The following is a 144,179-nucleotide window of genomic DNA, read 5'->3' as shown; positions in this document are numbered from 1 at the left end:
TTGTAACCATTTTTCATATTCCTACACAAGTGACAAAAATTATTTTCCTTGTCTGGCTTTCAATGCTTTGTTTTTTAACATTTTCTTCCTTCCCCACCTCTATTTTCTACACTTAAAAAACGGAGAAAGATAAGGGAAAGGATGAAGAAATGTACAAATGTAAAATCTTTGGTGGGTCATTCTTGGCAAAAGTATGTAATAAATTATTTATTTGTTGTATAAGAATTCATTAAAAAATGTTGGGAGAAGTTATGAGAACTCAAACTAGCTAAAGCTTTGAGACCACTAACAAAAGAACTTTAAAAAGGGAGAAAATCCAAACTGCAGTAGATGAAACAAACTCCTTGTTGTGACCAAGCATCCTCCTCCTGGGTTCTGCAGGCCAGGTGCTTTCCTCCAGCCCTGCTCACTGTCCTCCAGCCTTCTGTGGCTCCTTAGCCACAGCAAACCCCACATTGCCACCTCCAAGGATCCTTGGGGAAACATCTCCCCCACAAGGTGCCCCCTGTCACCTGCTCCTCTCCTGGTGGCTCCTCTTCCCAAGGGTTTCTCTGTCCTCCAGGGGATCTCCCTTCCCTCTCCAAAGACTCAGGCCACATGGATCAAATTGTTTCTCATTACGGCAAGAAAAAGCAATGCTTTGGGAAGGCAGAACACAGGACAAGGTCTGGGATGTGTCAGATAAGGGAAAGGATCAAAAGAACATGGTAGGATTGAGCAGAAACATGCATATGAGAGGATCAGTCCATCTTTTTATTTGGGTTATTTCCTTTGCCACCTTTTTTTTTTTAATGTGGTACTTCAGTGAAAAAGCTTTTTAAAGTGACGTAGATGCCTTGAATTCTGTTTTGACACATCACAATTTATAACTGCTTTCTATTCCTTGTAGATATATTGCTCCTATATATTTTTCTTTTATCAATAGTTATTCAGAATAAAGGAAATTGAATCGTGTTGAGACATATTTTAAGCATAATGAAGAATTTCTTTTCAATGAAAAGCCACTTCTGTCTTTTAAAGAGCAAAAATCTGTCAGTCTCATGACTTGGAAATTCTGTGACAAGTTCAGGAAGGTTTTTCATGATTTCCAAATAATTTATGGTCCAGCATAAACCCATCAGAGCTGATGGGAGCCTTTGCACTGACATTAATATGCCCTGAGTCAGGACCTCAGGCCTGAGATTACATCTCAGTAGTACCAACACCGTGCAGTGCTTCATCAAATGGAGACACTCAAATATGCAGTGAGCACAGCAATGGGGGTCTTGATACCAGAAAGGAACAATGATTTCAGCTCCAGCCTTCTCAAACGAGCTCTTTTAGAGTTACTCCAAATCTGGGAAGTATTTTGTTCCTCAAAGTGCTAAGTGCTGTGCCAGTCTAGTGTTCAGACACACTGTAACTATGTAACTCCTGAGGTTTCTTGTTTTTATCCAGCGTTTGTTTTTATATTAAAAAGGGTTTAGAGAAGTAGAAGAAATGCTTCTTTCAGTCTTTGTAATCTGATATATGTTATATCAATTTACCTTTGGTGTGTAAAGTCATGAAGTTTAATAGTCATATTACATAATATACAGTCTCACCACAATGACTGACACTCATAATTTCAGCAACTAAATTTAAATACGCCCTGTATGCTTCTGCAAGACCTTGCCTTAACTAAGACTTCATGCATTCACCAAAATGGTGTTCTAGAAGCTCAGGGTCAGTAAAGAGGTCCTGGACCTCTCAATAAGTAGGAACATGTCAATTCCAGTTGCTCTTTCTGAACAGGCCTCTATCCATCAGAGAGCAAATAGATTAATCTGGAGAATCCTAAACTGACAGAGAAACTTCCAGGGTGGTTTTTAAAAAAGCTTTTATGCTGTTCATCATCACTTCAGAATATTCAACCCTACATATTCAAAATACTATAATATATCCTCTTCCTGCTGGCTTCCTTTCCTTACCTTATTTTTTTAATTCTAACAAATCCCTTGTTTCTACTGGAAAATGTTCCCGGTAGTATAAATCATGGTCACTACTTACATATGCTTGCTTTCCTATTTGCATATTCATAGCTAAGGCTAAGAATTAAGGAGCCATTAAAGCTGAAGATAAATGAAGATATTTCAAAGTTATAGGCAAAATATTTTTCAGATCTCTAACAGTATGCAGTCCTTCTTAGCAAGCAATGTTCGTAAATTAGAAATCTGCATTAACAGCCTTACTAATAACTTAATTTACCACCCTCTACCCAGGAGCTCTGAATCCATAGAGGGAGTTAATTACCTCTTGACTGCAAACAGTAGTTTTGAAAAGGAGCTTTAGTCTAGTCAACATTTTCCTGGGTTTTTTTACCAGTAATTGTCAGGGGCAGAGCTAAAGAAACAAGCACACATTACTGCTAAGATTCCCACAGAAAAACAAAAGCATCTGGATTTTAAGTTCAGCCTGTCAAGGAGACACGTAAGCTGGAAGGCACAAAATGTTGTACAATAAAACAAACAGCAATGTGGTAGATAGGGACAGGCGAACGGAAAATCTCAGGATGTGACGGAAAGCAAGACCCTTCCCCCCTCTTCCTGCTATAGGTAATCAATCACCCCTGAAGCATGCAGCCCCTCCTAACTCCAGTAGTTTTCCACTCCTTACTAACCCTAGCCAGACCCACCGTCCCCTTTTGACGTAGTAAGACCCCCTTGACTATTTAACCTCACAAGATGAGATAATAAATGCCATTTGACCATCCACCACATTGGTGTCTGTGCATGTCTGTGGCCCGAGTGACCCGGGCGAGGCCGGGTCGCCGTGCTGTGTCTTGAAACCAGGTGCCTGCCTTCTCCGCAGAAGGCAACAAAGTGGTGCCAAAGCCCGGGAATGAAAAATTCTCTCGGGTAGCGGGTATTGCCTGGACGAGAAACAGTTGCCGGAGTGGCGGGACCGACTCTCGGCGGGGGAGATATCCCCGGACCAGCGGTTGCCATGGAAGCCATCACGAAGGTCGTGAGTTCAGTTTATAAGCAGTGGGGAATTAAGTGCAGGCTCAAGGATTTTTATCTCGCTATTGCGAGGCTCTTAGAGCTTGGGGCGATTGAACATCCCGTGGAAATATGACACCCGGAGTTGTGGGAGAAATGCACGGCCGTGCTGGCCGAGGATACTAAATCCTCAGGCAGCGGCAAAAGCCTCAAGGCGTGGGGAAAAGTCGAACAAGCCCTACGCAGGGCGCTAGAGGAACAGGAAACATGGAGCGCCACACGCACATGTTTATTAGCTACACCTAAGCTGGGGGTAGGAGCAGCAATGCAAACCGCCCCTGAAAGCGGTTTGCCCGGGAGCGGGGATCCGGGGGGGCCAGGCGCATTCCCCCCCTCCCCGAGCCAGAGCCCAAAACCCCCCATGGAACCTTCCCAAAAATCCATGGGTTTCCCATCCATCCCTTCACCGCCGACCAGCGGTTCGGTGCTGGGAGTGCAGCAGCGCGCACAGTCCTTTTGGGAGGAACTGGCGAGGGAAGCCAGGGACGCGGAGAATGCAGCTCGGGAGGAGGCGCGGGCGGCACCGCCACCATACCCAGCCGAACATGGTGCCGGCGACCGAGGGGATGGGCGGGGCGCGGAGGCTCTCCGTGGGAAGAGCCCGGAGTCGCGGGTTCTTTCTAATGTGCATCCGCGGGAAAGAGAGGAGGAGGAGAGCGGCAGAGAGCGCACGCCCAATTGGGAGCTGCGCTCAACGCTGCTACCATTTAAGGGAGAGACCTCCCCCTGCGGGCGACAGGGCAAGCCCAGGGGACGGGAGTGGCACCACCCCCGAAGGGAGGGACGAGGCCGGAGCCGGAGCCGCACAAAAAGGCACCAAAGCCCAGAAGTGCGCTGGCATTCAACTTCCAGCTCTGAGTCCGGCGACAGCAGCTCCACCAGCTCGGGAGAGCTGACGGAAGCTGACTGGGACTCAGAAACGGAAAGAGCTGAGCTAACGCGGTTTAAAACAAAAACGAATAAAGCCTTAAGCCACATCAAAAGGCAATCACAATGTGAACCAGCCCAGTTTACCGACTGGGGAAAAATAAAAATAGCCTGTGCTGAATGGGCCCACTCGGCTGCAGTTCAAGCCTTCCCGGTGAGAACCACCGGGCCAGAGGGGAACCAACAAAAGATATATAATCTGGTAAACCCCAAAGACATACAGGCAATTGTCAAAGCGATCTCAGAGAAAGGGATCAACTCAGCCATGGTCTCCACCCTCGTGGACGGCCTTTTTGGCAATGACGACTTGCTCCCCTTTGATATCAAACAAATAGGTCGCATGATACTCGGCGGTGCGGGAATGATCGTGTTTAAGCAGGAATGGGAAGATAATTGTACAAAAGCGCTAGCCCAGGCTTCTGGGGCGGGGCAGCCACTGCATGGGTCGAGCCTATCCAGGCTGCTGGGAAAACATGACGAGATGGTTACACCTCAGCAACAAGCCGCACAGATGCGGGCCGAGGAAATTAGGGTCACCACTCGAGCCGCTAGGGAGGCTATTCGGGCTGCCTCTCTGGTTGTGGCCAAGCCATCACCGTGGTCCACCATAAGACAGGCAGAGAGTGAAAGCTTTACGCAGTTCATAGACCGCCTGCAAGCAGCAGTAGACTCCTCTACCCTGCCTGTGGAGGCAAAGGGCGCCAGCAATGCAACTCCGTCACCAAGGACATCCTGCGCTCCCTGCCAGCCGGAGCCAGCCTAGCTGACATGATCAGACACGTCGTAAGAGAGGAGCACCTGATACCCATTCAAGCAGCCATTCGCACCCTAACCAGTGCAATGGCATGCTTCAAATATGGTCAGGCAGGCCACATCACAGTGAGCTGTCCCCAGCCGGCACGGCAGTCCGCAGCGGTGCCCCCACCCCAAGCACGCCCAAGAGGGCCCTGCTGGAGCTGTGGGAAGAAGGGGCACTTCGCTAAGGACTGCAGGTCCCGGCCTCAGGGAAACGGGAAAGGGAGGGGGCGCACAGGCCGCACTCAGCCTCCTCCCACTATGAATGCGAAGCGGCCCATTTATGTCAACCCCTAGTGGGGCGGGGGGCCCTCATACCCCATGGCCCCACAGGAGGCAGCCAGCTTCGCACCCCCACCAGCGACACAATCGCAGAGTTTTGCAGCACCGCCAGTGGCACCTTCGTATCCACCACCGCCACAAGCCGCGCCTGTGCCATAGGGCCAGCAAGGGACGTCCCAGAGCGGGACCCCTGGGTGGCCCTGGCCATGAAAATAGGGAAGGAGCCCCTGATGGTGTGGGGGACATGCCGCCTTTATGGCAGTCAGGATCCCCACGTCATAGGGCTTCAGTTCTAGGCGGACACGGGGTCAGACTGCTCGGTTTTTCCCCAAGCGCTTTGGCCTCAGCATTGGCAATGTAAAAAGGTCCCCCCAGTGAACGGAGGGGGAGGGCCATCCCGGGCGTGGAAAAGCACCCAGTTGGTGGCTATAACACTCCACACAAAAAAGGGACCGGAACAGACGGTGGCAATCCACCCCTACATTCTGCAAAGCTCTCCACCCTTGATAGGAGGGGATATCCTTGCTTTGTTAGGAGTCAGGATCACAAATTTATCCTGAGGGCCACTGCCGTACACCCACCGCTGCCAATCAGACTGACTTGGAAATCATCAGACCCCATATGGGTCGAGCAGTGGCCCCTGTCAAAGCCTCGAATGGCAGCCTTGCTGGAACTGGTCAGCCGCGAGCTGCAGAAGGGTAACATAGAACCCTCCACCAGCCCGTGGAACACCCCTGTATTTGTAATCCCCAAAAGGTCCGGAGAGGGTTATCACCTCATCTACGACCTGAGGGAAGTGAACAGGACAATCCAACCCAGTTCAGACACTGCTGCCCACGAACTCAGCCATCCCCAAAGGGCAGCCATGCGCAGTGCTGGACATCAAGGACTGCTTCTTTTCAATATCCCTGCACGCTGAGGACAAGGAACGGTTCGCCTTTTCCGTCGTGTTCCCAAAGGGCAAGCGACCTAACCTCCGCTTCCAATATAAGGTGTTGCCGCAAGGTCTTGTGGACAGCCCGACCATATGCCAGATCACCGTGGACAGAGCACTGATGCCAGTCCGACAATCCTACCCCGCTGCGACCATCATTCAATACATGGACGACATCCTCATCGCCGCACCATCAGCGAGCCGAGTGGATCATTTGGTGACCACGATCACGGAAACTCTCCAGGCCAATGGCTTTGAGATTGCGAACACGAAGATCAAGAGAGGACCCTGTGTGACCTTCCTGGGAGTGGGGATCACAAACTCCTACGTGACACCCCCCAAGGTGAAGGTCCGCCGAGACATCAAGACGCTCCATGACATGCAGCGCCTTGTGGGATATCTGCAGTGGCTCCGCAACATCATCCTGATTCCCCCCGAGGTCATGGACCCCTTATATGACCTCCTGAAAGGAAAGCACCCCTGGGACCTGTCGCCTTCTGATGAGAAGGTGGGCGACCTGGTTTCAAGATACAGCACGGCGACCCGGCCTCCCCCAGGTCACTCGGTCCACTGACATGCACAGACACCAATGTGGTGGATGGTCAAATGGCGTTTATTATCTCATCTCGTGGGGTTAAATAGTCAAGGGGCTCTTACTACATCAAAAGGGGATGGTGGGTCTGGCTAGGGTTAGTAAGGAGTGGAAAACTACTGGAGTTAGGAGGGGCTGCATGCTTCAGGGGTGATTGATCACTCATAGCAGGAAGAGGGGGGAAGGGTCTTGCTTTCCGTCACATCCCAAGATTTTTCGTTCGCCTGTCCCTATCTACCACATCTCCCCCCCCTTTTTTACTAATGAATGAGGTAGTTATAAACATAGGCACTAAGGTGAGGTACAAAGTTATAATTTGATAAGGGAAAAGGGGTTTTTGGTAAACCTGAGTAATCTTCACAGGGGAAGTTTAGAGAACCTTTGTGACTGGCAGTGTCCTCGGTTTTTGGTTCTCAGCATTTGTTGCCGGCCTATAAACAGGATGTTGGCCCATTCTAGGCGAGCTTGAACAAATGAGACCAGCTTGTTTAGCAGGCATGGTCTGAATGTGAAGGTTAAAAGCAGTATCGCTAGCGGGCCTATTAGGGTGGAAATTAGAGTGGTGAGCCATGGCAATTGCTTGAACCAGGATTCGAACCAGCTCTGTTGGGTTTCCCTCTCTTTCTTTCTTTGAGCCAGTCTATCTCGGAGTTCTGCCATGGAGTCTTTAACGACTCCTGTGTGGTCTGCGTAGAAGCAGCATTCCTCCTTCACAGCGGCACACAGTCCTCCTTGTTGCATGAACAAGAGGTCCAGTCCTCGCCTGTTCTGTAAGACCACTTCCGAAAGTGAGGAGACTGATTTCTCTAGAAAGGAGATGGATTTCTCGATCCTCTGCAGGTCCTCATCGATGGTCATTTGCAGCTGAGCAAGCCCTTGGTGTCGGGTCACGAAGGCTGAGACACCTGTGGCTGTGCCAGCTGCTCCCAGGCCGAGCAGCATTGCGATAGTCACTCCCGTTATTATTTCTCTTTTGTGAAGTCGGCCGGGCTCCTCAAAGAGGTGGTATACCTCTTCGTCTGAGTGGTACAGGACCCTAGGAACAATCAGAACTTGGACACAGAAGTCGATAGCGTCATTGAACTTGGCAAGGAACACGCAAGGACTCACCCCAGATCGCTGGCAAACCCACATCCCAGATGCGGATGGGACCGCCCACTTGTTGATCTTTCTGTTGGGCTTGACGACTTCGGTGCAGAAGTTGCCTTTCTGCTTTGCCAAGGCTGCATTGCCAAAGCATTTGCCCCGGCCTGTGACTTGACTCAGGGTGATTTCCCTACGGGGAGTGTCCCATCTGCACTGGTGAGGGGCTTCGGCTGTGGAGTAACTGAAGGGGGTGTTTAGAGCAACTCCTTCATAGAAAGGAGGTTTGACATCGTTTGAAGATGCTGCATGACCCACCTGAATGGCTGATGGGGGTAATAGTCTGGGTTAGCTCGCCCCCCAGCGATGAGCCCTAATAGCAAGATTGCACAAAGCCACTGTTGCTGTCTGGGTCTCACCGGTGTAGGACTCTTGGGTGCTGTCCGGCGTTTTGGTGGTTCGTCGTTTTCCTCTGGAACCGGGATGTATGCGTTACGGGGACGCCCCACGAGCATGTCCTGTAAACAGAAACTCGCAATTCTCATTAGTCCACTGGGTTGTGGCTGTATTGAAAAGAAGCAGTCCTTGATGTCCAGCACTGCGCATGGCTGCCCTTTGGGGTTTACCGGGTTATATATCCTTTGCTGATTCCCCTCGGGCCTGGTGATCCTAACCGGGAAAACTTGGACCGCAGCTGAAAGAGTCCACTCTGCACAGGCTATCTTTATCCTTCCCCAGTTGGTAAACTGGTCTGGTTCGCATTGTGATTGCCTTTCGATGTGGCTTAAGGCTTTATTCATTTTTGTTTTAAACCGCGTTAGCTTCGCTTTTTCTGTTTCTGAGTCCCAGTCGGCTTCCGTCAGCTCCCCCGAGCTGGTAGAGCTGGTGGAGCTGGACTCAGAGCCGGAAGTCGAATGCCAGCGTATTTCCGGGCTCCGGTGCCTTTTCGTGCGGCTCCGGCCCCGTCCCTCCTCCTCCCTTTGAGGGTGGTGCCGTTTCCGCCCCCTGGGCTTGCCCTGCTGCCCGCAGGGGGAGGTCTCTCCCTTAAATGGTAGCAGTGCTGAGCACAGCTCCCGATTGGGCATGCGCTCTCTGCCGCCCCCCTCCTCCTCTTTTCCTCGCGGATGCGCACTAGCAAGAATTCGGGGCTCTGGGCTCTTCCCACCGAGAGCTTCCGCGCCCCGCCCATCCCCTTGGTCGCCGGCGCCATGTTCGGCTGGGTAGGGCGGCGGCGCCGCCCGCGCCTCCGCATCTCTGGCTTCCCTCGCCAGTTCCTCCCAAAAGGACTGCGCGCGCTGCTGCGCCCCCGGTGCCGAATCGCTTATCTGCGGTGAAGGGACGGATGGGGGGTCCGCGAGTTTTTCGGGAGGTCCTGCGGGTTTTTCGGGAGGTCCCGCGGGGGGGGGTTGGGCTTGGGCTCGGGGAGGGGGGAAATGCGCCCGGTACCCCCGGGTCCCCGCTCCCGGGTAAATCGCTTTCGGGGGCGGTTTGCGTTGCCGCTCCTACCCCCAGCTTGGGTGTAGCTAATAAACATGTGCGTGCCGCGCTCCATGTTTCCTGCTCGTCTAGCGCCTTGCGCAGGACCAGCTCGACCTTTCCCCACGCCTTAAGGCTTTTTCCGCTGCCTGAGGACATTGTATCCTCAGCTAGCACGGCCGTGCATTTCTCCCCCACCTCTGGGTGTAATATTTCCATGGGACGTTCAATCGCCCCAAGCTCTAAGAGTCTCGCAATAGTGAGGTAAAAATCCTTGAGCTTGCATTTAATTCCCCACTGCTTATAAACTGAACTCACGACCTTCGCGATGGCTTCCATATCCGTCGCTGGTCCGGGGACGTCTCCCCAGCCAAGAATCGGAACCGCCGTTCTGGCCACTGTTTCTCGTCCAGGCGATATCCGCTATCCGAGGGTTTCTCTTTTCCCTTTCCTTTCCCGGGTTTCGGCACCACTTTGTTGCCTTCTGATGAGAAGGTGGGCAACCTGGTTTCAAGATACAGCACGGCGACCTGGCCTCCCCCAGGTCACTCGGTCCACTGACATGCACAGACACCAATGTGGTGGATGGTCAAATGGCGTTTATTATCTCATCTCGTGGGGTTAAATAGTCAAGGGGGCTTTACTACGTCAAAAGGGGATGGTGGGTCTGGCTAGGGTTAGTAAGGAGTGGAAAACTACTGGGGTTAGGAGGGGCTGTATGCTTCAGGGGTGATTGATCACTTATAGCAGGAAGAGGGGGGAAGGGTCTTGCTTTCTGTCACATCCCGAGATTTTCCGTTCGCCTGTCCCTATCTACCACAGGGACCCCAAGGAGCTGACGCCGCAAGCAGCGAGCTCCCTCGACTTCATCGAGCATCAGATGTCTACTGGCACGCTTGCCAGGTGGAACCCAGATGCGCCGCTCGACCTATACGTCCACTTCACACAGAAGGGAGGAGTGGGAGCACTGGCCCAAGGACCTTCCGAAAAGTCCCAGCCGATCCAATGGGTGGTCCTCGGAAGACCAACTCGTGCGTTTTCCCCGGGAGTTGAATGCATCGCCAACCTCATCATGAAGGGCAGGAGACTCGCCCTTAGACACCTGGGAACCGAGCCGACAAGAATCCACCTCCCCTTCCGCAAGCGGCCGACCACGGAGTCAACCACGATATCGGAGCACCTGGCCCTTGCTCTCACTGACTTCGGAGGAGAAATCTCCTATGCCACCAGACCACCTTGGACTCAGCTGCTGACCATTGTCGATATAGACATGCCGCCAAAGGTCATGGACCAACCACAGCCGGGACCGACGGTCTTCACAGACGCTTCCTCCGTGACCTCTACTGCGGCGGCGGTGTGGCAGGCAGGAGAGCAATGGCATTGCATCAAAACATGTGACCCCACGCTGTCAGTGCAACAACTGGAAGCAGCAGCAGTGGTCTTGGTGTGCGGACTCTTCCAAGATGAACACCCCAACATTGTAACGGACTCTATATTCATGGCAAGACTTTGCCTGACCATGTCAGGACCAGGCGTGTCAACGTCAGCAGTGGCCTCAATGCTGGAAGAGGCGCTCTCCTCGCGACGGGGCACCGTGTCTGTCATTCACGTCAACAGCCACAACCCAGTCAAAGGCTTCTTCCAGACCGGCAATGACAAAGCGGACGCCACAGCAAAGGGAGTGTGGACACTGCAGGAAGCTCGGCAGCTGCACGAGTCGCTCCACATCGGAGCCAAAGCACTGGTGAAGAGATGCGGGATCTCGACAGTGGACACAAAACATGTAGTGGCCACTTGCCCTCACTGCCAGAAGTCACCCCTATGGACCAGTGGGGTCAACCCAAGAGGTCTCAAGGCCTCGGAAATCTGTCAGTCGGACTTCACCTTATGTCAACTGCTAAAGCCCCGAGCATGGCTTGCAGTGACGGTGGACACTTACAGCGGAGCGATCGTAGCCACACAGCACCCCAAAGCTAACTCTAAGGCCACAATTCAGCACTGGCTGACAGCTATGGCATGGATTGGTATCCCCAAGCAAATTAAAACTGACAACGGTTCCAATTTCATTTCCAAACCAGTGCAAGAATTCGCCTCGAAATGGGGCATCACCTTAGTACAAGGTATCCCGTATAACAGCACCGGGCAGGCCATTGTTGAGCGAGCAAACCAGACCCTGAAAGCTAAGCTAGAAGTATTGGCAAAGGCAGAGGGCTTTGCCAATTCCGTTCCCCCAGGAGACCAAGCGCAACAGCTTTGCTAGCACTGAATCAATTCCCTAGGGGAGATGAGGCAGACAGTCCTGTTCGAAAGCACTGGGTCACCCGAGCACTAGAGGAGGGCCTGCAGGTCGTAATCAAAAACGAGCTGGGTGAATGGGAACGGGGCTGGAGACTGGTGCTCACGGGTCGGGGGTATGCGGCGGTTAAAAAAGAGGGCAAGATCAGGTGGTGCCCACTTAAGTCAATCAAGCCAGACCTTCAGAATGAGACTAACGAGAATTGCGAGTTTCTGTTTACAGGACATGCTCGTGGGGCGTCCCCGTAACACGTACATCCCGGTTCCAGAGGAAAACGACGAACCACCAAAACGCCAGACAGCATCCAAGAGTCCTACACCGGTGAGACCCAGACAGCAATGGTGGCTTTGTGCGATCTTTATATTAGGGCTCATCGCCGGGGGGCGAGCTAACCCAGACTATTACCCCCATCAGCCATTCAGGTGGGTCAGGCAACATCTTTCAAGTGACAAGGTATTCAAAGAAATCACCATGGCAGGCACCCCATCCTTTGTGTTCCATATCGCCGACCTGTTTCCAGGACGACCAAAAATACGACCCCAGCACCCACACATCATGTACATGTATCTATCCTACTGGTGTCCAGCCTCCAACCCGGGGAAGAAGTACTGTAACTACTCGGGGTGGGGATATTGCGGACACTGGGGCTGTGAAACCATTGTCACAGATGCCAGACCATCAGGAGAGGGGTGGGAACCGCAGGAGCCCGATAGATTTTTACAGTTCACCTGGTCACCTGCCGGCTGTAAAAAGCCCACCATCGCGGAAGGGGTCTATAGCAACCATTATACACAGCCCAAATATCGGAAGTGCACAGACTGTAACATGACGGTTCTGCAGCCAGAACACCCTAGTTGGGCCACAGGCAGAACGTGGACTGTAGTCCTCAAAGGGCCAAAAGAGTGGGTGAATGTGCGAATTATCAGGCTCCAACCACCGACACCCCGACCGGTAGGACCCAATAAGGTTATTAAGGACGTGCTGAAAGGGAGAAACATAACCCATCCCAAAACCTTACCCACAAAGGCCACTGATATCCTGACCGGCCATGCAGATGCCTTCCAAATAGGCCGCTTAGCCGAGTCAGACTCAGACCCAATCTTCCGCATGCTAGAGGCTACCTTTCTATCCTTGAACGAATCCAAACCAAACCTAACCAATTCCTGCTGGCTTTGCTATGATGTTAAACCTCCTTTCTATGAAGGAGTTGCTCTAAACACCCCCTTCAGTTACTCCACAGCTGATGCCCCCCACCAGTGCAGATGGGACACTCCCCATAGGGGAATCACCCTGAGTCAAGTCACAGGCCAGGGCAAATGCTTTAGCAAGGCAGCCTTGGCAAAGCAGAAAGGCAACTTCTGCACCGAAGTCGTCAAGCCCAACAGAAAGATCAACAAGTGGGCGGTCCCATCCGCATCTGGGATGTGGGTTTGCCAGCGATCTGGGGTGAGTCCTTGCGTGTTCCTTGCCAAGTTCAATGACGCTATCGACTTCTGTGTCCAAGTTCTGATTGTTCCTAGGGTCCTGTACCACTCAGACGAAGAGGTATACCACCTCTTTGAGGAACCCGGCCGACTCCACAGAAGAGAAATAATAACGGGAGTGACTATCGCAATGCTGCTCGGCCTGGGAGCAGCTGGCACAGCCACAGGTGTCTCAGCCCTCGCGACCCGACACCAAGGGCTTGCTCAGCTGCAAATGACCATCGATGAGGACCTGCAGAGGATCGAGAAATCCATCTCCTTTCTAGAGAAATCAGTCTCCTCACTTTCGGAAGTGGTCTTACAGAACAGGCGAGGACTGGACCTCTTGTTCATGCAACAAGGAGGACTGTGTGCCGCCGTGAAGGAGGAATGCTGCTTCTATGCGGACCACACAGGAGTCGTTAAAGACTCCATGGCAGAACTCCGAGATAGACTGGCTCAAAGAAAGAAAGAGAGGGAAACCCAACAGAGCTGGTTCGAATCCTGGTTCAATCAATTGCCATGGCTCACCACTCTAATTTCCACCCTAATAGGCCCGCTAGCGATACTGCTTTTAGCCCTTACATTCGGACCATGCCTGCTAAACAAGATGGTCTCATTTGTTCAAGCTCGCCTAGAATGGGCCAACATCCTGTTTATAGGCCAGTGACAAATGCTGAGAACCAAAAACTGAGGACACTGCCAGTCACAAAGGTTCTCTAAACTTGCCTTGCGAAGATTACTCAGGTTTACCAAAACCCATTTTTCCCTTATCAAATTATAACTTTGTACCTCACCTTAGTGCCTATGTTTATAACTACCTCATTCATTAGTAAAAAAAGGGGGGGGAGATGTGGTAGATAGGGACAGGCGAACGGAAAATCTCGGGATGTGACGGATAGCAAGACCCTTCCCCCCTCTTCCTGCTATGAGTGATCAATCACCCCTGAAGCATGCAGCCCCTCCTAACTCCAGTAGTTTTCCACTCCTTACTAACTCTAGCCGGACCCACCGTCCCCTTTTGACGTAGTAAGACCCCCTTGACTATTTAACCCCACGAGATGAGAGAATAAACGCCATTTGACCATCCACCACATTGGTGTCTGTGCATGTCTGTGGCCCGAGTGACCCGGGCGAGGCCGGGTCGCCGTGCTGTGTCTTGATACCAGGTCGCCCGCCTTCTCAGCAGAAGGCGACATACTTCCCAGAGATTCTCAAGTGTTTTAGTATCTTGAACTATCAGACAACTACTGTGGGAGGGGCCCCTGGGCTGCCCTGGGAGGTTACACAAGTATAAGTGAACTTACCCATCAGATTTTATGCCCTCCCTGATCTATGTCAGTCAACAGTTGGTCTACTCCCCTGTTCCAGAAAGTTCATTGTTCTCGTTGCCCCTATTGGTTCTTTCTGTAAAGCCGCTCCTTTCCCCTCTCTCCATTGGTTCTGTGTATGTTACTCCATCCTTGTTCCTCCCCTTGGCCTTTCCCCTATTGGTAGTTTGTATGTTACTCCATCCTTGTTCCTCCCCTTGGCCTTTCCCCTATTGGTTCGTTTGTACCCTGACCACTCCTACCCCTCCACTGTTGTGTGCCCCGGCCCCATCTTCCCTCGGGACTCTCGGAGCCTGTCTCCCTTCAGAGTGGTTGTCTTTCTGCCCCTCTCCTACTTCCTTCTCCCTCTGCCTCTCCTGCAATAAAACCCTTGTGGAATACGGCAGCCTGAGCGTCCTCCTGTTTCTGTAGTGGAGCTATCCATAACTATCTGGGCACCTGTGGATTAGCCAGCTGTGGGTCACCCTGCTGGACCGGATCAGCAGGCGTTTTACAAGCTACAAAAATGCTTTGTAAATAGTACACATCTCTCATTGGAACCATTTAGTGCATTCATAAGTTGGCATTGTTATTTTTAATAACAATAACATAACAGTTGAGGACTGTTTCATTGCAGTTTCTATCTAAAGTGTTGCAAAGGCTGTTTAAAGCCAGGAATGGAATGTTTCTAAGCATGATTTCTCAAAATTCAAATAAATGAGGAGACATTCAGTCAAGACAATAGAACCCTACTGTACATAAACTGGTTTATTTTTATGAGAAGGAAATTTAAATCTGTCGTATCTATGGTGTGATATATTCTACAGTAAGTATCTGCAGGATTCATGTTGTGTCCAAAGTCTGGGAAGAACCAGCATTAGACAAATAGCGCCTAAAGGGTTTGACTCATCACACAGGGCCTTTGGGCAGTTGTTCCTGAAGTCACAACCCTGAGGCAAAGTACTTCCAAACCAAATAGAGGTGATGCTACCTCTGCAGAGTCCCCTTCTCTGGTCACAGTGGTGTTGGCAAAGGTGTCCTTTTGTGCCATTACAACCCCCCAATGAAGGTTTCTTTGAGGGGACGATGTGGGGAGTTTTCCCTGGCCATATAGACCCAGAGAAGGAAGGTTCTTCAAAGAGAATTGCCAGAGTGCTTCAGGCTTTCTAGTTTCGAACTGGCCAGCCACAGCAGTCCAGAGCCATCCTGTTCTTCCATCCCTCATCCTTGTTTTGTTCCAGTTCCTCTTTCTCACATCCTTTTCCCTACATGTCTCTGACACACCTGTCCTTCATCCTTATACATTACCCTTTTTAGAAAAAAAAAGAAAAGCCACCTCATTGTTTAAAGAATTTTAGAGATGTGATTTCTCGAGAGCTCTCTTACCTTCTATCCAGACACATCTGCGGGACTGGGGTGCTGCCCACACTGTGCAGATATGGCCAGATATGACCCCTGGGATACAGGGGCAATGCAAGTGCTGGCCCTGTGGACTATAAATCAAGGGTAATGCACTTGATCCATGCACTCCAGAGAGGTATTCCAGCTTGTTTAACTTGCAGTCCCATCCCAGAATAAGTTTATGCCAGCAAGCAGTGAAGTGCTACCCAATAAATCACCTGTTGCACACCCAACACTCCCACATTGCTTCATCCTACTTTCCCCATGAAGGGAGGGATCACAGCTGAATTTCCAAATTTCCAAATGAAAGGAAGGCCACCTTGCAGGTGGTATCTTCTATAATAGCAGTAACTGTGAGTAGGCTGAAGCCTCTCATTTATCTATCAGCATAGCAGAGCATAGCTACGCAAATTATTGGACTTCCCATTTATATTCAGGTACTCCACCTTCTCCTTGTTTCTTCTGTAGACAAAGCTTACTACTGTCCTTCCCGTTTACATGTATAGTTACCTGTTTGGTAGCCCAGATAAGCGAAACAATCCAAATGCAAAAAGAAAAGTTGGTACAGCCATGAGTTTATTGAGTTTTTTCCAAGCTAAGCACCACACAATCCATTCTCTGTTCCTACACCCGTCCACACAGATCCGTTCTATCTGCTGGCAAATGTGCTGAGCACTCAGGTTGTGTAAGCTCCTTCACAAATTTTTCTGCTCAACTCTGCAGCATTCCCATCTTCTCCTATGATATCTGGAATGTCAGATTCTGACCATTCTGACTCAAAAGTTCATCTATGTATGGCAGTGGCAGCCACCAAGTCAAACTCTTCAGTGTTGGAGGAAGAAATGCTGCACAGTCAGCTGGCATCTTTTCAGAAGGTGGAGAATTTGATATTCTCAGTGTTGAATCTTTTTACCTGCTCTGCCTACTGGATTAGAAGCTTCCTACCCAAATTCATCCCAATGACAGAATTTGTCAGTTCAGGAATGGTCTGGATAAAGCTAAAAATTAGGCTGGGGGCTTAAAATACTGCTGGAATTGATAGGCGCAGGCTGTGGTAAAAGGGAGAGAATGTGATTTCCTGTCCAGCCAAGTGACAGGTCTGATCATTGTCCCTCCTGAGCTACACCTGCCTTCACTCTTGCCTGCTCAGAAACACACAGCCAGTAGTCACATAACTCTGTAATCCTCATTGTGCTGGAGCACTCTTCTCCCCTTCCTTTTCCTGTTCAGTTTTTTTCCCTTTTTTCTCTCTCTTCCTCTTTTTTTTTTTTTTTTTTTTTTTTTTTTTTGTCATTTTCATGCTGTGCTTGTGACTGCATGAATAGGCTGTGTGCAGGCTATTTTGTGCACACACTGCATCATTCCATAGAATGACAACAGTGTAATTATAATGTTCAACAGGAAACAATGTCTGAGCAGACAAGGCTTTAATAACAGCCTGAGAGCTGTGAGTTCAGCCACTCCCTATGCTCTACCACCATATCTGGGTCTATTCCCAAGAGAAAAAAATGTCTGGTCAGTCATGTTCACACTTTCCCAAAGGCAAACAGTCAGCATCTCCTATGATCTAAATCAGACATTTAACTCAAATCAGGAATCTACTGACACAAACAAAAATAATTTCAGCATTATTCAAGCAGTAACAAAACAAATTTGTTCATCAGCGTTACGCTTTCAAAAACCACACCTGAAATATATTGATCTTTCAATGCTTGTGCAGGTGTTGCACCATATACTTCTATATCACTCTTGCCTCACTTTTAATGGGGACCACATATATATAACTGTCCTTGAAGGGTTTAAAGGTCCCAGCCCCTCTGATGCTCTCAAGGAGTTAACAGATCTTGTTAATAGTTGCTGCAGTGCTCTATTAGCTTATCTAACAGAGGACTTTATGGCTACATTTAGTTAATTGAAGAATGTCCTGGAAATGGACTAATTACCCTTTTCATTATAAATATACCAGTTCACATTCACAAAAAAATTTGCAAAGAAAGAAGACGGGGAAAAAAGTTGACTGGAACCAAAAATTACTTCCGGCAATTAAAATCCTGTGGCATTTTGTTGTTATGTTGATATGTATCTTGTATCTTGCTGATATGATCCATCACTTGATTTTTTTCATTTAGTCATTTTGAAACTAATGGTCAAAACCATGCTCACTTCCACTGGATAAGTATTATTTCCTTCGGTAATCCCACCAAAATGACATTAATTCCCTGTGGAGGCAATGTGTTTACAGCATATTAAAAAAATCTGACTTCTAGACATAAAGGCTTTTCATTGCCCTGAACCTGTGAGAAGACGTGTTTTCTTCAGGGGGAAAAACAGCAGAAATCAGGCACACACTTTGTACTGGAGGAAGTAACTTTGCAATGTCATTACCAGATTTCAAAACAGGTTGTTTGACAGTATCATGGAGAAATTCAGGAGGTCTGTGGCCAGCCTCCTGCTCTGGGTCAGCAGATTTCAGGGCATATTTTGACAGGATAAAGGATCAGGCAAAGATTAGTCTAACCCAGGGATGGGAGCTGAATCAGCCCTGAAAAGGAATATTTTGTTAATGTGGCTCTAATGCTCCTGATTCAGAGCTGGGTGAGGCATCTCATCCTCTCTCTCCCTCATTTTCTTGGTTTGGAAAGACAGGTGTCTGCCAAGGAAGGCAGAAGCCTCCTCTGAAATGGAAAAAAAAAATGTAGACCACCCTCCCTCCGAACTATTATAAATTTGAAATTAAGGGGGGCTCTCAGGCAAACAATATGGGAGCAGGAATAGCAGTTCTTTATTAGGGAAGAAAATAAAAAGATAAAATAAACAATGCAGTGAACCAAAACAACACTGACAGAGTCAGAATACAACCTGACACCCTATTGGTCAGGGTATGGGCAGCAGTCCAATTGGGAATTGTGGCTGCAGTCCTCCTGGAGTGTGGTTCTGTTGGAGCAGTGATCCTGTAGAAAAGGGTGCAGTCTTCCTCTGAAGAGGCAGTGGAAGAGGCAGCTGTTCCTCTGGGAAAATCCAGTGCAGAAAAAGCTGTGCTGGTGTTCCAGAAACTCAAGATTATATCCATGTAGGAATGCTTGGCTCCTCCCTCTGGGCAGAGCATCTCCCAGTGGGATGCTGTAACTTTTATCAGTCATGCAGTGACATTCAATAGCCCATTATCAGCAGATGTCTCCCGGAGGGAGGATTGGTTGTGGAAGAGATAAGGAAAACTGCCCACTTAACAGAAGACAACTGCCATGCAGATGGCAAATAGAATACATCTTACCTTTCAATCTGGGACATTTTCTAATTCCAGCATTCGGGAAGAAGAACTCTAGGGAGGTGCTGGTGGAGACACTGCTTGGCAAACCTGACCCTGAAGTGTCTCCTCCCGGTAACTAACTCCACACATCTGGGTAAAATAAACTACTGGACCTTGGCTGGGAAAAGCTGTGACTGGATGGTCTTCACAGGATTGGACACTTTTTATAGCTCCTATAGATGGACATCTGCAAGTCTCCTAGGCCTTCTGGATACTCTGAAATTGTTGCTTTCATGTCTTCCATTGGTTCTCCCTGAGATAAGGGCCAGTTTTCCAGCATTTTGTACCCCTTGTGCACAACCCATTTTGCGTCCTTCCGTAATAGCCAGGTTTCAGCTTGCAAACCTCATCAGTGTTGGGAGAGCTGCGTTAGCTGTGTTAGCAGAGCTTGTACTGCAGGACCAGCTGCAGGACCAGCTGCAACCTCCTGTTGTCACCTCATTTATGCACCTCACAAGTACAGTTCCTGCCCCAGCAGGTGCTCTGCTATTCTGGTTTCATATACGGAGACAGCTTCTTTCTGCTCTTACGTAGCGGGGAAAGGATTGGAGCACAAGGCAAGCTGTTTAGACACTTGGTGATTTCAGAGCCTGCTGTTTTGAAGCTCTGTGCTGTGAAAATGTCATATGCTTTAATCCTTCGATCTCCAGCATCCACAACATCACAGCACAGGAAAGGAAGCACTGCTGCATGAAGCCTGGCACAGAAGGGCCATGAGTTGCCACTGGTGGTCTCTCTGCCTTCCTGTCCCTCCCTGGACAGCCTTACCCAGCTCAACATGTCCCTCCTTCTTAATGTCACTACTTAGGTACCAACTGCCTTTTATTTAATTGTCTAAACAATGAAATTAACATTACCAGCCCATCACACAGAAGTCTATTCACTCACATTTGTGCTCAGTTGTGTCCAGCTTTAAAGCCTGTGCCTTCTACCTCTGAATTCTGTGCTCAAAAGCTTGTCTAATTTTTGTACCCCTTGTTGGCACTGGTGTTTTCATAGGGTGGAATCCATCAAACATTGCCTGAAAACAAAATTCTAACACAAGCACAGAATCACTGAGGTTGGAAAAGACCTCGCAGGTCATTGAGTCCAGCCTGTGACCAATCCTCACCTTGTCACCCAGACCACAGCAGTGAGTGCCACATCCAGTCATTCCTTGAATGCCGGTAGGGATGGGGACTCCAACACCTCCCTGGGCAGCCCATTCCAATGCCTGAGCACCCTTTCCATGAGGAAATTCTTCCTGATGTCCAACCTGAACCTCCCCTGGTACAGCTTGAGGCCCTGTCCTCTCATCCTTTCACTGACTGCCTAGGAGAAATCCTCAGGTACGTTCCTGATCTCAGCTTTGTTGCTTCTCATCAAGCCCCTGGCCCACTTAGTCAGGTATCTCATCTCTGGCACTGCTGCTGTCTAATGCTTCCAAGGAAGACCAAGACATTCCCTGAAGGACATTCCCTTCCTCCCTGTCCTTGCAGCAATCACATCTATGCCCTGAGATAGAAGGCCCTCACATCCTGAGGAAAAAAACGAAATTGCTCTTAAAGTTGTGTTAGAGCTATTTATATATTTACCAAAAGTATACAAAAAATATAAGAATATACCAAATATATATATATATTTTTAAAATCTGTCATAATTTAACTGAAACAACTGTTCTGTCTTTCCTGAAAAAGGCTAGTGGAAGCCAAAGAGTCCTGTTTCCATCTTCAGTGTTTCATTGCTGGATCGTGTTTTCACCTCCCCACAGAGGGTGGAGGTCACCACAGACTCTCACAAGAAACCTACCTGCAGCAGGGACATGTGCAGCTTTCACAAATTCCTGACTGTAAATCTGAGCTTGTTCTCATCCCAGGACTCAAGGTCTTCTCTTTGGAACCTTGAAGAGCAAGTGTGAGAGATGTAACAATAGAATTGTGGTGTATGGTCATGAGTCTCTGCTTGTCAGCGTGTTCCCATATTTGCACAGAGTTTTAATGCACTTCAGAAGCTGGAGATAAGCCTACAACTCGTGTGAAAATAGTAATTTTTCTTTGTGAATCTGTGGTTGTCAGTAAAACATGCTGCTTTTGTGTCAAACTAAATTTCTCAGGATTTAGCTCACACAAAGCTCACAAGCTCACACTTCATCTTCTTTCCGAAGGCTTCCTGGACCCCAGGAGAAGAGAGGAGAGCTGGGATTGAGTGACATCCCTGTAGAAGCTATTTGGATCAGCTGCCTTTAAAAATCTTGATGTGATAATAACCCTGATAGTCAGAATGCTTATCCAGCTACATAAATATGAATGCAAGCCCTACATTCAGGCATAAATAACTCTCTATTCCTGGAGTTTCCTTTTGTATGTTGTCAGCTAGGAAATTAATTTTCTATATTCACTCTTCCTAAAGAATAATGAACTTTAGCTGAAAACTCACCAAGAATTGAATTACTCCAACAGAATACAGGAATTTGCTCTCTTTCTAGTGATCAAATCCTTGCTGTGCTTCATAGGTGTTGGCTGTGAAGTTGTTATCTCCCAGAAAGTACCAGGGGATAAGACTTCTGGCAACTAAAGCCCAGTTCCCTGTCTCACCATGTTTGGGCTGGCAAGGCAGGGAGTGTTGTGTGTGAGTGGGTGGCAGGAAATGTAAAGGATGAGCTGTCAAGGAGTTTGGTGTGAGTGGGCTGCCTTCATGTCCCTGAATTTTGTCTGTCCACATAGCAGCTTTATTTGATGCTGCAGCATTATGCCAACCTTTGGCAACTGGCAGTGAGCCCTCAAGGGAGCAGGAGGAAGGTGGGTATAATCAGAGCAGTTTATATTTTTTATTTCCAGCCTACCCCATGCAGTGGAAGATTGCACTGTCATGTATATGGTTCTTCTGGGGAATTATTTGCATTTTTTGGGGAATCTGTGTGGGTGCAGCCATTCTCTGCACCTCCTAAGGAATAGGGGAGGAAGACAGTCTGCTTTTAATTGTCCATGTGAAAACCTGTCCTCTGGAGGGGATGCTAGAACACACACTAATAATGAGTCTTAACACACAGCAAGCTTTCCATGTAGCTATCAGCAGCACAACTTCTCTGTGTACATTTCAAACAACTAATGCAAACTGTAGATTAAACAATGAGAAAGCAAAGGTGGATAATTTTAAAGTCATATGAATTGCTCTATGTCTGTTATCCTCACTGAGGCTTATATGTCACTGCAAAATGCCACACAGTGTAGCAGTGTTTGTTTCATTCTGGAAAGGTCAATTCTCAAGGCAAGACAAATGACAGGTGAGTAGATCCTGGTGGCCAAATATTTGCCAAAAGTAAAATCAATCTTTTTTTCTTCTCTCACTTTCCCCCCTCTCCTTCTTTTCTGCCACAGTTCACTTCAAAGCTAAGCAGGAGCTGGAAGTAATGTCCCTTAACTCCTGTGCCCCTGTTCAGGCAGTGTAATGCCTGCTGCAATAGGTCAGGCCCTCAGCTCTTCTAGGAACCCTTGTTGATTTATGTGGCCAATAACACAGTCTATAACAGCTCCCCAGATGCTGCTTTTGAGCCATTATCAAAAGGTGAGTCATGGCAACATCTTGTCCCTGATCTCCTCTCAGAGGGTGAATTTCTTCCTTGGAAGAATCAGGTTTTATCCCTTCAGCATCTCCATCTGCTCCCTCATGTAATGCAGGATCCTACTCCAGATGCCTCCAGGCCAAGAAGAACGCTGGATACTGCCTTTCACTGGCACTGTGGCAAAGGGGTAGATTATTCCAGAAGTCTTTTCCCTCCCTCATTTTAGTGCTGCCCTATTCCCTAATCACTTTACAGAAAGGAAAACAGAAATTTGGTTCAGACTGATTTGGTTCAGACAGAGCTCTGCTGCACGTGCACTGGCAGGCTGAGAGGTGGGAACACATCCAGGAGTCTCACCAGGTCACTGGGGTCTGAGCTGGAGTAGTAGCCAACAGCCAATACCTTCACAACCCAAACTCACTGAATTTGATAAGCCCAAAATGTGTGAAACTTTGCCCTTTTACCGAGCTCTGAGAATTAAAGCAGCTGCTGAAGTTACTGGAAAGTAGGGGAAAACCAAGAAAACAGAAAACCCCTGCAGCTTTGTCTAATTTAATACGTTTTCTGGAAAGCGTGCTTAGTTCCCTTCTTATAAAAGGCATCCAGTCCTACCTGACAGGTTTTCCTTGAAGACATTTTATATTTGTCATTGTACATTTCTTTTGAAAAGAAGGACAAGGGCAGAGATGTGTTTGCCAAATGCAAATTAAGTCAAGATAGTAGCAGAACATCCAACCCATTTATAGTGAAATGGCTTAATATTAATCCCATCAGTAGTAGTGTAATTCACTAAAACTTTATAATAGAGTAGACAGTTAAGTAGAGCAAACATCCAGGGTTTAGAAGTGAATCTTGTAAGCAGCAGTAGCCTTTCAAAGCTTTTGAAATTTAATTAGAAGGATGCTGGTAATCTCAGATCACCTGTAGAACCTGTATGAATTGAACATGGGTACCAAATCCACCTGAGGGGAGATCACTTCTCTTGTCACCTCTTTGGAAATATCTGATTTACCTAGGTTGGATTATTAATTAACCCTCAGCAAGATGCCTCTGCTACAAATAGGTGAAAGAAAAGGAAGAAAAGGAAGGAAGGAATGAAGAAAAGGAAGGAAGGAATGAAGAAAAGGAAGGAAGGAAGGAAGGAAGGAAGGAAGGAAGGAAGGAAGGAAGGAAGGAAGGAAGGAAGGAAGGAAGGAAGGAAGGAAGGAAGGAAGGAAGGAAGGAAGGAAGGAAGGAAGGAAGGAAGGAAGGAAGGAAGGAAGGAAGGAAGGAAGGAAGGAAGGAAGGAAGGAAGGAAGGAAGGAAGGAAGGAAGGAAGGAAGGAAGGAAGGAAGGAAGGAAGGAAGGAAGGAAGGAAGGAAGGAAGGAAGGAAGGAAGGAAGGAAGGAAGGAAGGAAGGAAGGAAGGAAGGAAGGAAGGAAGGAAGGAAGGAAGGAAGGAAGGAAGGAAGGAAGGAAGGAAGGAAGGAAGGAAGGAAGGAAGGAAGGAAGGAAGGAAGGAAGGAAGGAAGGAAGGAAGGAAGGAAGGAAGGAAGGAAGGAAGGAAGGAAGGAAGGAAGGAAGGAAGGAAGGAAGGAAGGAAGGAAGGAAGGAAGGAAGGAAGGAAGGAAGGAAGGAAGGAAGGAAGGAAGGAAGGAAGGAAGGAAGGAAGGAAGGAAGGAAGGAAGGAAGGAAGGAAGGAAGGAAGGAAGGAAGGAAGGAAGGAAGGAAGGAAGGAAGGAAGGAAGGAAGGAAGGAAGGAAGGAAGGAAGGAAGGGAGGGAGGGAGGGAGGGAGGGAGGGAGGGAGGGAGGGAGGGAGGGAGGGAGGGAGGGAGGGAGGGAGGGAGGGAGCATCCTTTCTGGCTCCTATATTCCTATATTTGGGAAGCTGTAAAGACTCCACTGCAATGAATGTTCTATATGCAGCTCCTGATGTTATCTCTTGTTATCTCACCCAAATATGCAATATTTTGGGGGGGGGGGGGAAATTGAAGTTTCACACAATATATACTGAAAAATATCCACAAATGTTTTCCATTATGTAGCTCATATGAGAGGACGTGTATCCCATAGAGTAAAGGAAATTCAGTTCAGTATCAGAAGCTTCTAACACTAATAAGCAAGTTAAGGCCTTTCTAGCACAAAATCGAGGTATATTTTTGTTGCATTCAGACTGTAAAATGCCTTTTTTCAGGATTTTGACACTGGCTGAGTTGGATTCTTGGTTTGCCACTTTGAAATATTTTTTATACTTCTCATGTCATGATTTACAGAGAAGCTTCCCTTTCTCCCAAACCTCTGCCACACACTTCTATTCTTCATTCCTGCTCAAGAAAAGCCATCTCTGAGCTGGAGCAGAGTTCAGTGTGTGTGGCAGGGTGTGAAGGGACTTGGGCAGCAGCAATCCCGAATAAACTTTTGCTGTGGTAGACAGAGTTCTGTGGGAGAAAGTTCTGTGGGAGAAAGGAGTATTTAGGCATGGCAGAAAAAGTAGTGTTTATAGATTTGCTAACTTGCAGATGCTGAAATCCTGCTGTATTTTGGGGTCTTATACAAGTTATTTAATTGCTTTAACAGTACTCTGTTCCATATTAAAATAATATTTCTCAAGATCCTGGGTAAATGCTCTTCTCTGTTTCAATTCAGCCATTGTTTATTAGTGCAGTAAAGCAGGAGGCTTGACTTTGTTTAACTTGGTGTATACCTCACTGCAAGGCCCTGTCCCTACCCCAGAAAAGCTGCAAAAGCAATCTTCTTTCTTTTCACCCCAGCCCTGACAGGATAAGAAAAGTGGGATATTGCTTTATGACTTGCAAGTGTTAAATTACCACAGCTTTGCAAACTTCTGTTTGCATCTGCGTTCATGAACTTTTTAATCCATCCAAGAAGGAAAATTAGCTTAAAAAAATTAGACTCTCAGCATAGCTAAAAAGGGGCTGTAAATTATCATGGTGCCCAGGTGATGTGCAGTAACACAAATTTCTTTGGATTTGTTTTGGATTATGTGACCAGAAGCTTAGAACTGTTTTAGCAGTTTTGTGCTGGTGGAACTATTACAGGTCTTCATGGCTGTAATAGCAACCTGTGCTTTGTGTGGTTTTTATGAGGTTTAATTGTCTTCACATTGATGAATCCCAGAGAACGCTCTTTCACCTAGAAGTTACCAGATAAGCCACGTCCCCACCTAACACACTGTGACTAGGAGTGACCACTGACCAGTTCTGAACAGCAAAGCCAACTTTATTCCCAGTTTTATTCTCCCACCAGCTTTGACAGTTGCCATCCCACCAGTAAATCCTGGGAGTGTCCAGAAACACTTTTGAAAGGGTTCCAAATACTTTCCTCCTTGTTTAGCATCACCATCTCAACTTCTTCATATATCGTCTGAAAACTGTTCACCCTTTTTAGAAGCCTCTCTGCAAGCTACTTTATTAATAATGCATAATTTAATTTTTCTATTACTGACTTAAATAAAATTTTAAACACTGCATTAATGTGTGATGTATGAGATCAAGGGTGCTTAGTGGAAATCCATAAAAACTTGCCATTAATTTTTTACTTTTCCCTGCTGCCTCCATTTTGTATCTGTGGTCAGAAGTAATTCTGACCAAACTTTCTTTTACTGGATTTTGTCATCCCTGGCAATGACAGGTACCACTGCCAGCAGTGGCAGCATCTGCACAAGATGAGCAGTGGAAACATTTTCATCCTGAGGTCTGTGTTTGAGCATAACATGGAGCTGAGACGCACCCCAGCCCTGATTCACAGCACACCTTGCTCTTTCTAGGACACCTCTTGCAGGGATGTGCAGCCTCACCAAGCTGCCTGAGCATTTCATGCTTTTCACTTTGTGCTGTTGAATGAATTGGGATTCAATTGCAGGTACCACAGTTGCAACATCACACAGGCACAGCACTTGGAAGTGGTTTGTATACCACAGTTTGAGAGCCCCTGACACATAGCAAGACGCAGTCAGAGGTGAAAGCTGCTTCAGAGACTATTGATTCCTGGGTTTATTTTGCAGGAATTGGGCCTGGTAGCTATTGAAAGCAATAAAAAAGATTCTCTACTGCAGGCAGTACAGCAGGGTTTTCTATGTGAAGAGCCTGCCAAACTGGTGGCTGTGCAAACCAAACTCTCTCTTTCATGGAGGAGTAACATTATGCACAAGTAGAGACAGTAGGAGCTCTTCCTTCTCTTGCTAATGCACTGAATTTCACACCCAAAGGGTGAATTTGCTGGGAGAGTAAATATTTTGCATGTATCCTAACTGCAGTCCTGAATATTTTTACTGTTTGAGTAGCCTAGAAAAAGAGTTTGCTTTTTCCCTTAGCGTGATCCTCTGTTAGGTCTCGTGGTGGTGCATCCCCCTCCTTCTTGGTCTGCACTGTGATCTCAGAGTGACTGAAACGTTCATTTCACAACAGATTTTAAATGGCATGTGCCTGAGTTTTTTAATGAATAAAGTTCCTGATACTCCCAGGCACAGCCTTCCTAGTTCCCATGGCAACACTGAAACAACTACTAACTCTAGCTGAGTACCTATATTGAAATGTTAATTAGCTAATTGCTCTGTTTGTTTTCTCTAAACTACCTGGAGATAATCGGCCTCCTACCCCCCCCCCCCTACGCTGACATTCCGGGACTAAAATGCAAATCAAAAAACCCTTGGGATCATGGGAGTATTTTTAGGGGATAAAGACAACCCTAAATAAAAAACTAAACACAGTAGAGGGGTCTAGACAAATGCCCTAGCTGAGGAAGAGGGAAACACATCCCCTGATTGACTTTTACCCGTCACCTTAACCTAGAAAAGACTAGATTAGATTAGGCTATGGGAAGAGGCAATGGAAAGACAGAGAACCCTGGTGCTACTGCCAGGGAAGGAGCGGGGACAGCAGTTGTTCTGGACTTCAGCAACAGACTCTGCACGCCATGCCTCCTCCCTCTGTGGCCACGGGTGTGCCACAAGGAAAGAAGAAGAGACAGCTGCTGCTCTGGACTTCAGCAACAGACTCTGCACGCCTTCTTCCTTTCAGCCACCTGGGAAAGCTACAACAGTGGGGGCGAGCTCCGTGTCGGGCCTCCTGCCCAGCTGATCTTTTTAATAAAGAGCTGAACATTAATAAAGGCATTAGCCCTGTTCATTTCAGGTTTCTTTCCTATAATTCCATGTGGTGTTGTAGAATCCCGGAAAAACATCCCTGTTCTCCCTTCCAGCAAATACATTTAAAGAAAACAGATTTTTCAGCTCCTTATTCTATCAATGCTTGAGAAGAGGTCTTCAATCTTCCATCTTAGCAAGAACTCTAACTAAATTACACACCTCCTACTCTGACCAGCAGAAGTGAAGAAAACTCTTTAAGATATCTGGAGTATTTTTATTGAAATCAACAGCCTGAGATAAAATCTCAGTTGGATCCCAAGTGTCCATTGGGCTATGAGGAACTGGGGAGTATCTCATGTGTGTATTGCTCTCCTACTGAATTCAATTATATTTAATGTAGAAGTTGAGGAAATTAATAAATTCAAAGCAAGACACAGAAGAATGTACAGCATTTCCAGTGAAACTGAGCTTGCCCTGATCTCATTCCCAAGCTGTAACGTGGCTTCATGCTCAAAAAATCCAGCCCAGTTCTGCTGAAAGTTTTATGAGCTTCATTCAGCCTGGGAATTAACTCAATTTTCAGCCAGACAACATACCTCGATAGACAGTGTGTGAGTGGGAGAATGGATAAGTGGCATTGACATAGGTTTTCATATCTGTTTCAAGCAATATTTCAGAAACAAGGACATTAATAACAGCTTGAAAAACTAACTTCAGAATCAACCTTGTTCAGCATAGCTTGGGTCTAATATCTGCAGCCCAAAACTGGTGGGAATTTATGTCTTTGATGCTACAGCCTGGAAACTGAAAGTGAATATTCCGAGTGCATCCACAGAGGGCACTCAACTCTTCCTCAATAGCTGAAAATTCTACAAGAGACATTGCACATTTTTTGCCATTTATTTCTAATAGAGGACAAAATCTCACTGTCAAAGATGATGAAGAAAACCCCAGTTATGTTTACCAAGGAAATAACAAGTACAGAAGTAAGGAAATGAAGGCTGTGGGAATTCTCTCAGCCTGGTGCTGGTAATGGAAAGCTCCAGACAGGCAGGATATTTACAGGTTATACCTCACCTCTCATAGCTGCTCTGACAGACTCTTTTTTACTGATACCAATAATCTGATCAACTGTAGTTTAGGGCTGTATATTTTCTCCTCTCTCCCTCTCTTTCTCTGCCTATACGTGATGATAAAGACAGCAGTGGTGCTGCTGTTCTTGCCAAACGTCAGGTGTGCTCCTGGGGTGCTGGGCAGTGCTGCTTTGTGCTGTTTTGCAGCAGTGTCCGTGGCCTGGGAGCCATGGAACCCCTGGATAGGTGGCATGGAAATGGAGTGTCTGGAGTGCCATGACAGCTGACATACGTGGGCACAGCTCAGCCTGTGAAACAGGCTGTGCTTATGCATATTCAGCTCCTGATTAAATGTAAACTCATTATGTAAATGCACAGGCTTTGCAGAGCATTTTCATTTGTTGGGTGTTTTCTTTGGTAGATCATAAATCGCTGCCATGCTAAAAATTAGTCAGTGTATAAACTATGTCAAATCCTTCATGCAATGAAATAATTTTCAAAATTATATTCATTGTCATTAGGGCATTTTTTCCACCAAGAAATCATTTTTCTAATGACATGACTCAACAGACAAAAGAAGCAGTTGCAATAATAAGGCATCATTCCTGTGCAAGAGCTGATTGGAAAGCCAGAAGACAAGAGCTCTGTAACATTTTAAATTACTGAATTTTGAATTGCTGAAAAACTATTTTTGACTGCTACAAAACAAGCTGGTTGGTTTTTTTTTTCAGGTGTATTATCAAATCCTTTCCACAGTTCATGTGTGAAGTGTATTAAAACTGTTGTGTCCTGATTGAAAGGGAGCTGTAGCTTCTTTTAATTATTGCAGGAAGAAAGGTTGTCCTTCAGAGATTTTTTTTCCTGAAGGATTTTTTTTTCAAACTACAAAAATGTAAATTTACTTCCAAGTTTCCCTTTGCTGCAATTTCCTGCAAAATGTTGGCTTTCAGCATTCTTAAGAGACCATATTGCAAAGCACAAGGGAAATGCTGTTTTTCTTGCTTATAGAAGTGACTGTTTTGGGGTCTTTTTTAACAGACTGGGACACAGGTGGTTTTCCCTGAGAAGGGAGAGGGGGAAGCCAGGAAGAGGACCGTGACTGTGGCTCAGCTCTAGAGCAACCCTGTACATCCTGAAGATGAGAACTCGTCATTTCCTTAATTCTTTCTCAGTGTCTTAGGACACCTTGATTCAGACTAAGGCACAGCTTAGTGCGGTTTCAAATGAAGAGCAAAAAGAATATGTGATGGGTGTTATATATGTAATTCGTGCAGTTGGGGTTGTATGTAATAGGTTGTACTTATAGATGTTATACAATGTAGCCACTAAATGTTTTCGAGTTACTGGAAAAACCAAGACAAAAGGAAATTCGCAGATTGAGTTGCTGGACACCTAATTAGCATTTAAAAAGCCCTAACCAGCAGAAAACAATGACCACAAAAAAGCTGGCTATTAGGTCACACTCAAGCGAATCACAGGCAAGTGGCATCGAGGCCGGGACCCAGACTCAACGCCAAGAGGAAAGACAAGGAGGGGAACATCTGGACTCATCACTAGCTCATGATCTGCTGCTCAGACGACATTAGCGGCCAAAATGCCTTCTCTGTGAGAGAAGACTGCATGAATATGCAGCTTGACACAATGACTTATAGCCAAAGGCAGAATAAAAAGTATAAAAACCCTCTGCAGAAATACAGTGGTGCGCAAACTCGAAGGAGGCACTAACTCTTTCGGTTTGCACCCAGAGCTGCCCTGTAAACTGTGGGCAAATCCCGACCAAGTTGCGGTCAGGGCGAATTCGAACTCTAAATTGTTACGTGATCGCAAATAAATTTAGTTATTAATTTTTAATTCGGATTGGCTTGTCTTTATTTACAACAGTGGACAAAATGAAATGGTTTTGTGGTTGGGCCAATGGCTCAGGTTAAATGAGGGCTATCCATACTTCAAAGTAACTTCAGATTCAAGTGTGAACACAAATGGAAAAGGTCATATTTTTTAAGCAATGCCCATGCAGGTGTTCTTGCTCTGTAACAAATGTGCACATTTTGGTATTGATTAATCCACTTGGAAATTATGCTATATTTTGTGTGGAAAGAATGAGGGCATCCAAAAAAGCTGCTGCTTAAGAATCAACTACAGCACAAGGGCTTCTTTGGCGGGAGTTCTGCTGCAGATGGGCATACACAGCTTTCCTGGTGTTATGTAACAGGTATAATTTGCGCCTTTTTTTTTCTTGATATATAATATTAAATAGTTGTTAGAACGTACCCTTTGGCATTAGAAGCCCCCCCCTTCTCAGGCAAAACCAGGTGTGTGTTAAAACCTGATTTACAAGCAAATGGATGTGGCTCGCCAGGAGATGGGCCTTATCTGAGGCGAAATGGAGACACCCAGGCACTGATCATCGCGTGAACGACCTGAGATGGACATCAGGAACATCGCCCCCAGGCCGATACATGTGAATACTGTGTTCCCGTAAATTTCATCAAGAGTTTCAACGACACTGGACTTCGAATTGTTCTGCCTTGTTGCCGATAAGTTGCCCATCAACTTATGGGACTTTGAATGAAACAAAGGACTGAATGCCGAAATCCTGGCTTCAGGCAAAATTTTCCCTATAAAAATCGCTTGTACCAGGATGGTGGTGTGGAGCATAGAGTGAAACCTCTGCTGAGGCTGATCTCTGTGTCTTGCACCCAGCGCCGATCCTGGGCTCGGCACTGTCCTTTTCCTTGTGGCTGGCTAAGTTAGATCTCTATTGCTAAAATAAATTCTTTTTATTTTTTAAATTTGGCTGGATCATTTTTCATTTATAACACTGGGGTCTCTTCTGGAGGGCTTATTGCTGTGTTTCTCCCTGTTCTCAGCACACACCCGACACACAAGAGAGTTAATTGTCAGAGCCATTCCTGGGAAGTTGCTAAGCAACATCACTGGGCCCCAGCATCAGCTCTGCCACCAGGCACTTCTGCTGCCGCAGGATGCCTCTGGTTCAGCAGATGACTCTGCAGTCCAGCAGGGAAATGCTCAGAAAATTTAGCTCACCTCCTCAGATCCCACAATCCAATCAAGCTCACCTAACAAAAATAATGTAGTCATTTTATTTTTATAATTTAACTCCAGCTGCTTAAAAATTATTCCTAGTCGAAAATTTCTATAGTAAAACCAGTTTATTCTGTTAACAGCCAATCATTTCAGATGTTTAAACTGATCACTCTTACTTGAGATGAGCTGATTGCCTTTATGATTTTAAGGTATTACTGTAGTAAGTGAACATATATCTTGACATTCCATGAGGCTGAAGCAGGGTGAACACCTATTCAGTCACTGCAGTTATGCTTCCCAGAACTGAGCCTGAGATTTTTCCAGTATTATCACAGATTTTTTCAGCCTGGCATCCCAATCAAAGCCAAGGCTAACGGGGAACTTGCAACCTTTGGGTAAATCAACAAGTCTTACAATCATTAAAAACACAAGGCTGTGTACTCTTGTCACCCCAGCCTGATTACAGATCAAGAATTTTGAGCTACGTCATCTGCTCTTAATGGAGCATGTACCCTGCAGAGTTTGCCCTCTGTGTGGAAGGTTCAAGTCCTGAATACCCTTGAGACAGCAGCAAAACTCCTAGTCAGTAATGGAATCCATTGTTATATCTATTCTCAGAACAAATAATTCTAGGGCTGCCAGAGGTAATAAAAACGACATTTTTATGGCTTAGTGTCCTGCAGTGGTTTTGAGGTCTGACTGAAGACAATGGCACTTAGTGGGTTTGCTTTCTGTGTCAATTCTCTGTCATCAAGCAAAGTAAAAGTCACACTGCAGCTTCTCTCCCTCGCCAAGAGGTTCATACTCTCTTGTTCTTTTTTCCTTGCTGTGCTTAAAAAACTTGTAGGAACTTAATTATTGGTCAAGTTTGACTGAACTTGGACCCCTCAGAAGCTACTGGTGAAAAGGTAAGATAAACAAGTACTCAAAAGTTATGATTAAAGAAGCTTCTTTTCCTTAAGGAAGCAGTCTTGGTAGCCAGCCGTAGTAACCCCAAAGAATCCATTCTTGTACATGTTTTCAGGCTATCAAAAGTACATGAATTTCACCCTGAGGAAGGTACCTTGAATGAATAGGTTTTCATCCAAATCCTAGACCCTTATTAAAATGCTTTGTTACTCTTTCTTTTGTTTTGTTATAAGCAGTATTTTGCATAATAATTATTTGCATAATAATTATTTGCATAATGATCATTCTCATTTTCTACGTCCAATTATGACACCTTGTTATCAAGTTTAACAATATCACTGTTTTAACACATTTGATTTTTCAATTTCTTTAAATTTTTGGCTTCTCAAAAACTCTCATTGCAGGCATTGGCAGAGTGAATTTCGTTGACTGGCAATAGAAATGCTTTGTTTCATTGCCTTTTCTAGGCTTTTAGAAATATTTTATAGTGCTATAGCAATTTGTAGGCCACAGATAGAAATGGCTACTCTAAAGTTACCCTTTTATTTTGTTTGGTTTTACTGTGTTTATAGTCAGCCACATCCTGAAACTATTCTCAGCTAAAGTCTGGAAAATATTCTATAATGTTAAGCCAGAAATTTTTGTGTATTTTGATTTTCCAGCATATCTTTTCTGCCTTAGTCTGAAAAAGATTAAATATGTGTGCTGCTCTGGGAAGTGGAACCACACCTCTGGAAACCAGTGAAAGTAAGAAGGGTAGCAGTAAAATAATCCCAGGCTCAATCACATTTTATTGGTGATTACAGCAGAATATAATAATTACCAGCACATTGCACAGTGACAAGTACACTATGAGAGAAATTCCAGTTTTGTTTAGGTTAGTGGGAGTCTTATCATCAACTTCAGTGGAATCAGGATTTACATTTTATTACTTTGGGGTTTAATATACTTATATCATTATACTCCATAGAAAATTGACAGAAATCTCACATATTCTGCTCTTGTTAGCTTTGCTTTCCCTCTCTTTTTTGTCAGTGTTTTTTTCACTGTCGCCTTCCCATCTAGCATTTAGTTTCTTATCTGTATTAGGCAGACTCCATGCAACACTTTACTGTTCACAGACGTTTTTCTGTTGAGCAGACAGCAAATATGTTGTTCTTTTTCTGTTTGGATGTTGAGTCTGAGCACCCCTGAGGTCATCCAAGATCCATGAAGGGGCAGCAATAGCACTGTGCCATGGCTGGCAGCTAAAACCTATTCTGCATCATCCTCTTTAGTGCACAAGTGGTTTACCTTGAGGGACTGGTAATGATATGAGGAGCCTTCTCCACAAAAGTGCTGGAAGGGGCCTCACTAGAGCATCTTGTTAAAATTTCTCTTTTATAAGTGGAAATTGCCTTGACTCAAAGGTCAGCCCTATTACAAGTATCATTTAATCATGACTGTGAAAGATGACTTATCTCTGAGGCTATAAAAATGTTTTGCCTCGTGATGTACATTACATTATAACATTTTGAGTTCTAAAAAACAAGAAAAATTAGAGATATGACACCTTAAAATTACCACCAAAAGGAATCCAATATTACCTAAGAACATGAACATTCCGGATTCCCAGATAAAGCCCCCTACCCTTCGTGTCTAAAGTGCCAAATGGAATTATGAAGAACACCATCAAAATGAGACCATTTTCACCCATAAAATGACTGCAGATTGGTGGCCTTTTCTTCACTGTTTGTGACAGGGAGGTGACAACAACTTTCTATTATTAAAGCTAATACATAGAGAAATCGTTGTCACCATGGTTCTGCTTTCACTAAACATGTCAAATTTGTCACTGATGGCACACTGAACATTAAACTAAGCACAGAGAAGGTTCAGGGTGAAATCTTGGTCCCTCTGGAACCACCACTGGACCTTGAAGCATGACTTGAACATCCCTATAAGGGAAGTTATTCAGTATCTTAACAAAATCTCTTTTTTTTTTTTTTTTTCTTTTCTGTGCACTGTAAGAAATCATCCTGATGATCAGAACTTGTGGGTTTTATATATCCTTCACAGGTTCAGATGATCAATACTGCTGGATTTCTTAATATATCTTTTCTAAATATGAGCAAACAGCCATTGTGGCAATGGGAGAATGTTGAAAGTACATGTAAAAATTAAGTTGATAAAAACAAAAAAAAAAAGGATTCATGAAAGATTAAATTTATCAAATACCTTTAAAAGTAGGGTCAGTTTTTTAGTACAATCATGAGTCAAAAAATAAAATTTTCAGGTCAGCACCTGAGTCACTCCTTGGTGGTGGTTTGTACAAATAGAAAGTCTGTTCCTTAAAATTGAACTCAAATTGATTTGAACCACCTGTTTTCTGAAAAGTGGCTGTCAACTTCTTCAGTGAGTATTTACTTACTAAAAGCTAACCTGCTATTTAAAGTGTTGCAAATGTGGCTTAACTGAAGCCTTATTTTCAGTCAGTTTAAATGAACAATTTCAGTCTTGCGCAGATGCACTTAAATCAATGTATAGCTGCCATATAAGACTCCACCCTTTGAATTAAGCTAGATCAACATAAGCCAGTTGTAAATCAATTTAACTTTGTCCATACATGGATTTGCTTGATGTTTAATGAAATTGATCTCAAAGAAAAAAATCCAGCTGAAACCACTGCCACTTTCCTTTGCAGGCAAAACCTATATTATGTTAATTTATTTGGAACTAGAACTCCTCTGGCAAATGTATTGAATAGCCAGCAGAACTGAAGTGCTGAACATCAACCTGAATTCTTGGCCTTGTTATGGATTTTGAAGAAGTTTTTTTTGCATGAAGCCATGCTTCTCCCTCAGTGATATTTAACCCATGCATTTATCTTTCCTAATGGGTTGGGATTTTTTGTTGTAGAGTAAGCTGATTAACTTAATCCAAACAGGATTTCACCCTCTGTTTTTGTGCTGTCAGTAGTTACAAGAGCTTTTCAAATCACCAGTTATGTTCTTAATGAAATAGCTTGGGCTTTCAATTTGATTTATGAATACAAGCAAGGAAAACTTTAAATTCAGTCAGAAAAATTGTCCATGTATTGTCTAGCCAGGATGTTCTGATAGGGTTTCCTTTGTATCTAGGAAATTGATGCTTCCATGAATTTATAGCTTCTAATGACAGTGATCTTCAGTTTGTTCCTCATTAAAAAACATTAGTTCTAATTAAAGCTCCTACTTTTTGTACTTCTGGAAACCATGTAAAGAATAATCATCCTTGTACATGTATCTACCCCTTAGTAAACTGATATTTGTGTTCCTATCCAGAATTCATGGTATCTCTTCTATAAGTGACTCATTTTGGTAAATGCCTTCAAAAAGCAGCAGGAAAGAAAGAGTTCATACTTGAACAACCCCAATTCCTTATGTCTTCTCTGAAAACCACAAATCTACAGCCATGACAAACATATACATAAAAAGCCAAATGGGTCTCTATGGCTTTGTCTAGACTTTTATTTCCCCCAAAATACAACTGTTATTCTGATAAAAGCTATTGCTGCTTCCTGCAAACTTCTCCTGGCCAATAGGCAAAGACAATTCCAGCTACAGTCACACTTCTGTTGGTCTTGTGCTCATCCCCATCACATGCCCTGCACAGCACTCAGAAATTCAGTAGGATCACGAGAAATTAGTAGTGGTGTGGTCTTTCACACCCATTTGACCTGGAATAATGTATATATCTAACAGCATTGATTTTGTATATGCTTATTATTTCCTACCTGCACTGCAGGGCAATACCAGATTTCCCAGTGCCAGAGCCTAATGAATATTTTCTGTGATATTGGAAGGAATTATTTGCCTGTAGTGGACTCTTCTTTGTTGTTCTGAGTTGTGTTTTTCAGCAGGCACTCTGAAGGGAACTTCAATAAAAGCACAGATATGGAAAGAAAACACACTGAAGATGTACCAAGGGCAAACCTCTCTGCCAGGCAGAGCCCTCTCAGGGCTGTTATTCCCAGCACTTTTTTCAGTATAACACTACTCCAAACATCCAAATGCTTGGAGATTGTTAAGAGGGAAAATTTAGAAAACACCTTGGATTTTCTGCAAGTACTTAAAACCTGTACTGGTACAGTTATCTTCAATAAAATATCCATATACTGAAGGAATGCAACCAGGAGAATAAATAACCAGGTTTGACATGTTTCATTACCAAACGTGGAAGTTCACAATGTCTTGTTTGTTGGCATCTATATCATCTGGAGACAGCCCTCCCTTATTTTGATGGTTTTTTGCCTCTTTTTTCCCCTATCAGTTCAGTTTCTCAAATCAAAATATCTTTTCATCTTCCTTTCCTATGTTTCTTGTTCTTAACTTTCCTCTAACAGTCCTGAACATGTAAAATTTTCGTAAGAATGAATGCTCTTCATCGTTTGAGACTCTCAAGCCTAATCAGCAGGAGTGGAGATTTAATGGTGACACACAGAGAGCGCCAGCAAGCTGCAAGTGATGCCCAGGTGTTAAAAAATACAAACTACTTGTGGGTAGAACTGCCTTGTTAAGGTTTAGGGCTGGACATGCTTCAAAGATCTCAGCCCAGGCAGAGGCTGACAAAGCTTGGGAAGAAGGTCCAGTGAAAATGGACACAAAGAAGACAGAATTTACAGACCACAGGGACATCTGGCAGAACTCCCAAGATGAGGAAGTTCCTGCCCAGCTCCTGCTGCCACCTTTTCCTTCAGTCTTGTGCCCTCTAAAAATGTCTCCAAAAGTGGTTTGATTCTCAAGCTATTGGTCCATGAGGCAATGGTAAATAGCCTAGGAAATAATTTAATTTTCAGATAAAGTATATTTTTATTCAGATGGTGACCCACAAGGAATTCAGATGGTTGAAAGGCTTTACTGAACAGCAGACTTAGGAACTCCTGCTCCAGAAACTGTTTCCATGGTTAATTTGACAATAAACTTTTCTTGCCACATGTGTGACTTTTGAGTATGTAGAAAGACTTTCTTTCAGCCTCAGATTTATAACCCATTGGGTTGGCAAAATCTTTTATGAATTCCTTAACTGTGCATTTTGGCCTGGCTTCATCTTTCATGCAAAGCATCAATTCTATTTCTGTTCCCCAAACCCATGTATTTTATGGGGGCTTTGTGTGTCTCTCTCTGCATGGTCCTGGCTGCCACACTCCCAGCCTTCATCCAGTCCCACATTTTCCAGAGCATTGTCCTCCCAAAAACTCCTGTCTCCTTTGACTCTATTTCCAAGCTAGCAGCTTCTCAGTTCCTACTATTGTCTTTAGTCTCTACCTGGCACTTATCCCACTGCTTCCAGGCACATACATCTTTTCCTTGTCTTTTCCTTTTGCTTTTCAGAGTATTCTTCCTCTTGTTCCTGCAAATCCAGCTCCCTCCTGGTACAGGTTCTCCTCCTGAATCTGAGCTGAGCTCCCCTCTCTGCTCCAGCCCCAACCCTTGCTTTTTTTATTCTGCTGTTCCCATCACTTCCAGCAGAAGCAAAGATTCCTGTGTGATGGCAGTGTAAAATCATACACTGGGGTTTTTTTACTGATAAACAACGTTTATCCCATTCTCTTTGAAGATCTTCTAGCATATTTGGGGAAGCCTTTTAAATTGTTTCAGAGACAAATAAGAAGTACCAATTCCCCCCCCACCACCACCACCTTTCCCAAATGCTGCACGATTCCCAGGATCTCAGCTAGAACTTTGCAATTAGGGAACTTTAAAGCTTGTCAAAGCTGCAGACAGTATGAGGCCAGACAATGCAGCATAGACATAACACAATTAGAGTGAGTGTTCCAGTTATAAAGTAAGACGAGATGTGCATAATAGGGAAAGGAGTGAACGAGGGCAGAGGGGGAAGTGAAGGGCTCAAATTTCTTCCTCAGCCTCAGCAGTTCTTAAATAATTGTATGGAACTGCACGCTCCAAGTGGGTTTGAATTTGTCTCATTGCTCTCTAGGCTGGAAAGCTGCTCTTTCTGTCCTGCTCTTTCCCCAGACAAAAACCCCATTTTTTCTATTCTGGGCTCAAGCTTATTTCGCTGTTTCCTGTAAAATCATCCTCTTCATGAGGTCATGATCCCTGCAGCTCTTAAAATCCAGAGTCATGATGACCTGATGTAATACAGTTCAGCAAATAAACAAAGCAAATGGGATTTGTTCACAGGTATTTTTCTCCTAAAGACCTTTTTAATTCTTGTGCCTCTCTCTGCTCCTTCAGCTGCCTGACTGCTGGACAGTCCCAGGCAAAACTTAACTACTGCACTATTTCCTTTATTATGGCACTCTCAGGCACTGGAGAAAAAGGACTCTGCCAGCTCAAACTCCAGAGTGTGTCTGATAAAATTGATATTTATATTTTTGTGCAAAGCCATTAGGGAGCCACAAAAACATCTCTTATTACAGCATGCTCTGCTAGCAGGACGCTTTCATGGGGTGACCTCCTTCCACAAAGAGCCTCAGGCTCTTTCTTCATTAGCAAAGTGGTGTAGGGCCTTCCGGGCCCTGTGACTGTCCAGGGGTATCTGATCTAATTTCATAATTTTAATTATTGCTACAAGAGTAAAGGCAGCAATTAAAAGCAGTGTTTAGCACTGGGGAAAGGAGAACACATTCCACTTCGCCTGTAATAATTTGGATTTCTTTGAGCAATAGACAGGGTGCTAACCAAAACTGCACAGGAGACCTCTACAAATGTTATTAATTTATTTTTAATATGGTAGGATGGTATATACGGAGAGGCAACAGAAAATACAGAGGTATTTATGCAGAATATTAATTTTTGTACTTAAAATTCTTTCTGCAGCAGCTCAGAGGCAGATGACACTCCCTGTTCACCTCACTGGGAGAACTCAGGGTTTAAATAAGGCTTCTCTAGTTAAAATTTCTTGGCAGTTTATTACCTTGGTCCTTAATTACATTTATTTCCCCGTGGATATTCCTTTGACAGAGATTCTCCATCACATGACTGCTGGAAGATTTCCAACAGTTCACATTTTTCCCCCATTAATTTCAGACACGAATATTGACTTGTTTTGGGACTGAAGCAACAGTAAAACTGAATTTCTGATTTGTAGACCTGGTTATACATGTCCTGGGCTATAGTCTATGTATTAATTCATGCCCCATTGGGTGACTGAAATGTCTGCTGTCTAGGGGAAGTCTCAAAGGTTGTGCTTCAGCAGCAAATTGAAGGGAATAACGTGATGATGGTTTAATGCCTCTGAAGATAATGGAAGTGTCAGAGACTCTTTAGCTCATGATGAGAGAAGCTGGTGAGACAGTACAAGACCTGAATGCTGGAATTAAGCACAGGCTGAAACACTGAAGTTTGTAGATGGTGGAGGATAAACCCCCTTTTCTCCATGGAAGCCACACTGATCACTGGATTGCATGCAATGGTACAAATAAGATCCAATGGTTGTGGAAGTTTTGAACAAATCCAATTGGACTTGGAGGCAAAATGAAGCTCAAAAGCATTTTCAGGTTCATGGTGTCTATATCAGTTTCTAACCAGCTGCCTGCTAGCACTGCTGAGAAGAGATCCCAGTCTGAAGTCACAGTACAGCATCCCTCCTCCACCCAGGGCTTTCCTCAGCCTTCTTAAAAATAATTCCAAGCACCTCTTAAAAATAAGTTTAAGGAATGCTATGTGGATTCCTGTGACAGGAAATGTCCTCCAGGCTTCCCCTGCTTTCAAATTCTTAACTGCCTTCTCATCTGGTGCCTGTGCTGTGCTACCACAGCTCCTGGCAATTTCTGAATAAGGACCCCCCTCCATGGCAGTATGCTCCTATCCAGCAGGTCCTTGTGTTTTGAGAACTGGAAAATAATTCTTCCATTTCCTCAGAAATGTTTGGATGATGTTAATAATTTACCATGTCTTATTACAGAGGGCTACTGTTCTACCCAAAAGGGCTTTTTAATCAGGCCTTTCAACCATAATCAGATGAGAAATACCTGCCTTTCCAGCTAATTCCCAGAAATAATGCCCGTCCATAAAGGAGGAATTGAGCCTGACATGAATGTACTTTTTGAAATCATATTGCTAATACCCAGAGCTTGCTACATATCTGGAAATAGAACCTGCAATGCCAGATAGAAGAGTTATTTGCTTTTATTTCTTAAGGATTCCTAAAATTTCTCTATGCTAATTTAACTTTTTACTAGGATATATCTGGTAGTTTCTGTCTTATAGATTGAAAGGATGGGGGGAATTATGATTGTTTATTTTTCACTGGCAAGTTCTTTTTCCTCTGTAAAATTTTTGAAGTATGTCTCTAGCAGAAATCCCCAGTGTCTGTTCCTTGCACATGTTTCCATTCAGAGCGTTACAGATGCTCAGTCACAGGAACCAATCGTAGCAACAGAAGAGACAGAGAAAATTAACAAGGTACAGCAAAGCAGAAGGAAATCTGCACAAGTACAGAACCTAGAAAATGGCAAAAGGACAGATAATCTACATGGACAGGATATGTGGACTTCCAGGTATTACTTACCTGTACTTCTTGCAACATAATTCCAGCACAGTTGTAGTTTTAGCTAGTTTATGACTTTGGGGTCAGATGTATCCAGAAAGGAATCAAAGCACTAAAGCAATCACAATAGCCATGTATGTGATTTAAGGTATAGATATTTAAAAAGTCAACTGAAAAGGGAAAACACTGGAAAGGCCTATATATCATAAATGTGTGTGTGTATACATATATTTTTACTTATTATTTGAGATGGAGGCAGGGCTGGGATATGGTGAGAAGTTGTGATGTCCTGGTCAGCAGCTTTTCCAACACCCAATACCTTCCCTGATCATTTGGTATTTCTCCTAGGAGAGCCAAGTACTTAGGAGGGACCTGGGAAATGGAAACTTAGAAAGCTTGGTGGGTTTTAGCTGATGTCAAATTATTCCTATCTATTATTTCTTTAATAAGTTTACCAAATGCAGCACATAAGTGCTTTTAACAGAGACAGGCATTTGAAACCGTGGGAGCTCTGTATCCTCACACTTTACATGCAGAGATTATTTCTTTCCCATCAGAAAGGCAGAGAGAAATAACTGAATTTAAACAAGCCTATTGCCATGAATCGTGAACTTTCATACTCCTGTCTTGTGCCATGTTGTTATACTCAAGGTCTGAGGGTTTTTGAGGCGCTCTGACTACAAAATAGGGACAGAGAATCTCAGATTCTAGGTGAGAGGAAGTGGGAAAACAGGGGAAGGGAAAAGCCTGTGAAAAGGAGGGGATGGACAGGAGCAAAATGGGATCAAATGAGGCTGAAATGAAAGCTAAAGATAATAAAGTAAAAAAAAAGAAAAAAACTGTAGATGGGTGGAAATCACAGAACCCCATAGCTCAGTAGCCTTTTTAGTCTTTATTTCCTTTCAGCCCCCCCCATCAGTGTATCACTCAGGTTATTCATGCATCACCTGGTGCCATTCTGCAAGAGCTGCTTGCTTTGATGAGCCCAGAACATGGATTCAGCAGCCCCTGCGGACTCTGAGAAAGCAGACAGGGTGGGACAGCAGGGTTTTCTGCAGGCACTCCTCTTCTAAAGAAAAGTGAGTGCTTCCCTGCAGGGAAACCATCTCTTTGGTGCACTTTAGTGTGGAGATAAGAGTGCACTATCTGCAAACAAATTATCTCTACTGATCTGCCCGGTTAGGTGTGCCTGCCAGCCTGTCATTAACTCCCTGCCACGGCTGGAGGAACCTGAAACCCGATAACACCGTTTCAAAGCCTCATTCTGGCCAGGATCTCATTCCCTCAAGAAGAACCCTGAGGAACTTGCCTTTTCTCTCCTGCTGGACCATTTCACATTCCCAACTTGCTTGGGATGTGAAATGCTTCCTGCTGAAGCATTTCACATCCCAACTTGCTATACATATTCCAGGAGATAATAAAGTGTGTGCTTGGAGGGGAGAAGGTTTTTAGATGCATTAGTCATGGCCACTGGTTAAGCTTTTATATACAAGTAGAGTAGGCAACTGTAACAACTAAAAGGAGCTTGGTAGGAAACAAACAAACAAACAAACCAGTACAAATATTAAAGCTTTTCTTCTGGTTTCTGCAAAGGATGCACTTTGTAACTGAGTTGGAATTGCAGCTGGGCTGAAAAGTTCATTGAAAAACACAGTCTTTCCTGCTTAGCATATCTCCTGGAAAATCTGAACTGTTTTCTTGCTTGTCTTGTGCCTAAATTTTTAAAAATAATTGTCTTAATAGACTGTGTTCCCTAACATAATTTATTTTTTTAACACAGACTAACTGTGTTCTCTTTTTTTTAAGGTGAATTTAAAAAATGTTCAAGTCAGTTCTGGAGGTTTACAGTTCACTGTTGGTTTAGAAGACAGTAACTCACCAAATTTATTTCTATTTTTATCAAATGGGTAAAAACTTCCTCATGCAGTGGGGAGAGGTGTAGTTTGAGATGCTGCCTTTATCTGCCCTCTCAGGAACTCTGGCAGTTGCAGAATGACCTCTTTTGAAGTTCTCTTAAATGTTATATTTAACAAATCAAAAACAAATTTAAATTTTCAGCTGCCTATAAAGATCTTGCCCTTAATCCATCATCAGTGTTCTCTCTTCCATGTCATTCTTCCCTGGTACTGATGTTTATGAGCCTTTTGTGTTTTAGCAGCTCCTCCAAGCCAGGCAATTGTGTCCTCTTGAGCCTGGAAAGAGAGAAAAAGGTGGCACCATTCCCAAAGCCTTTCAGTCACTCCAGAGTTTGCCAAAGAGTTACCTCTGCACCCTTCAGAGGTTTCAAAGGAGGGAAGGGCCATCAAGGCTTCCTGGTGCTGATGGCAGAAGGATCAGGGACAGAAAACACCACAAAATCAGAAGAAGCAAAGGGAAGGCTAAATGTGCAGCTCAGCAGTGCAGTTCCTCGGCCCAGGAAAGCGTGGGTGACAAGAGCGGACAGAATTTAAAGAGGGCATGTGGAAGATCAGTGCAAGAGAAATACAATTGCAGGTTGTTAACTACAAAGGATGCTCATGAGCTACAGACTGTCAGACATTGGGAGAATATTGCAGAATTTTCCAAACTTGTGCTCCCCCACAGGGAAGTAATTTTGGCTGTTGCTGAAGACCTTTGGTCTGACCCAGGACAGGTGCTCTTATGTTCTTGAGCAAGTAACCACCCTAACCAGAGCTGGAGGGTGGGGGGTTTATTTTTGGGTTCTTTTCTAGAATGGAAGGTCAGAGGACAAAATGGGACACAAAGAATGAGGGACCGAAGTTCGTCTTTGAGGTGTTTGGTTTTTCTTCTTATCAAGACTTCAAACACCAAATATGCTTGGGTTCTTTAAACACAGCATGACTTCCTATTTCATATTGCCTTTTTTCCCTCTCTAATCTAAACTTATCTATCTACCTAGAGAGTCCTGGATACCTTTAAACTACCTTCAAGTATGTGGCTGAAGAATCTATATCTGGATCGAGGTTACTTGGAGGGGTGCCCTTGCAGTCAGTGAACCTCCAGTGGGTGATTCATTTCTGAGGTGAGCTGCACCTCCCTCAGGAAACATGAATTAACTATGTGGGAAACCTAACCTGACCTTGTTTCTAATTTAAGCACATCAGCTAAATGTCTAACTTGTCAGGGCCTCAAGCTAGGTAGGAACAGAATTTACTACCCTTGTACCTTCTATCTTTTCAGAGACTTATTATTCTTATTTGTTCTGAAAGTTTGAAAATTTGTCCAATTTCTAATCCATAGAAACCATGGATAGAAACCATAAAAACCAGCTGTTGTGACATGGGTATAAAATCAAAATCTGTGATTGATAGATAGATGTTTGGGATCCTCCATTTCCAGATACTTTTCATATACAAAGAACATTATCAGGGTTAAAACAGAACAAGTTTAATAGGCAGAATGGAGATGTTTAATTCCCCTTAAAATCCACAATTTTGCACTCTACAGCCAACAATGCAGGACCTGCCATAACATGTGGACAATCTTCATTTTCCAAGTAGGGGAAGAAAGAGCCATCAGGATTTTATTTGCCAAACTATTGTTATATCTGTTTCTATTGGAAGTCTTGTCTGATTTAGTAATTGAGCTAATTTTGCATACAATGAAATGTTGTCATAATGACTTAATTTTGCATTTTCCTAGGGGAAAAAAAAAAGCAGATGCATAAATTATGTTTTCTGTAAGAAATCTAATGGAATGGGATTCTTAAAATTGAGCTCTTAACAATTCTTATTTGTAATACAGAGTACTGCTATGGTTACCTCAGCTTTCCTTCTGGAAGCATGCAAGAACAGAATTATTCTACCACAAGGAGCAGAACTCTATAAAACATTGCTATGAATTTTAGTTTTCTCCTCAAGAATTTCATTAGATGAGCAAGAGCAGTTTTGAGTCTTCAGTTTTGGCAGTATCCATACAAACAGTGTGAGAGTTAAATGTCATCTCTCAAGATTTTACAGTTCAGCTTTCATTTGATGAAGGGATGATTCATATATACTTTATGTTTTCAGAGGGGGTTTATCCAAAAGGGATTTTTCTGAGTGAGGCTTTCATGCTTCCTTTGTCTGGAAGGTCCAAGTATCATCATTTCATAGATGAGAAGATTCCTGTCTGAGCACCCTCAAATGTCCACACTGAGGCTCATCCCTGTTTCTTCAGCAGTTATTGTCCCTTTCTCTTGAGATGGTCACAAAACACCAACCAGCACAGGTCTTCCTACAAATACTGATGGTCACACATTTACATTTTAGAATGACCAAAGGCAGGGGTTTTACCAGAAGCTGGAAAGATCTTGAAAAAACTCTTTCAGACCCTGGCTGTTCTGGAGCTCCTCTCTCACCCAAATTTGTTCTCTTCTTTAGAAACCTTTGTGCTCTGCTGTAAACAGCTGGAGAAAAATTCTATGGGAAAGAAACAAGGGAAGGGAAGGGAAGGGAAGGGAAGGGAAGGGAAGGGAAGGGAAGGGAAGGGAAGGGAAGGGAAGGGAAGGGAAGGGAAGGGAAGGGAAGGGAAGGGAAGGGAAGGGAAGGGAAGGGAAGGGAAGGGAAGGGAAGGGAAGGGAAGGGAAGGGAAGGGAAGGGAAGGGAAGGGAAGGGAAGGGAAGGGAAGGGAAGGGAAGGGAAGGGAAGGGAAGGGAAGGGAAGGGAAGGGAAGGGAAGGGAAGGGAAGGGAAGGGAAGGGAAGGGAAGGGAAGGGAAGGGGGTTTTCCTGACCATTTCCTAAGGTTCTACTGCTATTGTAATACTGAGTATGAAACTTTGCAGAAAGCATTGAAAATACTGGAAGCAAAATTGATCAGTAGTGTCAAATATTAATTAATCAGAGCAGACTCCTGCTTCTTCATGGGAAAAGGCTTTTGGTGAGTGAAATGGGTCTCATGCTGCAGGTCTGGTTTTGTTAGTGAGGTGCATGAGCAAGTTGCTGCATAAGGCATGAGATGCTGCCTAAAAGAGCAGTATCTGCCTCCTTGAAACAGTTTTTCACATACTTTCTCTGTGTCACTCTATATGTGATATGGCTCAGCTCATTATCATCAACCAAAGACCATAAATAGAGAGCAAAAGTTAGTGTAGAGAGTAAAAGCTTGCTTATGAAAGAGAGAAACATGTTGTAATTAAAACTTATTTATACACAGTCTTCACAGACAGCATAAATTTCAGCTACATTTTGGAGGGAGCGGGGCACAGTTCTTAGATCTGCAATCCAAAGACCATTATCATACCAGATTATTTTCTTGTTAATTAAAATGAAAGGTAGGAGTTTAGATAAATCTCCTTTCCTTTCTTTTTTCCTCATGGTCTCTCTCTTTTTCTTTCCTCATAAACAGCTGGATTACTTTCATCAAATAAGTATTCTTAAAAATAACGATATTCATTCTATTTGCATGACAGCTAGAAGGAAAATAAATTATCTTTCACTCATATTTCCATGTAATTTCTATTTTTGAAAATATTTTTCTCCCTTTGTGACTTTTTTCTTAGAAATTCTATTGTGCATCAATACTTGAAATCTCCCAAAGAACATAACATTCCAAATAGGAAAGAAACAAACAAAAAAAAAACTTATTTTGATAAATGCCTTCCAAAGAGATTTCTTTTTTTATGAGAATATAAATACAGATCCTTTCATCAGAATATTATAACTCAGATCCTCATATGCTTCTGAGCCTGTCATTATTTATAAAAATAATGATGTGTCATTCCTATACACTCCTGATTTCAGCTGCAATTTAAGTACTCCAGGGAGGTACCAGCAGTGTCTAAATCATGAACTCTTTCCTCAACATGCTGTTTCATTTGAGCTGTTCTTCCTTGTCCTGCAGCAGCCTCCAGAATCAGCACCCATGGGGACAGGGGTGATCCTTGGCTCAGCAGCTTCCCCACCCTGAGAGCTGGGAAAGGATGGAATAACAAGAGGTTTGCCTTTCCTTGTCAGGAAGGCACTGCAGAGGCCTTTGGGAGGTGCTAGTTCAGTTTCTGATCTTTACAGATTTCTTGCAAAATGTGAGAAAATAATTTGCTCTGCCTTTATTTCAGCACTAAACTTCTGACAAAGCAGGTTTTGTTGTTTCCTTCTTTTACTCTCATATTTTTAAAGCACCCTTATTGTGAGGGATTCTAAACAGGGAGATTAGCTTTATGTGCCCAAAATTTATTCCAGTGGGAGCCTCATTATCAGTGGGGATGTACTGTAGCAGCAATTGTGGAAAAATTAGTGACTATTCATCCATTGCTTATGTAATTCAAGGTTAGATATGCACCAGGGCTTTACAAACAGATGAAAATCAGCCATATTTCTAAACAAAGAATGATCTTAGAAAATTGTGACAAACTATATCTAGAATGGAGTGAATCAGGCTCATAAATTTTACTAATTACTTATATACCAAAAAATATTGTCAGAGTTCTTCACTGATTTGGCTGATAGTTTAAAAATGGAAACGATGTTATAAATATAAATATAAATATAAATATAAATATGCTAAATTCAAACAAGATTTTTCAACTTTTGCCTTCAAAATTAGTGTGAAGTGGCCAACCTTTTTTTTTTTTTTTTTTTTAACGGAGGGGATTAAAGAATTAAAGATAGCACGTCTCTTCTGGTCAACTAAAATATTCAGTAATTCCGAATTATTCCATTTACAACCTGTGCTACTGGAAAAAAAGAAAAAAAGTTGACTTTAGCCCAGTGAAAATGTCAGGTAGCAGATATTGAGCTCCTCTGGCTTAGAACAGGCAATTAGCAATAAATTTGGCATTTTTTCTTGGTTGGACTGTACAGCTGGCTGGATGTCAATGTAATCTTTTTCATAAGCCAAACAACTAAGAAACTGTCTCTCCAGATTTCCAGAGCTTTAGTGCCATGAATATAAGAGCAAATGTCAAGAATAGAGTCAATTTTCTCAAATAAACAACAGAGTGTCTCAGGATGTAAAAGGAGCTGTGTTACTGTCTACATTTCTGACTCAGTGGAGGATTTCAACTTTCTTTTGTATCAAAGATGAATTGGATTATTATTTATCATAGTATCATGTTCCTTATAAAGGACAATGTGGTAATACCAGGATATCTTCACATTCCTATTTTATTTAGTACTTCTCTTTCATTAATTATTTTTGATAGTGCCTGGTGTTTCAGGTCATAGAGGCAAAATTAGCAGACTCGGCTCACTTTTGTCCAAAAGTGAACCATTTCTACTGCCAAACAGATCCCACACATTTCAATGACTTGTACTGATCCTCAGGTAGGAGACAGGACTGAATGCTGGTCAGAAGAAACTGCAGGAAGGTTGTAGAGAAGGGAGGAAGGCCAGAGGGATGATTTTCCCAGGACACCTTTCTTATTTCCTAGGCAAGCGCAAAGGCCTCATTTTGTGTGCCTTAAGGAAATGTCCCCCCTGTGCTGTGACAATGACACACCAAAGATGCTCTCTCGGCATAAGCCATCCTGTTGCTGACAGAGTCTGAGCAACTGTGCACCTGTATCTTACATAAATGAAAGGGAATGAGGTTATTTTGCCTCTGTAAGAGGAAGGGAAGTGACTCCATGCACACTGGAGCATAACCAACCCAGCCTACCATTGTCCCTCTCTCTCCTCGCTGAGCAGCACAATGTGGGACAATGAAATTGGAGTTGTTTTAAATACTGCCTACCCACCTTGTGGTCTCAAAAACCCCACATCTCTCTGTTCCCTCTCCTTTGACTGCCACTGAGGTTTCTGTTTGCCTGCCAATACTTTCCTCCGCATCTGTACTAGGTTTGACATTTTGGCAAACCAACTATTTTTTTTCCTGATGAAGGAAGGAATTGGACACCGTTGCAGCTTTTTGTCATGGGTAGTCCAAGTGAACTACAAACTTGAATTTAGCATGAACAACATGGACATTCTTCAGAGAATGAAAGGTGCAGCACTAGCCATGGCTTTTTGTTGAATTCCCATCTGAGTTTTCATTGTAATGCCAATTTAAGTTAGTGCCAAGAGCAAAAGGAATGAGATGAATAACAAGATTTGCCTCTAGATGAAGCACATGGTGTAAGTCTATCCTAGAGATAAACACCAGACTCACTGAACTATGAGTATGACTTGTAAAAAATAATGATTTTGTATAGCCTCTAGGTCTTCCTGCTGCTTCTACATTAGTAATTGGATCTTTCCAAACTCAAATAGTATTTCAACTGGTGCTGCTCTGAAACAGCTTTGTATGTGTATCTTCTACAAAAAGGAAAGAAATGAACCTTAAAAATACATTCTGTAATAAGGGATAAAAACCTCCTTCATTCTGGTGTTATTGAAAATGTCGTTAGGAGAACTTATCATGAAGGGAAAATAGGAACATCATTTAGGGGAGACAAAGAACAGAAAAAAATCCTACTAATGACTACATTCAATATAGAAACCTCAAAATTAAAATACCTATCATAATTTAGTCTGAAATCAAATACTGATTTCAGACTATGAATGCAGTGAGGGAGGGGGAGAATGGGGGAATCCTACTGCTCAAATATCACTTATCAGGAAATGGAGTAACCTGAAATTTGGTTTGACTTCATGATCCATGCACTGACATGCCACATCCCCTAAATACAGCCAGATGTAATCAAAAGTGGCAATGTGGCATGTGCTGCATGCACTGACTTTATGACAGCAGCATAATCTGCTCACTTTAGTCTGCAGCTCTGGTCATGTTATGTCTCTCAGACACATAGATCTAGACATACTAAGACAAAATCTGGTTTCTTGATGTCTTCCATGTTAAGTTTCGAGCTCCCCAAGCATAAGGTACCAATATTCTATCAACTAACTTAAGGAAAAAAAGTATCCAGAACCTCCTTTTTTGTCAAAGGAGTAGAGGGAAAATGCAGAAATGGAAAGCAATTAAAGGATATTATTCCAGTTATTTATGTTGGTATCAGGTTGTTTTGAAACGCTGGTCATAAAGCTGAACAGAAAGCTGAGACTGTTAGGTCTTATTTCTGTAATATGAGGTTTCAAAATGATTCAAGGGTACCTTTTCCATCTTTAGCACATGTACAGCCATCTAGGGTTCTGCAACTTCAGCTCAAGGGACTGAAATCCCAATGTGTCCTTTGTTCCTTTTCCAGAAAGGTTAACAGTGCTTGCACCAATGGGAAAATGCTTCATACACTCCCTGGAAGAAGCTTGGGAAAACTGTTTTTCCCATGTGGGACTTACCAATTTTTCACTTTTATCAGTGGCCTGTGTGAATTTGTTCTCTGCATGTTGGGGAGGTTTTTCTTGTTGTTGTTGTTCCTTTTGTACCATTCCCATGGGCAGCTGGATGCTGGAGAAATGATATTGCATTCTGGGGTTCAGGGACTTGGATGGGGTTTGTGGACTTGTATTGACATGGTTTATACTTTTCATTCAGACACTCCTTCTTGTTCTTTTTGGAGTGTAATGGACCACAGCAGGCAATTTCCTCATTTTCAGTTAGGCACGCTGAGAGAAGGGCAGGCAGCTGGAAAAATAGGAGAGGATGCAATTTCATTATAGGAACTTCCTCTTGAATTCATTTAACAGTTTAAATTGCATGGGTGTCAGACAAGGTTGCTTTGAGTGCCTAGTCAAGGGGAGCTTTCTTTGAGAACACACTGGAGTTCTAGCACAATATTCAGATGTTTCTTTCAAAAACTATGATTGAACAGTTTTCCAGGGAAGTACATTAAATGTACTGCTCCCTCCTTTCTTCCTCACTCATGGACATAGAGCTAGTTAAAAGGCACCTGAAAAACAGAGTAAGCCCTCACAGCAACTGAAAACATTAGGAAGATATAGACACATATACACATAAAATCCAGAGGAAGTGACTACCTTAATAAATTCTTCTATTATTTGCAATTCAAATGTTATATTGGTGCGTGAGTGCCAGAGAGAGACCTAAAATGAAAATGACTGGAAAGTCACTGTTTTTATTGCAAACAGAAAGAACAGTACAAGGTAATCAAACAGCATACACAATGAAAAGCAAATTAGATTTCTGAAACTTTTCCCGTTTCTACTGACTCCCATGTGGCACTTGCAACACGAGCAAGCAAACTTGTTTATTTTATAAGGAGCAGGCCAAATCCTTATACCCTTCCCATTCCCCTCATGCCAATCTAACATCACAGGTGATAATAAATTTATTTAAGAGCTGCTTTGTCAGCCGGCCTGCAAAGGGATGTTACCTCTCTTCAGGTGCTTCCAGTGAAGAGGGTAAGCTAGAGAAAGGAGGAGGGGTGGTCACAGACAGAATATAATTTTCTGGTTTGAGCTGGGTAAGGGGCAAAATCAGGCACAGCCAGCTGCATTTGAAATGTCTGGGTTGCTCTGAAAAGTCAAGTGTCAGCTGAAATTTGAGTAGTTGAAGAAAATAGAGATGAAGTCCACCGGGGATGTTAAAGCATAATTATTTTCCTTTACAATAGATAAGATACTCTCACGTTTTGACCATAATACCCAATTAGATGGTAGAGATGTGAGAAATATTGCAGGGTTTATATCTTGGTAGGGATAAATAAATTGATCACCCCAGACAGATTACCTGGGAGCCACTTCAACTAATGGTTCTCATTTCTCACTATTCTTCAGCATTTCTGTCGTCTAAGTATTTTTGACTTTTTAACATCAGGGAACTTGGCAGTGATTCATGTAATCTGTGTTCTGCCTCTCCCATCATTTCACTGGGTGACCCTTGAACAAGTTACTTCATTAATTTTAATTGGATGCTGTCATGAGAAAAGACTTGGTCTGGGCTGTGAGTCCGCACTTACTCAATCCTTGTTCACACAAATTCCTGTTAATTCTAGTGGGAATTTTCTCTGTGTGAAGACTGCAAGATTTGCCCCGACTGCATGTGGCAACAATTGGGTATGTGGAGTCCGGTCATGTGCAGGTTTCTTAGAATCTGCTATTAAGGCTTACCTTCTTGTTTGCTACTTGAACAAATTCAGGCTCTTCCCTGTCTGATTCCAACCACAGCAGGCATTCCTGTTTGAGTCTGTATTTCTATTAGCAGCTCTGCCCTCTCCATTCAAACTTCAGACAAGTCTTGGCCATGAAGGAAAAAGCACGAAATTATGTGTGATTATTTTTTAACCTACCATTGTGAAGCAAAACGAACAGGTAGATACAGTTTCCATCTCTAAACAAAGAGAAGAGCCCAAGAGAAGGTGGCCAGGCTGGCTTCCACTGCAGCAGAAATCCAGCTAAATGTGGTTCTTCTGCAGAGGAGACCAGAGACAGTTTAAACAGCTCTTACAAGATTCTTAAGAATACTGCAAATAAATGGGATGTGGAAACACAATATTAGAACATGAGTGTGCCTTATTTACATAGCTTTGTAGAGCAAATATTGCTATTATAATGACAGCGGTGACAGCTTCTGATTAAACATAGTCCTTTTAAATACAAGAGTCAGAAAATTTATTGTAACTGTGTAAAATAAAGACAAAAAATAATAATGATGATGCTAATAATAACAATAAGTAGTAGTAGTAGAAGTATTAAATAATAATATTACATTCCACCTGGACTCCTTGTAATTCCTCCCACTTTAATTTCTGATCCTCAGGAGGCTGGGACAAGTCCCTGACATGTGGGAAAGGGGGAGAGGAAATATTCTTGAGCATTACCTTCAAAACGGAGATAGCTATGAAAATACTCATGACTTCTTTTTATTTACTCCTTTTCTTTGCAAATGTTTTTGTCCCAGGAAAATGTCCAGAATTCCTGCGGGAGCAACCAGTAAGGCTGGTAGCATTCCCTGGCTGCCCTGAAAGGGCCTCAGTGTGAGAGTCTGTGCAACAGGATTGGGAAGCCCTGACATGTAAATGCCAACAAGCATTTGGGTAAGAGGCAACCACGGCCACTGTCACCATGATTGGCATAAAAGAATTCCAGCACATACATTATTACACAGGAGCCCTGAGATCCTTATAACTAGCACAGAACAAGAGGACATGGCCTCAAGCTGTGCCAGGGGAGGTTCAGGTTGGACATCAGGAGGAATTTCTTCACTGAAAACATTGCCAAGCACTGGCAGGGGCTGCTCCGGGAAGTGTTTGGGTCCCCATCCCTGGAGGTGTTCAAGGAACTACTGGACTTGGCACTCAGTGCTCTGGGCTGGTTGATGAGGTGTGAAAAGGTGGCGGGAGGTAAAATCAGAGGAAGCTGAGAAGCTCTATTCACATCCTCACACAGCCTGTAACAGTACAGAAATTGTAGGGTAAAATATACAGCTGCTGCTTCCTGGATAGAATGTGGTTGGAATGCTCAAAAGCTATTCCACAATGATTTCCACAGCCACAAACTGCATCCACGGCACCTGCTGAAGGGGATGCTGTTGGTGTGTGTCCCTGAATAAGTCAGTCCAAGCACCCTCTGATCCAGCAGGACTATTCAGGGAAAAGGTCCCCAAAATGGGACTGGACTGGTCAGGCACAAAGGGTCTCATCTTTCCTGGGCACTGACAGACAAATTAAACACCAAGGATCGAGGAAATACCCCCTTTTCACATTACACAAGGGGGTGATGGCTCAAAATTGGACCCAATGATCTTTGAGGTCTTTTCCAACTTAAATGATCCTGTGATTCCATGAACCACTGATTTGTTTCATCCCTTACAATTCCATGTGTGTTATTTGTTGAAAAGGAAAAATAAATACTTTATCCAAGAAAAAGCAAAATTTCCCCAAGAAGCAGCATGCAGAGCAGTCTTCCATTTTTATGAAGATTATGGAATTGCAACCTTAATATTATGACATCAAATGGCTGGTGCCTACTACTTGCAGACAGTGATATTGTTTAATGTATTTCATCCTGAAAAGGAATTTTACCAGCCATAGCTCATGGAACACGATAGGTTTGCAACCATCCTTCAGCAAGGCACAGCAGAACCACAACACCCTATTAGGTTTGTGTTGAACAGAAAAACACCTTAATTTTAGAAGTCTCACTTATAATCCCTCCATTTTCTGTCAGTGATTTTGGTGTCTTAACATAGGTGTGCCATCCCTAAAGAGATATTTTTCCCAGGATAAAGAGTGGCCCAAAAATTCATGGTTAAGGGACTGAGATACCAAGTAACTTATTTCTGTTTCTTTCACTAACAAAAATGTTTCTGGTATAAATAAACAGGAAGATAAGGGGCAGCAGGAAGCAAGCAGATTTGTATTGAAGCTGGACTTCAAAGTGAAGATAACATTTTCTAACACATCTCTTACCCAGATCCTCAAGGATATGGAGCAGTGTTACTCTGATGCTTAAATAACTTTATGGGTATGGACAGAGATGGTTTAGCAGGACGTGTAATTTGTGTCCTCCAATCTGCCCATGGTTTGTGTGTTGGTTTTTGCAAAGGAGAAAATACACAAATTAAGTGTAGAAGGGAGGATACAGAAGTACAGTGAGGGAGGAACATGGCATCATGGGGGAAGTGGCTATCCCCAGCTCCCATTTCAGGCAGGAGAAAAATTTTCCAGTGGAGTTAAAAATTTCCTTCTCCAGTCCATCAGGAAAAAATCCTAAGCAGGAGGATGGAATACTGCTCTGGATGTAATAATTTATTAATATAGAGGGGATTTTGATTATAAGCCATGCCCATAAAACAATAAAGGCACATTTACTCTCTGCAAATCCTAAACCACGGATGGCAATCTAAAACCTGTGGCCACAGAATATTGTGCAAGAGAAACCTATTTACATTGTGGTTTTATAGGTTATTTTCTCTTGTGTGTCTGTTCTGCAGTGACAGAACCTGTGGAGTTGAATATAAAGGAAATCATAAAGAATTCTACAAACTAGGCTTCAATCCCTGGGTTTCACTGACATTAAACCCCTTTCACCAAACTTTTGCTGTTCTTTCACTCACAAGAGAAAAATCCCTTTGCTGGCATGGCTCAATGTTACACAGCATGTTTCTCAATTCAAATACTTTCTCTCATTTTTATTCCTTTTCCCTTTTTTTTACTGCGCATACTAACTTCAAGGACTATTTCCAGTGAACTGCTAAGACATAAATGATGTAAATCTTAATTATAGTATAAAGAGTAGGGAGACCAAACATCTTGGCCTTTTCTATACAATGGCATGTTTTGAAACTTTCCATGTTTGAGGTCTTCTCTGTAATAACAAGGATTAATATGATGTGCCTACAAAGAGATTATGCCAACGAATTACACGGAGGATTAGAGAGAAATCTCATTTTGTGCGCCCATCAAAATAAAACCTTTTCTGACTCATTGAGAAGCAGCCTTCCTTTTCTCCCTAATTGCACCAGATCCTTAAGTATCCTGTAAGAGGACTCCAAGAGACCAGGGAACCTAAAGCTAACCTATATTCTCAGCAATCAATCTGTCTCAACCAATCTGTCCTGGAAAGGTCATTTATGCTGACAAACATGAACATGAGTCAGTTCTATGTGTCTCTCGTGTACCACCCTGCAAAACTCCCCAATGTGAGCCAGTGGTGACAGAGTTGGCCGTGGACAAGCTCCTGCTGGTTTCTAGTAAGCAAAACACAACAATACAAATTCCCGCTTATTTGGAAAACCTTAAAATACTTGACAAACAATTTGTTCTGCAGCACATCTGGGAGTCCAGATATTTTTGTGTTTATGTTGTAGATATCTAAACCAAAACATGCTCCCCTTGTCAAAGACCCAGGAAGGGAAAAAAAAGATTCCCAAGAACCTTCTGCTGTAAGTACATGAAAGCCCACCTGCTGGTTTTCCTCCCTGCTTTGGTTCATATCTTCCAGTAAAATACACTCATTGCACATCTGCATAGTTTTTTTCCATGTCAAGGATCTCAGACTCCTTTAAAAATTGACACAATTCAGCAATTACAATAACAATCCCTCCCCTGAAGTGTAGCCATATTTGGAATGAAATGTAGCCACTGTTCAACAATCCAACCCTGTGTAATAATCCCTGACAGAAAGTGAACAGTGACAAAACTGAACTTGTGGAAAAACTATTAGCTGATATGTATTTGTACAATATTTTAAACTGTAGATTGTGGAGAACATAAAACTTGTCCCAGAATTTGCTCTCTTTTCTCTTCACACTTCCTATTTGGTTTGCATAAATCTACTTACATTGCAATTGTTCTTCCACCACTTTTTTCTCTTATTAAAGATTCCATATCCAAGTCCAAATACTGCATCAAGCTGCATCTCTTTCTTTCCTAACTGGAGGCTTTGGCTGGACACCATGGCCACAAAGATCTACTTGCATTTTGAAGAGCCAAATCCTCTTTCTTTCTTTCCACTTCCTCCCTCCTCTCTTCACCAACACAGTTATCCAGTCCCATCCAGCTCAGACTCTTTTGGAACTGGTAAGTCCTCTGCTGGGTGCAGGATAACTCAGAAGGATGGTTTGTCTTTTTGCAGAGAACTGTGGAGACACCTTTGCTATTAACGTCAGGAAGGAAGGCTACTCCAGCTCTCCCCTCTCTGCTTTACGAGTGCACGGTAACACAGCCAAATAGCACAGGTCTGGTAACTTCTGGGAGCAGTCACACATTTTCTCCTTGGCAATTAGACACAAAGAGCAGAAAGCATCTAAAGGAGTGGGGAGAGCGATGGCCTTGCTGAGCTAGGGAGGGACAATCCACACACTGTGTATTATTTCTGTGACAAGTGTGAATGTGTTTTAAATGTCAGCTACTGTAGCAGAACCCACTGTCTACACACAGAAGCAAGCAGCATTTTTGATTTGCTGACACAAAAACAGCTCCCTTCCCCTCTTGCTCTTCTGAGCAGCAGCTGCCTGGAGTGCATATGAGAGGGAGAGAGGTGCTACAGTCTGGCTTGCTTAGGAATCAGGTGGAGGAAAGAGCTTTGTGAATTCATGGTGGGCTACTCTGTGGGAGGAGGAATGAACATCCTTCCCTCTGGCATAACAGGATGAATGCCAATCCCACACATTTGTGTGTGTTCTGGGGTGGATCTACCACTCATCTACAAACCCTTACCACCAGCTATCATGCAGTGGCATCTGCACTGTGTAATGTTGTGACCCACTCTACTTCTCTGAAGGTGGGCTTGAAAATATATATTTATGTATATGTGCCTATATGCATGCACAAATCACACAGATAGATGTCCTTACACTATTATAATTAACTATTGTTTTGCCTCTGTTATTTTCCTTTTTTTTTTTTTTTGAAACCCCAGCTAATTGAAACAATACCCAATGATTTATGTTAAAGGTAGTCATTTTCAAACTCACAGATTCAAGAATATTTATAGAAGTATATGCCAGGGTTCTTGGTTCTGATCCACTTTTTAAATATATATTTTCCTGAAAATGAAGCATACATACATACATTTATATACACATATACAGCCAGCAAGAGTAAGGCTTGTCCTTGAGTCATTTCTTTGACATTTAGCTTTGAAAAACCATCTTTAGCAATCTTCAGTGACCATGTGGTAGCCAGGGCCATATCCAAACCACCTGAGTTTGGACTGCCCTTTTTGTAGTCAGCACTTTGACTGTTAATTCACTCCAGATGCCAACACTTCTCATCTGGAAGGATCTAATGCACCTTGCCAGCATGCAAGTCCCTTACAAAATAAAACCCATGCAGGTTCCCCCTAGGTGATATTTAAAGACGAATTATGAACAATATTTGAAACACTGTCTTACTTATGGTATTTTCCAAACACTGTGTGGAAACCATGCATTTCATGTCATAATAGCCCAATGAAAACGATTAAGAATGCTAAAAGATGAATTAGCCTTTTTAAAAACGGATCTGATACTGGCATGCTGTACTTCTGTGCATATAATGCATTATCAAGACTTCCTGATGTTGCCAGGAAAAAGCTTTACGTTAAACATGAAGTGTTTCATCCTCATACAGAGGATGAAATTGCATGGAATTCCCAGGATGAAACAATAGGGCTGTTGGATTTTCATCTTTAGTGATGAGTACTTGAGAAATTTGGGGTCAGACCCACAAAGGCTTAGACACATGCTTATCTTCATGTATAACTCATGCCTGCAACTCATTGCAGCATTTGGCCCCTGACACAGTTGTTTCAGCACAGAATCTGTACTATAAAGCCTGGGATGTGAACTTGTCCTTGCTGCAGTCAGTGGGAGGTTCCCTGGGAGCACAGTTAGTTTATGTGAGCCAGCAGAGCTGGCCTGTAAGGGCTAAAATAGAAAATTAGCTGTTCAGATGATATGAACTTTAAAACAGTGCCTTTCTCTAACTTCAGAAGAGAGAAATAAAAAAATCTTTGAATAACAACTTTATGCTATTTTTCAATATTCTACTCTTTACTGTGGTATCGTCCCAAGGCCCAAATGAGGTTCCCATTTAAGGTTTCTTTATACCACATTAAGCAAATGATCACTTCTTTCATTCTAACCATCTTCTGTATTTTTATATAGAGCTTTAACTTCAAAACCTTGAAGCAGTACAGGTTTGATTGAGAACACTGCCTCACTCAGTGGCATTGAATCCTAATACCAATTACAGCACTGGGTTGGGCAAGAGTGATAGTTAAATCACCCATCCTCTGTTTGGTGTCACCCTCCACACTGAGACAGGTACTTGAAGTTTGCACCATGGCAGAAGTCATGATTTTAAACAGCTTTTATTTTGTGAGACAGGAGTGTTAGAGCAGGAAGACTTGTAGATATTTTAGAAAATGGAAAGTGTCTACCAACTTGCTAAAATATAAGATCGGTTTTATTTTATATTTACTGCAAAAAGAGCCACAAAACATCAAGCAGATGATAATGAGGCTGTTGGGACACAAGCATTTGGCTGCTGCATCTGGCAGTAGCATGGGATGACAGAATCATTGATCGGGATTTAATTTTAATTTCTTGTCATAATTTGCATTTCCCTATTACTGTTTGCTGCGTTTCAGCCCTTTGGGTTGGGGATCTGACCAAAAGCCAATTTAAAGCTCAAACTATTAAAAGTCCAGCATTTCTCTCCTCCAAAATACCGAGCAAAAATAAACACCCCCCATCCTGATCTTTCCCCTCACACATTTATCCACTGGAAAAAGTCTGCTCCTCACAAAATAGGTATGTGTACCACAGAATTCTTTATGTCATATTTAGAGGAGACTCTGGCTATAGCTTTTCCTTTGGTCACTCACAAAAATTAAGTGGGTGAGGGTGAGAGTGTGGCACCCTCACAGAAAGAGAGCAGAACAAAAGGAGTAGCTGAAGCCCGAGTTCCTCACAGGAATGGCTTTGAATCTTTGTGTATGTGTGGGAAGAGCTTCCTTGATACCATCTGCTTGAAAAGAAGGAAAAACAAATTAAGAACAGGGAACAGAACAGCTTTTTGCCCTTATACTCTCAAGGTTTAATAAAATAGAGAAATCGGCAATTGTACAGGACTGTAAGAAGGAAACAAACAGATGAAATGGTGGTCCACTATTTCTTTGCTCTGTAATTATTTTATGAAAAAATAACAGCAGCCCACCTAGCCATAAGAGTTTTTTTTTTTGGTGTCTGGAACAGAATTAGTCGCAATGGGATGGTGAAGCCTAGTTTAACATAGCCGTGTAATGAGACATTCCAGTATGAGAAACTGGCACAAGCTGACAAGGGTATCTTCATTTCTGTTTGAAATTGTTGAATTTACAGCTTTTATCTGCTAATGTGCAGAAAGCCACAGTTTACATTCCTGCCTGATCTGAGAAGTACATCTGTGATCGTTCCTTTCCATGTGCACTGCCTGTGGAAAGAACACTCCACCTGCTAGGGAATTCAAAACATGTAGTTCCACACAAGTCTCTGAATTAAAACGTTTCAGGGAGAGAGACTAGGGTTAAGAAATGATGCTTTACTTTCTCCAGAACATAATTATAGGGAAGCAGTTCAGAACATCCAGATTAGGTTATCAAGCAGCCTAATTTAAACACGGTCCCATCCTCAGACAATAAATAATGTACATGTGGTGGGCATGAGTCATCACTCTTGCAACAGTGTCTGGAGCTCCCTACTTTGCATGATTTATGCATTAAAATGTAAATGAAAAATCTTTTTTTTCTTATAATGTGAATTCATTCGAGAGGTCATTTATAGACATCACTTAGATTAGCTTAGAATTTCTCTGAGGTCACAACCACCTGTTGGGCTCTGGAGGTGCGATGCAAAAGGAAGGAGGGGGAGAAAGGGAAGCTTTAGCCATCTTTTGAGGGCTGAGCCCTCAAATCTGTGCTTATCCTCCTCTATCTCGGAGCTGCGTTAGTCTTTGTCTCGGAGCCGCGGGTCTGCTGTTGCAGCAGCGAGGGGCCGCCGGGTGCGCAGGTGAGTTCGAGAATCGCTCTGAGGAGCCCGGAGGGCTCACTCCGCGCTGCCTGTTCGTATGCCCGCTGGCGTCACGCCGTATTAACAGCCACATTTCCACTGCTCTAAGGACGTGCGCTTCCTCCAGCGTCTAAACTCCGGCTGCACGGCCAACCCTTGCCTAGTCCGGGCTGGTTTAGTCTCTAGTGAGACATGGGACAAACTCTGGGGCTGTTCCCAGGCGGAGGCCGGGGTTCTCCCGGTGGTCCTTCCGTCCCTCCCGCCGGTAGCACGGCCTTCCCGGGCCGGGCAGAGCTCTCCCGTAAGGAATTTTCCTGAGGAGCCCCACAGCAGGCGGGCTTTCGGCCGCGGCTCCCCGGGCAAGCCCCGCCGGAGGCACCGGAGGGCGCGGCGCCCGCGCTCTGATCCCTCCCATTAAACCGTGCCTGGGGGTGATTGCTTCTTAACGGGCTGCCGGATGGATGCGCGCAGAGTAATTTTAAATCACCGAATCGCTATTTATTCATATAATACTCTTAAAATTGAACGTACACCCCAGTGCCCTCGTAACGACTGGGAGGGGAGGCCGGCGTGCGGGAAGGGAGAAGAAGAAAAAGCGGGGAGCGAACCCGAGTCTGAGCCGGGCAGGGACCAGCGCCTAGCTGGAAGCCCTGGGCAAGCCGCCGCACTGTCGCCTGCTGGCCCAGCCTGCCCAGGGGAAGCCGATCCTTGTGCACCGCAGAGCAGCACCGCACGGCTCCGCTCCGGCCGCACCCGCCCTGCCAGCGCCCCCTCCCTCATCCATCCTCCCCGCAGCTCAGGAGGGCGGGCGGCGGCACCGCAGAGGCGGCCCGGCAGTGGCGGCAGCGCCCGGGCGGCGCGTCCCGTCCCTCCCCGGGGAAACCCCGCAAGAGGAGCAGGACAGGGAGAGGGCGGGGGGAGCGCCCCGCATCATCTCCATTGGCGATGCCGCCAGCGCCGCGTCCACCCCCATCCTGGCAGAGTGGCGCCGGGCTTTGCTGAGGTGAGTGGTCACCTCCGGGCAGCTCTGCCTGTCCCCGCTGCGATGTCACCGGCCGAGACGAGCAGCCCGCTCCGTACAGACAGGAACGCCGGGGGCCGGGGAAGTTTCCGTGCGGGACAGCGGAGCCAGCGCGGCGAGAGGCGGAACAGCCGCTCCGGAGCTCCAGCTGCGGTAGGGGACGCGTGTGGGAGCAGGGAGGCACCTGGAGAGCTGGCCCAGGTGGAGCGAGAGCAGCTGGTTGGAGAGGGGGTGGGGGGAGGAAGAGAGAAGGTGGAGAAGCGGGCGGGGACAGGAGGAGATGAGGGAGCCGGGGAAAGAGGTGGCAGCAGCAGCAGCTTCTGTGCATCGGTGCCTCATCCCCCCGCTCGCCGGCTGAAGCACCGTGCTCTGCTCCCCGAGGTTGGAGGTGCCACCGCTGCAGTTCCCGGCCACACGCCGGAGCCGCGCTCTCCTTCGTGGATTCGCCGGGCAACTATCGGGAAAAGTGGCTGTGCGCGGGCAGCGACTTAGCGCAAGGTGAGGGCTGGCGTGTCCATGTGTCTGTCTGTGCGGGGCCGGGCGGGTGGCGGTGCCGGACAGCGCTGCTTCGTGCGCTGCTGGAAACCTGCAGGCACCAGGAGCGGGCCAGAGCGCCCGGCCCGGCCCGACCCGCGTTGTGCTGCGCGGTGGCCGCCGTCGCTCCCCCGCGCAGCGCGGTGGCAGCAGCGCTCGGGAAACTTTGTGCGGTCCCCTTTGTGCGCGGGGAGCCGCGGCGTGTGCGCGCTGCGCTGTTGCTCGCCCAGCTCGATCCAGCTGCTGCCTGCGTGTCTGGCTGCGTTCGGCATCACTATTTATTTGCAGGGCTCGGGTATTAATCAGTCTTGCCGTGGAATGAAGCGGCGACTTGTTTCCATGACAACGGGACCCCTCGGAGCCTTCGGGGTTATCTGTTTGCCCGATTTTCTCTCCTTTCATATTCGTACTAGTACCGTTTTGTCACGGGGGACAAAAACAAGCGAATAAACCCTGTGGCCCCTCTTCGCTTTTCCTCCAACGCTCTACGATTTCCCCAGACTTATTTAAAGATACGTGGATGTGATTAAGCAAATGTCAGAGTTACACAAGGTTTCTGAGTATTTGTTCTGCTGCATTACCTCATTTAGCTGTAAAGCTCAAACTAAGATGTGGTCTGACTTGTCTCGTATTCAAAGTACTCCTGAGTTAGTGCTAAAAACTGTTGATTTTACTTATCTTTCTGCTTGTGTGTCATTTGGTAACACAGAAACCCTTGAGGAGCTTCATGTTGCAATCTCTGCTACAGCTGAGCTGGGAATCAGTGATGACTTCCTCTGTAACTTTGTCATCGTGCTGTGGTGTGACCTTGACAGGTCTTTTTAGGTTCTTCCTACCCCACTCTGCTCAGCAAAAGGAAATGTCACTCACTTGCACCTGTGCTCTGAGCTAATCAAGCAAAACACTTTATCTAAGATGGAATAGTGTTAAAACCGAGTATATGAGTGTATTGTCCTCTGTTACAAGTGAACATATGTTCCTTCTCCCTAATGGTAGTGGTAAAAATCCTCCTTTTTAACTCCAGTCTTTATTTAACATAGCACAGTGCCCCTAGTCTTCAAAAGATGTGAACTGTTACCATCCAGCTGAAAATAGTCGTTCAAAGGACGTTTTTAAATGCTTTCCTTGGTTAACATCTTCAGAATCGGGTAAAAATGAGAGTCTTTAGCATTCTGAAATTTGTGGAATATCCACTGTTACAAAGAGTACACCTCCAGTGAGAAGATGCAAGAGTAAGGAAAGAAAATACTGTGAAACTGAATGCCAGTCTTGATCACTTGCCTTAGCACTGCAACCTGAGAGGGACTTAAAAGATTTTTTTTTTAGCGAGAATGAGCAAACGCACACTTTTAACTATATGTTAGGTTAAACATCTGAAACTCTCCTGCAAATGTTCATAGTTTTGAAAGAGACAGTTTAATATGTAGTGTTATGTTGAGAAGCCTTGGGAGTGTGTAAGGAATGTTTTAGAATATTCAGTTCTGCGACACTGCCCAAGAGATGTTCAGTTGTGACTGTTTCAGATTACAGGAGTAGGAAGTTATAATAGTAGGGGAACTTCTGTATGAAGCATTCATTCACTCCTTCTCAGTGAATAAACTGTTATAAGATAACTCTCTTTTGTGTTGTGAGAGAGTCTATCCTCAGCTCCGTCCAGCAAAGTGCTAAAACATCTGCCTCATTCCAAATGCATTAGAGTAGGCAAATTCAAGCTTTTACTGAAATACCACTAAGGCCTGTGACCTTCACTTTTATATTCTGTTTTTTAGCAACTCAGTAGTGAGATACCTGTCTGAAAATATTTCTTATGAGTTGAGGACCATCACCAGCCACTAGTTACCAGTGAAGTAACTTAATGACAATCCCACAAACAGAAAGAAAGAAAAGAACAAAAATCTTAGTTGTCATCATGTCTCCTTTGGATGTAATTGACTTATATTTCCATGCTGAATAATTACATTTTTAGTACTTAGTGCTCCACAGGCAACACGAGTAGAGACGAAGTGAGAGATTTTACTCTGTGCTTTACATCTCTAAAGCTCAGCCTTTTATTATTGGTGGTAGTAAGAGCAACAGATATTCCAGTTGATTTTTCAAACCCTAGATGCCATGAGGGGGGGAAAAAAATTCTTAGTTATATTTTTTAAGACATAACAGACAGCAAGACAGATAATTTGTAACAAGCCCTTATTATTTTTCTAGATATTTTCAGAACAATAATCACTTAAGGTTGTGAGAAGGTATCTGAATATGTAAAACTGTCACTGATAAAGGTGTTTTGTTTGAGAGAGTGAGAAAAAGTACATAGACATGAAGGCTAAGACTATAAATATGGATAATGATACTGGTTTGCATTGTGTTTTACTCAACATTATACCAAAGTAACTTGGATATAATGTACACTGGTTTTTGTAAACAAAAATATTTCTAATGGTGTTCATATTCAAGATACCACAAATTGTTCAACCAGCCTATTGCTCAAACTTTGCTGTTGTGTGGAAATAGACTTAATATTCTTTGTTTCTCTGGTGTTGAAAGTCCCACACCTGGGATGAGTAAGTGCTGGACCAGTATTTAGAGGAGGTTGTTGAGCTCCTTTCTCTGCAACTGATCTACTCTGGACAAGTCACTGTACCCTTCTATTATAATTTTTCCCTACCCCCATTAATCATCATCATTCTTTGGAATGTAGAGTTTTGCTATATTTGCATATATTGTGCCTAGAGAGATCTCTGTGAAAGCAGCAAAATGTTAGTGCAGCACAATGACAAATTGTAGCCAACGTTTTTCCTGTCTAGGTCCTTGGTCACTGGCATCTATATACCAGTGAGATCGTTGGAGGTCAGTGTGAAGATGTTGTGGAGGAATTACTTCCAGGGCTAGTTCCTTAGCATTCATTTTGCTGATTATATTTGATGGAAACAGATTTCAGAGAAAAAGTTCATAGACCTGTACTCCAAAGGCTTGAAAATAAAGAATGGCCCATCATTGTTTTTCCTGTTTACTGTCAGGTTGGATGTACTGGTTTTCTGGATGGAAGAAGACCATTATGAATTTAAAATAGACGTATTGGCAGCAAGGGGCTTGTGAAGGGCAGAGAGCAGCCCTAAATATCCAAAATGATTTTTTTTTTTTTTGTGTGTGTGGCTTTTTTTTTTTTTTTTTTTTTTAGGAGAGGGTTAGGCAGGTGAGTTTCCAGGTATACTTTTTGAGTTCATAAAATGCACAACCTCATTTAACAGGAGCAAGTAACGGTGTTAGGAAGGTATGAGAGATGTTTCTGTAATTCCAGTTGGCAGCTCAATTATATTCTTCAAAAGCTACTGTAATGTGTTTATACTTCAAATGGTAGTGTACTTGATTTAGCTATAGGGTTTTTAGTTTGGTCTTCATTTCAAAATCAACCTAATAATCAATACTTCTGATAAACCAATCTTTTAGATTGAGGCAGGATTGTTTCATATGAAAGGTTTGCAGATGAAAACCTGACTTTTAAAGTGATATCTCTTCTATATGGTAGATTGACTTATGCTTTTCATTAGAATTTAATGGCCAAACTTAAGATAAAACAAAGACTGCATTTTTACATACCAGTGGTAATGTAAAACTCTCCTGTTTCTGTCATTTTATTTTTTTAAAAAATGAACCTTCTTAAATGTGAAGGTGTAAAAAAGCTCCTTTCTGACCTTTCACTTACTCACCATATTTTTAATGAACCATGTATAATAATTTCAAAATTACTTAGGCTTTTAAGGCCCAAGTTTGAAACAAGCCGAAGAAATCTGTGTTTTAAAAATGCATTCTGGAGAGATGCCTCTCCCCTGTCTCTGAAATGCCTGATTATTCACATGCTCAAACTCCCAAGTAATTTTGGAGGTTTTGGACCTGGGTGTGTTTTCTACTTGTAAAATAGAGATGTCAGCTCAAATTACTTTGAAATTCAAGTTCCTCTCATACCTGTATTGCTCAGAGTGATGGGCTCAGCAGCACCTCAGCCATGAGAAGATGCTGCTGCTGTGCCTTTTCTCTTCAGCTGCCAGGACAGGCTGGCAGGGGGAAGGAGCCAGGGGGTGAAACTGGGATTTTCTCTGGGGATAAGGCAGGGAGAGGCATCCCCTCTGTATGTGCTGCAGCCCTTCTGCTTCTCCTGTGGGAGTCCCTTGATTTGTAGACTGACCTTTCCACACCAGTGAAGCTTAGCAGGCCCTCCCAATTTTCTCACTTCATGCCAAGATCTCTGATTTGCAGACAGGGAGTCTGTTCCTGCTCTATTTGGAGGCAAGGGCTGATTTCCATAGGAACAAGATGTATTCCTAAACATACTTCAGTAGCTAGAAAGAAACTTCCTAATAAAGACCCAAGCTCATATAACACAGAACATGAAGCATTGTTCTGAGCTTCACTTCAGAGCTCTTAGCAGAAACAGGGCTGCAGACTAAGCACTGCAAGCAGCAAATCTCAGGGCATTCCTGGCAGCACTGTCAAGAATTATCCGCTCTCATTCTGCCCAGAGAAACAACTGAGGCTTCAGCAGGTTACCGATAAAATCTTATTTATTCTAATGAATGCCATTTGAGCCCGTTAGGTGATATCAGGAGCGAGCAGTGAGGTGTGATGTAGTAGCTGTTACACAAAGGATTTGCTATGTCAAACAGAAAAGGCAGCAGGATTTCAATTTACCCGAAGAAAGAAAATGCCCTCTTGCATGCTGATGTGTGAGACTCTTGGAAGTTACCAAGAAAAACTTTGGAATGCAATTCTGCTACTCTGATTTGTCGTACTCTAGCCAGACTAGTTCCTAACTAAAACTTTTTTTCTTCTTCTTTATTTGGATGGGGATTTTTTTTAGGTGGAGCTCTCACTGTACTGACATTCCTGAGTTGCTGTTTCACAACAATGAATCCTTTCCAGTTACAGGCTTTTTCTTTCAGAGGGGTTCAAATTAATCACCTAAAGGCTGTTGGGTGTCAAGGGTTTCCAAATATAACTCATCGGTATCTGTGATTCCTTTATTTCCCAAATCCGTGTATTCCATTAATTTTGCCACTAGAAAGGCACTGTTCTGTCCAAGTAGAGCTGTCAGGGTGCAAGGAAGTGGTGGGAAGATAGAGATTAGTGCTTTTGCCATCTGTGTTGCATTCCCATACATGAGAGCCTCAGGGCTGCTTTTTCACACAATTTTCAGCTTGTGGTAGTCAGAGTATAATTTTCTCTGGTTATCTCCCATCTTGGACTGGTTTGTTTTTGTGGTGAACATTTGGGGAAATGCATTTTTTCCCCTTGCGGTATCTTAACAGCATCAACATTTGTTAAATTATTCTTTACTTACTGCCCAGTAATTAGTATATTTATTAAAATTTTAAAAAAGCTTTGTCTTGTAAACCATGTAGCATATGTGCTTTCCCCTTATGTGACTTTTCAGGTAATTACTATTTTAACAGTTGAAAATATAGACAAAAGTCTAGAGAGATGAACTTTTCCAAGGAAATTGCATCCACTTCAGACACTTTATTTTGCGTGGCAAATATAAATGTTCAATATGCATTAAACTCCAGAGTTTATTTAGGGTTCTTCGTTCATGTCTTGTTTCAGTATGACCATTGCATATAATTGGACAGAAAGCTGCCAAGATAATAGACCAAGCTGCCTATCCTCAAGATACAAAACATTTCTATTTCTAAAGGTACACGTATCCCAAAATGCAGAGCTTGAACAAAAGACTGCTCAAATTATTTACTTGAAAGCTGCAGCCCAAAATTTTGTAGTCCTGAAGTTATCCCAAAGCAGGGAGTTGTCAAGAGTGTGTGAATGGAAATTAGTGGAAACTGAACAACATCTTCACAGGATGGGTTTCATTTCTATTTTGTCGTGAAATCAAGACATTAATTCTTTTAACACTCATATTGTCAGTTAAATTCCCCTTAGTGGTAAAGGAGCCCTGACCTGAATAAAATACTGGTTCAGTATCTGGCTTCTTGGGCTGTAATGCAAAAGTCATTGCATTACAAAATCAGTGAGTGGCTGCTCTCAGTACTGAAACCACTTCTCAGGGGCAAGTTCAGTATAATGCTCATTACCCTTTTTAATTGTGTGGAGTTTTAAGAGTAATTCATTGTGATTCTGCTGTGAAGTATTGTGATGTGGCAACATTTTGTTGATTAAAATGCTGGAAATTCATTTTTAGAAATACTATTGGCAGGGATTTAGAAACCTGGGCTCCAGCCAGGAAGTGAACAATCACTGCGAGGAGATTCTGTAGACACATCTTGGAGATTTATTAATTATTAATTATTACTTTGTGCTGCAGCCCCTCTCATCCCTGTTTGGGCAAGTCTGTGAATTTTTGTGGGAAATCGTGTAAGGGGCTGGCAGAGGGATTGCTGTAGTGCAGGGCCATTGGCCAGGGCAGTGGCACTGAGCCATGTCCTGTCCCACAGCCACTTCAGGGCAGGTGGCAAATGGAAAGGGTCCCGTGGTGCTGTTCTGCTTCTACCATGTGGTTTTTGACAAGTAGTTCTTCTGCGGGAAGAGCAGCAGGGTGCACAAATCACTGTGTTCACCTCTGCTGCAGAGATCAAGCCCTGTCACTCTTCTTGTCATTTCCCTTCCTTCTTTTCACTGTTCATCTCCCAGCTAGGGTGGGTCAAAGGCAGCTCCTTGAAATTCCAGAGGGTTTGTTTACCTCAGAAACAAATTTTACATGAGAAACTAGCTCATATATATTGTTGGTGATAATTGCTTTTTAGGAGCCTCATGCACAGAACTGTATTGATAAATTACGAGCTTGTCTTGCAACAATTAGCCTTTAATTTACAGTAGAAGGGCACAAGTGAAGAGTTACTGAACAGGGCTCTAACATTTCTTTAGTAGGAAATAACTGTTCTCAAGACAGGTATCCTACTTTTGCAAGTCCATGGCCAAATTCCTGTTTATTTGAATGGGAGCAGGGTCAAGCCCCATGTGCCTGAGGGCTGCTATTTTGAAAGTAAATCTTTGCTGAGTCCCCTCTGCTGGAATTGGGATGCACTCCTGGGCGGGAAGCTAAATACAATGAGAAATTAATGAGGAAGGGAATTGGCAGCAGTGGTACTACTTTTGCCTTTCTGCTCTTTATCACTGGGGCCATGATCTCATTGCAGCCACAGAGATGTGGTGGGAATACAGTCATGGATGGCTAAATTCCTTCTAGGAAAGCCAGGGCAGCAAGGCAAGGTGGTGGAGCTGCTGTTGATGGGATAGAGCCACTGGAATGTTCTGAGCTCTGCCAATGAGTGGGTGAAGAAGGAGTCAAGAGCTTATGGGTGTGTGAGGGTAGCCCTGGAACTAGCATCACAGGGAGGCTGTGCAGGCTCCCTTTCTGGAGAGATTCCAAAGCCACCTGGATGCAGTCCTGTGGAATGTGCTCTAGGTGATCCTTGAGCAGGGTGGGTTGGGCTGGATGATCTCGAGAGGTCCCTGCTAGCCCCATCCACTACCTGTGTCTGTGATCAGATTTCCACACTTTTGTGTCATGCAGTCCATTAATTCAGTCTTTGTTAGACAGTCTTTTTTCTCATAGTAACATGTTAATAGCAGAGAAAGTTCTATCAATCGTTACTCATTTAAGCCCTAAGGCCAGAATCTGAAGTTCGCTGCTTTTTTTTTTTTCTAGAATCTATTGGACAAGAGAGAAGTTAATATGGATGTACATGCACACATAGCTCTCCTTAAAATTAATTTGCATTACATGTGTTCATTTTGTGCTTCTCTATTGAGCTGCTCTCTGTGATGAGAGCTGCAAGCAGGTTAATCTTATGGCAAATTTTGGTTCAGGTTTTAACCTTGATTACTATTCCCTAACTCCACCTAGCTTCTCCCTAAACCTTCTGAGTTCAGACTGCAGTGGGAAATTTTCAGTAGCATGAACATGAGTTCAAGTGACTGAGAACTATTAATAATGCAATTTATTATTTATTTATTATTTATTATTCCTTTGTGTTGAATATAAATAACATAGCTCCAAACTTACTGCAGTGATGGAAATGAAATACAGAATAAACATGTTCACAAGGCTTCATGGTTTGAAACATTTAAGGCATTATTTTTCTCTTTTGATCACTGAAATTTAATCCAGTAGTCTTAAATCAGTGGTTATTATAGAACAACCTCAAAGCCTCAAGCCAGAGCTCCCACCATGGTTTTCAGGAGCACCCTGTACTGTGCTTGTGTCATAGAAAGCCCCAGTCACAGCTCTTGGTGCCAGTTGCTTTTCAAGGAAGATAAAAGAGGAGCAATATTCTCAAGGAAGTCATTCTTAAGGCATTCTTAAGCAGGATGTGTTTGTGTTACTGGTTTTTTTTTTTTTTTTTGATAATTAGGCACAGAAGGCAAGCACTGTTTTTGCTACCTCCTGCATATTTCAACAATTAAAAACCCTGTATGAAATAAATAATGCAAATGAAACTGTAGTGTGATCACTCACCATGATCAAAGCTAAGATTTCTCCTTAGTTTCTGAATTTGCTCTGCCTTCCCTGTTCTGTGTTGTCAGCCCTGTATCCTTTTTTGGATGGGCTTAGGCAGGCAAATGGAAATCTTGTCATTTGCTTTAGTTACAAAGGTTGGGATTGACTGAGTTTTGCAGTTTACTGCTGCCATGGGCTGGCTGCCCAGCAGCTGCCAACAAATTTCTAAAATGAGCCAGGCTTCTATATCAAAAGTATTTGTTGGGGTCTTCTTCCTCTTCGTGTCTTCCATGGGAAGTGGTGCTGGAGCCAGTAGCAATGGTTTTGTTTCAGGCAGTACTGATCAGAACTTGGAAAATAATTTTCCTGTTTCCTTTGCTTTTTCCTTTCCCTTTCCTTTCTGCCTGGTATGAAGTAACTATTCTGGTGTTTTAGTTTCAAGCATCAAAACCAAACAAATGTTTAGCCCATTTAAACATTAATTTCTTTTCTAATTTTCTTCCAATTCAGCTGCCAAAACAACAAAAAATGCCTGTCAGTTGCATGGTCCTTATGGAGGATTTGTATCTGGCACAGAGGGGCTCTCCACAAGAACATGTTTTATCCTGTGAATTGAGATGTTGAGCACAGATATGATCAGTTTGTTTCCAGAGCCATCATCATTGCAAGCCCTCAGAAATGCTATCCTCTTGCACAAGAGCATTTTCCATGGTTAAACAGCCAGAGACTTAGAGTTTGAAGAGTTTAGGAAACCACTAAAAACCCCCAAAGCTTTGTTGAAGGGAATAGATTACCTATGACCTTTTCTTGAAAACAAAGCTAAAACGTGGTCCCCAAGGAATTCGGTATCTTCAGTTCTTAAGCCCATAATGGCTCTGTTTATGATAGAATCACAATTTTTTAAATCCTCTTTCAGTAAGTGCAAAGAGTATTTTGTGACAAATACCTCTTGGGTTGTAAGGTAGAATTATCTCACATGTTGTTTCTGTATCCAAGCTGAGTGCAATCCATCAGAATTATGGTTTTATTCATTTGGGGGAGCAGGAAGAAGGATTTAACCAAAATTGAGTTTTCTAGCTATGAGTAGCAAAGCAGACCCAGTAAAGCGAGCCGTGTGTTCTACTGCTTGCTGCTGCTAACAAATGTAATGATACACCAAAAACTTAACACAGTGATCCAGCAAGAATTCATAGCAAGAATTAAAAAATTCAGAGCCTGAATTCTGAGGTACCAAATAGCAACGGATGCAATGGGAATTAATTGGGATGGCAGTTTCTCTGGCCTTCCTTCCCCTGTGAATGGGATCCAGAATTTTACCAACAAGCCAAGCAGAAAGGCCAATGCCTTAACATCCATAAATCAGCACCTAAACCTGAAGTTTGTTTTGTCATAAGAGTGAATGATCTCTGCAAATGTAATGATATGAGGAGTTCTGGCACATCAGAAGGATGAAACAATGTCTGAAGAACACATTGCTTTTACACAGAAGTAGTAAAGTGCCACTTAAAATTTAAAAAATAAATTCTTCTGCATGGTCTGGCTTTTTTAGTGGTGTGATGTGGCATCTTTTGGTCAAAGCTAAAGGTCACCAGAACACAAACCCTTCATTTGTTTTGCACCATATAAAGCACAATACAACCGAAAGTAAAGCTATCAAAACACAAGTGATCAGCAGGATGCAGTAAGGTATAAATAACTATACAATATTAGGTTCTTTAAAAATAAAATAAAAGTGAGGTCTCATTTCTGTTTTATTGTGACAGGAAAAGGGAATAGCTGCTTTCCTAGAAAAAATAGAAAAGAGTCACTGGTGTGACTCTTGGACTGGGCACATGACACAGGAGAAGGGTGTAAGAGTGGATGTTTGGATCAAGTTAAGCATCCTTCTAGCTTGTTACTATTACATGGGCTAGGTGTTTTATTATCTAAGTATAGGGAAATTGTATTTCACCAGATATACCCTCTCAGCTTCTGGCTGGCTGCCTCACAGGTGCATTCTGTCTGGCAGCAGAGTCAGTTTGGTGTTTAATAGCTGTTGGTGGGAGTTTTTATTCATAGAATTTGCCTAATTATTCTTGAAAGATAAGCAAGCTTTTGTCATAAAGAGAACAATTAAACTGCATGCTGTGTGGGAAAACCACCTCCTTTTGTTATTTTTCAAAGTGCTCTCTGATAATTCTTGTATTACGAGAAGTGATGCAGGATTGCTGTCTATTCAGTTTGTCAACACTTGTAAATTTTTCTAGACTTTTATCAAACTCCTTCCCAGCTGAATCTTCCTAGTCTGTTCAAATGCTTTGCATACAGAAAACATTTTACAGCCCTTACTATCCTTGTCATTCCTGATCCCTTTCCAGCTCTAGAGATGCAGAAAAATCATACCATGATATAATGAGATTTTCTTTCCCAGCCCTTTTATCTCATCAGCTTCTGAAGTTCTATCTGTTACTGAGTACTAAATCACTATCTGCATAGAACTGATGTGCATAATTTCATTATAGCTTTCCTGTCTCTCTAAGATGCAGTAGCCTGCCCAGTACTGAGGGAAAGGGATTTCCTCCCTGCATTACTTTGCATTTACCAGGATGAATTTCATTTACCATTTTATCCCCCTAGTTCCTCAGTGAGTGATGGATCCTGCTAGAATGATTTCTGGGTGAAGGCAAGGAAGTGTTCTCCAAGCTGTGGATGCTTTGAGGAGGGAGGGAGCTTAGTGTAAGAGAAAGTGTGTCTTGGGATTTGTTGTAGTTTTGAGGAATTGGAACTCCTGAATTCTCTGAAATAAATTTGGTCAAGCAATTCTCTTAATCCTGTGCAGTTCTTTGCCTTCTGGCACAGAGTCTTTGAAGGACTGAATAGGCAAAGCTTGCCAGAGTAACAGCGGGAATGTGGAAGCCCTGCTTTACTAGTTTTCAGCATCAAGGGCAGCAGTGGGAGAGGAAAAGAGACCTGGAATCACAAAAAAGGAGATAGAGGTTGGTCTTCACTGGAAGTCCGTTAACTTAGACACAGCATCTTGATGGCTGGATGACAGCAGTGGTATATGATCCACTGACAGCAGAGGCACTGATACCCTGCATGCACTCTGATCATCAGGGTTCTGTAGATGTTTGGCATTTCTCAGATGGCAGCACTAAAGCTCTTTCCCACTATGGTGTTGTGCTGTGTTTCTTGTACAGATTTAAAGTTTCTGTGATGGAAATGACTCTTGGTTTTTGCTCCCTGTGCAGAGTTTTGGTCAGTAGTAGGAATTGGGCTCTTTGGTGGTGAGAGAAGGGACCTTCAACATGATCACTTTCCCAGTGTTTATTCAGACTGCTTTAAAACTATGTGTTCTCAGGGATGCAGTTCCTCATACAAAAGATTCTTAAGATGTGTCTCCTCACCAAACAAGAAGAAAAACTTCTGAGGTTGTCAAATCTTCCTTCCCCTATAAAGTGTAAGTTTTATCCATGTGGAAACAATCCTTGTTTTCAGTGAGCCACAAGGTGTTGAGGGATTTTCCCTCCTAGTGCCTTTATCTTGACTAGAAGACAGGTAGTCAGCACCTCTTTGGGCAAGCAAGTTTCAGTTACTGGTGTCGCAAAAGAATTCGGTTTGTGGTAGAGTCACAGAGTGTGCTTAGCCAAAGTACTATGAAGACTGCTCTTTAGATAATAGTCCTCATGTGAGTTTGTCTCAAGGAGACAGAGCAATCACTGAACATTATAAACAACAAACAACAGCAACCTGGATCGAATGTTGAAGGAAATTGAGTTGTAGCATCTTTGTGGTCGCCTGAACAATCTGAGGTGCCTCCATTTGCAAATGTGGTATTAATGTTCTTTTTATTTTTAGGGAATTTACCTTCTTTCTTTGCTTTACTCTATGAATTCTAGTTCTTTCTAGAGCTGTTCAGACTCATGTTTAGTCATGCTATTTCTTTTAGGTTAAGACTTAAGTTTTACTAGAATTAACCTTTTATATCACCAAATATCTATGCTTTTCCTTTATTTGCCTTCTTTGCTGGGAAAGTAATCTACAGAATACATTTCTTTAATAGGTACCGTAAAGGTATTCTGAATTTCCAACAGCTTTATACATAACCTGGTGCTGTCTTAAGATACGGGGAATACATGGAGTCATTTATCTCTTAAGGTTTTTCCCCCTCATTCTCTTTCTACATATTTGATTGGTTCATTTCAGTCAGTATCTAAGTTCTACCTCCTTTTGTGCTGTAGGGGCATTCATACTCTGCTTGTACAGGTTATTCCAACAGCTATATGAGAGAAAAACCTCTGCTCTGTGTCTTAAGGCACAGACTGCTGAGTCCTTGAATTTTTGAGATCTGTTCTGTTACCATGTTAATATTGTCCTTGGACTCTGGGGTAGCAATTTGATATATGCAGGAATAGCCTGGCTAATGAACAACCAGTTAATCTCAGTGATGGGTAATTCCTCCTCCATTATGTGCTACACCTTTCTCAGTTCATTTACTGAAGCATTTTATTCTGTATTCTGCCGTGGCAAAAGCAAAGAGCTCTTGAATCTCTTGAAGCTCTTGAAGGAAGTTTAACTTCCTTCTGTGAAATGCCTTTTCTTTAAGTTTGGAGATCATGATTTAGCTAACTGCTGACTTGGGTATGCCAAACACAAATGTAATAAGCAGCCTGTTTAATTTCAAGCTGATAGTCTTGCTTATCTTCTCCTAAAACCTTCTACGCAACTCTGAAGCAGAATACTTTTGAATTAATTCTCCTACTGACATGGTTCTCAGCTATGTGTTATGCAAGCTCTGGTTCTTATGTGCTCTTATTAAGTGAAGTAATCCTCTTGTAGTCCCTGCATCTGTCCTTCACGTGGCAGGAAGTTACTGTGCTCTCAGTTTGCCAGAGGTCCATGGGCAATTTTCAGCATCAGATATCTTTTGCTTGTAACAGGCTGGGTTCTTTGGATTTTGCATAGTTGCTGTCCACTATATATAGTTGCGTTTTCTTCACTTGGCACATCCTTGTTTCCTCAAGAAAGTTCAAGGCCGCATCTTCCAGTGGTCTTCTTATGTTTCCCTGGTCTCTTTTCAGTGCCATATTCCTTATTTATTTCTAATGATGAGACCAACCGGTAGCTGTCCCTCTCTGTCACATTTGACTAAAAGACAATCAACTGCTGCCAGAAATAAGGTTTCCTAAAGCTGTCTCACCCTTAGCTAGTGGCCAGTGATAGTAGAGAAGATATGACTCTTTAGACTTGATGTAATCATGCACAACTGAATTCTCTCCACCCAGTGGAGTCAGCAGCACTTTCTTTGTCTTCCAAATTGAGATGTTCATATTGATTTGCATGTGGAAAGCCCCTCTCCACTGAACTGAGTATAGATACAGATCTGTGTGCTGCTGGAAGTTTCTAAAGATAGGTGAGAGGTGTCTGAATATCTGCCTGGGGAGTTCTGCTTAGGGACTCTTAACTCACCCCTCTTCTACAAGAGGCGTTTAGTGGACAGCAGATTCCTTGTCCTGGTGTAATTTTGGTGTGGTTTGGTTAGCTTTGTTTCTCTTCCTACAATACCATTCTGTGCTTGTTTGATTTTGGAAGTGAAGCACAGGGCACAGCAGTCTGTCCACCAGAGCTGGGCCCTTCACAGAGCTGTGCCTAGAGATGGGAAACAAGAGTGACCACATGTGATCAGTCCATCAGCATGGGCCAGCAGGCAGCTCCTGATTTAGATAATGAGAGTTTATCCAGAAGTCTTGTTCCCACCATCCCTCTCTTATTAGTGTCAATTATTGGATAAATACTCAAGCCACCCTTTTGATAAAGTTGATCTTGTTGAAGGAAAGAAAATGAGACAGTTCCCAGAAAACTCAAGCCTTGTGTATTCACTGCTGCCTAGCAATATCAAGTCTGACATTTTGAATAAGGCCCTTCACAGGTATGTGCAGCATTGTTTAACTAGTAATTCATTATGGATATTAATAGTTTGTTTCTTTATTTTAAGTTTCTTAAAATCTGTAACTTGCTGCCGTGGATTGGTCATGGTTGTTTAACCTTTGGATTCTCTGGAGATGAGAGAAGGGGGAGAGGGGATATATTGGTAAAAATCACACAAGGGTGCCCATTGTGTGGTACCAATTGAACAGATGTGGGCTAAAACAAAGCAGACATCAGTTGTTTGGATCTGGCACTCTGGGCAGCAAAACTGACACTGTTCCAAGTGCTCAAGGAATTCTTTCCAAGTCATTTGTAAATCGATTTAAAACTTTTCTCAATTATGAAGTATTACATGATGATTATTATGGAAATAAAAAATACCACCATTCCTCCTGTTTTCAGTTACGTTCTTCCTTACCTACATTGAGTCTTCAAATAATAGGAACAGGCTTTGAATTGTCATTCTGCATGACTGGTTTTAATTTCAAAGTGCATTTAGGGCAGAAGACTCTTTTTAATCGTGATAGTGTACAAAAAAACCTGCCCCATACCTGGCAGTCCAGTTACCAGTAGTAAGTAAGTGCTAATGTTTTTTAACTAAGTACGTTTTCCTAAATGTGAAAGAAATGCTCTTTTATTACTCAAAGGCAGATACTTGTTCAATTGTACTCCAGCCTGTGTTTTGCATAAATTTGCTTCCCATGTAGAGCATCCTTTTCATTTCTGCACCCTTATCGTTGCTAAGCGGCTTTCTCAGTTGTTGATCCATCTTCCCACTCTTCATTTTTATTAATATCCCATCTTTTATTAGAGTCTTGCTTCCATTTATATAGTGTGCCATGATTCAGCATAGTTAATAGGGGATTTTTATTGAAAGGCAGTAAAAGGGTTTTTGGAATAGCTTTTAAAACATATTGTATTAGGTTTGAAAATGAGGTTTGTCGCATTTAATGTCTTGAGACAATGTAGCTTAACCCAGGCAGACTACAGAAAATCCAGCTATTAAGTGAAGAATTTATATGATATTTAAAGTTTTCACTGAACCTGAAGTGGGTATTGTGGTAATGAAAATCACTGCTTTCCTGATGGTTCAGGGTTCAGGACTGCACAAGGTTGTGACTCATCTCCTTTTTCTAAACCTACTCCTTCTTCAAATACACAAAAAATCAAGAAAACAGGTGAGCTTAGTCTGTTCTTATGAGGATCTCTGAAAAAAACAAAACAAGTCCTGTTATATCTCATATATCTCATATATATGCACCTTATATATATAATATATGTGCCATTTATAACAATGTTTCATATGTATCACATATATTGTATATGTGATATACACATATACATATATCACATATTGTATTTGCCATGAATGATTATGTAATATATGATTTTTGTAATCATATTGTCATGTCATATATCACGTGTCATATGATGTTATATGTGTCATGTGGCACATGTCACAAGTATCAAATCCTATGTATTGTGTCACATTTATCACATGTTTCACATCCTTTTCAATCACTTTTGCACAAAGAACTGAGGACAGATAAAGCAGAAAAGTCTAAAATGCCATTTCCATTTTAGTGTGAAGTACAGTGGAGGAAGAAATTTTCAGAGGCAAGTTTTTTGTAATTCAGTTAAACTTGGGAATGTTTCAAAATCTTTGGAATCAGTTTCTGTTCGAAGGTGATGGTCCCATGAAGTATTCTCCCTTTTTCCAATACAGAATCCTTCTGGGTTGACCAAAAGGACTAACACAGTGATAAATTTGCAACATCCAAAGGGTGAAAGTCAAGCTGCTGTACACAGGGAGTCTTTTTCTTAAGGCACTCTGAATTTACCTGTCAGATTTTAAATTCAGAAATACTTCCAAGGAAAATAGAATATCCAAGAATATTTCTTGTTGCTTAAGATGAATGTCTAAAAATACATTATCTGGAAACACTACAGAAATCTTTCAAGTAATGAAGGAAATCACTTTCACATCACCTGTTCTCCAGAAGTAAAACTTGTGTTTGAGCACAAGTCATACTGCTTGAAATTATTGACAGAGTAATTTTTATCTTTAAAAAGCTTCACCTTAGAAGAGTGAGACATCAAAGAGGTCCAAGTCCATTAAGAGAAGGAGGATCTTTGATTTTTTTTTTTTTTTTGAGCATTCTGGCTCTTACTCTGCAAAGAACAGAGGGGATTGCATTGATGCTCAAGGATTGCAGTCCTGTGCCAGAGCTATGCTTGTCCAGGGGAGGAGGGTGTGCCTGCAGTGGCATGTCAGCACTCTGGTGGTTATTAGATAAATCTGTTACACTGATTCGCACACTTTAGACCCAAATTGTTGGTTGCTTTTGGAGTGCTGAGCAGCTGGATAGAATTTTTAGCCAGTGCATGGCTGAATAATAAAGTTCCACTCCAGGCTGTTGGGTGCTGTCTGCAGACTGGGCTTAAATTGAAAATGGAAATTACCTGTATGCACACTTTCAAATTGAATCATATTTGTGACAGCGAAGAAAATACTAGTGTTTGTATAAATAGTTATTTTTTGTTGTAAAACTGCTGATTTTCCTGATGAAAAGCCGCTCTCTTTATCTATTGGATTACCTTTTCCCAGTAAGAAGGCTCTGAAGGGCTCTGAAGGATTTAAATACTCATTTTTTAGTTATATTTTGGGTAACTTTTGAATGAATTAAGTTTCTCATAGCAGTGAGTCAGTGGGAGAATGAACATATTTATCTTCATATGAATGAGCAATCTGAGCCATATGTTTGCATGGTAGAACAATATGAATTATACAGAACATACAAAGTGGTTTTATTTTCAATAACAAATTTTATTAAAAGCAAAAAAAGTTTTAGTCTGGCTTTTAGTGGTAAAAATAGGTGGCATTAATATATATATATGGTGCAATATAAATACTTAATGCTTGTGATTATTTCTTCCCCTTCAGGCACAGCAAACCTCTCCAGAATGTTTTTTCATGCTCCAAATACAAAGGCAATTTGAAATACAATGCAATTGTTTTCCTGATTGGAGAAAAGCTGGATAATCTAGATGCTTTTCCCTGGTTGTGATACCAAAATGGAAGTTTCTACTAAGGTGTTCCTGGTGGTTCTGCTGTTTGCTCCATGTGAGTAGCTTCAGAGAGCCACTGATGTGCTCCTGTTTGGAGGAAGGCTGAACTCAGTTGGCTCTTGTTCCCTTCCACCTCTAAGACAAACAAAACAAACACTTTACTCAGGTTAACTGGCACCACTTTCAAGCACTGCTACACTCTGAAACCTCTTCTGTGGGAGATCTCCCTTTTTAATAGCAATATTTCCTTTCAAAAGCATGCTAATCACTCTCTTCCCATGGTAAGTTTGAAGATGTCTGTGGGTGGTCAGACCGATAGGACTGACCTGAATTTTTAAAATTACTGCTTTGGTTGCAGATGCTTTGTTTGTCCTTCACACGGACATTCTGCTGATCTGACTACATTACACAGCTGCAATTGAGACGGCTCAATTGAAACAGCTTGTTTCTAGTTCATTGGGCTGATATCCCCATAGGTCTCTTCTTAAGGGCATCTCTTTGTCTTGTATTTCAGGCATTTAGCAGCCAGTCAGAGACCTTCAAAAGTCAATGTGTTGCTTTGTGTTGCAATGTGTCAGTTGTGTGGTCAGTTTTACCTGAGTGGGTGCCAGGCACCTATCAAAGCGTCTCTACCACTGCCTCTCTCAGCTGGACAGAGGAGAAAAAAGGCTCAGGAGGTCAGAGAGGGGCAGGGAGAGATTCCTCCCCCTGTCACAGGAGAACCAGACTCGACTTGGGGAAATGGATTGAATTTATGAACAAAGAACGAGATAATGAGAAGTAAAACTGTTGGGGAAGATGAAATAGCAAGGCCCTATAAATATGAGGGCCTGGCAAAAGAATCAGAGAATACAGATATCAAGATGAAAACGAGGTTTGAAATACCAATCACTGAGCATCTCGAAAACAATAATGCAATCCCCCCTTTCTGATAGATCCTAAGGTCAAATGGAATGTCCTGTCTCACCCCCCAATGTGTGGTTCATCCCATACCTGTAACCCTCCCCTGAAGTATCCGATGTCTGTAACCCCATTGGCCCAAGTCCTGTCCCAGCCCACCTTGAAGCCCCCTGATAAGGTGTGGCCGAGGGACCGGATGCTCTCTCTCTTGGATCTCCCTGCTGGGACACCCACCTGGCACCATCTCTCTCTCTCCCTCTCTCTCTCTCCCGCTCTCTCTCTCAGATCTCCCTGCTGGAACACCCACCTCTCTCTCCCGCTCTCTCTCTCGGATCTCCCTGCTGGAACACCCACCTGGCACCATCTCTCTCTCTCCCCCCCGCTCTCCCCGGGCCTGCCACGAGTTGTGGCTAGCAACTCTAAGCAGGGCCCTTCATCCTTTATAATAAACCCTATGCTCTAAAGACCGGGCCTCAGAGATCCTGCATTACCACCCACCCAAACCGTCCTGGAGTCCAGCAGTCCCCACAGATTGGCGCCCAACGAGGAAGACCGACCCCCACAGACCGGCAACCCCACGTGTCTGAAGACCTCTTCAGCTTTTCTACCTGTGGGAGACTTCTCCATGGACGGTAACTAAATAAACAGTTGTAGCCTCCTAATCCGTGTCGTGAGCACGGCGTATCGTTGCTGAGCAGCGTGAAAGCTGGAGCTCTATAACTTTGCCGAGGCAATCCTCGAGCACGGGGATTCGTTACAAGGTAGCGAGTACCTGTAGCTCTCGGAGGAATTCGCCTGGCAATCCTCGAGCATAGGCGGCCGCTGCTGCGCGGCAGCTGCCTAGAGCTCTCTGAGGAACCTCGCCGTGGCACCCCGCCACGTGCACCGAGCACAGGCGAGCACTGCTCTGCACTGCCTGCACTGAAGCTCTGAGTGGAGTCTGGAGGCCCCAAGCACGGAGAGACGTTCCTGAGCGACACCTGAAACCGGAGCTCTGAGGGGAACCTCAAGCAGAGTCCTGAGCGCCGACTGGAGTGCCTGGCCAGCCCCCCACGTCGGAGTTCTGAGTGAGGACCCTGCCCCTGTGATATTGAGGTGAGCTACACTGGTGTAAAAATGGGACAATCCCACTCTGCCCCTGATCGGGATCTCTATAAGGAACTTAAGCATTCTTTACGCTGCAGTAACAGTACTTTACCTAAGCAAGAGCTAAAAAACCTTTTAGAATGGACTCTAGTTAATTTCCCGAATGCGGACCGTTCAGCCGTCTTTACCAGAGACTTTTGGGACTCAGTTGGAAATAGACTCTTTAATGATATTTCACGCCGGGATTTGACTGGTGTCCACCTCCTCCCGGCTTGCAGAGCATTGGTTGAGCTGTTTGCTGCACAGCAGAAGCCCACGGCAGCCGCTCAGCCGGACCATGCTGTCCCTGAAAATCCCCTCCATGCTGCCGCGAGTCCGCAGCGGGGCACGCCCCCCGCCTCCCCCCCGCGCCGCGCGGCTGCGGCGTCTTCGGCCCCTCCCCCCGCCCTCGTGATCGCGGCGTCCGTTGCCCCGGCCCCCCCACCGGACCCCGCGGCCCCTCCCCCCGCCATCGTGATCGTGGCGTGCGTTGCCCCAGCCCCCCACCGGACCCCGCGGCCCCTCCCGCCGCTCCCTCCATCCCCGCATCCCCCACTCCACTAACCTCTGCTGTTCCGGTTGCCGCAGTTCGCCCCCCCCGCTCCAGAGCCGTCGTGTCGGGCCCCTCCTCCGCCTCCGCCCCAGCGAGCCCGCCCAGCAATGTGATCGCGGCAACACCCCCCGCTGCTGGTGCTGCACCGGCCCCGGCCCCCCCTCCCCCCGCGGCCCCGGCTGTACCCCCCCTCCCCCCCACGAGTCCCGCCGCTCCCCCAGCCATGTGCTGTGCGTCTGTGGCTGCCGCCATCGCCGGCCTCCTGCAGAGTCACGCAGCCACGTTTCTGCAAGCAGCGCAGGTTCCCCTCGCTGCCGCGGCGCTGGCGCTGCCTGACGTCCCGCAGGCATCCGCCGCTTCTTTGCCGCCGATGCCTTTTGCCGATTCCGCATCTACCGTGCTGACCATGGCAGCGTCCTTTGTGCCGCGGGACGGAGCGATCCAGCCCACCAAGGCGCCCCGCGCCTCCCGCGCGGTGGCTCCCCCACCGTTGTCACTGCCCTCCTCACACATGCCCACCGCCATGGTCCCGTGCCTCCCCGACCGCCCGGTCCCTGCTCCAGCCCAGCTTGCGAGCTACCAGCGGCTGAGCTCCGCGGCACAGACGCCAGATTACCTTCCGCACCCTGTCCCCGCTCCGCGGCGATCCCTAGCCAACCCTCCCATTCCTGCCACCGCTGCAGCTGCGCCGGGGACCGCGGCCACCGCCGGAACCGCAACAGCAGCCCAGCCCTCTGCCCCTGAGCCCCCCAGTGCACCTCTGTTTGCGGTGCCGCTGCCGGCTCAGAGCGCCGTGGCGCCGCCGCGGCCCAACCCGCCCCCATTGCGCAGGGGTGCTCCGGGGCTCCACGCCGCGGCGCTGCCACCCCCTGCGGGCGGCGGCGCCCTGCCGTTCCCTTCTGTGGCCACAGACACGGTCCCTGCTGCGCTCCCCAAGGCGGCCGCCATGATGGCTCACCACGCAGACCCCGTGACACGCCCCCCGCATGCGCAGTCCCTGCCACCCTCGGAAGTCCTGCCTCACACCGCGACACCGCCGCCCCCCCACGCCACCTCCGCCACGCCTTTGATCCAGCCTCCCGGCGCCCACACGCTCCATGCTGCAGTCTACCCCCAGCCGACATCACTGTGCCCTCCCACGCCAGCACCACCGCTCCCAATTCCAGCCGCAGGACTCCAGCCCGCGTCGCCAGAACTTCCAGGATCACCGCATCTACAAGTGTCTCTGCCCACACCACCACCCCAGCCGGAGTCTGCTACAGCCTCATCACAAGTAGCCCCCACTGCAGCGCGCCTCGCACAGCCTCTGGAAACCCCAACGCTACAGCCATCAGCAGCCCCTGTGCAGACGCAGCCTCCAGCCGCCCTTCACCTGCCTCCATCGTCACTGGGTACCGTGCCACTGCCACCGCATCCTGCACCTGACCCAAGCAGGACTGGACTACAACCAAGCACACAAACCGTGCAACGAGAAGGGGGAGGGTTGAATGTGACAGCCACTTTGACAAATACAGGAGAAACAGCTAAGCATGTCTACCAGCATTTTTCACAAGCTTTCTCCTATTTGGGTGTCCCCCAAGAAATTAAAACAGATAATGGCCCTTCATATGCGTCACAAGAATTAGCTGCGTTCCTGAATGACTGGGGTGTTTGCCATACATTTGGCATTCCTTACTCTCCCACGAGTCAAGGTATAATAGAAAGAACACATCAAACCTTGAAACGCATTTTAGATCAACAGAAAGGGGGAGAAGACCAGGCTGCACCTCAAAGGAGGCTGAATAAGGCTCTGTATGTTTACATTTTTCTAAATAGCTCTGCAGAAGAGCCTGACCCCCCCATGTACAGACACTTTTTGAACAACAAAAAAGCAAAACTAAAAGAGCACCCCCCAGTTTTGATTAAAAACTTAGATTCAGGACAAATAGAAGGACCATACAATCCTATAAAATGGGGAAAGGGGTTTGCATGTGTTTCCACAGGTGGAGGACTTAAGTGGGTCCCAGCAAAGAACGTGAAGCCCTACCACACATCGAAGCCCGCTGACACCCTCACATCAGCCAGTACTTCCACAAGTACAAACCAAGAAGCAAGCACCCAGACCTGAGCTGCGCAGAATCATCAGGAGAAAGTGATCTGCCAGGAACAGCTCAAGAAAAGAATGAAGTTTTATCGTTTGCGCGTGTGCATGTTGCTTTTGTTCTTTTGTTTTAGTTCTTGTAGTGAAGCTTTACCTGTAAGTCAATCAAATACAAATGTCTGGGTTGCTTTAGCCAAGTCTTCAGGCTCTGATACCATCTGTCTATCCATCCTGGCTAGACAATTTGTTTGATGGTTGGAGCTTTGCACCTTGGCTAAAGGAACTCTGTAAAGTAGGTTTGATTATTCTGATAGTGATAATTGTAGTTTTAGTAGCAGTACCCTGTATACTTCAGTGTGTGCAGAACATAATGAGTAAGACAGTATCTAGCATCTTAGTTGTTCATCAGAACGGGGGAGATGTTGGGGAAGATGAAATAGCAAGGCCCTATAAATATGAGGGCCTGGCAAAAGAATCAGAGAATACAGATATCGAGATGAAAACGAGGTTTGAAATACCAATCACTGAGCATCTCAAAAACAATAATGCAACCCCCCCTTTCTGATAGATCCTAAGGTCAAATGGAATGTCCTGTCTCACCCCCCAATGTGTGGTTCATCCCATACCTGTAACCCTCCCCTGAAGTATCCGATGTCTGTAACCCCATTGGCCCAAGTCCTGTCCCAGCCCACCTTGAAGCCCCCTGATAAGGTGTGGCCGAGGGACCGGATGCTCTCTCTCTCGGATCTCCCTGCTGGGACACCCACCTGGCACCATCTCTCTCTCTCCCGCTCTCTCTCTCAGATCTCCCTGCTGGAACACCCACCTGGCACCATCTCTCTCTCTCCCTCTCTCTCCCCCCCGCTCTCCCCGGGCCTGCCACGAGTTGCGGCTAGCAACTCTAAGCAGGGCCCTTCATCCTTTATAATAAACCCTATGCTCTAAAGACCGGGCCTCAGAGATCCTGCATTACCACCCACCCAAACTGTCCTGGAGTCCAGCAGTCCCCGCAAAAACCAATACTGAAAGCACCTACCCCCCCACCAGTCCCCCCTTCCTAGGATTAATCCCAATTCTCTCCCTCCTCCCCTGCCAACAGCACAGGGAGGTGGGAATGAGGGTTAAGGTCAGTTCATCACATCTCACCCCACTCTTCTGTGTACCCAATTACAGCTGCACAAGACCTTTTTTTTCATTCTTAAAGTCATTATCCCCAAAATATTGCTACCAAGGGCTCGGCCTTGACCAGTTGTAGGTCTGTCCTGGTGCCTGGGCTGGCACTGGCTCTGGTGGACATGGGGGAGGCTTCTGTGAGAAGCTCCCTCCACTGCCAGAACTTCGCCAGGCAAACCCAATAGCTGCATGGTGGATGCTCACCAAGCTGCTCTATCACTCCTCATCTGGACAGGGTAGAGAAGATGTGATGGAAAACATGGAGGATGAGATAAAGCAGTTTATTAAAGCAAAAATTGGATTTGCACAAGCAAAGGAAAAAACCCGAAGATTTTATTCTCTCCTTCCCATCAGCAAACAACATCCAACTATGTGTTGGGAAGCACAAAGGAAGCACAGCTCCAGTGTGGCTCTGGAAGACAAATGTGGTAAATAAAAAATGCTCCCCCTTCCTTCTTCTTTTCTTAGGTTTTGTTTGAATCAATATCACATGGTCTGGAATATCCCTTTGGTCAGTTTGGGTCATTGGCCTGGCTGTGTCCCCTGGTGGGACCTTGCCCATCCCCAGTCCACTGCTGGGGGAATGTTGGATGCCAGCCCTGCCCAGCAGCACCAACCAAGTCACCTTGAATTGTCTTATTTGTCTTCATTCCTAGACAGTTTTCCTTTCTGCTTGCTGTAGGAAACAATGCCTTCTGGATTTCTTGATGGCTTGCTTCATCTGTTTGAAGATTCCAAGTGTTTTCATGCCAGAGAAACAAACTGGCTCACTCTTTCATATGCAGCAGGGATTCTTAGCACACTGTGATGTTTCAGCTGTGCTTGCCACCTCTTGACTTCCCTGAGGAAGGTTACCACTTCTCCACATGAATCTTGCTCTCCTCTCTGAGCATATTTTACATCCCTCTCCATTTGAAAAGCCCCTTTTTGACAAGGAGAGAGTTTGGAAGGCAGGCACAGTGCCGATGCCAAGCCTGGTTATGAACCTTGCTGGGAGGGCTGATGTGGAGTTTGGTGCCTACAATGTTGCAGTTTCAAGCTTAAGGCCTGATTGCGAAGTGTTTCTCTAACCGTGATTTTCCTTGAATTAGTTTTTAATCAGTGCTGTGTTTCAAAGTGAGTTTTCTTCTTAGATATTTCTCTAATTTAGAACAGCCTTCCCAATTACTGTTAATTACCTTGTCATACAAGGAAAATGATTAATTGCATTGCTTGCTCTGGGAATTCATTGTTCAAAATGGCCTTCAGAAGCTGCTATGCTTAGAGCTTAGGAGAATGATGAAATTGCAGGCTTGCCTTTGGTTTGGCATTTTCAGTACACAGTTGAGGTAAAGACAACAGCTGGGGGGGAAACGACGGTATGTCAGAGAAGCATTGTGCAAGATTTCTTAGCTAGAAATACATCAGGTTAAGAACAAGGCCTCCTTTTAATTGAATTTCTTACTCACTGGATGGTGTTTCTAGTTGATAAGGTTTCTGACCTAGTGTGATGTTCCTTCTCAAGGAAAACACTATTTTTAACCTATGTGTTAAAATATAGTCTAGAATATCAGTCTAATGTAAAATATTTCCTTCTTCAAATTAGTTGATGTTTCAATATTTCATTTTCTAAGTGCTTTTTTGAAATAAGGATTATGATCCAAGCTTACTTTCCTTATCAAAGACTATCAGAATTTCTCCCATATTTCTCACAGGACAAGTGACACAAAACTTATCCCAAAGAGGGAGGATACTGAGAAATGAAACTTTTTTGGGAAGTGGGATGCAAAAGTAGCGATACAGCAAGGGCAAATCAGCCTTTTTGTAAAGCAAGAATAAGAGAATGTTAATCTGGTCCTGTAGCATTTACTGTTTATTTACAGCTGATCAACAGAAGTCATTGAAGTAAAAGATGTCCATGCTGATAAGAGCTCTGGAGAAAAACAGGCATTTATATAAGCAATGAAATAACTTATTACTATGATAATTACATGAAGATTTTTCAGGAATTAATTTTTCTTCAAAACATTTTTAGCCTCATTAGGGGAATATAGAAGAAATTTATGTCTAAGACAATCTTCTCCTCATGCCCACATATCTGGAAGTCAGTTCTGCAGGAAAAAGACTGGACTGATATGGTCTCCTAACCTACTGAACTAGAGTACGGCCATCTGATGGTTCTACCAGTCAGCAGGAAACTAGGATGACAAACTACAGTTCTAGCAATTGTAAGGTGTAGTTCTGCCAACCAAAAAGCCCTGTTGCAGTTCCAATGATTAGTCCAATGCTTTGAGTCACATGCACATGGAATATGATGTTGTTCTGGCCTTTGAAAACTATGTAAACCATTTTTTGGGCAGATGATGTCCTTTAATTGGTAAGCTTATAATGCTTTTTCCTAATCTTTCACTACTGTGGCCAGGACAATCAAATTTCTGCATTGTACTAGTGGAGAATGGATAAGCTGCTAAATAAAAATGAATTATGTCTTTGCATGGAAGACCTTGGATTGGTCAAGCCTTAGGAGGGCTGTGTTTATTTGCTACATTTTGCTGTAACTACAAATCCAGATTATGTTCCTAAAGTAGAATTTACTGACAGAGTATCCAGAAGTCTGTTTGACTTGAGGTTACACTTAGGATCTACAGTAGCTCCAGCAGCTGAGGTACTGACTCCTCAAGAGCCCTCGGAAAAGCCTCCTTTGCCAGTGTTATGGCTCCTGAAAAAGGACAGTAATCCTAGATGGTGATTACATGATAGAAATTATACAAAACCATGCTGCAGTCTGTGCCTACCCTTTTAACTGATGTTGAAGCCCAGATATTAAAACATGAGGACTCATGGATAAAGGGTTTACCCAATATAAGGATTTGTTTGAAGAGAAAAAAAATAGGACAAGGAGAAAAGAGAGTGACATAGGATCTTTGCTGAAATGCCACAAACTAGAGCAATATATTTATTAGTGTAGAAGACAAGTGATTACCAAGGAAGCTGAGGAATGGACTGCTGACTTTGATTTTTAGTAAAATAATTATTCAGAATAAAATTCAACGGAAAGGGATTTTCAGATCTGATCATTTCTATTCACCATTTTTGCTGGAGGTAATAAATAATGATTTAAGCTGCTGAAAGAAATAGAAGATGGGAAGGAATAGAATCAGGTTATCTGGCTACCATTCCCTTACTTGGACAGCTCTATTTTCCATTATGCTGTCATTCAGTTTCTGTCTCATTTATATGAGCTAGAAATTAAATATTTCTATAATTTGCTTCTTAAAATAATATCTGCCTTTCCCCCAGAGTTGTCCACAGATGTCTCTGTGAGTCGTCATTTCAAATAAAATAAAGAAGGCAGATTTCAGTCCTTCTTTCTTCATATCAGGCCTCTTTATGTGGGGAATTCTGGTTTGTTACCTGTAACTGAAGTGGGTTAATTTTAAATATAAAAACTCTCTCTGCTCTTCACAGACTCCATTAGATTCAGTTCAGTTATATTGAAGGTCTAAAGATTTCACCATGCAAGATATTTTGGATGTAGTTTACTGTGCCAAGACACAAAATTGGTTGTCTGGGCTATGTGACTCCATCCATACTGAGAAGTGTATTACAAAGTGGGCATCAAAGGCCTTATGGCTGGTGAAAAGAAAATAATTGCAGAATGAGCATCTGTGACAGCTGCCAAAAGGATGAGATTCTTATTAGACAAGAAGCCAAAAGACGTATTGTTACAATAGGCATAACATTTTGGGAACAGACCTTGAAAATGCCTTGAGATACCAGGACTAAAATAACACTCTGCTCATAAAATTTGCAAGCATGTTAGGCCCTTCCTGCCTTGGATGCTGTAATTCCAGCTTTTTTAATTATTGTTGGTTTTTTTTTTAATATGTTTAATGATCAGCTTTGTGTTCCCCATTTAAGGGAAATAGATAAAACTGTCTTATATGGTAATAAAATTGCTGCTTATCAAATGTAACTAATTTCATGTTGCTAAAATACCCTAAAGATTAGGTCATTAGGAGAATGTGAGAAACTGTTGCCTGTATGAGTAAGGGCTTTTTTTATGTCAACTTTCATGAGGTAATGCATGTAATTACATTACATGTAGTATTATTGCAGAGGAAGAGCAGTTGTTCAGCTAAAATTTCCAGAAACAAAGCATCTGATTTTTAAAATACTTCTTGTTATTTAAAACTCTACATTCTTATTTTGCATCTTTGCCTAATTTTGAGCTGTTTTTCACTATCTGAATGTGGAGATTAGGTGTGATCCTTCAAAGATATCTAAGCTTGTTATGAGCAAGGATGGTTCAAAGTGATATTGGTATCCCTGTATCCTTTCACCACAATCTTGCATTAAGTTGAGGTGTGTATTTAATTATATAGAGGCTTAATTAAATTTTCAGTTCCTTGTGTCAGAGACTTTGTAAAAGTGCACTTTGTAAAAGTGCATCTCAAAGATGCATTGGCTGGCATCTGGTTCCTATCAGAAAATTGTAATCAACCTGTGACCACCACATCTCGGCTTTACCAGTCTAGAAGCCATCACTGCACATGACTTAAGAGTTGACCATTACTAAATTGGGTGCAGCAGAATTCCCAAGCCATGGTCTCTTCTGTACACAAACTTCATGAAAATCTTTTAAACATCAAGTGACTTTATATTCTCATAGGTGAAATTCTTTTTTCCTACCCTGATTGTTTTCCACATGGCTTTTTAAATCAGTGTTTCCTGTTTAAAGCATTAGGTCTACAAACTTGATGTACAGTCCTCAAATCTGTTGTATTCCTCCTTTATGACTGTGACTGAGCATCAGCATCCTTTCTGTAAACTAGAAATAGTGCCACCCCTCCACTTGTCTTTTCTTCTTCTTCTTCTTCTTCTTCTTTTTTTTTTTTTTTTTTTTTTTTTCATTTGTTTGGACTCCAAAATATCTGTCAGAAGGAACAGACTGCATGACTGCAGTATTGCTTGCTGGCAAATAGCTTTGCTGGGTTGAATGCTGTACTTGCATCCTTACTTACCAAACATTTGGATTTGAGAGGTTCCCTTGGGGGTGTTCTATATACTGGTCTCTAAGGAAAATGGGAAATGCATGCCACTTTTCATTTTCAGAAGAACCACTTCAGAAAGTTCTGGCAAACTGTTCTCTTTGTGTTGCTGTAGTTGTTCACCTATTAATGGGAAGTGTTTCAGATGGAGGCCATTTTTAGGGATGGGGCTGTTTGGAGCCAAAATGTGGTGTTGATTGTAGTAGCTGGAACACCCTGGATTATGCTGTGTGTGAGGGATGTAAACCTGTCCACTGAGCATGTATAAATAAATATTAATCAATTGTGACTACAGTCTGCAGCTGATGCTTCTGGTGCATTCCATTTTGCTCAGCTGCACTGGGCTCAGTGAGGAGAGGGGTGTTTGATGCTTGATCCATGGGAGGCCAAGAATCAGAATTTCTGTGGAATTCTGTACAAGCCTTTGGATGCAGCTCCTCTCACACCCACCTCTGTGCACAGCATAAGATCTGCAGACACCCCAAGCTAGGCATAAAATAAGCAGTTTTACATCTTGTGAAACAAAGGTTGTGAAACAAAGCTTGTGGCTGTGTGATGTCACCACCAGCAGCACAGCTTTGTTTTACCTGGTTTTTCAGTTCCAAAGATTGCATGCTTAAAAAAGGAAGATAAATTGTTGAAAGCCACTTTTCTGTTGCTCTGCATGCTTTATCTCCTTCTGCTTGGCAACCTCCACACCTGCTGTTCTGACTACTAAAAATTGTCCTTTCTTTTGTCCTGCAGGTATTTCTGCTTAAGAGGAGAGGACAAAGGATTCACTAGCATTTTCCTTGGTTTCTCTGCCTTGTTATTTTCAAAGTTAAGCTTTTGCTAGCAATCCAGTGTTCTTGGGGTTGAAAATTCAAGGGTTTTAATTATAATAGCTGTGAGCTAGGATGGCTGCACTAGTACAGCCATGTACTGCCCTTAAAACCCGCTTTTTAATGTATTTGTGTGTGCAGCAGTGAAAATGGCATTTTCTCTTGCAGTGTGAGGCTGGTTGTTCAGTCAGAATGAGGCAAAAGAACATGTGAAAAGGAAGTTACTCCCACCTTCTATTGTGTATTTTTTTTTTTTTGTTTCCAACAGTCCTTGGTTAATGCTCCCACACAGTTTCTTTTTTCCTCAGCTGGAGTCTGCTTTAGGAACAACCTTAATTTGTGATGTTACTGAGAAACATTTCAGTATGTGAAACATTTGCAGATGTTTTAAGAGGAGAGGCAAGTTCTTTTGAACTTGCTGATGCTTGTGGGTGCCTCTCATCTTGATTCTCTGATTTCTCAGTTTACTCCAGTGGGTGTTTTTCATAATTTTCTTTAACAAGAGGGTGAGGAAGATTTGACCAAAATGTTTGCAGGAATTCAGAGTTATTTTCTTCTTAAGGGACTAGAATCAGGTTTTAAAAATTAAGAACACCTGCCTTTTGCACACTGAGGTGTTATCCTTAGGAAAGTTGGAATAATGCTGTCAAAATACTTGTAGTGTAGCTTCATCTATGTCACATAAGCTACACTTTGTGTTGGCATAGTTAAATGATCCTCATGAGGGAAAAAAAAGTGGTTTTCTTTTTTTTCATTCTGAAATGTTTAATTAGACTGTAAAGGAATGGAGTAATAATTTGTATTCGTAAAAGGAAATATCCTTTCTAAAGCTGATGGAAAGAGGAAAAAGCATTTGTGAGAGTTTTGATTTCCTTTGCATTTGATATGATCAAATTAATGCTTTTCTGAGTTGACTTCAATTTTTGTTTAACTTGCTGCTCCTATTTTTTTTCACTTTTGAACAAAATAACGTTTGAAAATGTCTACAGACCCAGAGTTGACAGAAGGTTAGAAACCCATCTGGTTAAATACAGATGTTGATCATTGAGGCTGAAAAATGTGAGAATGAAAGAAAATGTAGATGTCACTGACTTTGTACTGGAAGGTTTATTTTTCAGAAGAGGCCATTTTGAAAGGAAAATGTGTCAAAAAATGTTCCCAGAGAGACTATAGGTAGTTTTTTTCTTTCTGTATACACACAGCTGACAGCATATTGAGGAAAACAAACATGTGCTCACATTTTTCACTAGATAAAGTGCTGATATATTACTTTTTTCTCAAATGGATATTAAAAATACACTAGCCAGGTTTACTGTCCTTTTTACAGGTACACACATTCTCAAGTTTTAGAGCTATACTCCAAAGCAGAATGAGGAATTAGATCTGGGAGTTTTATAAAACCTGGCCATTATAAAACCTCTAATCTTACCATCAAAACTAATTTTATTTCTTAGTAACATCCTTAGAATTACTTGGACAAGCTGTTTCACATAAACGACTGGAAATTGTATTATTAATTTAACACTTGGTAATATTTTAAATTAAAGCACATTTGCTCTGGTTCTGTACTGAAAGTAACTCAAAAAACCCAAGCAGAAGTTTCCCTAGAGAAGCGCCCTGAGTTTCTTTAAAAACTGAAATTTTATTAACAGCAGAGATTTGTAATCACTTAAAAATGTATCCTATCCCTTTCTTAAACTCTCTTAGAATATTATTACACAACTGTGTATATTTCCTTATCATTCCTGCCTCATGGAAGACCAAGACCATTCATAATTTCAGAGTGAAAATTCAGTGTTCTCAGATTGCTTTGTTTCGTGCATAGCTTGATGGTCTCACCCTGGCAGATTTATGACTTTGTTAGAAAAGCACTCAGTTGAGCTCCCACAGATTGTAGGTGTTGGGTTGTCCAAAATCCCCTCAGCTGACTCAATAGTCCAGGTGTACATCTGAACTGAGTTATTTCACTAAAAATAAGGGTTCTGGATGACTACAGCAAACCTTTATCAGCTGCTTATGCTCAGGCTGATAAAGTTCATGCAAATGAGAAAATACAAATATTTTAGTCTCAGTGGTTTCAGAGCATTAGGGAATGTTCTGAAACAGCTCTTGGCTGCAGAATGAATCTTGCTTAATGACAAGTGAGAAAGTTGCCACTAACTTGTAGCTGAAGTTAGTAATCAGTGTCAGTAAATCATCAGCTGCAGCTGTGATTTTCACAAAGCTGACTGTCTTCATAAAGTAATTTAGGTATTTTTCCCCAAAATGAGAGTGGCTGTGCGTTACTTTTCCCGGCCCCGATCGGCTCCTGAGTGCCCAGCTTAGGCACCTCAGCTTCTCATCAGGATCGGTGCTTGCCACTACTTCCGGGTGCTTCTGCATCTGTGCTCCAGGGTGGGCTGGCCATGCATTGCCGTCGGCGTGAGGGAAGAAACGAAGAGGCAGGGAAAATGTCCAAATCCGTACGTGTGGCGGCTGGATGCTTTATTGCCCGCAAGAGCTGCGATGGAGAAGATGCAGCCCACTCCCAACCTCGCTTGGACGAATCTGGCAGCGAGGCTGGGGAGCTGCGGAAGGATATAGGGGGAGGGATAGGGGAGGACGGGAGCCCTCCGCCCAATGAGTACAGACGCTGTGGCGGTGACAGGTGCCACAGCGACCAACAGGAACACAGCAGGGGTGGACACGGGGCTTTGGGATGAGTGGGACTGTGGGAATGGGGTGACCAGCACAGAATCCTCAGGAGTTGTCAGGGAGTGGTTACAAGAGTGACAGGGGGAAATTCCAATGGCAGGCAGCCTGGAGCTAGTTATTGTAGGGGTGGGGGGGGACCCGGGGGGGATGCATGAGGGTACACAGAACCGGCAAACTAACAAAGATCAGAACCCCTAATCTGAACCCAAACCCAGGATGCAACAAATGAGGTCTAATGTATACAGTGTAAGGCCAGCTGTAGGACAGACAACAGTCTAAGATTTTCTGACCTTTATCAGAAATAAATCTAGGAAATTAAACATTTATTTTACCAAATGCAAGTATGTAATGAATCACTTATTTGCACTACAGCTACATTATGGCATTATCTTTAATATCTTTACATGTGCTATGGAGACAGTTTAGAATTTGGCTGTAAATAAAAAGTTTTAGCTCTCTTGTCGAACTTTCTCATCAGTTGAATTTTGTGATTCTAAGGTCTGAATATACCACTGACTCTCTAAAATTACTTATCTTGTAATAAAGGGACCCTTTAACTTCTGTATCAGACTCTGCTGTGCATTGTACTTACAGTGGGAACTGTGAAAACCCATTTCCAACTTGGATGTTTATGATGTAGCTGTGGGACAGTTCTTAATGACCAACTAAATGTGTTGGTGAAAAGGGGAAAAAGAGAGGTAAAAGAAGAGGAATGGGAGGCTCTGACAGGTGACACTTGTGGCATGTGCAGCTTTCTTGGCCTCATCCTGTTAATAACAACTTGAAGTTCACAGGATAGCCTTCAGGCTGTACTTCAGAGCTTTATTTTTTAGGATTCGTGCATGTTGTCTCTTCATAACTATTTGGAGAAAAGCTGTGGGAAAAAATAAACACAGGATGGTGGAATAAAACAAAGCAGCCTATATTTTCAATTATAAAATTCATAAAATAAGGGGGAAGAATTTTGTGGCCTAGGTAGTGTACATTTGCTCACCTTTAGCAGTACTAAAGCTCTGACTGCAAAAGCTTTATCTGCAGCTGGGTAGAGACTCACATGTGCTTATCTTCCAGCATATGTTAGTGAGATGTTTTTGGGGAAGAGGCATTGGGTAACGTTAGAGCTGTGTCATAATCCAGAGGATTTTCTACCAGCAGTTCCTTTTCATAGGTTGTTTCAAGTAAGGTAATTGTCAATGGAAACCTAGTATCTGTTTCTCATAAACATTTTGTTGAGTTTGCTGCAGTGTGAAACCACATGTTTTCTTAATAATCAGGTTTTCTTTCATGCCAGTTATAGTGCTTCCTTTGTAATAAGCCTGTAATTTTATTGCAATGGCATTCATGAGCACATACTGGATGCATTTTTAAGCCCTCTTTAATGTGAGAAGTGAACAGAGCTGGACTGGGAGTTAGGTTTGGATCACAGCCTTTTCTTTTCCATCTAATTTTAAACAGCTTTCTTGACCACTGGTCACATTACTCATCCCCTTACTATTGCCACAATGCACCAGCATTGTCTCTCATGTAGTCCTGATGCATTTTTACCCATGTGGTTTTGTCTGTGTGTAGATGTGCTTCCCTTCCTTTAATAGGGATTTACCTGTGTGTCCTTGGAGTAACTAAGAATTAGCAGAAACTCCATGGCTGTCTGCACTTTGGTGTTTTTATTTCTCTTGGAAGAAATGCTCTGTTTTTACTTCTCTTGGAAGAACTGCCAGCTCTTGGGATGTTTAATAGGACTTTCAGGGCACTAAGAAAGTGCAATCCACTGAATACAAAATGATGCTGAAGTTACTTGCACAACCTTGCTATAAAGGATAGAGGCAGATGAAAGAGGGGGCATAGAAGGTGTAAAAAGAGGTTTTTTGAGGAAAGATTGCAAGAGGTGTAAACTGTCAGCCTAAGAAAAGGCTGAGTGAAATATGATAGCACTTCTTGTATGTATTAATTAAAAGATTGATACAAAGAGGTGAAACCAGTGTGTCTGTAGGTAAATCATTCTCCAGCTCCACTCCTGATAGAGCTTAAAGCAAAGCAAAGGAGCTGCAAGTTGGGCATAGGGAAAATTTTCTGGGTAGAGAAACACTCTAGGGAATTGCCTGAGAAGGTTAGAAAACCACTGGTGGTGGGAATCCTGTGAACTTCTGACAAGAATGGTTTAGATGTTCTTAATCCTGTGGCAAGAAAAATAAATTAAATGGTCTCCTGAATTGCCCTATTTTCTGTTTTAGGCAGAGAAAAAACTTGTGAGGCAGTGCTGATGTGTTAAATAAATTCTCTTGCTCTAGCTCCTTTTGTTCTTCGTAATAACAAAAAAAAAAAAAAAAAAAAAAAAAAAAAAAAAAAAAAAAAAGCAAAATGTGCATTTGCATTGTTTTTCAGACATCTCTTCTAAAAATAACTTTTCCTTTCCTTCAAAGTCAGGGGAAAATAATTCCTTCACCAGAATCTTCCCTCATGAAATGCTTGTTTCTCTTGGCAGCTTTTCTTTGCAGTGATTCACTGATTCCCTTCAAGAAAAGACAGCTAGATAAAACTATGATAAAACAAAGCAGTGTAGGTAGGAACAGAGTGAGAGCTAAAATGTCACAGAAAAGTAAAATCTGGCATAATGAGCTCATGCATTTCTATGGTCCCCTTGATCAGAACATTACAGCACCTTTCCTTTGGGTGGTGCTCTCTTTGGATCATGCATGGCTGCATTTTCTGCGAGGGAAAACAAGATTCTGGACAGAATCCTTATTAATGAGAAGACAGTAAAAATCATGAGTGAGGACCATTTCTTCTGTTCCAGATTAGACATGTGTCATGGTTTGACCCCAGCCTGCAACTAAGTGCCATGCAGCTGCTTGCATAATAATAATAATAGTAAAAACAGTGAGAGAGGGGAATAAGGACAAGATGTGGACAAACAGTGAAAAAAGCCTCTAAAAATGTGATTTTTCAGCCATTTCTTTAGTCTGCTTTCTGGGGTAGCATCCTTACCTCCACAGTGACCACAAATAAGCTTGGAATGGTGCATTAAAAATGAAAACTGGTGTGTTAGACAACTCTTCTAATTGCTGGTTTTCTGAACTAGAAGGAAAACATAATCACACAGCCTCCAGGTCCTCAAATTCTACTCTAAAACAGCAAAAAAGAGACTACAACTAAATCTTCTTTTCCTTGGTCCTTCAGATGTAATGCTCTCACTTTAAAATGCCATCAGTCTTTAATAACAGTAATAAATAATGATTTACTTATCTAGACCACTGCTAATTACCATGTTTCTGCCCTCTCTATTCTGTGGCCTGACATCAGGAAATCCTGAGTATGATTTAGGCTCTTCCTTGTAGCACATCACCTATTGTCCTGCACATCTCTTCCAGTGGCTGAGTGGATTTCTAATAGCTCAGAGATGTCATCTGATGTGGTACTGCATGAAATACGATGGCTTTAGCCAGACAGCAGCATGTAAAAAACTCAAAATAGTCAAGGAATGAACAGTTATTTTTATTTCTGACCTCCAAAAATGGACTTATTCCATGTAATGATCACTGAAGCAATAAAATTATTGCTTATTAAAATTGGAGCATTTCCCTACTGCCACAAATATATACCTAGATGTATGTATTCATTTACACAGATTCTGTCACTCTGCTGGCTCTTGATGTGCAGCTCTCACTGTCTAGTCCCCCACTCTGATCCTCCCAGCTGACACTCAATAAAATACAAACATTGCATGAGTTGGATTAAAATCTCAATTTCATTGTTGCCCATTCTGTTGGATATAATTGAATAAATTTTCCCTCCCGGAAAAGCTTCTCGATTCGTACCTGCAGTGCTGTTTAAGAAATCAGCAGTGATGCTATACTCAGTTACTAACAGATTGTACCTTCCAAGACACACACCTGATTTCCAGACTGAGGTATTCATCCACAACTGATAAGAAGCTTTTTTTCATCATTCTCACTGCCTGCTCAAGTTGTATTATACTAAAGCGAGATATTTTATAGGCATCTCCTACATTATAACTCTCTCTAAGCTACTTTAGTCAACAGCCCTGAGAGAAATAAAATTAACTTTGCCATAAGCCTATAGTGATCATCTTAATTATATTCATCTCCCTAATTATTTGTTAATTGGAACGCATATTAACCATGCCATTAATTTTGTCTGGATCGACATCACAACCAAAAGCTTTTGATTATCTGGATTATCTCATTTACTTTTAAAAATGTTCCTATGTTTCTTCAGGTCCTCTGAAACTTGCCATTGTTTTCCAACAAACTGAAAAAATTATATATGTGTCCCCCAGTTCTGCTGAAATAACTAGGTACAAATTATACAGAAATGCAAATATCAAATTGCAAACCTTAGCATCAACTCATTAACGTCATCCTGAATTATTTTTGATATGGAAATAATTAATAGTCTCAGCTATACCAAACATCTTTGTCATCGCAGATACACAACAGGAGTGCTTATTGATCTCTTTTTAATTAACGGTTATGAAGGCCAAGATTTTCCTTAGTAATGAATCACTACCAGAATTTCTGCAGCTTTGGTTTACACAGGAAAATATCAAATTCATTTTATTCCTATCAGTATTGGCAATAGCTTGTTCTTTGTAGCAGTTTTTCATTATTAAATGCCTACATTCTCAACCTCTGGCTTATATTCATTATTATTCTTTTTCTTAAAACAGTTCTAACTTTAAGTCTGCTTAGTTTTCTAATTAATATGCTATTCCCTCTGAAAAAAAGGGAGGCATTTTTTTCAGTATTCATGAGAAATATTCTTACTTAGCATTCCTTGTTTATTGCACCTTTATTTTCTTTTTACAGTGTTAAAGCTTCAAACTGTTTTCCTCCAGAGGAACTGGCTTATTTTAAAGCTAGAAATACAGTAGTTTGGGTGTTAATCATGCTTGCAGCAAACAGTGTAAATTGGTGTGATTTCTTGTACAGAAGTGTAGATATATTATATATACAATATATAGTTATACACAGATAATGGTAGTAATAGTAAATAGTGATATTTATATATAGTTTGTACTTAATAATCAGATTTTCTTGAGGTTTACATTGTGGTTTTTTATTTTTCTGTATTATCTACTATGTATAATTTGGTCCCTGAGTAAAGATAACCCTATGAATAGGTTTGTCTGTATTCAAGGTAGAATTAATTTAAACTGTTTTCCTTAATAAACCTTTGATATGTACAGCTGGGATTTTGTTTCTATGTTCCCCTATTGTATGTAGGGGTTTAGATTGGGTAGGGTTTATTCAGTTGGTAGAGTCTTGGGTGTTAATTAATTAGGTGATTTTTGTTAGATGTTGTTTCAAATTTTTGAAAGATTTTTTTACTTAATGTTTTTAAGGTGGTTTTTAATAGTCTATTGTATTTCTTTATTTTGTTTGTAGTTGGTGTATGGTAGGGGATATGGTGTACTTATTTAATGTCATGTTCCCTAGCCCAGGTGTCGATAAGGTTGTTTTTGAAATGAGTTGTGTTGTTTGATTTAATCTTTTTAGGGGTACTATGTTTCTAAAGGACTTGTTTTTCAAGGCCTAGGATGATGTTTCTGCCTGGTTTCAAACTGAAACCACCACAAGAAGTTACACTGATTTTTAGGTTCGTGATCCATATGCTAAGATGAATCTGCTTGTACCACACACAGCATTTTGTGTTAGTGAGGAATCTTTTGCCTCTCAACACGTCATAGGTAGCATCATGTCTCCCCTCCGGTGCCCACGTCTGTTACTCTGAATTCAGTTGCTCCTGGTGTGTTAATTTTCACACCCCCCCCCCTCCTTTTGTTACGTGCAGGTGAAATTGTTTGGGGCTTTTCATTTGATTCAGTAGGTTGGAGCAGACACAAACTAGTAAACCATGTAGTATTTATAGGATACAGCATATTCATATACCGCTTATTTCATAAGCATTTGGCAAAATGTGTCTCTTGAGCTGTTAGGAGCAGTGTAATTTTTACAGAAATTGCCATTTCCTTTCTTTTTTCCTCAAGCTGCTCCACTGTAAACACCTTAGAACAATTTTAGCAGCGCAGGAGTTGGATTCCCCACAGCAGCTTGCTGCAGCACCCCCTGGGCCATCCTGTCTGTGGCTCCAGGGCACACAGGGGGGTCATGCACAAAGGCAGAATTGACCTCTTCTGTTGTGCCCTGATGTCAGTGTGAATCCAGGGTGCTGGAAACCTCTGAGACCCAGAGTTAGTTGGATTTATCAGTGATGGCAGTGACAGGTGCCACCAGCCCCTGCTCCCCTGGGTGGTGACACCTGGGACAGTCCCTGCTGCAGCTGCTATTGATGAATCAAGGTGGAGAGAAGAAGAGTTTGGACTCACCCTGTCTGGGAAACACCAGGGAGAGCCTTGGTAGGAGGGCTGCCAGTCAGATCAAACTGCATCACTCCTCACTCCCTGTCCTAGGAAAACAATAAATAATAATCCCATGAAAGGCACTGATGCTAATGAAAAGACATTTTTTGAAGTGTTTCCAACCATCTCAGTTGCCTGACCCACTTTCTGAGCGACTGCACCCTCTAATGGGGTAAAATAGGTTGACTTTCAAAGCAGCCAATCTATTTTTCCATCGTTTATTCTTTTCTCGCCCTTACACATATAACACAACAGCCTGTTCTTGTGAGAGTAAAACAAACACAGTTCTGCTGGATGTAGATTACAGGGGAAATATGAATATTCAGTAAAAACTTCATATGATTCATCTCTACTCTGGGTTAATGGAAAGTATGTAAACAGCTGTATATATCCATGGTGAAATGAGAAAGGAATTTTAATAATAGAAAGAAGAATTTATTTCCCTTTTAAAAAGCGGGGGAAAAAAATCCAGAAAAAAAATTGATTTTTTTTTTCCCTACTGTGCGAAGCCATCTCATTTTTCCAAAGCTTTGTGGGGAAGTGAACATTTGAACAATGAAAGGAGATGAAAAAGACATTTAATCATGATGTTGCATCTTGTCCAACAGGTAATTCTCTAATGGACCAATGAAAGCCAATGATGACAAGTTGTGGTCAACAGTCCTTGAAGGTGCTGATGGTTCTGCTCTCATTACTCTTGTCAGCAGGTAGCTTTTATAATTTATCTTTTACTGATGTCTGCCATAGCGAAAAAAGAATTGCAAACTGGGTTCCAATGAAATAAACAAGACTAAATGAGTGTTAATTCCCTAATAAATAAGTCATAGAATCATAGAATGGTTAGGGCTGGAAGAGACCTTCAAGATCATCTAGATCCAATATAAATGAAGCCTCTTTGTATTTAAGAACTGGAAACTGGAATTTGAAATGGAATTGAAAATTCACTTTAAGAACAAAGGAGACTGGAAAGTTGAAAGAGTAGCTTTATTTCTTTGGATATGCTGTTTTTTCAGCTCACCTAAAAGAAAATAATAATTTCTATACCACCATAAAACACACCCATTTTGCTAAATAACCATCCACTGGAAGCAGAGCAAGTCAGGTTCTAGGTGTGTGTTTTTCTGTGTGCGCACCAGAGAATGTAAAGCACCTGAAGGATTGAACTTGGAATCTGTGTAATTTTCCTGAATCTAAGGAATTGGCTGGACCACAGATGTTTCTTCTGATGCTTGGTAGTTCTGCTCTAGATGTTTGCTATTAGCACACAGAAAGGGTTTGTGTGGAAATGTGCCATTAGACTGAGAATTAGTGGAGTGCTCTGATTATTGGTTGTATTTGTTCATCAGAAGTCATTTATGGCATTATGTTTTTTTTGTAATCATGACTGAATATTTAAAATAAAATTTTAAAAGGTTCTCAGTCCAAACAGATTTGATCTTACAGGTTTTTAGTTCAGTATCTTTTGTCCTCCACTCTTGAGGCAGTTTTTAATACAAAAAGACTTTTTTTCAATCACTGCTCTTTATTCTCTTGTAGTGCATCACATCCCCAACCACCAGAGTTAAAACTTTACCAAGCACCCTGTTTCTTAAAGTATCCTTGTGCTCCAGTCAAAATTGTTACTACTGAGTCTGTGTCTTTAACATTTATAAAATGTTAATACTCATATCCTCGCCAGTCAGTTCAAGCATGTGTTTTGTTGCCCACAGTCTCATTGCTTGTTTGCAGTGTTCAAGTTGATTCTTGCTAATGATAGTTCATTATTTAAATCTGATACAGCCCTTTTGCTAACAATGTTATAATATTATCAATTAGAGCACTCCTCTGCTCACATTAAATCGTTGTTTTCCTTTAGAGCCCTTCCCCTGGAAGGAGAACTTCCTAATTATGGAACTGCCCTCCTCCTCTGATGGACTGGGATCAGGCACATGGGCTGTAGCTGCTTCTTTGTCTTCCTCTAGGCTAAAGAAATTTCAAAAATCCACTTCCCTGGTGTAGCAATGAACTCAATTATCAAATCTTCAATGAAGTGATTAAACAGAGATCAAACATCACAAAACTGTTCCAGCTGCTCCAGTATTTTCTGTCAATTTTTAAGTTTTTATACCTTTCCCACTCTTTATAGGGGTCTTCTGCTAGAGCTCTCCTGAGATCCCACTCCTCCAACCCATTTCCTCAAGATGATAAAATTCCTGTGTTGGAGCTGAGTGGGACACTGTGATTGCACTGTGCATGCAATTTGCTGTATTCAGCCACTGGTGTATTCCCTCAAACCCTCATTCCCTCAAAGCCAGACATATTTTTTTTTCCTCCCTTAGAAGTACTGCTTGTGAAGTGCAATGTTTTTATTTGAAACCAATTGACACAGCTTTTACTTCTTACATATTTCTCTATTATCCTTGATAACTATTGGCTTTGTAAATGTGTTTCTTATCATTTTGTTGCTCCTTGGCTATTGGTGTTTTATTATCTGATGTCCTCTATTAGCATGTAGAGTCCAGGCTTAATTTGAAACCATTACAAGTCTTATATGACAGCCAAACTCTGCTCCTGCCTTCTGGAATTTTGCCAGTGTCATCTGTAGAAAGGGGTTTAGGTCATTGGTAACTCGCAACAGATTTTACAGGAGGGAATGTATTATTATTTTTCAGCCAGCCAATGAATTTTTTTTTTTTCCAAGACAGATCAGTTTCCATAAAGGAAAACCACTGGCTTTATGCAGTGAATGATAGGGAGGGTGGGGTAGAAAGGAAGCTATTCTCACTGGAATGATATCAACCTCATTTTTAACCTGAGCTGAAATGAAAATCTAATGGCAAGACTCCCTTTGAGTGCCCTAGATTTAGAGACTTCCATCTGTAAGATACTGCTTTACTTCCAAGTCTTTGGTATACTAAGATTAACAATCTTAGTAATCAATTTCTGGGTTGAGAATACTGAAACTTGAGGTATTTTATTTCAGTGCTAGCAAGATCACAGTGACGTTTTAGGGGTGGTGAACATGCACTGGTTTTACTGGGCACACAAGAAATGCATAATAAAGGGAGGAGCACCATGCAGTCATGCTGGAAAGATGACTTTCTGACCACTAACTCTTAGAGTGGCTTTGCAAATGTTGGTGCTTACTCTTTTAAAGGATTGAAACACATCTATAGAATCAATGCTGACAGCAAGGCTTATATTAACAAGCAAAAATCGTCAGATTATTTGCACATTACAGCATTTTTTTCTTTGAAGTAGGAAATGAACATCCACACAGCAAGTTAACATGTGGTAAAATGCATACATATGAGTATTTCTGTGGTTCCATATGGAAAGCTGATAAACACCAGCCATCCAGGGAGTCTTGGGGCTTTAAAAATTTAGTATCTAAATTAAAAATGTATATTAGGCAGATCTCTAGCTGTGACCAGATAGAGAAGTAACAGTTTGATATTTGCTGGCTGTGTAGTTTTTAAGGTGAAGTAGGTAAGTCTTGTGATGATGAAGCATGACAGACTATTCTCTTGATATCATTTGGAACAGAGAGAGGAAGATCTGTGTCAACTGTTCAATAACTGTTTTCCAAAATAGCCTGAGAATTTGCACTTGCAACTCCAGACACAGCTGCAGCTTTGCAACAGAAAACTTAAGGCCTTTACAGGTAAAATGCTTTTATCTGAAGTATTTCCACAGAAATTAGGTCCTTTAAACCTGGGGATTTAAGCAAAGTTATTTTCAGGAAAAAAAAAAAGAAGAAAAGAAGATAAATTGGAAGAAAATAAATCCCACTTTGTTTATTGTCTCTCTGATCCACAGAGAAGCAAAGACAGCAACTGAAATTATACAGATTACAACAAATTGGGAAAAGTGTTTTCTCTGTGTGCTAGGTCTGGCTGGGATGGGGTCAAGGCTGTGTTTTAGGCTGGTGACCAAAGCAGTGCTGGTATCACAGAGCTGTTGTGGCTGGTGACAGGCTGGCACTGCTGACCCAAACTGGCCAAGGTGGTTTCTGTACCATGGGATGGATGCTCAGCAATGAAATTGGCATGGGAGTTTACCAAAAATTGCTCAGGGACTGGCTGGACATCAGTCTGCTGGTAGTGAGTGATTGCTTTAGCATAATTTTTGCTTTGTTTTTTGTTGCTGATGGTGTTGTGGGGTTTTTTCTTATACTTTTTCTTATTACTGTATAATAAACAGTGTTTATCTCAACCCAGGAATTTCCTCTTTGCCCTTCTGATTCCCTGGCCATCCCACTGGGAGGGGGAAGTAAGGAAGTGGCTGTGTGGTGTTCAGCTGCCCAGCAGGGGTAACCCACACCACACTGACTGCCCAGCTCAGAATGGCATTCAGTCATCACATCATGCCTTTATTTAATCACCAACACATTTTGCTATTTAAGGATTTGCTTAGGACTGTTTTATTGCAGACATCCCTCCACCTAGGACCTGATGTTCTTTTCATTCTCCCTTCCTTCTGTAATCATGCTTTCCCCAGTTTTCATTCTCAGAGAAGTTTGTGGGTTGTTTTCTTTTTAAAACGTGCAAAGGAGCCATGTAGGGATCACGGGACACTTCCAGATGTGCAGTAAAACAAAACACTTGGCAGTGATGAGCAGGCTTAACCCCTGAGTGGTAGGACAGGACCAGAGGCCATGGGCACAAACTGCAACCCAGAAGGCTCCCTCCAAATGTCAAGAAATGCTTTTTCGCTGTGAGGGGGACTGAGCACTGCCACAGTTTGCTTGTGGAGGATGTGGAGTCTCCATCCTTGGAAATACTCAAAAGCCATTTTGACATGGTTCTGGGTACCAGGTGGCCCTGCCCAAGCAGAGGATTTGCATGAGATGACCTCCAGAGGTCCCTTCCAGCTGCGAACATTGAGGTTTTCACAACAAAATCTATCCTGGCACACTTTTATTACTGCTGTGTTAATTAAGGAGGGGTGCAGCAAAGTACTTGTTCAAACAATCTCATTCCCATGCAATTACATGCTGTGTGGATTTTGGGACAGAATCTAAACGTGCAGATTTGTTACAAGAATTACAGAGGGTGTTGAAAATCTAAGCCTAAAGAAAGTTTCTTTACTGATGATAACATCCTCACATTTGGAACACGTATTTTTTTTTCCCAGGTAGGGCAAGAACAGGTAGGTAGTTAGTTTTCTCAGTATCTGTATTCCTTTAGAAATTACTTTATTCCAGCACTTTCAGTTCCTGACTGAATTAATCTACAAAAGTGCTATAAAAATCTACTTCTTTCATGCAAGTAATGATGCCAGGTATATGTGTGCATACATAAATATTTGGAGAGAGCTTTCTTGACCCAGACTGCAGAACAAGATTACATTGTTGTTCGCTTAGTACTCTGTTTTTTGTTCTAGGCTTCCCCTCTCTACACACAAATAAAGTGATCTCCACTGTCACAATCCTTAAAATTTGTCTTGAAATTAATATATTTTATAAAATTGACAAACAAAAGTCTTAGGAATAGGCTTTTTTTTTTTTTTAAGCAAAGTAGAAAAAAATGAGGATTAGACAGGTAAGGTGCACAGATGCAATTGCAGGTCAAGAGGGGCTCTGTGCAGAGGAATACAGTACAGTTAAACAGTTCAGTTAAACCCATGCAAGTCTTTATGTGTAACCTCTTGTACTGGTAAACTGACAGAAAATTATGCACCAAATTACAAGAGTTAATTTTGTCAATCCAAAGTGAATATATCATTTATTAATTGGTGTAACCGTATGAACTGCAGCTGCCCTCAACATTGCTGAGCCTCAGTTCTCCAAAGGAAAAACATTTCACTGCTAAGAGGATTCAGACTCTGCTTCCACATTTCAATTTCCTCAGAGCTTAAGCCCTTTGGGGTATCTGTAGGGTACTCTTAAATGATGCTGTAAAGCCTACCATAACACAAACTGTGAGTGTGGAACCAAACACTGACTCCTAAAAGTCTTTCAGAAAGCTTACAACCATTTTGGAAGGGATCTCTACCCTGCCCCTCTGCACATTTGAAAAGCTCAGGGAAACTATGATGATAAAAGGGTATCAATGGGCAGCTCCTTTTTCCCCCCAGTAAAAGTGATGGTGAAATCAGTGTGACACATGACTGTAAAAAAGAAAAATGTTCTCAGAGCTGTAATAAACACTTTACATGAGAACTTGTTAAGGAAGAAATGTAAGAACTCCCAGGAACACCTATTTTATTAGTTCTGTCTATCTGCAAATTCAAAGTTGTTTGGATTTTTTATACTATTTGTAATGACTGTTTCTGAGAATATTCCTTATCATAGAATATTCCTTATCAAAGATTGACCTTTAGAGAAGAAGAAAAGAAATCAGGAAACAAGTAAAACAAGTGTCATCAAAGTTTTATTGCAATTTCTACATAGACTGTTTGTTTTTATTAAGTTGTCCCATGAGAATCAGGCATGAACATTGTTGTGTGTTATGGATATCCCTATAATTAGAACAGCAGAATGAAAACATTTCCCTAAATACTTTTGTGCTTCTTAACATGGAGGGCATTACTTTCTTTCCCTTAAAACATACAATGGTAATCAGAAACATAGAATCAACAAAATTCAAAATACAACAGAAGTCTGAACACTGTTACCTTTAAGTACTAAATGTTAAAACATTGAAAGTTCTGAACTACTGATGTTTTCCAGAAATCAACCAACAATTGTTTAGCCTTGAAAAATGAGAGTTGATAACATGCAGATAACAGAAATGACTGACAAAGCCAATGTTGTTTTTGTTTTCCAGTGTTGTCCGCGCATTTTCGGGTCTGCGAGCCATATACGGACTACAAAGGTCGCTACCACTTTGGTTTTCACTGCCCCCGTCTTTCTGACAATAAGTCTTACATCTTTTGCTGTCACCATAACAACACAGTGTTTAAATATTGCTGCAATGAGACAGAATTTCAGACTGTTATGCAAATGAACTTAACAGGGAATGCAGATGGATATATGCATAAGTAAGTAAATGAGTTTTAAAGTACTCTTCACCAAACTTTTCCTGGTCTAATAACAGAGTCTGAGGTACACTTAATGATGGAAGCAATTAGAATTATTATATATACAGAAAATCATTACTAAAAGGTCTTTTTGTTGTTGCAGAGCTCCTAAAAGAAAGAATATTTCAGCTTTGCTTTCTTCGCTTTGACATGGGCTATAAACATTGCAAGGAGAGTAAAATCTGCATATAAATGTGACAAATAAAAAGTTACATATAAAAGTTAAAAAGGTCTTTTCCCTGACCCTAATTTGGTCCAAACTATGTTTAAATGTGCAACACTAAAAATAAACCCCAAAGCTGTTCTTAGGTGAGAGAGGAAGTGAGCTGACATTTTCCATATCAACCCAAATGCCCTATTTGGAACCCCTGATGTTTTTGAATCTTAATCTCTTGTAACAAATCACTAGCCTTGGGGAATAGAATGTATTTGCTTTTATACCGACATTGTGTGGTCTCCTTGCCTGTTACCTGGGATACTTCAATGTTCTGTTGAGGGCTGTCCCCCAGAATAAATGTCAGTAAGTTTTTTATTTATAAAGAAGTAGAAAGTAGCAAATAGATCTTTGTTACTGAATACCTATTTACAGGAACAAAATCTTCCCTTGTGGTCAGTTTCCTATTTAGTATTGACATTGTGGCCACACTGATCTGCTGTGATTTCCCTTGGTGTAATTCCCCAAGATCAAATTCTGATCAATCTGCTTTCCCTTCCATTTTATTCTGTTATTCAGCCCCTCCAGGACAAGGAAGGGGCAGATTAAACACAGGTGAAATCACAGTGTATGAATGGCTGTTTACAAGAGGATTTTGGTGTTTTCTGTGGTGCCAGTCAATTGGTGTGTTGTATTCACCCCTATGGGAGCAGGTGCAGGGCTGTTAAGAGATGATGGTGCTGGAACACTGATAATGGCTGGTCTAACTCACTGTGTACAGCTGTTCTCAGCTCGTGGAGTCAGCAAAGCATTGCCTTCCTTAACAACCACTCCTCACACAGAGCTGCCCAGAGAAATGTCAGTCTTGCATCGACATAGAAGTTGCATTCTCTAAATTTACTGGTTGTTAAAGTGCCAATCGCCTCCAAAGACAGACAGAAATAGACTCTACCCATATAAACTACCTTTAAATCAGTGTGGATCTATACTGTTGTGTTACTTTATGTGCAGTTATGTCCTTCAGGTGAAATTTCCTTGCCTTGGCTTTGTAGTGTATCTGGGATCATGAGAACATATGACACACAACACTGGGAAGATACTGTAGTACCAAGCCCATTAAAGACCATCCACTTTCTTCACCTTTTGTGTAGCCCAGACAATCCAGCAACTTTCACCTGGGGCTCCCCAAATCTGGCAACATAAATATTCCCAGGCAACTAGGTAGAGTTTATAGCCCCAGTGCTCCCACACAATGTGTACTTTACACACGCTAAAAACCCAGGCTGTGCTGCCCCTTTGTGTACTGGGGTGGCCCTGCTCCCTCAGCAGCTCTGGATGTCAGAGAGGTCCTCACAGGACTCTCAGAACACAAGGGCTCTGCAGGTAATCACAGACAGAGCCAGAATCTGCACACTTAGAGAGGTAAAATGAGCCTCAAGAATGAGCTCATGAGGCTGTTGCCCCCACACTTTTCCAGGTCTTTGTCCTGCACACAGCAAATTTGTTTTATTTCTTGCCCTGCTGTTCTGCAAACCTTGCACCAGCACTGCTGACCACCTTGTCTCACAGAGGTGAGGATGTTGCCATCAAAGGCAGTTCAGGCAAGCACTAAGCCAATGCTTCAGGCTTTTCCCAGTGTCTCAGCAGGTCCTCCGTGTAGTCATGGCCAGAGCTTACTCATGTGAGGCTCTTCTGCCCTTCCTTTCACCAGCAACCTGGAATGTAGAGGGCAACCAGCCCCTTTCCAAGGCAGAAGAACAGGTGCAGGCTGATTGCAAAAGATGCCCTGGGACACAGAGCATTTCTCTCCCTCCAGTGTTGTTTGCCCGCTCACATCTGCACATGTGCTCACACCCCCAGAGAAATAAATCCAGGGGGCTTCACATCACAGGGCTGTTGTGTATGCAAGCAGTTTGGAAAAAAAATTAATTAGTTTGGTATTCCGTCAACTACAGCATTCATTTTGATGAAAATATTTAGAGCAAAAGGCATTATGTTAGTTTTCGTGTAGAACTGTTTTTTACAAGTCACTTAGTTAAATTGTGACGGAGAGAGAGGCACCTGTGTAGTTTTTGTTGTGTAAGATTTGTGGTTGAGAACCACCTGCAGAGTATTTACCGTCTAGCCCAGGATTTCCTAGGGGCATCAGCTGTGTGTGAACTTTTGCAAAGGTATGTGACATCCGACTGGATACAGTAAAAAGCCCCTGGAGCTGTAGTGTAGAGAAGTGCAGGAATGGAACTGGTGTTGCCTTGTTCCTCAAACATCACTTTTGATAAATCTGTCAGGGCAGGAAAATTAAGAGATGCTGCTTCCTACCTAAGACTCCACCCATTGAGTAAGACAGACAGGAGAGAGATCTCCTCACTATAAGCTCAGTGATATTGGTAGAAAACTCCCTGGTATCTTTAGAAGGAGCAGAAAGAAGTGAACCCTATGTGCCTACATTAAAAACATTGCAAAAAGCTTCTTAAGTAATTCTCTGACTTTACCTATCATACACAATAATTTGGATTCTAATGCATCCAGGCTTCAGTTTACAGTGACAAAGTCAGCTCTTTGTTTGGAACTAATTTCACGCACCACTGAAAAAAACTCTGATGAAACCTATTTTACTGTGGCAAGGGAGAATAATTTAAGATATGGGAAAAACAATGAACTTTAAAAAAATGGATTATAGTTTTCAGGGAAGAGTGATTCAACATTATTGCTTCTTTTATTTCAATATTATTATTTGGTTTATTTTTCCCCTTAGCCATTCTTGTGATCACCAAAACCGATTTCTTGTTTTATAATACAGTTGAGGGAAAAAGTTAATGAAGTAACTTGCGACTTCTTTGATATGGCACAGCTCAAAAGGCACATTTGTCTTCACCAGTCCCACAGTGCAACTATAGCCACATTTATTTACCTTTTCCATTACTGTAACACAATATTTATATGTTTTTATAAGACAAAAATATGGGAGCATTACATCTTTCAATCATGCAAATTAATCAGTCTATAATATTTTTGAATGTGAATAATTCATTTAGTATTAAATATAGAAATAAAAATTATGTCTAACAGACAGAGAAAGCTCTGTAATCCAAAGTATTTTCCCTTAGAACTGTCTAAGAAATTGTTTTAACTATTCTTAAAAATAGTATCCACTTTAATCTAGTTTGTCTAGTTTTCACAGTCAGGTTTTCTGTTGTTCTAATTTTGGTGGATTAACAGTAGTACTGTTATGATAGGGGTCCTTAATCTGCTACTGGAGCAATATTCTGTCAGTCTGTAGTGTATCCATGTTTTTCCTTATCTCTTAGTCTGGTTTGTCAGAGTGGGAATGGCTTTTGCACACCTCATTCCAACACTGGCACCCAAAGCAGTGTGAGAACAGAGTAGCTAGAACATCTTTCCCCAGGTACTGAATGTCCCCTGCAGAAATGGTATTTGCTTAAATAACACTCAGAGAGTCATCTTTGCTTACTTACTTCCTTTACAAGAAAGGAAAAAAAAAAAATCATCAATCCCACCACCAAGTGTTGCAAATATATGTAATTTGGCAGGGAAGACCTCTCAGGTACAGCAGGAACAGATTCCTCAGGAAAACGCAGGATTGGACAAAGGCCTGGAGATAATTATAAAAGAAAAATGGGGGGGAAATATCATTTAAAGTGTAGATGCAAAAACTGCACTGGTTTCCTCAGTACCAAGGCTGTAACCTTGCATTTCCTAGGGGTAACCCTTATTGTTACTAATCCAAGGAACTGCCCTTTTTAAGCAGAACAGGGGAAAGAACTATTTCTGTGCCTATCTGCCCACATTTAAACTCTACAGCTGTAGAATTCAGCCTGCAATTGTTCAGATTTGTTGGTTTTTTCAAACCTGAATTCCCAAATGAGTTATTTTTTGTTCATGTACTGCACATAAAAACGAAGAAAATCTACTAAAAAGATATAGGCTAGTCATAACCAGCTTGTTATCTGTCTCAAAAAAGTGATGAGATGGATGCAACTTGATACACGCTGTAGTAATGGAACAAACTGTAAAATTTGAATCTCAACAAATTGAGAATCTGTTCACACTTCAGTTTTAGTAAAAATTAAACTTCTGCCCAAAAGAACAGGAAAACCAGATTGAAAGGATAAACTGACAATTAAGTTGTTCAGGTCAGTGAAATGAGAGCAAGTCCTAGAAGTTTTTGGATTCCGAGTTCTCTTCTGTGTTTCTGGCCTTACTGTTATTCCATGTAAATAAGATTGTTTATTTTCTAATGAGGACATCTTGATTGGCAGGGCAGTTTTAATTTTTATTAGTAGCCATCAGAAAATTTACCTTTTTCTACCACCTTAATAGTGGTAGAAGATATCAATGTATGGAATAGCCTTCTGCATGCTAAACATACTACTTACTGTTTTTACTTGCAATTTTTCACAAGGCCCTTTTGATAGTGCTGTTGTCCCATTGTTTGTTAATTAATAAAAAGCAGCCTTTCATTTTTTGTACTTGTGAGAAACAGATGTTTTTTAGGAGGAGCAGATGAATAGCTTGCATATTGGCATTATTATTAAAGTGCTGCTTTAAATTGGAACACTCAAAATAGCTCTAATTTTCACTAGTCAGAATTTTGGTGGATGAAATTAAATACCTAAAATACAAAAAGAAAATTCTTTTGAGTTAACTAGAAGGAATGTTTTTGCCTCTTATATTGTTGCCAAAACAAGTATGTTTTCTTAGTGTGGGTCAAATACAGCTCACCTATATGCAAAATGGATCCTATTGGCAATAATGAAGAGCAAGAATGGGATTTGTCCAAGTGCATTTCTTCCTGACCTTTTCCAGCATTTGCTTGCCTTTTATTTATGTTAAAAGAAAATAGAATAATTTACCCCATAGGACTAAATCTACTGGAAGTCAAGAACAGCACTGCTGAGAAGCCTGGATTAACTAGGTCCTGTTTTACTTTCAAGGGCCTGAACTGCAGATTTTAGTGCATTACTAAGATCTACCCTCTGTTGTATGAAGTTAGGCTTGCATATGTAAGTCTTTAGCAGAGGCAAAGACTCTGGAGTTAAGGATTTTCAGAACATTAAATTTTGCCTACTTCTAATCCTCCTGGAAATGTTCTGATTTCTTTCTCTTTTTTAAATTTTAATTCTAGGCTTGTGTAGTCCTAAAGTTATACAGGAAGGGAGCCATTAACAGTTTGGACCTTCCTCTTGTTACTTAGTCATTTAAAATGTAACCTCATTTTAATCTAAGGGCATTATAGCTGTGTAGTGGAAAAATCAGTCCCTGAAGGGAAGAGTCACTCTGTTGAAGTACTGACAGACAGCAACACAGAAAGTAAAATTCTGATTTCTTGTTTCAAATCCTGATTTTTTAAAAGTATAAAACGGAAGAGTCATACAATAGTTCAAATAGAAATGAAAGTTCAAAGCAGAGACTTGAAATCTTTTAATCCAGAAAGGCTGGAGGACATGTTTTTAAAATATCAAAATATCCTTCTGGTTTGCATGTATAATATGTCTTCTTATCCTTTTTTTTTCTTCTTGCAGCACTTCCATTTTGATCAATGTCCTAAAAAAAATATGATTTCCTCCAAGTTTCTCTGACTGGCTGTAAAAGGAGAGCATAGTTGAGTGTGTGTTCAGTTTTGAGTTCAGCTCCATGCAGATGTGGGTTGTCCACCTATGACTTGGATATAATTTTTCTGAGACTGCCTTCCTAATGACAGTTTTTACTAACATCCCTTCAGCTTCCTCTTGGAAGTACAGTCTCCAGTACCTGTACTTCCACATGAGCTCATGGGTGTAGATCAGCCTTTCTTTTGCTTTCTACCTAACAATCTCATTTTTATACATTTCTTTCCATCTCAGTTCTGATCTCATTCTCCCCACTCACACAGTTTCCAATCCAAACTGCATTTACACATGACAGTCATTTTTCTTTTAATAATATTTCATCTCCAGCAGGGCATTAGCACTTCTTCCCCTTTTTGATCTCCACATTTTTGACTCCTTACACTTTTTCCTCCTGTTTTTCCCCCATTTCTTTCAATACCGTTGGTCATCTGTCACAGCTTTACAGCTCTCTGCACCATATAATTGCCATGGCCTTTATCTATATTTACACATTAAAAGTACACCAACATATACATCTCAGTGTTGTACATATTTTCCTTCCTCTGAAGTGCATTGTCTAGCATGATTTTTCCAATGTTCTTCCTTCCTAAAATTTATTACCAGCCATATTAAGAGGTCTTTAGCAGCCACTCTGGAAAGCCTATGGACAGATGAGAAGGACAAAAATTCTTGTAAAACAAGTGGCTTTAGTTTCTAAAAACCATGCTTATAGCAGTATTCATATTGAAAAAATAGCTCAAATTTAAAGACACATGCTTTTGAACAATATTTTGTTTCAGCCATCTGTAAACAATTAATGAAACAAACAATGTTGATGAACTAACACAGAAACCACTACTGAGAGATAACTTTCTTTGTTGTCCCTTTTCTTCCTTTCGTAGTAACTACAGTGCACTGTTGGGAGTGTGGATCTATGGCTTTTTTGTGGTGATCTTACTGATACTGGACCTTTTATATTACTCTTCAATGAACTATGATATTTGCAAATTTTACCTGGCCCGCTGGGGAATCTATGGAAAGTGGATGACACAGGGACAGAGCCGATGGATTAACCCTGCTCAGGACCCAGGACAGACACAGCCTCAGCCAGAGACACAGCCTCAAACTCAGCCCCAGCCTCGAACATCACAGACAGTACACACTTTAAAAGGAGATGCTGTAAGCCCACCCCTGGTGTCTTTTCAGAGTACATCTGCCTGGTAAGTAAGCTAAGCCATACTGAGATATATTCTTTTCCTGTTTTGGAGTGTGAACAATCCCCTGTGTTTGGAACTGCCTGTGAATTCAGGCTGAACAGCACCACTTCTAGCACATAATTGTTTATATCATGACCTGTCTTATTGAATTACTGCTTAGGAGTAAAGTCTTACTCTGAAATATATTAAACCATCTTTTAATCCTTTTCTTGGAGAAACAGGTGCTGCCATCTTTCAGTGCTGAGCAGTTTTACTACTGTGTCATGCAAATAAACTACAAATCTGGATCAACTATAAAAGCAGTTTGAATCTGGTCTCAAAGACTAATTGCCATGTATATCTGTTGCTCTGGTTTTAAAAGACTGTACAAATAGAGACGTTGGGATAGCTTCAACATGAGATGTCACAAATCCTCTCTATTTGTGGCATGAGACACAGAAAAAAAACATAAAAACCAGGTTAGTTTTGTATATGCATAGCCAAAAAAGCTTTGCTTGATCTCATTTGACAGTGACACGAGTAGGCTACTGTAAGGTTAAATGCTATGAAACCAAGACAAAACCTCCAAAAAAAACCCTCAGACCAAAAGGGAGGGGGATCTATAGAAGCAAGCAGAACTTGCAGTATAAATAGAAAAAATTAAATACAGCCATGGAGCAAATTGACACAGAATTATTTTAGACTGGTTTTGCAAAGAAAATGAAAGCAAAGGGAGAGAGCCGAGTAAAACATTTCTCTGGAAAAGGTGTCAAGAAAGGCAGGGACTTTTTTTCTTGGCAAGAAAGCATTAGTACTTGGACGGATGCAGAGAGAGTACTGAGTCAACACTGTATTTTAGAAGAGTTCCAGAAGGCTGAGTGTTGAGTTTTGGCAAAATAAAGCGATCTAAGAATGTGCAGGGTGAAAAGGATGCCAGCAGTTCCTGGAGCTGTGGAGCACATGAAGCCTCAGGTCTGATGTCGGTCTGAAAGCTTCGGGTATTGCTGGGTTGCAGATGGGATGGTAACAGTGATGGTCCTTTGATTTCATCATTTTCCCCTTAATTTTATGTGTAAATCCAGAGTAAATAGAGCTCAAGATTTGTTGCAATAGGGAAAGAAGTGGTGGTCAATTCAGTGATAGAGGAGGTTGCTTGGCACTGGAGCCAGTCCTGGATGTATCCAGTGCAGATCAGGCTGAAGGACCATTCCAGCAGCGCTTGCTCAAACAGAAGAGGCTGCTACGTGAGAGAGAATTGTTTGTGCTTTGTTGTGAGTACTCTTCTTTTCACTTCCTCTTTCCTTTTTCCTTCCTTTAATTCTTCCAGCTTTTTTGCACATTGATTTCACAGTCTCCAGTTAAAAGTCCCATGTATGTTAAGAACTACATTTGTAGTATAGTAATCCTGGCTTAATATGTGTGTGTACATGTACAAAAATGACTGCATCTGCAAATTTATGTACTATTCATTTGCCCTAACTTTATAAATTGAAACCATTCAATATTCTTGAAGGCTTGATTCCTGGTCACCTCTCATGACTGACTCCTGTTCTATTTCTTTGCTTTTCCCAAAGGGTTAAGCAGGCAATGTGTGTTGAGATCAGGTGAGCACATCCCATATACTCCTTGTCCTGTGTTGCCAGGAAATGAGCATTGATAAGCCACTCCAGTAACACTCACTTCTTCCCCAGTGAGCTGTTTGTGCTCCCCTCAGCTCCCATAAAATTGTTCCTTTTTTTTCCCCTAGTCCTTTCCTTGCTCAGTGGAAGAAATAAGTAGATGCTTCCTTATCAAAACCCTATTTATTCACTGTATTTCCACATGCAAAACACTACACTAACTTCTATATTTTCATTCTTGTAACCTGCAACTTTTGGAACTTGGAGCCTCTGAACCAAAAGCACAGATGATTCAGTCTGAGTTAAATACAGAAAAAATAGCAATAGGCACTGGTGATCACAAGCAAGATGTTTAGCATGCAAAAGAGGATTTTGAGTAAACAGCTCTCTCAGAAAATGACAGATTTGTGTACTACAGCAATTGCTAAAACAGTGGGGAGTGGGTTGCCTGGCTATTTATTTCTCTGTTACATAATCTGCAGGTTATATAGATGAAAATATGATCATTTTGCCCTACAGAAATTAAGCTTAGTTTCAGAGTCTGATTTTCTGCTGCAGTCTATATTTGATGAATGACCTCAGTACTGTTTCTCAAAATGTAACCATACTATCAGTGAAGAAGTGCACACTTACTGGATTTGTAATTTCCATCTCCATTTTTAAAAATCACTGAGTCTATTAAAAGACCTGTTTTAAATTTTCTACCTGAATTTCCATTATTCTAGATCATGACACCTGCTTTGGTAACACACCAGGTTTCCATTCTAAAAAAAAAATCAACTTTTCAGTTTATATTGCAATTTTAATGTGTCCTAAACTTATCCCAGCTTTTCTGTCTTCAGGGAAAACAAGCATTTTTCTTTAGCACCTCACAAACACACTATGTGTGTGTGCCTATATATGCATATATATACACATGATATATACCATAAGAACTGTTCCCATGTACAGATGAACATTTTGAAAATGCAGAATAGATCTTTGAATCCTGACAGGTATGGATATACCCTCAGACATAAAAAACTTAAATACCATTAATAACATTTTCCAAACCAGTTTTCAAGTTTTTGTGATGACAGATGTTGTTCAAGTTTTTAACTTCCTGTACTACATTCATCTGAGCACAGCTAAAAATATGCCCATTCTAGAAGACACTACATGATGATAATAGGAAAGTGATTCTTGCAAATCCCTTGAGTTCTGCAGAGAACTGACAGTGTAAGGAACTGTCCCAAGAAGGATGTCAGGATTAACCTATGGCTTGTAAAGTAGTTTTTGGATCTTTCTGGATTTAAAAAAAAATTATGTAACTAGTTTTTATTTCAGCATTTTTTTCCTTGCCCTAATTTAAGTGCTGTGAATTGGCAATGAATTGGTTATGTCAGAGGAAAAATCAAGCAAGTTATAGTATAGAGTGGGTAGAACCATCCCTCTGATGTTTAAGCATTTGCCACAGTGGATCACTTCATTATTTACTTGAGACAAAGAGAACCATGTATAATCATAATATTATTATAAATAAAGAGGTCTGGAATCCATTAGGCAAGCTGCTGGCTGCTCTTGCAGTGTTGTGCCAGGATAGGAAGGAAAATCATTAATCTCAGGAGCATCCAACACCATTTGGACTAATGTTACTTCGTCCTGTAGCGCGTGGATTTTGCAGCCCAACTAATGCTGATTTCTTCTTTAGTATGAAAACCAGCTGAGGGCTGTCCAGGGCCTGTGTGGGCTGAAGGTCATGGTGGATGCACCTTCTGCAAGCCCAGCGCCGGCAGAGCCCACAGTGACTGAGCTCATACTGCCGTGCCTTCTCTCGTGGCACGAGCTGGGCCCTTCCACACTCCCTGGCCCGAGGGTGAACCTGCAGTCTGGTTACCTGAGCAAGCTTTTACAGCTGGAGATGGAGCCACAATAAGCAGCAGGCAAATTATTTCTACTACTCAGCAAAGTAAAAGCCAGGGAGGCGATATTGCCAGTTGGGGAATCGAAATTGCTGAAACAACTTGTTTTCACAACTGTGGGAATATTGTTAATTAATAGTAATTAAAATTGTCAGACTAAAGAGGAAGATCACATTAAGAAGTGTGGGCCAGGGCAGCCTGGCAGAATTCCTCCAGGTCCTCCATGGCTGTGTTGTGTTCCGGATGTGAGAGGGAGACCTGATCCGTCAGCCTTGCTCTGCTGATGTCAAACTCCTCCTCTCCTCCATCAAGGATGCAAATCACAGGGAATAAATACTGTCCTGAAGTCCAACATTTGCTTTTGTGTTCTTTACCTTTCTGCACGACAGCAGGCAGAGGCACTGTCTGTGATCACACGTGCTCCGTGACTCTCAGTTTCAGAAACCAGCTGCTTGGCTAGAAACAGGAAAGGAGCAGCCCAGCAGGGTTAGCCCCTGTTATTTGCTTCACACAGCTGGAATGGATTAGGTAAAGGCAGGTCTATTTTACTTTGCCTTATTAAAGGCTGGAATCTGCTTTTGCTGTGAATTCCTCTGAGGCACTTTGTCTTTCAGACAACAAATAAAATCATTTCTAGCCTACTGCTATTCACCTGCTACTTGACATCTCTTCAGATGCCAAAGCACCTGAGAGAATAAAGTCCATAAAAATACTAGCAGGGTTTAAGAGCCAGCAGGTAACTGAGCATGTCCTCTGCAACTGTACAAAAACCACATGAATATTTTGCTGGTGGGTAAAAAGACCATGTGAAAGAATTTGCTTTGATAGCAGGTTTTGAAACAGGATGTAGGCTATCACTGCAGTGCTTCCTTCAGCAACTTGTAGGAGGTGCAGTCTTGCCTGTGTCATAGGCCATTGGTGCTGCAGTGGGTCACTGTGCACACAGTCCACCAAAATCATCTTTGTGGTGACAGAGGAGTTTGTGCAGTGGCTGCTCTTGATACAAGTTATTTACAGTAAAACAGGGGGAAAAACCTGCCTCCTTCCATTTTAGGTAAGTAAGATCTCAGCTTCACATTTGCAGAATTACTTCACTGAACAGGAACAGGATGATGCTGTTTTAAAGGTGCAAAATTTTGCATCATAGGGCCAAGCATAGTTTTTATTTAGAGCCCCTACCTAGACTTTTATGTTAGACTAAATATGGCAAGTCAGAGCACAAGTACTTTGGTTTTTTTAAAAAGATGGAAAAAAAATTAATACTTACGTTGTGCTTTTTTTGAAAGGACTATCTGGGAATTGACATAATCTGGAAAACCTGTTTGGTTACAAAGATTAGGTATGTGTGTAAGGCTACATCTACCATTATCTGTGGTCCTCCAATGCCTTTGGAATATATTGGGTTAGAATAACAGAGAATGCTGAATGTATTTTCTTCTAAATGTTCTTACTTTGCTTGCTGGGAACTGCATAACTGTAAAAATAGAAATTAGCTCTACCCCAGCTCAAACCAGCACATCAGGTCAGGAAACCAACAGCACAAACACACAGTGGGCTTGCAACTGAACACCTCAAAAGCTGCAGTGCTCCAAGTCTTGTTTGCTTCCCTCATACAACATGCAAAAATTTGGGAGATTTTGGTTTATATCATTTGCATTTAAATAATTCAAGTTACTGAGTGCCTGCTTCCTTTCTTCCTTGTCTTTAGAAACTCACTGTTAGCATGTGAAGTTAAGCCAATATGCAAGGTTTTCATCCAGTTCAATCTAAGTCTTTGTGTACCTAGATATGCACAAACTGCAGCTTTTGTTGATACATATGTAGCATACATTGTTCATTTCATGCCATATTCTCCTTTTCCTCTGGCTCCATAAATTATAGACCTCATATTGATTTCTCTACATTCTTTTCTTCAGATTCTTGGCATGTGGGCTAATTGATATTCTCCATTTCAGCTGTTTCTCAGCCTTTTCATTGAGTTGGGACTGTTGCATTCCATCAGCTTCAAGAAAATATTTCTTTTAAAGGGACTGTACAGTTGAAGCAGTTTAACTTAAATATGATAATGAATTGTGAGAAAATAGTAATTAGTAACTCACTCACAAGTGAGTGGTTAAAAGGTTATCTGAGTACTATTGCTGAATGAACTCTTCATGCTGAGAAATGAAATCTAGTAAAATTACTGGAAACCAGATCTGAACATCTTCCATATTTACATTTTCTCATCTATTCTGGATAGAATTTTTTGCGGTGAGATAATTACCTCATCCCCATGATACAGATATGGAATGACACTACTGAAGTAGCAGATAGCAGAATACAATTTATGTGAAATCAGAACACTCCAGTTAAGCCCACAATTTCACTGCATAATGTCACAACACTGTAGGATCACACAGAAAGGAGTTTGACATCCCAATTCCATCTGTATCAACCAATTCCATCTCCTCTGTCACAGTAAAAACCAGCAAAATTTAAAAGACTCTATAAATATTTTGGTAGTTACAGAAGTCCTACCGCTGGCCTCCTCTTAGGTGCCAGATGCTCAATTGAGTAATGTTTTACACATTTTAAAAATGCACAGAAAAATAAAATAACATCCTCACTTGGGTTCTGAATACCACAGAGGAACTTTAGCATCAGCCAAAGTTATTTCCAGGAGTAGAAAGAATAAAAAGGGAGGTGTTGAGGAGCTGGAGTTCATGATTTAAACAGACAATCCTTACTTTATGCAAAGTGGCAACAGGTATTCTAAGTAGGAGATTTAGTGTAATTCATTGTTCTGAACTGAAAAAAAGCACTTTTCAAAAAAAAAAAAATATAGACAGGATATTGCCCATCTTCAGTAGTTTATGCTGCAGAGAACTACTTAAAATTCCTGCAGAACAACTATCTATGTACATTTGGTGCTTTTAACAGAAGTGAGCAGGAAGAAGAACAAACAAGGTAAGAGTCTCTGAAGTAAGATGCCACTGCTTTCACCTTGGAAAAGGAACTCTCAGTGTATATTTTGGATGTCAAAAGAATGTCAAAAGAATGTATATTTTGAATGTCAAAGTAACTCCCTAAACTCAAGGAGTACTGAAGAGCCTGTGCTGACCTATTTATTATTTTCAGAGTTATTATTAAGCAAAAAGCCATATGTAATAAATAATCCTTCTATGGGGTAGTGGAAGATCTTTTAAGTAAGCTGAAATTTCTGTGTGAAATGAAGGAGATTAAAACCAGTTTAAGACATGAAATGGCAGGAATATGACATGTCACTGGAACACACTTAGAAACACTGCTAATTTTAGTCCCACCTTGGGTGACAATATGATCCCAACACAAAACAAGTGAGGCACATTGTTTCAAACAACTTGGAGATGAGTTTAATCAGCACAACACTATGTAGCCTACAGAGAGCAGCAGCAGAGGAATGATTGGTTGGAACTTGGCACCCATCATAATATACAGGAAGGTAAAAAAGGTGTGTAAAAAGTGATTATGTGTGGAAATAAGCTACCTCACTTCACTTCCCAATAGGGTTATCTGTTTCCTGGTGTTTCTGTATAGTGGGAGCCTTTACTTAGGCTCCAGAGAATCTCAGAGGTGGAATGGCTGGGAAGATAGAGTTATTGACAGTAAATGTTAAAGGCAGAGATGGAAAGGTGTTTGCACAGCAGTTCACAGCAGAAAAATGACTGTGAGGCTCAAATCTGTAAGGGAGCAAGCTCCACCCACAGTTTTCCTTCCTGAAGAACTGATGCTCTGGTACATCAGGGAGGATTTTATGCACAAAGGAGTTGTCCTATTTACAGGAATTGTGTGTATTAACAAGCTGATCATATCCCTGAGCAGAGCTCTGCTGAGCACACACCACACAGGCTGCCTCCTTTCTGCTGGAAATCACTGCTGGCTGTCACATGGAAAAGGGACTGCAGTGAGCTTCATCAGGAATTACAGTAAATTAATTAAACAGTCATTAACTATATTCTGCATTGATCAGTGTTACAGATCTTAGTCACTCATTCAGAGGAGGGAGGAAAAGTAATTTTATGTTGCATTCACAGTCTTTGGAAAGTGGTGAGTCACAGGGAGCTGCTGAAGCCAGCACCTGTTACCTGCTCATCCCCAGCACAGCTTCACCAAAAACATTCTGAAGAAATTGTGATTGGAAGGCAGCCAGAGATCAGCCTTTCACTCACCAAAAACCTCCCAAACTTCTCTCAAGCTGCTGAAGTTAATGGCAGCCAGAAGAACACCTGCCTGATTTGTGTTTTAAGGCATTTTAAAGAAAATTACACGATGGACTGAGTTGACTCAATTTATGTTTTTAAATATTCACTGAAACCTCTTAGAGCATAACAAAAATAGGCATCCCAATTAAAAAGAGCCCCAGTGTTTGCATGAACAACAAAAAGAAGACAAAAACGGGGATGCATTTTTGTGGGTGTGTTAAAAATATTACCCTAATTGAGATGCTATTGAAAAAAAAAAAAAAAAAGGTTCTTTCAGCCTCAGGTTGGCTCTTCCTGTCTTTTCTTTGGCAATACATAGAGCAAAAGTAGAAATAACTGAAGCAGCAGTCCAACACTCATACTTAGATGCAAGGGGCAGGTTTTGAAGGAGTTGGAGACAAGTGAGATAATAGGAAAAAACCACCTTGTTAAGCATTAGTATGATGAGGAATAATCCTGTTCTCCCATTCAGAGTCCTAATCTTCCAGTGTTTGTTACACTAATAAATTTCACCTGTGAGGGCAACAGCTGGCTCAGTTAATTTTTTTCCCTTTATTCTAGTTAAATAAGTGCAAACGTGATCTGGAATGTTTTAAAAAATAGTAAAAATGAGCTAGGGGATTGTCTGGCTTTATCTTTCTCAGAGGCTGCTTGCTGGCTGTAGCTGGAGCTAGTGCTGTTGTTACTGTAGGAATCTGTGAGTCCTTAGTAGGTTGTGGTGCATTTGTCCACACAGTGTTTGGGTGAGTCAGTCAGCTCCTGGTGCTTCCATTTGACAGAGGAAATGGAAAACTTGTCTGGATACTGAGGGCCGCACTGAAAATATTTGACAATTCTGCCATTGTTCTAATTTGTGTAAAATATTGTAATGCTTTGGGGAACAAACCCAGTACAGCTCCCTCTCCAGTGCTCTGTTGCAGGTAGAGAATATCCTAGAACTATTTGAAATACCCAGTGATACAACAGGTAACTCCCCACCATCAGTTCCCCACACAATATCATAGCTAAACAAGCAAACTTGGAATTCTGGAGCTCACGGAGAGAAGATGCCAATTAAAAGTACAGAACTGGTGTCTCACGAACAGTGTGAGATTGCTAGAGGGAAACGCAACCTTCCCTAGGGCCTGCAGCAGGAAAAACCCTAGTGATAGATGGGAAAGCATTCAGGAAGAGCTGTAGAACTTATCTGACTTCTGGAAAGTTTGTCAGACTAAGGAGTTTAAGAAGCTCAACGCTAAAAGAACATTAAAAGCCAATTTGAGCTCGGTCTGTAAATTCTTCATGGCCAGGAGATTTCAGATAGCAGAGGACTGTACAAAGACAGAAAAATATCTAATGCCTGGAAGATCTACTTATACAAATCTTTACTGGTGATAAAGAGTAGGATTAAACTCAGTCAATTTAGCTATCTAAAAGTCCTGTATCTACTAGTTAACCTTACTAAGACACTGAAAGAGGCATTTCCAGAGGGTTATTCATTCCACCTATCTTAAGATGGATGAAATTGCTTGGAAGCCTGGCTTCGTTAATTTTTTTGACATTATGGTGGAAGATGAGTTTATAGAAGTAATTTATCCAACTGAAATTTGCCAGTGGGATTCATCTCCTCCAAATGTGCATTTATTTTAAAGTTGGCAGTTGATCAAGGAAATGTCTTGAACTGCAGCAGAGCACCCATTACTTGTGATTTCAAAATTGGCAAGGGAGCTTGTGGAACATAAGCAACAGTGGGAAGAATGGGAAGCTAGGTCTGCACAGCTGGCCAAACTGAGGACCCTAAAAGAACAAAACCCTTCAAAAATCTGATTTATCTGGGGAATGGGTGAGGCTGGAGTCCCAGGAGATTCACACCAACATCAGTTTTCTTAGAATCATTAGGCTGGAAAAGACCCTTAAGGTCATTGAGTCCAACCATTCCACCAGCACTGTCAACCCAACCCACGTCCCCAAGTGCCACATCCACACAGCTTTGAAATCTCACCAGGGATGGAGAGTTCACCACTGCCCTGGATAGCCTCTGCCAGGGCTTGACAGCTCTTTCAGTGAAGAAATTTCTCCTAATGTCCAACCTAAATCTCCCCTGGTGCCACTTGAGGCTGCTTCCTCTTACCCTGTTGTTTATTACCTGGGAGAAGAAATCGACCCCCACCTGTTTTCAGTCTCCAGATAAAGAGCAACAAGGGCTCCCATGAGCCTCTTTTACTCCAGGCTGAGCTCCCCCAGCCCCTCCTGCTGCTCCAGCCCCTTAATGTCTGTCTTGTGAGGGCCCAGAACTGGATATAAGATTCAAGTTGTGGCCCCAGCAGTGCCAGCACAGGGGACAGTCACTGCCCTGGCCCTGCTGCTGCACCATGGCTGGCACAGCCCAGGTGCCATTGGCCTCCTGACCCCCTGGGCACTCCTGTATCCTGTTCAGCCGCTGTCCCCAGCACCCCCAGGGCCTTTCCCAGCTTTCCAGCCCCTCTGCCCAGCCTGGAGCTGCAGGGAGTTGGCGTGACACAAACAGCGCATTTTCCCAGCATAGCAAGGTCATCATGCTCACTGAGCAGTCAGAAAACACAAACCAACAGCTGCACATCAAAACCCACATGATGCTTTTCTCCAGTTGTATCACCCTCTGCCATTGAGGACTGCAGGGGACAAACGTGGCCTTCTTCCTTCCCTACCTCTTCCAATAAATGCCTGATTGTGCAGCTGCTGCATAATAGCTGCTGATGCCAGTGGGACTGTGCAGTGATTGCATAATCACTCCAGAGAATGGCAATCTCTGGGCAAAACCTCATCCCAGCAGCACCTGCCCAGTCCTCATCTCTCAGGTTCTGTGGGCTCAGAGAGCCAGTGGTGGTAGCAGCACTAAAAGGTGAAAATTATTTTTGCATGTAACAGGCTTCCAACTTTTCTTGTGGAAGTGCTGTGAGATGATAGTGGACACGAGAGCAGCCAGCAATGGGCTCTGTTACAACGTGTACATGTAAAAGCTGTTGTGGAATTAATCATCCTGAATTCTTACAGCCTTTCTGCTTCTCCTCTAATGTTAAGGTGCACACATGGTAACTGCAGCTATCACTGGGTAGCTCTAAGAAGTTTAAATTTCTGTCATTAAAAAATGAGCATACAATAGATCCACAATATGAAATATGCACAGAGATAAAAAAAAAAGCGGGGGGGGGGGGGGGGGGAAAATAATGAAAAGTAACCTAGAACAAAATGAGAATAACCCACCAGCTGGCAGTCATAATGTCACGCAACAAAAAATTTCCACGATTTGTAAATTAGCATTCAAACCGTGCCATACCAAGTGGAATTCCTCAGTCCTGTGACACCAATCAAGCACTGTTTTTCTTTCTCTGTGACTCAAGAATGCTGCTCTGCAAGGATCATACACAGCCACTGAGCACAAAGTTTCTGCTGCAACCAAAGGACATTTGATGCCCCAGCACACCCATATCTAGATGCAGCTGTGATACAATTTAAAAATAATAAACCAGTCACAGTTCCAGCGCTGGCATCAAAACATGTTTCTGTGTAAAACCAGCCATACAGGTCAGATAACCATAGAAGAAAAATTGTTTTCTTGCCTTTTTCACTCAGCTAAAATTGCCCAGGGTCTTTGGCCTCTTCTCTTTCCACATCACAACACACCTCAATTTCTCCTATCACTTTTTTACACGGGAAAGGAGGGGAGGAAAGAGGTAAGAAGCATTTCTGCATAAAATTGCCTTGCTATCATCGCTTCCAGTGTGTAGGGCTGTAACCAGTGATGGTGTTGTGGGCGTTGCCCTTCTGCTCCTAACTGCAAAGAAACAAAGTTAAAAGTTACTTATTGCTTGGATGATAATGTGCAAGGAAACATACGCTAGATCTACAACAGCAAGCCAAACTGGAACCAGATTAAATTTCAAAGGCTTTACTCCTTTTGAGCTGTTGATACTTTTGTTAATGTTAAAAAGCAGTTCTGTGTTGTTTTTTGAAGTACCTTCAGAAATTTATTTTAAAATAAATAGTTCAAATTTTCCTGCTGCTAGAAAAGCCACACAGATTCAGTTGTGAAAAGAAAAACATACACAGAAAGAACAGTTGCAGGAAACACAACTGGTTTCATCCTACAATGAAAGCTCTCAACACAGTAATTACTACTAGCCCTCTTAATACTGAAAAGTGAGAGCAGAAAATAAAGCTTTTGGTAAAAGTAATAACTATTTCAAAAACTACATTTTCTCACGTCATTAATATACATTTTATTTTCAGAAATGACAGAATCTCCTGTATTGTATGGAAGTAAATAAGAAAGTTAATTTAACTTGGACTAAATATGCAGCTCTGGGCTAAACCACAGGTTTGGTGCTCAAAACTCAAGTGCTGAAACAGATTCCTCCCTCCTAAATAGATAGTTGTGCAGCTGGAGCAATTTGAGCCTTTGGTGAGGCAAACAGCACATGCATCTTGTCTCAGAAGATTGTTCATGCTCAGGAGAGAGAAATGGAAATGGAAGAAAGAAAGGAGGGGGTAGCTTCCTGAGCCAGATGAAGTGCAGAGGCTGAGGAGCAATTCCAGCAACCAGAGGGGCTCCCTGGTTGTTGGAGGCCAGCACAGGAACTGGGCACCTTCCTCCTCCTCCTCCACTGTTCTGCCTCCTGTCCGTGCAGCACCCACCCTCCAAGCAGAGGAATGAGAGCCTGGAGGATTTCCTAGTGATCCAGCTGAGATCCAGTTCAAGCTATATACTCATTTGATCTGCTTTGTAAACCAGCACTGCCACATTCCTTCAAACAGAATCTGGGACAAACTCTTGTCCTGCTTCTAACAAAAGTCCCCTGAAATCTCAGTGGCTTTCAGTTTTCTTGGCTTCTGTGGGCCTCGGAAAAGTCAGCTCCTCAAAGCTCTTAAAATGGTACCAGAACATTCCAATCTAATGTTTGGCTGACCCCTTTTCTCTTGCAGCAGGTTTCAGCAGTTCAATTTGCACACAAGTGGTTGGGTTTTAGCCTCGGTTGGACATCAGGACAAGCTAGGCAGCTATTTTAAGAGACTGAATTTAGCTGATACCAAGATGTTAGGGCAAAAAGAGCAGGATATTCACCTGATGTAGGCTGGCCTGAGCTGTTGTTTAGCTCAGTAGATTATTCTTGAATTTTACACAGAAACAAAGCTGTGACCTGTATAAAAAAAAATGTCAGAGGTTATGTACAGGAACTGTGGGCCAGATAAATATATACATAAATAAAAACATGGATTCCTTACATCTGGCCACATTTCTCCTCTACTCACTAATGTTTCTGTTCAATTAATGCCAAGGTACAGACCACATTGTCCTGTATAACTGAGCTGCATTTACCCTCGGCTGTAACTTGCAAAAACCTGTTGCAAAACTTAGAATTGATCATCCCCATAAGTAAAGATACTGTGAGCTATACTGAGTATAGCTTGCACAGACAGCCTTTTAAATTGTCCTTCATTTATAAATAAATAGATTTAAAAATTTAAACATTACCAGACTGTTCTATAAGTGCTCTTCTTTCTGAATCAAGCAATACTGTTAAACAAAAGTCTTGGTGTTTGTGGGTTTTTAAAAATCCCTGTCACTATTTTCATTGCATCGGGAGACTGTGTAAGCAGAGAAAGGCAGTGTCCTAATAAGCTACATCTTAAATCACATGCCAAGTTTTACTGCCTTTTTTTTTAAACCTCACTTTCAATTTCTAGAGGATCCATTAAATTCAAATTGTCAGCATGAAAGGAGGCTTTTTTCTCTTATCATGTACCTGAATTTTAACACAGAAGGGCACACTCTTGTAAAGCCTCCTGTACTTTCCACTGTGCTCTCCTGGATTTAAGAAGAATGGTTTGGCACTCCTGTACAAGAGCTCAGCACACATGGAGAGTATTTGGGCGTCTGAGGGATGTCAGAGCCACTCTCTAGGAACAGATTTTGAAAGCTGGTGACATCAGCTTTTGGGAAATTGGGATGAGCTGAAATCAGAGGTAGCTCAGTCCTTACCACTAATGCAGAAATAGTTCAAGTTCACTGATTTTTTTAAGAGCTTTTACAGCAGTACCAAGAATAAATTGAGGATCAAGCCCTACTCCAGAGATGCCCATCTATTACCTCACCCACAGGAACATGCAGCATCTCTTGGGATGTCATGAGCCTCGGGGATTCACCTTTCCTGCTACTGAGTTTATGAGATAGCAGGGGGAAAAACCCCCCATGCAGATGTGGGATAAGAATCTGCTTCCCTTTCCAGAGGTAGCTGTGTTTGAGGAAATACCACCAGGCCTTGGGTTTTCCATCAGAATCTTTTAGGATGTTACAGGTCTGTTATATGTGTTCATCAAATCTGGTTGTAAATAAACTTGGGGGAAGAAGTTTTTTTTTCTGACCAGAACACAGAGACTGTAGAAACCCTTCCACTTAGTGGTACCGGATTGTAAAACAGAGTTGCACATTTGTATATTTGCATGTGGCAGTGTAGAGTGAAGATGATAAGAGAAATCTGTACTACTGCTGTACATTTTTATAAATCAGTTTTTGGGGCCAGTGGGGCTTCTCATTTCCTTAGTTAGGCTTGGGACTCTGAGGTTCCTGCATCGGCAGTTTCTTTTGGAGCCTGTCTGAGGAGCAATAGAGTAACTCTGCAGGAGTGGAGTACCTCTGCAGAGTTGCTTTCTATTGACAATAAAGGACCATGAGGTGACTCTCTAGAAATTAACCCATTTTACCATTCTGATGTCTGTAGTTAGGTGGGGTTAAACCCACTTGGAGTATCTATGCCATTAAATTACACCATACACAGCAGTAAGTCTCCTTTCCAAAGCAACATGCTTGGAGCTTAAATAAGCAGACAAAAAAAAAATACTCTCCTGTCTCTAGCAATAGTCACTCTGTTTTTAAATATCTTCCTTTATGACAGGAGTGCAATTAAAGGTATTTGGTCACTCCAGTTACATGAAAAAGATGTGAAAATGAGCACAGTCTCAAGTGGAATAATAAGTCTGGAGTTTTTCACATGACACATTCAGCTTAGCATTATGATACCTTGGGGTCTTGAAAAAACTTGAAAGCAGCTCAAACTGTTTACTTAGCAAAAACAGGGTTGGGTTTCTTTTTTTAATCATACAAAGAAATTTTGGTCCAGGTGTATTGGCTGTTTAAGGACTGCCACATATTAGCAAGAAAATTTATCAACCATCAACCAGATGAATTTCAGCCTCAAGCCACACATCTCTTTCAGGCAGCCTGGTAGTGACACAAGGGTTTCATAAATATCTGGAGAATTAGTAAGTCCAGCTAATTTTCAGTTTTACTTGTAATGGGCCATCCCACTCTTAAGACACTTTGGAAGGCCTGGGGTGTTTTGAGTATTTTTCTGAAATAACCTTAAGAGGAGGGAGAAAATATTTCAGCTCATGAAAAGTCAGACTGCAGCTCTTCAGTGAGCAAAAACACATCTTTTCAGTGATCATATTTCAGTTTATGTGCTCAAACCTTCATCTGTTCCTCCATTCAAAACTTGTAAATCAAACTTTGAATGCTTCATATTTCCATTTAAAATAAAAGCAAACCTCAGAAATTCTCCTGGATGTTTTTACTTTCCAGAACAGTGTTCAGGAGTATCAATCAATTCAGGAACTACCAAATGAAAAACACTGCTCATAATCAAAAAAATACTTGATTTTCAGCAGCATAGGATTACTTCAGAAACCATTATTTACAGTAAGTAATATTTATTTATGTTAGGAAGCCAACTGGTTTCACATCACTGCTCTTTGCAAGTGAGTATTGTAAAATATGGCCATTAGTAAAAAATAGAGAAAACTGTATCCTGTGTGGTTTCATTCCTCTCCCACCCAACCCAGCTGATGGGACAAAAGATGTATTTAATTTGTAAAATTATAGATATTCCAGAGACTACAGGAAACCAGTTTTCCCTCTTAACTTTGCTCTGTTGGCCAGGCAGCCATATTAATAACAAAAGTTAAGCCAACTGCTGTTTTAACACCCACAGTTCAGGGGAAGGAGATGGACAAGGCCAGTATTTGCCTGCTGCAGCTGTCCAGGGTCACTGCAAGTGCCAAACCTCCTCCTGCATCCATTTGTAGGACAGGCCTTGTATCCAAGCAGATCCTGAGCCTCACTTCCCAAAAGAGCAGCCAGATCTTTGGTAGTGTGACCATAGTGCTGTACCAAAACCAGTTCCTGTCTGGTTGCAATTTGTTTCCCAGCTCTCTGGCTTCCAGATTACAGCACTGCCCTAGACACAAGTCCAAACCAGTAAGCCTACCAGTGTGAAGCCCAACCACATCTTATAGGCAAAGTGTTCCTCTGCAAATAATCTCTGAACTCAATATTAGCAGCAAAAAGTCACGGAATCAAATTTAAAAGTAATTAAAAGAGGCAAAGAAAGCCCTTCCACTGGTGTGATATCCTGATCTCATGGGTGAGTGCACACCAGTGGGGGTTACACAACTATTGGTAATTAGAAGGCCTTAGTTTTGTTTTCAGCTTTATCTGGAAAATAAGCAGCAGTGGAGTTTAAATCTTTCAAGTCTTTGTCTGTCCCTCTGACATGGAGGGCAGCCCTGCACCTCCCCTGACCCACCAACCTTCCTCTGCAGGACAGCAGCACAACCTGGCCAGCAGGCACCTGCCTGACATCTGCCAGCAGCTCTCTCTGCCCAAGCCAACCTGTCCCTTAGGAACATGAGATCTTCCCAACATGTCTGAAGTTCCTCCAAAACCAGGGAGCAGCTCTCAGAAGTGATGTGATGCTATGTGCAATTCAGGTTATATCCTCAAGCCCTTATGGGAGTTGCACAAGCTTAGACTGGTCTGTAAGAGGTGAGATTCTTAAGAAATGTGGTTGTAGGAAATGGAAAGATAGCCTTGGATTTACAGCCTTGGAAGAAGCTTGGACTGATGTAAAAAAAAAAAGTATACAGTCATTAAGCAGAAAAATTATAAACTTATGTTTCTCTTATGTAAGTAAGAATATACCTTAAGTAAGTAAGAAATGGTATTGGGTAAGATGGTGAAGGGCTTTATAGTGTAGCAATGTAATTGTATAGGGTAAACTAAGAGTTTAGATGTTATCATAGAAGTATATATGTGCACGTGTAATAGTAACCCATTGGATAAAAGTATATGCAGTGCAGCAGAATTAAGTAAAAGTGATACATTACAAAAACAAAATAAACTTTGTGACAGCTTTCCATTGGATTAGGTTATATATTGCCTTGTAATGAAAAAGCTTGTGACTACCTTGAGCTATAGCCGACTTCTTACTCCTCTAAAATCTCACAGCCTTCAAGGATAATGTTTATCTGAGTAATAAATCGTTTTTAGCCCGACAGTAGTCCCATCCCTTCAAGTAAAGCATTGATAATAATAGTGGCAAGCAATTTAAAAAGCAGACTTACCAGCACTCATAACAAACTATTCAGATGGAAACCTCTTTAAAACTGCTTCACAAGGTGTTTTTTTCTAGTAAGCCTTTATAGTAATCCATTGTAAACAGTCAGTGCTGGGATATCTGACAGCAATCACCTTTTTAACACATGATGCCCCTAGGTGATAATTAGCTCCCATTACACAGACAAGCGATTCGGCTGGGAAAGAGCAGTGGAAGTAAGCACCTGCCTGGTTCCCACCTGCATTTCCTAGGTGGGAGACCAGCCTGACAGGTGACATTCACACCTTGTGTTTGAGCTCAAAGACATTGTGCTGATGTTAGCTCGTTGCAGCGTGAGCCAACACACTGCTGTAAGCATAATGCAAGGGAAATTTAAATAATCCAAATGCTTTCTTCACACCTGCAAAGCAACATTGTTTAACTCTGGTGAATCAAGCATGTATTGCACATTTATTCCATTTAAACCTTAACACCATCCTGAGGTATTTGCTTTCAAACATATTTTGACATTTCTCTCCATTTTTGCAGAATTGTCAGCTACAGTAGGAACAGTACTTGAGTTGAAATTTCAGGCTGTTTTTCAAGTTGAACATTTCCAGTGCTTGACTTCTGTGTAAACTCTTAAGCACCAGAAGTCTGTCTTCCCTGAGCCAGTTATTATTTAGAAATATTAGCAGAGGCTGTCATTGATGGTGGTCATTTTTAGCAGTGGCTGTGACAAAATTGATTTTTCACCACTTAAGGTCCTCCTCCCATCTGGACCTCATGCAGGTGCTGGGATGCCTTTCACAGCTAGACCAGAGGAGAATTTGTGATCCATCAAAAGTGAGGTAATTCAGCCTGGGGATGAAAATAGGGGCAAATCCAATGCTCTGTTATGGCAAGATGGCAGCACCCAGGACCACTGCTTAATGTTGTTCCTTGTCAGTTCAAAAAATTGTGAACATTCAATCTCTTTGGTATTGAGCCAACCTGAAGCAATTTTTTCTTTTTGTTGAAGTTTCCTCTGCTTTGGAAAACCCTGAATCATTCAGCTATTTTGATGTTCTCCCAAAAAAAAAAAAAAAAAAAAAAAAAAAAAAAAAAAAAAAAAGAGAAGCTCCACCTAAAAAGTCTGAGACTTTCCACTTTCTTTCATGCAGACAAGATGGCCAAATTGAGATTGAATGAGCAGCATTCATCCTGGAATTTTGTAACTTTCAAAAATTAGTGTTGGTAACCCAAGCAACCTTTCAGTATATACTTTGGATATAATGGTACATGCTCTGTATAACATAGCCATAGGAGTCTACAGATGCCAAACGATGAAAATTATTTCCCTGCTCTTTGGCAGACTCCACAGGCAGAGGAAATAGATTATATTCTATTTCTTTCTGGTTTGAAATATATTTAGATGACTGAATGGTTTTTCTCTTAGTGCTTGTCCTGCAATTAATTTCTCACGTCCTCCCTTTCAATCTGGTGAGGCTTTTATGAAGTCTTGTGCATTGTGCTTTGTTCTCCCTCGTCCTTCCATTTCTGGGCAAGGAGGGCACATTCCTATTTCAGGTAACAATAGGTGTAGCCACCAAGGGCTTCCTGTTGCAGAAAGCTGTTTGTTAGCCTGGCATCCCAGCTCTGCCTGTGACCAGAGAGAGCAAAAGCCTTTCTCCCAGTCCCACTGAGCAGGCTGGAAGGCAGATGCAGATCACAGCAGGCCTGCTCAGATCAGTGTAGTGCCATTTTATGCCAGAGTAAAACCTGAACAGTTGCAGAGGCTGGTTGCTTTCCTGTGAACTGTGAGCCACAACTTGTGTAAGTCATGGATCCAGGGTGTATCTGAGTCCTGAAGGGACTGTGGTGATCCATGGCACTTTTATGTCAACACCAACTTAACCAGAGGCCTTGTAATCGTGAATGTGGCAACTGTTTACCTCATTTGTTAGGAAAATGGCAGAAATCTCTGGGAAAACTTGCCTCCGGAGGCTCCGAATCATTTCTTCATTACTAATGGAGGCATTTCATTCCAGCAGAACTGAGCCACCAAGCAATTACTGCTGTCAAAGAGGAGGCAATCTTTTAGATGGCTGCTGCCTTGTCAGGCAATGAAAATCACAGAATCACAGAATGATTTGGGTTGGAAGAGACCTTAGAGCTTATCCAGTTCCACCCCCTGCATGGGCAGGGACAACTTCCACTAGACCAAGCTGCTCCAAGCCCTGTCCAGCCTGGCCTTGGACACTTCCAGGAATGGGGCTCCTCTGGGAAACCTGTGCTGGGGCCTCACCACTCTCATGGTAAAGAATTTCTTCCCAATATCTGAAGTTCCTCCCTGCTGATGTGGCTTGCCTTGGTGCTGTTCACTGAGCAGCAGGCAGAGCAGCAGGGGCAGCCTGGGGTGCTGTACGGTGACAATAACTTCTGCCAGGGAAAAGGAGCAACCTGAGCCATCTCCAGAGCACAGGCTTCAGCTCTACGTGTATTAAAACCCTGCAGAAGTGACCAGAAATGACAAACATAGGGTTTCTGTTGCCAAGTATGCTGTGTTGGGGGATTGGAATACTAACACTTCTTGCACATGGAAATTAGCATTCACCTCTCTTAGGAAAATGCAGGTATTTTTATGGGATCCTGCTGTTGCAAAATGGTGTGAAGCAGTACCTCTCAATCTTACTGGTCCAGCTCCCAGTCAATCAATCATATACCCCACTTGATTTTTTGTAGGGGAAGAGGACCTTTTAGCCTAGCAACTATTCTGTCAGGCTTTGGTTTCAGGGAGAAGCTGTGGATTTGGCCCAGACTCATCCAGCTTGAAAATGCAGGGTGAATACTTCCTACTTGCTGTAAGAGGCTTCCAGAGCTGAGTGGGGTCTGTGTGGTGCTGGCTCTGCTGTCCACATCATCCCACTCCTTCTGCCATAGCTTTAGACAGAGGAGAGGGATTGGCAGGAAATCCAAGCTACTCACAGCAGTGGTATTTTAGCTTCTGTGCTGCAGACAAATATTCACGAACTTTGCTATGGTCTTTGAGTCCAGAAACTCTAGTAACTCTCACTTTGGTGACACTCTTGATTTTACCTTAACCTGAAGAAGGACCTGGCCAGCAGCAACTTGAGGACACTCGGGTAGAGGAAGAGAGTAACTGGTTGATAGATCTGACACGTTTAAAATTGCACTCTGTCCTGAGACACACAAATGCCTGCTCTATCTGCCTCATCTCTAAACATTTATTTAAAAGCAAAGATAAATAAAAGAAACTGTATCCTGTCAAACAGTCTAGTGATTTAAATTGTGTAGATAGCAGATTAGTACAGCATTTCACAGGATGGACATGTGGCAATCTACAGAAGAGCGAGATGGAACAACTGGAAGTGCTGTGAAGGACAGAGGTCTCTGCAAGCCATGATATGTGTTCATAGTCTGCAGTTTCTTTCTCTCCAGGTGTTTTTTTAATTAGTTACAGCTAAGTCTCCTGAGACTCTCTTCTAGATATGAACAACTCATTTTAAACTTCATCTGTGTGCAGACCTTACCAGAGGCAGGTTTACATTTTGTGTTAATATGCATTTCTACCTGTATCAAAAAAGGACAATGACAGAACAAAACATCTTTTTTTTATTATTATTTCTAACATGAATAAGGCTGTGTAGGCTAATTGATTATTAGGAAGGAATTAGCTGTCAAACCTTGGCAGGTCTCATGTGACTGAGTTTTGGGTAAAGGCTTAAATCCTCAGAGTTGTAAGAAAATCTCATATTTCTGTCTGGAGGTCCTCCCTGGCTGACAGTACTGTGAAAAATGCCTCAATCTGAATTAAGGTAACACTGCTGTGGTATGTCTCAGGTGGCTGCATACCCAACCTTGCAGTGCCCAGCATTTTGCCCTTGTTACCTGCTTGAGCACAGAGATGTATTTCTTTAATTTGTTACTATGATTAGTTATCTTAGTCTGCCACAAAACATTCCCTAGCTGGACCTCCAGCCCAGCCCCCTGTACCCTGACATAGTTGTCTGTGGATGGATCCCACAGCCAGTTGCACACTCTGCACAAGATTTAAAGCAGCAGATTTAAAGCACCTGTAATGTCCAGAAAGTGCTGCAAGCAAAAAGCTTAGTAATACTTATAACACTTCTGTAAGGAAAGCACATAATTATTTACCCACATATATGTGTGGAAATAGAAGCACATTTTCTCATCATAGGAAAGGAACAGGGGTCAGAGTAAGCAGTCAGGACCAGTTTAATATGAGCAGGGAGAAACAAGCTTAGCCTCCCACTCTGGCTATGCAGAATCAAACGAGAAAAGGAGAATGCAGTCATCCATAGCACACACAAGGTCATACCAGACCAAACAGAACTAACTAGGGAAGGTAGAGGCCTCTTAAGACCTCCTCTTCTTCCTCATTCTTTTTCTTCCCCTTTCTTGCCTCCACAAATTAAATCTGCAGCTGAGAATACTACAAGCCTTTCTTTACAGGAAAGGGTGCTCCTGAAACATTATGGAAACCTGTATTAAAATACAAGTCCTCCGGGCTTCACCCAGGTGCCCAGCCTGTCCGGGGGAAAACCCTCAGAGGACTGGTCCACGGGGAGGATGTGGCGGGACCCGGATAGCTCCACCGTAAGGACGAGAGGGCTCCGGAGTGGCTTTATTCCTAGAGGCTTTATTTCAGGAGCGTCGCAGGAACAGGAGGGTGAAACGGGGGGCACGAACTCTCCAGAAGGGAGCCAGCTCCGGAAGCCCCGAGGAAAGGCGGGGCTGGGTATTAAGGGCAAAGGAGTAGGAGTGGTTAGGGTACAGAACAGCCAACGGGCAACGGGTAAAGGGGGGAGACAGAGTGGGGTGACATACAGAGAACTAATCGGGGTACAGAGGAGGAGTGGTATTCTAACAGGAGCCAATGGGGTAACAGAATAACTGAACTTTCTGGAACTGGGGAGTATGCTAAACATTGATGGACAGCTCTTCTGGGGTGGAGAGCAGCAGTTGGTTGGCAACCTTTTTCTACACTGTTGCTGCCTCCCAGGGGAGAGCAGGAACCCCTCCCACAGAAACCATTTGTGCTTTATGTCTTCCAGAAAATTATATTGATGTGCCTCAAGATGGGAGAGGTAAGACCAGACTTCAAGGAGTAGCTTTCAAGAAAATCAACTAAATTACAAGAGCTGAAAAAATTGTGGATAAGCAGGAGAGAGAAAGACTACAAGAGGAAAATTGAGCAAGTCACCTGAAGACAGACACCATTCAAACAACTTCTACAGGCAAATGATATAGAAAGAGTCTCCAGGAGAAAGTAGTCTGTAAGCAATATTTTAATTCTATACTGACACTATTATCTCTGAAAGGAAGCATCATATTTGTGAAAATGCTCAGTAGGAAGAAAATTACGTTGCTCTGGCAAATCCACACAAAGGTGGAAAACGACGACAAGACAAACCTTTGGTAGATAACTTTTCTTTGCCTCCCCATCCATCAATTGCCATTTGAGCCTAATCTCAGCCTAAGTGTCAGAATACTGAATGTGAGTTTTTCCAAAGTTCTCTGGTAAACATTTTGTCAGAATAGGGTAGATGCTGGCAATCCACATCACTGTTAACCATACTGTCAAATTGCATAGGTAAGCAGAGCCCTTTCATTGAGTCAGACTGCAGGGTAACTTCAAACATAATGCACATTTTTAGGTCACTGGCAATGACTCTGCTAAGACATCCGAGCCCATCTTAAATTCAGGTTCTTGAAGAAGGCAACTTTATTAGGATGCAAAACCATTCCACCCCAATACTCCTTGAAGCTGAAAGTGAAACAGAAAAAAACCCCAACAAATTGTATATTTCAAAAGCAATAATACCACTGTCCCCCTGCTTTCCAAGGCAATAGTCCAATTCCCTCAGCCACTGCCTGGGTGCAGAGTTTACCCCACACAAGTCTCAGAATCCCTTTGTAAGCCAAAAAGGCAATGACTTTGCCACAGAGGTATGTGGAGCACTTGATCACTGGGTTGCAATAGGTTGACTTAACTTTCCACAGGACAGGGTTATTTTAAAATCATGCAGTACCAATTACACGAGCAAATCCTGTGAAATGCAGTTATTTAAGATATTTGCATGGAGAACCTGGCAATGACAAGCAAACAGAGGAGTTCATCTGGAAATCATAACACAAAGCCATGATAATGCCAGTTTAATCCTTCATGCCTAATATTTTGTCCTGCAAATCTCAGTAACTTTAAAATAACTTTACATTTTACCCTGTAACCACAACATGAGGAACACCTTGTTAATGAATAATCAAGTGTTCCTTTTGTACCTCCTTGCCTGAATGAAGTTTAGTCTTCTGTTGAACTCAGAGGGGACACTTCTCAGTGATTTAAGTTAGTTCATGGCTAACTCAACATCCTGGAGTTTGGGATGGTACGTGACTAAAACCATGAAGGAGTAAATAGCATTGGAGGACCCAACAAGGCTGGAAACCACAGGAGTGGAAGCCCAGTCTCCAAATAAAGCCCAGTGTGAGTAGGATGCCAACATGCACATGCCCCTTTCCTCTGTAAACCAACAACTAAACATGCTGGGTATCACTGAGTAAGGGCAGGCAGTGCCTAAAAGAGCAAATTCACAGGTGGGAGTGCCACCCTGCAGGCATCAAACTCCATCCTGTCCCAGAACAGCTTGAAGCTTGGCCCATTCTCACTCATCACAGAAGCTCCTGCACACCCTCCAGCTTGTAGAGACCTAAGGGAGCTGCCACAGTGCACCTGGGGTGATACACCTGTGTTACACATTAAGAACACTCCAAGAAAAGCAAAGCAAAATGAGTAGCTGGAGGTGATGGCATCCATGCCAGCATCATGCTCCTCCACACTTCCTCGTTGGCTCCAAGATCCATAACCCCTGCAGACACTCAAAATGTATCCACAGTAACCAGTGCACCCTGCAGTAACTGCTTGGTCCTTTTACCTTCTCCCAGCACCTACTTTCATTGTGAGGTGGTGACTGCCACAGAGAGCTTTGGAAAAAGCTTATGTTCATAAAGAAATTTGTATTAGATACTGGTTTGTGTGACTTACTGTATTTTGTAAGGGTTTTTTTCCCTTTGGGAATTGTGCGTTATTAATGAGCAGTTTTATGCTTTACTTCTAGTACATGTATACCTTGTAATGGATGTGCTTTTTGTTTGTTTGTTTTCTTTTATTTTATTCTCTATACAGGGCCAGTAAATATAAGGTAGATACTCTCTGGCTGAAATTCTGATTTTGCGTACCAATTCATTTATGGATAAATCCATGTCGTAGCTGGTGAACAATTTTTCATCAATTGTGTTGTTATAATCACCTGATAGTTTCTCTACTTTAGCAGAATAAAAGATCCTGAATAAGACTAATGCTAGTTGGGCCTTAAATTAAAGGAAAATTGTGCACTGCATATTTCCCTACCATCATTTCTATCAGCCCTTCTTCCTTGGTGTTGGGACACTGGAGAGGAGCACTGGCTACACAAAGAGCCACCTGAACACCTCAGCCACCTCTGCAGCTGTGCCCTGATATCCCCCTGTATTTACTTGATCAAAATTATGGTGGACCAGATAAACTGCAATGAATTTTTCAGTTATTTCTGCAGAGAGACTGGTTCAAATGCAATCCTTCTCTAAAAGAAATTATCTGGACTAAAATAATTGTATTTTCCTCTATGTCCATCCTGATATGTTTGGAAAAATAAAGGATTTGAAATTAACACTTACAAAAGTGCATACATTATACCTCCCATGTGACAATGGCAGCTATCTCAGTGGCTATTAGTGACCTTCCTGCTCCAGAAGCCCCTTCCCCTGTCCAAATAATTTCCTCTCTTCTGTTTCACTGAGAACTGTGTCCAACTTTTTAGTAACTGCTGTGTATAATGTAGGACATAAAAAGATGAGTTATAAAGCTTGTGCAGGACTTTGTGTTGTAATTTAACCATCCTTTGTGCCTGATAAGCTGGCCTCTTAATGTATAATTCAGCATATTGTAGCAGCTATTTTAGACACCTGTTTTTTATGGTTTTACTACAGCTGTAATTTCTGTTTGAGGACTGTCCACTTGAAGAAGTGATGAAGTTAACACATCAAAATGATTTTTTTAAAGTCAGGTCTATTCCACCACCTGTGACTGTGTATGAAAAGTAAAGCAACAAAAACAAAACCTCAACCACTGCTGGGAAGAAACACCTTTCCTCAGCCTCAAAAGTTCTCTTCTTTAAGACAGGCATTTCTTCTAGTCCTCCTTTTACAAAAGTAGTAAATTACTAAGAAGATTATATATATGCAGTACAATAGTCTATTTTGATAGTCAGCAGACTATTTTAGGCTAATTAAGCTAACCAGAAATTCTAGGGTTGCAGTGATTTCTCTTTATTGATACATTGATGATAATACTGTTTCCATAACACTTGGTGTTTGAAATCAACACATGCCAGTGTCCAGTGATTTGCTAATCTAGTTTCTGGTCTAATCTTGTCCTATTTTTTGCAGCATTCTCTGACTTCATATTATGAATAATGTTGTTTTTCTAAAGTGATTGCCAAGCAAACCAAAAATGTGTTTTACACTGCTATTGCACTGCTCTCGTCTTTATATACAGTAGTTTTTATAAAGATGTCCTTAGGTTTTAATAAATGAGTGTAACATAAACTAATCTCTGTAATAAAACTTGCTTTAGTGTTTCAAAGGCTGTCTGAAATAGCTGTAGAGATTTGAGCTTCTGAGTACTTCAATAGCTTCAAAATTCATAGCTTCCTTTCCCTCTGCAGGAAATCCCTAGATACCAGAACTGCATAGTCTGTACAAGGGTAAAATGAAGACAGTGTATTTAACCCCAATAATGGACTTAGAGATGGTGGGGAAGGGGCCCCAAGAAGCCAAACCACATCACAAAAAAACCCACTGAGGCCATTTTATTAATCAATACATGTTCCATTTAGTCTGCTTCACATTTCCAGCAGTTACTAATACCAGATATTTAAGAGGGAAGTGTGGGACACTGAAGAGAGACTGCTAAGAAAGAAACATAGTATTTCCACTACTCGAGGCAAGCTGAGAAGGCCGAACTGCAACTGAGCAGAAAGAAAGCAACGCTTTGACTTTCATACATAAAGTACTCTGGCCCACATGGCTCACCTCCCCTGTGGAGGCAAACACAGTTTAGTTTGCTCTGTACAAAAAGGCAGGACCAACAATTCTCAGGGAAAAGAGATTTAATTTGTTCTTTGCTTCCAGGCTGAAGGATTTGGACAGTTTCCCCAGAAAGTTTTAGATTTTCTAAACACTCTCAAGTCTCTTTGTCACCTGTTGTTTAGGAGGCATCATTGCCAGTGTTCCCAAAATACTGAGAGCTCTGAGCTGAAATTTCAACTTTCCCATTAGTAAAAGGGAGTATTTTTGACAACATCACCTCTTGGGACAGATTGCTTCCTTTTACAGAAAGAGTTCTTGCTCTGTCCTGCTGGCCCCAAGCTTTAGTTTTCCTCAGCTGTTTTCCTGTCCAGCACTTGCTGTCCTCTTTGGCCCATCCCGAATCCTTGATATCTGACTGAAGTCCTGGCATTTGTACACTGCAGGTCCCTTTCCCCATTAGAAATTATCCTTTCAGCATCAGATCACTAGCCTCAGACTAGAGACTGTGATGTGGGAATATACCTAAACTATCAAAAATAGATTTTAAAGCCAAATTTTAAAAGAAGGATGAGAAATCCTTTGTAATGTCACTTACTTCGTGTGCCAGAGTGCATTTCTGGAGTGTCTGTGACAAAACTCATGAGCTCTAAAGTAGAAAAGGATCATTTTCATTAAAGCAACACTTCAGTAATTCTTAGGGGTTTTGCAACTGTAAGAGACTACAATTGCACTCCACTGTGCTAAAATTTTTGGAAGGTATTGCAGAAAGAAAGGACAAAAACCAGCTTTAAAAATACATAAATGTGTAAAATTACAAATAATTGCAACACAGTGCCCTTCTCAAACTGCACCTGCAATTGTGAAAACAGTTAAATATATGAGACAAAGGACATAAATCAATGGATTGGGTGTGTTGGAGTTCCCTCACCAAGTTTCAACAATTTTTATTATGTGCTTCTAGTAAGTAAGTAAGGGTTATATTCAGTACATTATGCTCACCAGGAATAGCTTTTATATACCAGGGAGCGAATTAAATACCTCTGGAATTTCCATGGGAGATGTTAAAATGCTGACATTGACTTACAGACTGCCATTATCACTAAGTCAAAAACAAACAGGAGCATCACAGCCAGTTCCTTTAAACTGTTTATTCTTACTAGAAAGCAGAGACTTCATTGATCTGCTGGTTGCTCACACAAGGAGAGAAAAGAGAGCTAAGATTTGATTTTTATTTCCAAGAAAACAAAACCCTGTCACTCACCCAAGCTATTCCCAACAATGAATTTAATTTGTAAAATGAAAAAACATTACTTGGAGGGTTGGGGGGAAGCATACCAATACATTAGGTATGAATAGCTACTGCTGCTGCTTTGCTGTAGTGAGAATTAGCAGTGACAATGGGGTTTAAATCCTTGGCTTTGACAACACACAAACTTAAAAAGCTTGATCTAAGTAACATTTGAGAATACTCTCCCCTTAGCCAGCTACAGAGATTTTATTTAAGGCATTTTTGTGAATTATGTGAGTTTTGTTTGTTTTGACTGCCTCATAGTTACTGCTTAAAATTTTTTTTCAGGTAGGGCTACTGAAAACCATTGAAACCTTTGAAACATCTGAAAAGCTGTGTTCCATTTTACCTCGAGGTTTTTGCTCCCCAGCACAAGGCCTACCTCCTCTGCTCTCCAGTATTTGCTGTCCTGAGAATTAAGAATATTGCATCATTACTACTATTACTGTGCAGTATCAAACTGTTCCCTGCTAAGCCACCTTCTCCAAGCATGCCTGGCTTTTGTTGGAAGATTTTATGTTGCAAAATGCTGCTGGGGTGGGTGGGAGCACAGTAGGAAGTGCCACCTTCAGAGAGCTAGTGATAGCTGGGGTTTGCTGTATAAACTCCCTTATAATTTTAACCACACAGTCCACCTCCTATTTCCCTGAGTGAATGTGCTCCCAGCAGCCACCAGAAAAAGCCAGTTGGGAATTTATCTAGCAAGGAGACACAGCATCCCTGTGCTGGATCTGCTATTATTATGCAGATAGAGGAGCTCAAAGACATTTCACAACCTCTCCCTCTTTTCTTTGCTAGCTGCATGGATGTTTGGTAAATAAATCATCTCCAGCTAATAAAAAAACCTTAAAAGCCCCAAACCCTAAGGAAAGAAATCATGCAATACTGTGAGTCTCATAGATTTTATTTTGTTATACTACCCACAGAAATAAAAGACACTGCTTAAGCCCCATTTTTATGGAGTTTCTAGGCTGTAGCTCAGTGGCATAGGATGTGACTTCTGTTTGTGCTCTGCAGTCATCATTCCTCCTTTCATATCTTCTCCCCACACTGCCCATAAACAAGGAGCACTCCAAGCATGGCAGGCAATGCTTTTGCACTGCTGGAGGTACTCCCACCCTCCCTGAGACCCAGCCATGCCTCACGGCCCTCAGCAAGCAAAGACTTCTCTGCAAGGACCAACAGCTTCACCTTCTAAAGGATTGCCCCTTCCAGTCTGTGCAGGGAGCTCTCTGCCCACCCAAAGCATCTCTGACTGCTGCCTTTGGCTGGGGGCCTGCTCCTGTGCCTCAGGTCCTTCAGCATTACACTGGCAAAAGGGGAACCACAAACCTTTGCAGAAAGTGGAGGTGGAACTGATTCAGGACAGAACTAAAATGGGAATACTTGGACTACTTGAACACACTTTCAACTTCCCCTCCCAGTCTTCAGTGTTCAGATAACAGGAAAGCAGGCCATGGGAGAACCACTGGTGTTAAGAAATCTCCTTTTTTCTCAACCATAGGATTGTAGACACTAAGGCTTCCAGCAGCCTTTTGCAGAGACACACATTCCTTGCTGGCAGGAATGGAGAATTTGGGCAAATCCCGTTTTTCTGTTTCACTTCTCCTTTGCAACACTTAAGGAAAGAATATTTTGGCTGGACTGTGCTCTTTCCTAACCAGCTGCAAAATGCAACATTCCCTGCTGCAGCCCAAACCTGGGTAGTCAATAGAGGCTCCCAAATGCAATTCTAACACCAGCCCATACTGGAGGTCCAGCGTGCTCTGGACCCAGCCTTGTTCCTGAAAGACATTCTGCCAGAGCTGTGTAAAACTTGCAACCTGATGCTATGGGCAGATTGCTACATGGCCACTTCCCAAAGTTTGACCCAGGGTCCCTTGTGCTATCCTCTCCTCCACGGCACAATCCCTTCCTTTTGCCAGGTCTCCCCATGTTGCAGGAGTGGATTTTCAGTCCCACCACTCTCTGCCTCACTCCATCACCAGGCAATGAGGCACTTCCCTGTGTTTTCCAGGGAGCCAGGAACATCTGCATGCCCTAAGGGAAGGAAGCAGTTTTTAAAAACACTTTTAAGTGTGAGCTTTGTATCTGTGATTCAAACCCACACTCTGCTGCCCCAGTGCTACCCAGTTTGTACCACAGGGTTGGGCTTTAGCTTTGCTGCTGAGGTAAACTGAGGAGACAAATCTCGGGGAGCTGGCAAGCAGCAAATAGATTTGGAGCAGAGTAGGGTAAAAATAACAGGGTCTGAAGGAAGGCCAAACTGTGTGCCTGGTTACTGTGAGCCCCGAAGCCATAGGGAACCCCAACCCCCTTGTTTGCACATACCCAAGCAGCAGCCTCATACCTCAGCCAGGAGGCTCCTTTCCCAGGCAAAGTCAAACATCCAGAGATCACCTCAAATCAAAGGGAGCCGCCACTCGCCCAGGGCATGTGAGCACATACCAAGGATGTGTCTGCAAGCATGAAGAATGGTCTGGCCCAGACCCAGAAAGTTTCAGCCTGCTTGGCTGAGAGACTCTGGCTCTCCTTGGCTGTGCCATGTCCCAGCTCGAGCCACTGGCTCGGCCATCCCCTTCAAGCCTGTCTAAGTTACATCATTAATTCCTCCAG

General features: G+C 42.5%; 1 protein-coding gene across 1 annotated transcript; it reads left to right on the top strand.

Moving 5' to 3' along the window:
* Positions 1-61,687: 61,687 nt before the first annotated feature.
* SHISAL1 (shisa like 1) lies at positions 61,688-139,829 on the top strand. The gene is made up of 5 exons (XM_053944083.1): positions 61,688-61,825; positions 100,644-100,742; positions 106,785-106,998; positions 113,703-114,020; positions 136,204-139,829. Coding segments are annotated over exons 2-5 (603 nt in total). The 5' UTR covers positions 61,688-61,825; positions 100,644-100,672; the 3' UTR covers positions 136,205-139,829.
* The last annotated feature ends 4,350 nt before the right edge of the window (positions 139,830-144,179 follow it).

The sequence above is a fragment of the Vidua chalybeata genome, chromosome 5, assembly GCF_026979565.1.
Source record: "Vidua chalybeata isolate OUT-0048 chromosome 5, bVidCha1 merged haplotype, whole genome shotgun sequence".
NCBI lineage: Eukaryota > Metazoa > Chordata > Aves > Passeriformes > Viduidae > Vidua > Vidua chalybeata.
This window is presented reverse-complemented; position numbering and strand designations above follow the sequence as displayed.

Excerpts from the sequence above, each read along its gene's own strand:
- SHISAL1 (XM_053944083.1), top strand. The coding sequence starts at position 100,673 with ATGATGACAAGTTGTGGTCAACAGTCCTTGAAGGTGCTGATGGTTCTG. Across the intron at positions 100,743-106,784 it reads CTCATTACTCTTGTCAGCAG|TGTTGTCCGCGCATTTTCGG; the intron begins GTAGCTTTTATA and ends TTTGTTTTCCAG. Across the intron at positions 106,999-113,702 it reads GCAGATGGATATATGCATAA|TAACTACAGTGCACTGTTGG; the intron begins GTAAGTAAATGA and ends TTCCTTTCGTAG.